The 123,771-nt window shown below is 40.6% G+C and overlaps 1 protein-coding gene across 3 annotated transcripts; it reads right to left on the bottom strand.

The window, feature by feature from the left end:
• Positions 1-26,335: 26,335 nt before the first annotated feature.
• On the bottom strand, positions 26,336-87,185 carry frmd1 (FERM domain containing 1). 3 transcript variants are annotated; one of them, XM_008124645.3, is made up of 15 exons: positions 86,935-87,185; positions 73,063-73,213; positions 58,020-58,218; positions 54,600-54,690; positions 51,355-51,434; positions 49,941-50,017; positions 45,595-45,781; positions 37,858-38,013; positions 35,702-35,767; positions 34,793-34,861; positions 33,361-33,535; positions 32,331-32,666; positions 32,061-32,177; positions 31,315-31,391; positions 26,336-30,409 (listed from the first exon to the last, which is right to left on the bottom strand). In XM_008124645.3, exons 3-15 carry the CDS (start codon positions 58,113-58,115, stop codon positions 30,122-30,124), a joined length of 1,815 nt encoding a protein of 604 aa, XP_008122852.2. In that variant the 5' UTR covers positions 58,116-58,218; positions 73,063-73,213; positions 86,935-87,185; the 3' UTR covers positions 26,336-30,121. The 3 variants fall into 3 exon arrangements, with proteins under 3 accessions (XP_008122852.2, XP_062832123.1, XP_008122846.2); XM_062976053.1 differs by lacking the exon at positions 86,935-87,185 and adding an exon at positions 77,711-78,988; XM_008124639.3 differs by lacking the exon at positions 73,063-73,213.
• Between the last annotated feature and the right edge of the window lie 36,586 nt (positions 87,186-123,771).

Below are 123,771 nucleotides of genomic sequence, written 5' to 3'. Positions count from 1 at the left end.
AAGACTTTCAAAATTCCCTGTCCAGACATGCCTATGAACTGGTAAATCGACCAGAGACTTTAAAGGCACATCCCACTGCAGTGGTGCCTGCTTTGCTGCATTTATACTTGGTGTTTTCTTGCCAGACTTCTGCAAGACTGCAACATGGATTCATCTGTCCAAATTCATTCAGCATTATAGATTGGACTGCAGATCCAGAGCTGATGCAAATTTTGTATGTGCTGTCCTTTCTTCAATCCTCCAGTGACCTGCCCTCTGCATTCTGGTGAGCTTCATTTGTGTGAAGTACAGAGACAACAATAAAGAACAGGTTGCTTACCTATAACTATGATTCTCCAAGTGGCCATCTGTGCCCTCACACAAATGTGCCCTATCTCTTTCGTGTCCCTGATTGTTTTTGTTGGTTAGTTTATTGGTTGGCAGATTGCAAAACAGGTACTGTAGCTTGGCAATTGGAACGTATGGTGGGAGAGGAAAGAGTGTTTCTGCCAAGCTACTGGAACTTTCCAAATAGTAGTATCTCTGCAGGGGCAAAATTGTATGTCTGTGTGGATACAGATGACCACAGTTACAGGAAAGCAATCTGTTTTTACTACAGAAATCTAGCAGGAACAGCATTAGGACAGAACCAACCATATTCCAAGTGGGGATTTGCTGCCCTGAACTCTTGACTAGAACAAAGAATGAAGTTGTTTAATTACCCAAGGAGTTGCAGTATAAAAACAGATGCATCCTTCCCTCTGAATTTGCAAAACAATTCAGATTTAACGACACACACTCTCACCAATGAACCATACACACAGACACTCCTTAATCTCTAAGATTACACACTATACATCTCATAAGTAGTATTGTTAGTTTCAAAAGCGTTTGAGTTCCAGAGTTACTTGTATATAAAAGATATGAAGAACAGCAACATAACGGGGCATAAGGAAAGCCAGTGTTTGAGGCAGGTTTCACAAGATTATAAATATATGAGTAATTGTCCAATGTCTTTGAATCTCTCTGTGTTGAGATATATACACACATACACACACACAAACAACATATGACCATGCATCCTTCAGTTTTTTTTCCAAAAAGAATGGGCCTTTTCCTAGTCATGTTGAAGAAATATACAAAATGTGTGTCTGCGCTTTGAAGTCACATCTTAAGTTCGGCAACCCCATGAACTTCAAAGGGTTTTCTTGGGCATAGAAATAGGATCAATCAAAAACAATTACAGAACACTCAAAAAACTTTGTAGAACATCCTTTATGGACTAATCTTGCACTCCATTAGGTATATTTTAATTTGCAAAGCACCTTGTGCCCTGGTTTTGGGGAACACACTATATAAATAAAAGTAGTGGCAATGATACACTAAAGGGATAAAAAGCAGAAGATAGTGAGGGCTAAAATTGTGGTGGAAAAATTCCAATGGGGTCCACAGTTTAAATTCAGAAATATTCTATGAGTCTATGATTCTATATAGAAAATGTATTTTGAGAACTAAAACAGAAATATATTTTTGTCACTCAAGAGACTCTACACCTGAGTCCCCTTCTACACTGCCATATAATATCCAGTTGATTTGCTTTGAACTGTATTATATGGCATTGTAGACTCATATAATCCAGTTCAAAGTAGATAATGTGGATTTTCTGCTTTGATTATCTGGATTATATGGCAGTATAGAAGTGGCCTGAGATGCTATCATGAATGAAAGGGTACCTATATAATATGGTTGTACTGACCATACAAAAAATATACTTTGGCCCAGAACAGAACTTCAGGCATTGGTCCTGTTTATTCTCATAGCAAATGGAACAATGCATAAAATGTTATTTATATGTAATTTGCATAATATATTCACACAACATTCCTCTTCTCTTGCCACAAGAAACCTGGATTACATTGGCACCGAATGTACATAGGGTGTATGTTCGGAACAAATAATGACCTGAAGACAGGAACCTGGCAAGAGACAAAGAATAACATGGACTTCTTGAATAATTTCAGCTTCTGCTTAAATCAGAAAGGGTAGCATGCTGAGGAAGTTTTAGTTCAGAAGAACTCTGTGTGTGGCAAGGCGGGGGCAGAGACGTAAAAAGGTTTATACAATAAAATATACTGTGGAAAGAACAGACTGAACCACCACCACCCTTATAATAATTAAGCTCCCCCGGCGAAATTGGTTTCTGACAGACCCAAGGTGGCCAGCTACAGTACAGTTTCACTCAACACATAATTGTAGAATGTGTGACCATAACATGCAGAGAAGGCCACTAACAGAGTTTTCCAAGGTTCTTTTTCTCAAAGCATGACTACGTTTGATGTTCACCAAATGTGAAAACTTACCCATTGCTTCTGTATGTTACTGCTGCATTTTTACTTAAATTACTACCACAACAGGGGCAAAAATCAGTTCCAGATTGAATTTAAATTTCACCACTATAATTTACAACGCAAAGAGGTATTTGCAGACAGAGCACCATGAGACACATACAATCCTCGGAGACATAATTATGGGTTATGTCCTTTTGACCTCATTGTCTTTTTTCTCCCTCATCTGTTTCATCTCCCATTGGCAGAAACGAGTATGTGTATGGCCAGCTTCCAAAAAGATAGCTAGTTTGGCCTGCTAAAGCAAAACCTAATCCAAACAAATCCAAGAGTTTTGTGGCATTTTAAAAGGCTAAATTCTTTATTATGGTATAATCTGTAATCCATGAAAATCCATGCTGCTATTAATTTTCTTCTTTGAAAGTGCATCCACAGGAAAGCTCTCCCCCCCCCCTTTTTTTGGCTTGTTTGCCATTTCTATGTGCCTGACCAATTTGGAGTTATTTTAAACTTCTAGATTTTTATGGTAAACAATGCTGTTCTGAACCTTGGAATTATATGGCTCTCCAGATGGTAGCAGACTCCCACCAGGATTGGCCAACAGTCTAAACATCTGGAAAGCCAGAAGTAGTCCACCCTTGTAGCCTGACAAAATTTGTGACACTACTATGACATTGTTGCATTAAAAGTAGCAAACAATTTGTTGTCATATGTAGATACTGCATGGAATATTAAATCATTTGCAAAACAATTCAGTTGTCTCCTTTGTATCCACTCGACGTTATTGCCTGCCGCCTGCATAATTCTGGGAAACACAGCCTTTTGAATTCTTAACTACAGAGGTCCTCGCATTCCCAAACTACATTTCCCAGAATTCTACTGGTGGCAGACATGCAGGGCTGCTTTAAAACCCTGGTATGATAACAAGGTTACAAGTAACCATTGATTCAACCAACCATAATTCAAAAATATTTGAAAAAGCAAAATTTGATTTTGCCATTTTATATAAGGGACACATTTTATTACACTATTATGTATCGTAATGGGGATTAGGCATCTGTAGATTTTGGTATCCACAGGGGGTCCTAGATCAATGTCATAGTACCTGGTGTCCTGATGCCCCACTGTACTGAAGTCAAATGGCGCACTGTTTTGGCTATAAAATTGTTGCCAGGTGTATAGTTTAGAACAGCCTTTTAAAGCTTCCCCAATTAAGATCAAAATGGCACAGTGTTAATAAGATTTTATTTCAACCAATGAATAATTGAATGAATGGAGATTCCAACTGTAAGTACTGTCCCAATTTGAGAATCAGTGGGGTTCACTTGTAATTATGTGTGCATGTGTCCAAGACAAAATAGTACAAAATCTAGCAAAATCCCCAGTTATCCACAAAGGACTGAACATCATTATTCTGTGAAAGTAATTAAATCAGTACTAACAAATGGGTGGTTGTCCAGATGGTTGTCCACCTCCAACACCCATCACATGCCTGATTGTTGGCCATGGCCTGATAGGAGCTGGATTCCAATACTATTTGGAGGATCACCAGTTTCCTATCCTGGTAAATAATATGGTGGTACCAGGTTAAATGGAGGGTGGGGGAGTGGCTAAAGGACATCTAGCCAAAATGTGGGAGGCATCAGGATGAATCGGATTAAGAGCTGGAAAAAACGTGTTAAAAAGGTACCCTTTAAACCCAATTCGTGCTGAAAAATGCATCTTTCCATGCCTGTATATCCCTGTAGGCATGGATAACATGTTCTTTCCTTCCCTCCCCACTGAGATTCCCTCTGAGCCCCCATTTCCATCTCAATTTACTGAAGGAAGGCTCCAATGGAGGCTTGGAGCCATTTCCCCTCTCACTTCTCCCTGAAAGAACGAACAGAGCCTTAGAAGAGAAATCCCCATCCCTTTCCAAAATCCTCTTTCAGCTCTTCCAAGGTAGGGCGGGGGGGGAGGGGGGGAGAAAGGCTTCAGGCCTTGTCATAGTCTTCTCCCATTAAGTGAAAGGGGAAATGGAGGGCAGGGAAGGGAAGGCTGGCAGTGCCCTCGCTCATCCATGCTGATCTTGGATCAGCATAGGAGAACATCTAGCCACCCCACTGCAAAATCCCAGGGTTTGGGCCAGTTGTGTGGCCTCTACCTTAAGAGGGAGTGGAATTTAAAATCCCAATTCCTCTTGGATTTTTGGTCTGTGTAGAAGGGCCCTTAATGAAGACCTAATGAATAAGAGATCTCCAGTACTCTGGGTCAGTGACAGCTCTGCATAGGTTCTGCAAACTCGGGCCCCATCTACACTGCAATATAAAATACAGATTATCTGCTTTGAACTGGCTTATATGGCAATGTAGACTCGGAGTCCTTATACACATGCAGTAAAACCCAGAAATCACTGGGATAAAAGGGGGAGGGCTAAAAGATATTTGGGGAATGTGAGGACAGAATTGGGTTAACAGCTGAAAAGCACATGGTTCAAAGGTTAAAATCTGTTTCCTCCCCCCCAAATGTGTGCACCTTATGACTGTGTATTCCTGTAGTAATGGAAAGCATGACTTCCCATCCCCTTTTGTAGGTGCTTTAAAGCGTATGTGCTTTAAAAGTCCAAAACACCTGATCGGACTGTCAAAAATTGGAGCCACAGACACACAGGTGGCTAAAGGAAAGTACAATTGGAAAGCAATTAGCCATTCCTTTCTTTCTTATAATATTAAACAGAGCTTGAAATAGCAGTTGGGCAAAGAGAGAGATAAGAAAACTGCTTGTGTGTACATTGGGATCTCTGCATGTGCACATATGAGGTCTAGCACATCTTGAAGAATTTTTTTCCCCGCCTGCCCTCCCACTTTTAAACCCACTTTTAAAATCCACATTTGGACGCAGTCTGGAAGCGCCCTTAGGCCCCTTCTACAGATTATCAAAACAGATAATCCATATTATCTATACTGCCATATAATCCAGTTCAAAGCAGAGTGTAGTGAACCTTACCTATTAGGCCTGGGATGAAACCTGGGTAACAGTGAGTGAGGCAGAGTTACTTGTATATAAAAGGTATGAAGAACAGCAACATAACGGGGCATAAGGAAAGCCAGTGTTTGAGGCAGGTTTCACAAGATTATAAATATATGAGTAATTGTCCAATGTCTTTGAATCTCTCTGTGTTGAGATATATACACACATACACACACACAAACAACATATGACCATGCATCCTTCAGTTTTTTTTTCCAAAAAGAATGGGCCTTTTCCTAGTCGTGTTGAAGAAATATACAAAATGTGTGTCTGCGCTTTGAAGTCACATCTTAAGTTCGGCAACCCCATGAACTTCAAAGGGTTTTCTTGGGCATAGAAATAGGATCAATCAAAAACAATTACAGAACACTCAAAAAACTTTGTAGAACATCCTTTATGGACTAATCTTGCACTCCATTAGGTATATTTTAACTATACACCAGCCATTTTGAGTGTGGTTAGAAAGAGGGAGGAGCTTAGAGAGAGAATCTTAGGATTGGCCAACCAGAGCAGATGGGAGGAGCCAAGTCTTAGAGTGCAGAGGAAAAAAAAGAGCTCCAGGGAGTTCGGTTTTGGGAGTTTGGGGAGGAAAGAGCAGTTTGGAGGGTGTGTGTGAGAGAGAACTGAAAAGCTGTGGAAACTGACAGGCTAGGTCAGGCAGTTTGGATCTCTTGAGGGGAAGATAACTCAAGGGATTGACTCTCACTACTGGGCTGGTTAATAGAAGGACTCTAGGTTAGAGTTAATTAACAACCCAGGGGAACTCGTGACTATTCTTACCAAATAGAGCGAGGGTTTTGTGACCAATAGATAGATTGGTTGGTTGGAACTGTTTGAAACTAAGTGAAGTAATCTGAAACATACAACTAAGTTAAGCTGAAGAACGTCTGTAACTGTTTACGCTAATGTACCCCTCTGAAATAATCATTTGCCTATTTTAAGAAATTTTTTTATTCTATTTTCAACTTTCAAAAGCCTCCACAGTGAATATTTCCATTAAGAAGCCTTTATAAAAGTTCCAGCAATACAACAATAAAATACCACAGAAAAACCTCATAGTGCACATCAGTTTGGGAGCCAGGGGTAGAAGCAGTGTGGGCAGGGAATGGGAGAAACTTATCTCAGACATATTTAACAACAAAAATCCTAGATATTTTAGGTTGGTGGCAGCTACCATTTTAAAAGAAAATCTAAAATCAAATGGTATACCCTCGCCTCTCACATACGTATGCTTGCGTGTGAAAGTGTAGAGTGGAGAGGTGTCCATTATATTTGATATCTTTCCTGCTCTTTTGTTATATTGGTGGCAGTGGTGGGATTAAAAGATTCCCCCTTGCCGCTCTTCCTTTATATTGGTGGCAGCGGTGGGATTTAAAAAGATTCCCCCCTGCCCCATTCTATTATACAGAAAATATGGATTTTATATGGCAGTGTAGATCCAGCCACAGAGCCTTCATTGATTTAGGCCCCTTTTACACTGTCAAATATGCTTATCCCAGATTATATGGCAGTGGAGACTCATATAATCCAGTTCAAAGCAGATAATCTGGGATCAGATCCTAGGATATAGGGCAGTGTAGATCCAGCCTTAGCTATTCCGCTTATAATTTTATTTTTATCTTTCCCTGCTCTAGTCATCTTTTTCCAGCATTATTGTCCAATAAAGCATGTTTTCTTGTGATGTATCTGAAGTGTAAATACATTCATTTCTTTGTTTAGATGATGTAAAAATAACATTATGAAACACAATTTTAGTTCCTGGGTTATAACTGTCATTTCCTAATTGGTTCTATCATAAAAACATGGAAAAGGTTTATTACATTGTGAAAACTTTGTTTTTGCGGGACAACCTGCAGCACATTTTTCTATAGTATTTCAATGAATGGCTCATAGAGCCACAAAAATGAAGTTTCTGGAGTATAACAACTACTTTCAAAGTAAGTACTGCACAATTAAAGAGGAATAACATTTTCAAACCAGGAACAGAATGTTTTTTCTGTGCTGTGACCCACCTCAAGCCAAGAGGAGAGGCAGGCAAGAAATAAAATAATAATAATAATAATAATAATAATAATAATAATAATTATTATTATTATTATTATTATTATTATTATTATGTTATAGTATAATGACTCAGATTTTGCTTGAATTCCAGAATGTAGTTTATTTTAATACTAGATTATCAATTCAAATATGCAAGGAGAATGGACGTTTGTTTTTCAAGTGACATGCTCGGGATAGGATTCTCCACAAAATTAACCTTCAAAACAGATTGGGCAACTTGTGATCTTTGGATGTTGATGGACACCAATTTATCCCTCATCATTTGTTAACTAGTATGATGGAGGAGGACCACACAAGTTTCCAATACTCCAAGAACAGAATGGTGAGTTGTCATCACTCATAATAGAACGGCAAGCATGTTGGAGCAATGGTCTGACTGTAAACTCTTTGGTTGTGTTAAATCATTTCCTGGCCTTTCCACATTGCTGCTTTCTGTGAAATGCTATTACTGTGGCAATTTTCCTAGATTATCCTTTTATCTGCATCTTCTTCCTGTTCCACAGTTATCTTAGAACTGTCTATGAACTGTTGCCAAAAAATTCAAGCTTTAAAGAGCGTTAAATGTCTTACCCATTTGGTGTGGTTGTTGATCCTCCTTTTTCTCTTCTTGCTTTTTAAAATTAAACTTACCACTCCTAAAGGAAAAAAAAAACACACACACACACATGGGGGGAAGTCTGTGGATGTTAGAATCCATGCCAGATGCTTTAAATATAGAATGGAACAAGAAGTTAAAAAGATGCTTCATAAACTATGTTTGCTCATCTGTTGTTTTCCCAAATCTGGTGCCCTCCAAATGTCTCCAGTGAGCTGCTGAACTTGTGGACCAAAAGGTCCCAGGTTCAAATCCTGGGAGCGGAATGAGCGCCCGCTGTCAGCCCCAGCTCCTGCCAACCTAGCAGTTGGAAAACATGCAAATGTGAGTAGATCAATAGGTACCGCTCCGGTGGGAAGGTAACGGCGCTCCATGCAGTCATGCTGGCCACATGACCTTGGAGGTGTCTTTGGACAAAGCCAGCTCTTTGGCCTAGAAATAGAGATGAGCACCAACCCCCAGAGTCGGTCACGACTGGACTTAACGTCAGGGGAAAACCTTTACCTTATCTTAAGGAAACTATCAGGTTGTCTTTTCAAATTTAACCCATCCATTTTTACTTCCCCCTGGAGGCCAGGTTTTCATTGTCTGAATAGCCTACTCCCTCTCTCCTCTCTCCTCTGGTAAAATGGAGCAGCAGCACCTTCCCACTTTGACGTATTACTGTCAATAACAAAACCTAGAAAAAGGAGCAACTGATGAAAGTAGACCCTTTCACTTCATGGACTAATAACAATTTTCAGCACTAATTTCACTTGGGTGGTGGAAGTGGTTTACTTTGAAGTAAATTAGAGCTGTTTTATGTACTGGTGATTATTTGTAGTGCAAATACTTTAAGCAAGATTGGATCCAGCTGCTGCAGCCACATTGTATTGTGCTGGTAATCAGACTATGCAGACGGAATTTATCTTGGCCAAAGCCTATGACATCAAGCAGTGTCCATGGAATCATTGCATGGATTGTCTAGACCTCAAATGAGAGGGGGGCGGGAGAGGAAAGGCTGCACCAAATGAGCCCAGAACAAAAAAAGAAAAAAGGGGGTGGTGTTCTTTCTGTCTAAATTAAGGCCTGGAACATCCAGGGAGATCAAAAACATGGCAAAAGGCTCTCCACCTTGCAGTCTTTAGAAAAGATGGGGTGAGGCTCTTTTGGTCTAAAGAAGTATTTAAAGTTACAAGCATGACCCCTAGTGGGTACAGCTCTCCAAAGTGCCTGATGGTAAGAGCTGTTCAGAAGTGGAGTACGCTGCCTTGGAGCATGACGGAGTTCCTTCTCTGGAGATTTTTAAACAGAGGCTGATGGGTGTGCTTTGACCATATGTTCCTTGAATGGCAGAGGGTTGGACTGGATGGCCCTTGGGATCTTTTCCAACTCTTATGATTCTAACAGCCATAATGAATGTACTGGCCCAAAAGCCATGAGTTTCATTTGGATCTTTATTTTGACCTTTCCACAACTCTTCTCTTGGCTATATGATTCCAATAGTGAATTATAGGGCTTTTATCTATCCAAAAATAGGAACGGAACTTGTCGTTCTTTCCTATAAATAGTTCATTAGTATGCAGTACTCCACTTAACACTTTTATATTTTATCTATCCAGACAAACTAAATGAACAAGGTATTCATTTGTAGTAACAGTCCTCACTTCGCACTAGAAGCAACGTCCAGAAAAGAGAGGATGTAGAAAATGACTGGTGATGCATTTTCAACATAGCAACATTGAGATATTATCAGAGTGCTCCGCTGCGTTTTACTCTCATTCTAAAAAGAAAAAAAATGGTAAACATGCGTTGTCTCATTACAGGGAATGTCATTATTGGAAAGAAACACCCGTTAAAATCTTCCCATGTGAGTCCACTATATGCAGGTTTCACCTTGAGCAATGTGATGCCAAATGCTTTCTAAAAGTCTTGATATATAATATACCCAGTCAGAGCAGCTATCATACCTCTACTAACAATTAACAAAATACATTTTGCTTCTTGCGGCACCTATCTTCACCAGCTTTCTCCCTTTCAGCCTTAGCACTATCACCTTCACTCCCTTGGATAAGGTCTTTTCCCAGACAGCCACTGATGTCAGAAAATCTAGATCTAACTTGAGGAGGAGCATTTTAGAGGTTTTGGAATTGGAATGAGACGCAAAGTTATATCAGAGCTTTGGAATTAGCGCACTGGGAGGGGGAGGAGACGGAAAAGGCGTGCCTTCCTTGGTGGAGGAGGAGGGAGCCGTCACTGTGGGGCCGGATAAATTGCTTCAATGGGTCACATGTGGCCCCCGGGCCGTAGTTTGAGGACCCCTGATCCAGATTATCAAAGCAGATAATCCACATTATCTGCTTTGAACTGGATTATATGAGTCTACGCTGCCATATATTCCAGTTCAAAGCAGATCATCTGGATTTTATATGGCAGTGTAGAAGGGCCCCAAAGTCTTTACCCTGATTAGCATCACTGCAAATCTGAGATGCTCTGTCTGAACTTCTTGGTGTGGGACATGGCAATTTCAAAGAGAGCGCCATTCTACCCCCCTGCTACTGGGTTGAGATGGAAGTCAAGCATCTGCATTACACCCATGTGCAGGCATTGGAAGGGTTATATCATCCTGGCTGCCCATAAAACAGCCCTTTCAAAGAATTTTCCAAGGTCATCACTGGGGTGCTGGACGCTCAGAAGTTACAAGAGAAAGTTATTGGCACAGGAAGCAGACCGCTTTAAACACTGTAACAGCATTCTTTTCCCTCCATGTCCTGTAATGAGGATTGATCACTTATGCCAGAAAGAGAGACGTCTGTCTCCTGGGAGGACAAATATTTGACTCAGCCCAAATTGCTACCAAGAAATTACAAGTATTGAGGGATAGCTCTCATAACTGCTCAGGACAGAAATGAAAAGAAGAGACAAGTCTGCAACTGGGAAACCACTTTTAATGCAACATAAAAACATCGCCATGGGGCATCATTATTTCAAACAGATTTCTTTTTCAAAAAATTCTCTTAATGTGTATTTTTAAAATGGAATTGTGCATTATCCAAAATTAATGTGATTTATATATTGTTTTCAATTGTTCAACTTTCTTTAAAGTGGAGAGCCATATTAGTTTGTTTCAGTAATTTTATATTGGGGATGTTTCTCAATAAAATTCAGTTACATGCAGATAATGGCTGTTGAACTGAAATGTGGATGTATTTGCATGTCTGATGTGGTACAGCTGTGGGCAGCATGTGCCTTGTCAGGTGTTTTTTGGTTACAATTTGCAAAAATCCTCACTATTAGCAACTTTTGCATATCTGTACAGGTTTTGTGTGTGTCCGGAGCGACTTGAGAAACTGCCAGTCGCTTCTGGTGTGAGAGAATTGGCTGTTTGCAAGGACATTGCCCAGGGAACACCCAGATGTTTTGATGTTTTACCATCCTTGGGAGAGGCTTCTCCCATGTCCCCACATGGAGCTGGAGCTGACAGACAGAGCTCATCCACGCTCTCCCAGGGTTGGATTCAAACTGTAAACCTTCAGGTCAGCTACCTTGCACCACCGGGGGCTGTACAGTTGACCCGCCATATCTATGGGTTCTGCAAACACAGATTCAACAGTCTGAAAATATCATTTCCCCCTCTGTATAAAAACCAAACCTTGATTTTTCTGCACGACAAGCAGAATACTGATATTAGGCATATCCTGTTGTAGCCTCCCATGATTTCACAGATCCTCAAGTGTTCACTGGCATCCATTTGAGTTGGTTGCCATTTGATATACAGATTGCTATTTTACGCCACTATTTCCTTGACTTGAGTATCCAGGGATTTTGATATACATGGCAGATCCAGGACCCAAACTCCAATGGATACCAAGGACCCATTCTACTTTCTAATGTGGATGCTTGCAAACCTCTTGTTTTTGTTTGTTTGTTTTGTGTTACCATTCTCAATCTCTTCCTGAATTATTCTAACCTGTAGCCATTTTTTCTTATTTGTCTTTAAGCTTTCCGGAAGACTATGTGATTGTGCAGAAGTAGTTCGCAAATTAACTTACTTTTATTTTTTCACAAAGAGTAAGCCTATCTCTTTCTCTGCTAGACTCTGTGTAGTGTGGGACTGGTCATTATTCTGTTTCCACCTTGACAATTTGATTACTCTATTTAAGGGATCCACTACTAACTCCCACATTTCCCAACACCCACCATTAACTACCCTGCTTGGGGCTGAAAGGTGTTGGATAGCTGGAAAGCCACAATTATCCATCCCTGGTCTATAGGAAAATAGTGGATGAGCAAACACTTCCATACATGATGGGAGGGGGAGACAATGACATGCACCAAGGAGGGTGCACATATTGTGTTGGCAGAGGTCAAAACAGTGCTGTGTAAATCCGGAGCTTGCTTAGTGCTTGGCAGAAGTTGAAAGTGAAGATTATGGGAAACACAAGCAATACAAGCTCCACATATCAACATTTGTGCTTGTTTGAGCTACAAAGCAGACAAGTCCCAAGTTGCCAAGCAGCACTCAAGAGTTTTCACTACTGCTTGGATTCCTATTTGATTGTTCAGTTAGACTCTTGGGTCTTTTCCAAGTGTTTGCGGTTTTCTGGAGTGTGTGTGCGTGTCTCTATGCAACTGTCATTAATCTCTTGCTCTTGTCTGCTGAGACAGAGAGGATGTCCCAAGAAGCATTGCTATTCTTGGCAGGCTGCTCTTTCCCCCAGATTGGCCCAGCTAAATGAAGTCTTTAGAAGAAGAAACTGTTCATCTTGTCCCGGTAAGCTTGTCTACTGGAGTTCAAGAGTGTAGCTGTGGGGGAAGCAAAACAATGGCTTTCCTCTTCTGTGGCCCCATCTACACTGCCATATAATACTGTTTGAAATGGCATTATATGGTCAGTGTAGACTCATACAATGTATTTAACTGCATTGAACTGCATGATGTCAGTCTACATTGACCATACGGCAGTGTAGATGGGGCTATAGATGATACTTCTGATTTCCAAAATGAAAATCTCCTTCATTCTCTAATTGCTAATATTGCAGAGTGAGACACTGACAATAGTATACTCCTAATACTCATATTGTAACTTTGCTTGGCCCTTTTCTTTTGGATGCCTAAATGATAGACAAGATGCTTCATCAGGAGATCTGTGTGTAACATGTAGTTACATCTCCAAAGCTAAATCTCATCTTGTAAGCATCAGAACTGTTAAAAGTTTAAAAGCAATGCTTTTGGGTTGGAAAGATAAGCTGTTTACAAGAAACGTTACCCGGGTACACCCGACTGGATTCACTCAGTCTTTGAGGAGGCTCTTTCTATGCCCCCCCCCATTGATAAACTCTACAATTTAGCTGGCATTGCCCCTCCTGACGTGTGATGGGAAGTTGCTGCCAATTGCAATAGAAATAAGGTTGAACACTGTGAAAACCACCCACTGCATGACTATCAGCCTCCTCCCACCAGACTCAAATCAAGGAAGGGCTTCATGAGAACCACCACTCCTCTTGATGTTCCTCCAGCAACAGCAAGAGTGTCCCTCTGGGCAGCTAAACCAGGCAATTTTAACTGGATACCCCCCCCCCCCATGAGGGTCTTCCTCCAGGAGCAAACCAAGAATGGGCAACTTGGAATTCCCTAAACAGACTCAGAAGCGGAGTGGGCAGATCAAAAGACTACTTGGCAAGGTGGCACTACCTGGAGGAATCCTCCACCTTGTGTGACTGTGGAGCAGAACAAATAACTCTGCATATGTATGCTTGCCCACAATGTCCTTCCTCATGTATGGAGGAGGAGCTGTTTCAAGCTACGGACAATGCGGTTGCTGTTGCCCGCTTTTGGTCTAAAACTATTTAGCTGCTTGTGATTTCCTTTATTTCATCACTTTTCAATGTATTTATTATGCAGTGCATTTGACACGAAATAAAGCATCAGAACTCCCTCCAACATCTGTAGATCTCTCCTACATTCTGCCAAGGGATCTACAGATGTGTTCTTGTATTGACCCTGTGGAATAATGTTATTGCAGCATGTTTAGCTACAGGTTAATGGCTCAATGATTCCTCACTCATCCCCCTTCTCTGACAAATGCCCATGCTAAAGAAGACTGCACCAGTTACAAAGTAGGGTATTTTTGGCAGGGAGGTGGCGGTGGTGGTAGATAAACAATCAAACAAGAATCTGAGGGCCTTCTACACTACCAGAAATCTCAAGAGGAACTGAGTTATTTTTACCCAGTTCCTCCCAAGATTTTATCCCCACCCCCAACCTAAACTCTGGGCTTTCCCTCAGGGGGTGGCTAGATGCCATCCTGGGTCAAGCAAAATGGGGGCTGGACACACTCTAGCCCCCATTTCCCCCTCAAAAACGTACCCGAGGGACCTGCTGGCAGCACAGGCCCCTCCAGAGGGTGATGCATGAAAATGACACATCAGGAGGTGGTGGTGGGGGAACAAAAAGCAAAATGACCATTGACACCCCACACAGAGATGTTGGGTACCTCCATTGGTCATGGGGTGGTGGTGGTAAAAAAACTTAATTCTGAGATGAAGAGAAATGGAAACTAGAGGTGGGTTGTATGTTCTCCATCAATAATGGAGAAGTCGATTGTATATCTTCCAAACCAATATGGGAAGTGGGGACTCTGTAGAATGGGGCAAATATACATTGCCATGCAGTTAGCAAGAGCAGTTAATACACTCCCATGTTCCTTATACAATTAAACCCTCACATACAAGAGTGAATATTTGTCTAGGATGATTGATGTTTCAAATCCAATGTTGTGATCCTCTTTATTATTTATGTAATTGTTGGACAAATTCACTTCATTTGGAAAATATTCAAGGTGACATACAATGAAAAATAATATTTCACCATAGTAAAATATTATCCCACTTGCGGGAGAAAAGTGGGATAAAGATAAATAAATAAATAACAATAAAATATGTTTCCTACATTTCACTCCTTCAGAAATCTGTTTGCAATTTGATAATGCAGAATCTACCACTGGACTTCCTAGAATTTGTTAAATTTTTTAAAAATCAACAACTTTGTTGGATTCTTCAGTACTTTCAGTACTTCAGTACAAACAGGGAATGTTGCTACGCCAAAGAAATCCATGACCACATTTCATCTTAGTAAATCATTGCTTTCTTCTCTTCATCTTGACAAGCAGTTTAAACCTGATCAAAACAATAAATTTGGTCATATGGCTAATTTTTATCGTGAAATTTAAAGGTTGCTATCTTAGGTAGAATACATTATATTGGCAGATTCCACTGTATGGATGTATTTTAATGTTAAATGGATGAGAACATCCAACATCTTCCACTTTCATTTCACATTCAGTGCAATTATAGAAAACTTATGTGACATTATGCCTCTATTTAATTTTTAACATAGCCTACAGTTCATGGCATCTACTACTTTAGAGAAGCAGATAATACACAGGGAAAAAAAGGAAATAACCCCTCAAAAATACCAATGTCTTTAGAAATGTGTCATTCCAATAAACACATTTGCAAAGGTGGAGATGACAGTCTATTATTTTCACTAGTACTGTATTCCACCAATGCCCCCTTGTGTCAGGAAAGTACAATGCAAACTAGATCTAATTATTAGGAAATAAATCTTTTCTATATCAGCTATAGAATAAGAAGCTGGGAACTGTTTCTGAAAGGAAAAAGAACATTTTTAAGGGCCAGGTTCTATTAGAATCATAGAATCATAGAGTTGGAAGAGACCTCATGGGACATCCAGTCCAACCCCCTGCAAGAAGCAGGAAAATCTCATTCAAAGCACCCCCGACAAATGGCCATCCAGCCTCTGCTTAAAAGCCCCCAAAGAAGGAGCCTCCATCACACTCTGGGGCAGAGAGTTCCACTGCTGTACAGTTCTCACAGTGAGGAAGTTCTTCCTGATGTTCACGTGGAATCTCCTTTCCTGTAGTTTGAAGCTGTTATTCCGCGTCATAGTCTCTAGGGCAGCAGCAAACAAGCTTGCTCTCTCCTCCCTATGACTTCCCCTCACATATTTGTACATGGCTATCATGTCTCCTCTCAGCCTTCTCTTCTGCAGGCTAAACATGCCCAGCTCTTTAAGCCACTCCTCATATGGCTTGTTATCCAGACCCTTGATCATTTTAGTTGCCCTCCTCTGGACACTTTCCAGCTTGTCAACATTTCCCTTCAACTGCGGTGCCCAGAATTGGACACAGTATTCCAGGTATGGTCTGATCAAGGCGGAATAGAGGAGTAGCACGACCTCCCTGGATCTAGATGCTATACCCCTATTTATGCAGGCCAAAATCCCATTGGTTTTTTCGTTGCCACATCACATTGTAGGCTCATGTTTAACTTGTTGTCCACGAGGACTCCAAGATCTTTTTCACACATACTGCTGTCGAGCCAGGCACTGTCCCCCATTCTGTTTTGTTCAATTTGTTAGTTTCGGCCCATCTCTCTAGTCTGTCAAGATCATTTTGAACTCTGCTCCTGTCTTCTGGAGTGTTAGCTATCCCTCTCAGTTTGGTGTCGTCTGCAAAGGTGATGATCGTGCCTCCTAACCCTTCGTCTAAGTCGTTAATAAAGATGTTGAACAGAACTGGGCCCAGGACGGAACCCTGCGGCACTCCACTCGTCACTTCTTTCCAAGATGAAGACGACACATTGGTGAGCACCCTTTGGGTTCGTTCACTTAATAATTAGAATTAATAATTTATTTTTTTAAATTTCACACATAGGTAAAACATCTTTCACTTGAATATTTGAAAATTACTTAAGGAAGATTTTGTAACCAGTAGTGAAAAATTATGAGCATCATAAATATGTCTAGGGCAGAGATGGGGAATATGATGGTCTTCAGATGTTGAACTGCAACTCTTACACAGCTTAGTAGAACCGGGTTGTCCCATGAAGATACCCATGCAATTTTCTGCACACACACTCACTTTAGTTGATATGAAATATGTTCTGAACTGCAAGTATGTTTATCTATCCGGGATTCCCCTTTTCTGAGGTACAAATGTTTATGAACATTCTTTCATGTTCTTTTAATGGCATTGGCTGAGAGAGAAAAGTCCCCCAATGGCAAAAATCAACATAAAATAAAATTAATCCAGTTTGACACCATTTTAACTGCCATAGCTCTATGCCAGTGGTTCAACTTGTGGATCCCCAGATGTTTTGGCCTTCAACTCCCAGAAATCCTAACAGCTGGTAAACTGGCTGGGATTTCTGGGAGTTGTAAGCCAAAACATCTGGGAACCCACATGTTGAGAACCACTGCTTTATGCTATATAATCATGGGAGCTATAGTTTTACAAGGTCTTTATTCTACTCTGCCAGAGTGCTGGATTGACACCAAACAATAGCTCCAAGGATTCTATAGCATTAAGCCTTTGGCAAATAAAATGGCATGAAACTGCCTGAAGTCTACATTATAAATCAGTCCCATACAATTTGGCAGCAGTAAGGGGTCAAAATAAAATAGGCTAAATCTCTTTGTGTCACAGATAGGTTTTTAATACCTTACTTGGGGGCTTGTGAGTGGGCACCTTTCCCTCCAAGTCAGCAGCAAAGCGGATTAGCCTCAATTTCCCTGTCTCCCCTTGGTATAGTGGCAAGTGCAGTCCTTTTCTAAGGGAAAGAAGTACTTCAGTTCTTGTGTCCAGTGCTCTTCCTTTCACTTTGCCTCTGAGTTGCCTCTGTTGTCTTCTTCTCTGGAGGGAAAATTCACCAACTTTGCACCATTAATTTCCCTCATTTGTGAGGGAGAAACTTTGCTTTGCTATGAAGACCCAACAACAAATTCATGATGAAACTACATTTCTCCCTCACAAGGGAGAGATATCAATAGAAGGGAGTTGGTGATTTTTCCCACTGGAGGAGGAAGAGTGGGCAGAAGCAACCCAGAGGCAAAAAGAAGAGCAGAAGCAAAAACTGAGGCCCTTCTTCTTTACCTCCTCATTCTCCCTCTAAAAGAACCAATCTAATGTTAAATTTAATTTAACATGGAGCCCAAGATTCCAATTTCCCTGAATAATGGTCCCATACCCCTTAAAATTTCACCCCTGCTCTCCACCACTCCAACTGAAGTCTAACAACCTCTCCAGACTATATTTCCAACTGAGACCAGCACTTCCAGCCTCCTGATTGGATCTATCAGTGGTACCCACCTTTCCACGGGTCCATTTCCACAGGTAAAAGACTTGGAGAGGAGAATGGCAGGTTCTGATTGCTGCTGTGTTGTAGCATTGCATGTGGCCTCCCTCTTCTAAGGCTTAGGCACAGAGCCTCTGCAGGCTGCACCAAATCCTTGTGAAGGATGTATCTGCCCCCCAGGCTGTATGTTAAAGCCTAGTGTAGATGCACACAGTGTTATGGAAGGTCTACATTGTGGGTATAGTTCTGTGAGGATTCTACAGGGAACCATGATTCATGGAACTCAAATGCCGTGTCTTGAAGTGGGTGTTATGGCAACATCATAGATAAAATTGCATTTTACACTTTTGAATATACACACATATAAATATTACAACTGTATTGATGAAAAATTGAAATATTTGGTGATGTCTGAGTTCTTTAGAGAACAGTGAAATAATATAATAAAAATATATATAATATAGTGTCATACACACACACAGAGCAATTTCAGTTCTTCTATGTTATGAAGCACTGCGCTGGAGACCGAGAGGTCCCAGGTTCAATCCCCGGGAGGGGCATGAGCGGCCGCTGTTAGCTCCAGCTCCTGCCAACCTAGCAGTTCGAAAACATGCCAATGTGAGTAGATCAATAGGTACCGCTCTGGCGGGAAGGTAATGGCGCTCCATGCAGTCATGCCAGCCACATGACCTTGGAGGTGTCTACGGACAACGCCGGCTCTTCAGCTTAGAAATGTAGATGAGCACCAACCCCCAGAGTCAGACATGACTGGACTTAACGTCAGGGGAAAACCTTTACCTTTTACCTTATGTTATGAAACCAAGCTGAAGTAAAGAGAGAAATAACCAGACTAAGGACCAGCACCTGACAAAGAAAGTCAGAGAAAGGCCAATTGTTATTACAGAATGATTCAAAACATGAACTAGTCTGGGCTGCTGTATTAGGAATAATACTTTACAACCTGAACCAATCCCTGATGGTTGCCAAAAATGTCAATAAACACTTAGTAGCTGGGTAATCTACTGGATGCTTGAAGGTTAGCAGGAAATGAATGTGGCAGAGAATAACAAGATAGAAAATAATTTGTAGAGGAAGGGAAATCTGAGCAGTTATTACAAAAATCCTACTGGACACTACTTGAACAGCAAGCTATTATTCCCCCCTCCCCAGTTATTTTCTCTCAACCTACCTACAGCAAGAAATGTTCTGGAAGTGGGCACGAGAGTCTGGTATTAAACGTCATAGGAAGTAATCACATAGGATTTGAGAGTACCTCGAGTTTAATTGATGGTTGATTTGATGGTTTTGGAATGTGATAGATGGTTTGTGTATGTAGGTTGACATATTATTGTGTGAGAGGCTGACAGAATTAGATATTAGGAACGGGGTGTCAACTCTGAAAGATCTGAGTGGTTTACTATTGGATGGTCATTGAGAAGGTAATAGAAAATGAGTATGCAGGAAACTCGGAGGAAGAATGATCTTTCTTACCTATGTGACCTTTTGGGGAAATCGTTCAGTACTGTCTTGCTTCAGATTGAGATACTGAACAAGAAAATTGATCTTCTTTTTAAAGGAATTTCCCTGATTGTGAAAAATCCTTCTCCTATAGACAGTAGAACAACTGTACCAGCCAATTTTACTAATGTCAAAGAGGAATTTAGTGCTCTGGAAGGCCAAAGAAGGAAGAGGCTGGAGGAGCAGAAGGTAGCTAATAGGTTTGGTGCGGAAGTGGCTGGGGGGGGAGGGGGTTGCTATCCGAGGGAGAGGGACAGGGGAGGGATGGCTGGAAGGAGACTAACAGAGTCTCTCAGAGGACTAACAATGCATCAGCCTCTGAATTGTTTGGACAATCGCTGGACATTCCCTGCAATTCCCAATATCTGTTACGAACTAATAGGGTGGCAGTGGAAGTTTCAGACTCAATACTGAACAGAGGCAGATGGACATCTAAGCGAGCGGTCCAGATATCTCTATCGCAAATTCTATCTGTAAGCTGGTCGGAAGTGAAGATCGAGACCATTGACTGGCTTCGTAGAGATTACCATTCCCGGGACCGCTCCTCATGTCTTCTTATTGGACTGGAAGACAGATTGTTAGTGGAGGAATTGTTCTCACTTGGGCCCAAATTACAACTGCGGGGCATCACTCTTAGAAGGGTATTAGTAGATCCATTGATTCGCCCCTTGGTTAGCGGGCTGAACTCCGACACACAAGATCTAATAATATCAAACAACGGGGTCGAATGCTCGCCGGTGCTGGCCCCCCTTTCAGAGTTCCACTTTGAGACCCCCTCCCCAATTTTAAGTTATGCCAGTTCCACCTCCCAATCCCGCCCACAGACATTACCTTTGTTTAGCCCCCTTTCAATGTCAGATGACGTCATGTCAGATGATTCCTTCTCTCTCCCACAAATGGAGATGGGTTCCTTCCTTAAACAAACAAATACTTTTGGGGGCTCCCAATCCCAGGACAGTTGACTAACCCCTTTAGAAGGCAATCTTAATCAGGCAATCCATCAGAGGAAAGAGGGTTCCCACAGGGGGGGCACCATCGAGGTGGTGTGAGGGAGGAAGAGGAGGAAGAGCGGTCACTTGCGACCCAGGGAGAAGCGCAACAGAGTTTTTGCGACCCTGGAAAGGAATAGGTGTGGTAGTCTTCAGGACAGACCCCCCGGCCTTAAGGTTCTGCTTTTGAATGCCAGATCTGTCAATGGTAAGACAGCTGTTATTCAGGATTTAATCCTGGATGAGGGGGCGGATCTGGCATGCATCACCGAGACTTGGGTGGACGAGCTGGGTGGGGTGAATCTCACCCAGCTGTGTCCACCGGGTTTTGGGGTGCATCAGCAGGCCAGGACTGGGGGGTGGGGAGGAGGGGTCACGGTGATCTTTCGGCAGTTCATCGCCCTGATCAGATGCGCCGTTCCGCAATCCTTGAGGTTTGAGTGTGTCTTCTTGAAGGTGGGAGCCCGAGACAGCTTGGGGATTCTGCTGGTGTACCGTCCACCCTGCGACCCAGCAGTCTCTCTGTCCGAGCTAGCAGAAGTGGTCTCTAATGTGGCCCTGGTCTCCCAACACATTATAGTTTTGGGAGACTTCAACATTCATGCCGAGACCACATTGACAGGTGCAGCTCAGGATTTCATGGTTGCCATGACGACCATGGGGCTGTCTCAAGTTATATCTGGGCCCACTCATCAAGCGGGACACACGTTGGACCTTGTTTTTATTGTGGACGGTGGGACAGTCAGAGTGGAAGAGCAAAATATTCTTCCATTGTCATGGTCTGACCATCATCTGATCTGTTTAAGTCTCACCGTGTCTTCTAACCTCCGCAGGGGTGGTGGACCCACTAAGATGGTCCGCCCCAGGAGGCTGACGGATCCGGATGGACTCCTGAGGTCTCTTGGGGATCTTCCTGTTCCTGTCGATGTCCTGGCGGAGCGCTATAACAGTGAGTTGGCAAGGGCATTGGACACGATCGCTCCCGAACGTCCCCTCTCACTGCGTAGAGTCACATCGACTCCTTGGTTCACTGAGGAGCTGGCTGTGATGAAGTGTGCGAGGAGGGGACTAGAGTGCATCTGGAGGAAATCTCAGGATGTGTCTGACCAAGCACGGGCTAAAGCCGCTATTAAGGCTTACTCCATGGCTTTGCGAGCAGCCAGGAAAGCTGTCTGCGGCCAACAGGCCAGTGGAGCTGTTCCGAGTTGTTGGGGAGCTCTTGTGGCCTCCTGAGACCCAGGGGCTTCCTGATGACTCGGCAGCTAGGTGCAGCGATTTTGCGCACCATTTTGCAGGCAAAGTTGCTCAGATACGCCATGAGTTGGACTCCAGCTTAATTGTAGTTCCAGCGGAGGTAACCGAGGTACCTGTCTGTCCGATCTTGTGGGATTCTTTCCGGCTTGTTCTTCCTGATGATGTGGAGGGGATTCTTGGGTCTGTGCGGGTGACCGCTTGCACTCTGGATCCTTGTCCCTCTTGGCTGGTTAAGCAGGCCAAAGAGGGGCTGTTGGATTGGTTTGTGGCTATAATAAATGCCTCTTTGGGACAGGGGTCAATTCCATCCTGCTTCAAGCAGGCGGTAGTAAAACCGCTATTAAAAAAGACCTTGTTAGACCCATCTGTATGTAACAACTACAGACCAATTTCCAACCTCCCGTTTTTGGGCAAGGTTCTGGAGCGGGTGGTTGCCACGCAGCTCCAGGAGTTCCTAGTTGACACTGATTTTCTGGACCGCTCGCAGTCTGGCTTCAGGCCTGGGCACAGTACCGAGACGGCTTTGGTCGCCTTGGTGGATGACCTCCGCAGGGAGCTGGACAGGGGGAGTGTGACCCTGCTGGTTCTCTTGGACATCTCAGCGGCCATGGTATCCTTCTGGGGAGGCTCTCTGGGATGGGGCTCGGTGGCACGGTTCTGCAGTGGCTCCAGTCCTTCCTGGAGGGCCGTTCCCAGATGGTGAAGCTGGGGGATACCTGCTCGGACCCCTGGCCATTGACCTGTGGGGTCCCGCAAGGGTCTAGCTTATCCCCCATGCTTTTCAACATCTACATGAAACCGTTGGGAGAGGTCATCCGGAGTTTTGGAGGGTGTTGCCATCTCTACGCCGATGACACACAAATCCACTAGTCGTTTCCATCTGAATCCAAGGAAGCCCCTCGGATGCTGAACCAGTGCCTGGCCGCTGTGGCGGACTGGATGAGGAGAAACAAGCTGAGGATCAATCCTGACAAGACAGAGGCCCTCCTGGTCAGTCACTCGTCGGATCGGGGTATTGGGTGGCAACCTGTGCTGGACGGGGTTGCACTCCCCCTGAAATCACAGGTCCGCAGTTTGGGGGTCCTCCTGGATTCAGCGTTGACGCTTGAGGCTCAGGTGTCGGCGGTGGCCGGGAGGGCTTTCGCACAACTCAAACTTGTGCGCCAACTGCGACCATACCTCGTGAAGTCTGACTTGACCACGGTGGTGCATGCCTTAGTTACCTCTAGACTGGACTACTGTAAGGCGCTCTACGTGGGGCTTCCCTTGAAGACGGCTCGGAAATTACAACTGGTCCAACGCTCGGCTGCCAGATTAATAACGGGGGCCAGTTACAGGGAGAGATCTACTCCCCTGTTTAAGGAGCTCCACTGGCTGCCGTTCATTTTCCGATCCCAATTCAAGGTCCAGACCATCATTTATAAAGCCCTAAACGGTTTGGGACCAACCTACCTTCGTGACCGTCTCTCCTACCATAAACCTGCCCGATCTCTTCGATCATAGAATCATAGAATAGTAGAGTTGGAAGAGACCACATGGGCCATCCAGTCCAACCCCCTGCTAAAAAGCAGGAAATCGCATTCAAAGCACCCCCGACAGATGGCCATCCAGCCTCTGCTTAAAAGCCTCCAAAGAAGGAGCCTCCACCACGGCCCCGGGGAGAGAGTTCCACTGTCGAACAGCTCTCACAGTGAGGAAGTTCTTCCTGATGTTCAGGTGGAATCTCCTTTCCTGTAGTTTGAAGCCATTGTTCCGTGTCCTAGTCTGCAGGGCAGCAGAAAACAAGCTTGCTCCCTCCTCCCTATGACTTCCCTTCACGTATTTGTACATGGCTATCATGTCTCCTCTCAGCCTTCTCTTCTGCAGGCTAAACATGCCCAGCTCTTTAAGCCGCTCCTCATAGGGCTTGTTCTCCAGACCCTTAATCATTTTAGTCACCCTCCTCTGGACGCTTTCCAGCTTGTCAACATCTCCCTTCAACTGTGGTGCCCAAAATTGGACACAGTATTCCAGGTGTGGTCTGACCAAGGCAGAATAGAGGGGGAGCATAACTTCCCTGGATCTAGACGCTATTCCCCTATTGATGCAGGCCAGAATCCCATTGGCTTTTTTAGCAGCCGCATCACATTGTTGGCTCATGTTTAACTTGTTGTCCACAAGGACTCCAAGGTCTTTTTCGCATCATCAGGCGAGGCCCTCCTGTCGCCACTGCCTATATCCCAGACCCGCCTTGTGGGAACAAGGGAGAGGGCCTTTTCTGCTGTGGCCCCCCATTTGTGGAACTCACTGCCCATTGAAATCAGGCAAGCCCCCACTCTTTTAGCCTTTAGGAAAGATTTAAAAACATGGCTCTTCCAGTGTGCTTTTGGAGAGTAACTGTTATACACTTTTTTTGTTACTCCCCCCCAACATCCATCCTCTAGACTGTTTTTCTATCTTATGTCCCTGTTCCCCGTGGTTTTATTCTTATCTTTTCTCACCCCAAGTTTTAACTGAGTGTTCATGCGGCCCGCCCTGTTATATTGCTTTTTTGATTTTGTGTTGTACTGTACATGATTATTTATTGTATTTTTTAATTGTGGCCCCATGTAAGCCGCCCCGAGTCCCCGTTGGGGAGATGGTGGCGGGGTATAAATAAAGTTTTATTATTATTATTATTATTATTATTATTATTATTTTAAAGATTAAATATCATCCATGTTCCAAGATGTCATTAAAATATAGTTACCAAATGGAACAAAGAAGATAAGTGCTGAAATATTTTTTTCACACAAAAATAGTGTTAGATGGATGACCTACAAATCCAGGTGTGCATAAAAACATACAGAACTTTCAAGCCACACAAGTTACTACAAGCTCTATAGAAACTTCCCTTACCCCGACACTTTTGAAATATGGTTCCTTTAATCTCCATCATCTTTGTCATTTGTTGATGGAAGTTGCAAGATATTGAATTCAGGAAGAATGTATTGGGTTGTACATCCTCACCTGCTTAAACCTGACATTAATATTGAGTAATTATGGTAGGTATCTTGATATGTCAGGAGAAAATGAGTATTCCTCCATGTTTTCCTTACATTTGAATGTGGGCTTTTGTGCAAAAACCATGTTTTCTATTAAATATTAAAAAATAGTTTCCTACAACGGGAATGCTGTTTCAGTCTGTCAGTCTTGCATGCTGACAGGAGAGGGCTGGAAATATTCTCCTTGCACCTTCATCAGCAACTAAAGAGACTTTCAAGTGATGCATCTGCTAGCTGTTTAGGTAGGACTGGATGGAGGTGCACTTATGTATTCCCTAGTACTGAGTATTTGAAAGGACTAAATCCTTCTGCCTAATGGTAGGACTGGCTCTGCATATAGGTTTCATACATTATAACCAGGAAGGATGGAAAATGCAGCCCGATATTTTATCACCTCCATTGGTCCTACCTCTGGGCAGATTTGACAGTCTTAGGCAATTTATCATGGGAGAAAACAGGTTAAAGTAACCCCTTTTCTCCTGTGTTGCTGTCCAAAATAAGCGGGCTTTCCCGTGTGTTGTCCCCATTGTAGCATACAGTGCTACAATGGGGACAACTCAAATCCCCCTGTAAAACCTTTAAAATAAAATAAAAACTTACTGGGCCACCATTAGGCTTCTCGGCATGCTTCCTGGAATTATCAATGTAGCACAAAGAGGAGAGGCAAATTGCTGCCCCCCCCCCCCGCCCACTTCTTAGCATGCCAAAAGACCTAATGGCAACCTAGTAAGTTTTTATTTTAAAGGTTTAAGGGGGATTTGGGGAGGGGGTGGGTTCCCACTTCAGTTCTCCAGGCCCATGGGACCCAAAAAACAAAAACAAAAAACAAATTGGACTGTGAGGATTACCCCTCAGTAGTCGCTGGGCTAGTCTAGGGTCAGTCCCCACAAAGCCCATGCTCTGTTACACCTGGGTCTTTCAGGAAGACCCGGGTCTAATGGAGTATCAAACTAATTCGGGATTAATTAATGGATGCCTCTGGTAAAACCACGGGAGATACCATGTTATGGGCCCTGTCTGGATGGGCCGTTAGGAATATGCTGGACACTTTTTCTGCCTCTCCTCTCTTAGGACACAAGATAAACCAGTTCTCCCACAGCTGATGAATTAAGCAAGAGTAGATACTAGATGTTGCCAACAGAAAGAAATATCAGTTTAATGTATTTAAAGAAAGCTTTTTCCAGAAATTTGTCTAATGGAAGATGATGTCCTTGTCAAACCAAGGGAGGAATGGGGTGACAATGCTGCCTGGCTTCCCAGACCTCGATTTCCACAGTGGCTGACTTTGCAAAGGTCGTAGAAGTTCAATAGGTATGAGAAGACATACAGTTGACAAGAACATCCTTGAATGTTCTATTGCATAGCTGCAACAACCACTTGCACACTTCCATCCAACTCTGGAATTACACACATACAAGCATGTTTTTCTACCATTTTTATTACATATGTATACAGAGACAGACAAATCAATCTATGTGTGTTGTTCATGTGTTTTTCCCATACAAAATATTTCCTTTCATGGAAAGGAGGAACATCAGTCATTAAAAATGGAGTGACTGCAACCAGTATCTTACAGCTGAACAAATATTGACAGCTGGTTTTCATATCTTCAGTAGATTAAAAGCCTTTAAAAATAAAATAAAAATTCCAAACCACAGCTAAACCAAACGTGAAACAGAACCTTATGATGAAAACCAATATATATATATGTGTGTGTATGTGTGTTTGAGAGAGAGAACTCTCATATTCATGAGACTCAAAAGAAAATTGCATAATAACCGTCACAGTTCTTGGAGAATTTTCATTAAGACACATTTGTATCACTGTTGGTCCAGCTTCTCAAATTACCTTTTCAATAGGAAAGAAAAGATGGTGAGGGAACAGCATTCATTCAGACTTCAAGTAACCTGTATTTAGCAGGATCACTTCTGGATTCCATGACTCCCTGGGAGAGCTAGCCCTCAGGCTGGACACTATCCCATTATACCTGTTTTGAAAAACTGGGTCAAGGCACATGAACAGTGCAGGATTTTCTTTTTCACTTACTAAAATAAAATAAATATGAATATATGGGTTAAAAGCAGAGAAAGTACCTAAGAGCCTAGAACAATGAGCAACATTTGAAGGGAACAACTGGAAGGGATGCTACGGATGCTTCATGCATGCTCACAATGGATATGAAAGTTAGCATTTGTTAAAACAGGAGGAAGATGGTGCTATAGAGCAGATCCAATAAATCAGTGGTTCCCAAACTGTGAGTCCTCAGATGTTTTGGTTTTCAACTCCCAGAAATCCTAACTGCTGGTAAACTGGCTGGTGGTCTTGGGAGTTGTAGGCCAAAAACACCTGAGGACCCCACATTGAGAACCACTACAATAAATAAAATTACCAAGAGGATGACTGGAGTCATGGGGCCCTCTAGGAACCCTTTCAAATTGCACCATGTTAGCATTATGCTTTCATTTTAATTGCCATGGCTTCTATGAATTTTGGGATTTGCATTTTAAGAAGGTGCATTTAGAGTTTCTAGCCAGAACATTCTAGTACCTCACTATACTACAACTCCTGCATTCCACAGGATGCAGCTGTGGCAATTAAAATGGGACCATACAGCTTTAAGTGTGCAGCATGAATATGCCCTACATGTTGTTGGGTGGCAACTTCCAGCATACCACATGGGAAAGGATATTGGGAACTGCAGTCCAACACCATTAGTACAATTTCCATACACAGATTATAGGGCAACTAATTGGTTTACAAGGATCACTAAAACTCACACTAGCAAAAGCAAGAAAAAACCACAATCTACTGGGAAGAGGTCCTGCCCAAGCTCTACAGAAGGGCAACATCCATTTATTTTCATGGGGATTGTGAAAGACACCTGCTTTAAAGGTAGTTCTCAGAACCCGTGGTTGCCTTCTCACCCCTTTTGCAAGGAGGCATGCAAGAAAATAAAATGTGCCAAAACAGCAACCTTTCATCCACATCCCTCCTCCCCCTGTTCCTTCTCTTTAAATGTTTGGAGCCAGATAAAATAAAACTCCTGTAGATGTTACTGGTTTTTGCCAGCCCTACAATTTTGTGGGAACTGGGTTTTCTTGACCCCCTAATTTATCTCTATGGCAACAACCATTCTAGAAAAAACATGTTCTAGGGAACAAACTTGGGGTGGACAAAACAAATATTATACTGCAAAAAGAAGGAATAATATTATTAAGATAATCATATGTTGCTTGAATTACATTCTCAGTTTCACCATCAAAGCACACCTGCACTTGAAACAATGCAACACTAAACTAAAGGAGACAATGAAAATATATGGAAAGATTTAGAATGGTTTAACTCAGTTATGTACACCACTTATTTGCTTCTTTGTTACCCAACACTGGGGGCCAAACAAGAAAAGACACCAATAATTCAATTAACAATCGTGTGACTAGAAAAAACAAGTGTACAACTGTGCTTGATCTAGATAAGAATGCATGTGTGGGGCTTTAACATTGTGCTGCTTGTTTGGGTCCTCCACTTCTATCATGGGGGGGGGGGGCAGGGAGAGGAGAGACAATCCTTTCAGGTTGATATTTTATTTCGGCTAGCCTTAAATAATTCTAGGTCAAATGTGTTGGTTATTTCCACTTGTAAGCAATTGTATGGGTACTGGAATGAAAGTTTGGGAAGTAGTGATAAAGGGCTCATTTGAATGGGTAGGCAATGGATCTGACTTGAATCATGCCTCAAAATTTACTACCCAATTTGAGGGGGAGTCATTTCACTTTTTTATGTGTCCGTGAGTGAAACTGAAGTACTTTGGAAGGACTGGAAAACTATGATGGTAATGGTTTCCTTTTCACTCCAGAAAAATAAACTATTGGCAGAACCTGGAAACTTAGGTCCAAATGTAGAACTATGATGCAATGCTGAGCTAACCAATGAGAGTTCCTCCTTCAAACATAAAACCCTTCTCCTTTCACTCAAAATACATTGCTTTGTACTGGAAAAATTCAAAAGAGAAATTTAGCTCCATGCTAGCAGGTCATACTGTCTTGTCTGTACAGTCAGTAAGTGAATGATGAACATGAGTGTATTAATTGGCCCATGAGGGAGGAGCATATTAAAAATATATGAAGTATACTGTTACATTGTTCATAAAAGTTAAGGCAACGTTCTTGGTGAAACAAAGCTAGGATTAAGGAGTATTTCAGAATTAAGATTAATTTTGAAATTAATCTTAATTAGCAGGATTCTTTCCCTACCTTCTGTTCATACCACCCTATAAAGGTTGCTCATGTCTCAGTGAAATCAATGGGTTTCCGATGCACACGGAACTGTCCATAAACCCCAAAGGAAAGTTGTCATATTTGTATAGCTCTGGGAAAGTCATGAAGCAGTCCTACAGAAATTGCTGGCATGCATTATCATTTGTAAGCAATTTCTGACATTTTTACTTCTAACAACCATCTCACAATTTTCTTATATGTTGCCCTACATCACAATTCAGCGCCTTGCAAATAATCGGGTATAAAATGCTACCTGTATCAAATAATAATCTGCTGTTGTCTTTCTGGTTACGTTTGCAGGAAATGGCTTTGAGTAGAAGAGGAAAAGCTAAAACAGGAAATGACATCCAAATAGCTTCTTGAGGAGTTAAAGTACATGCCAATAGGTATCACTATTATTTCCAAAATATTTGGACATACAAATTGAAAACTGCTTCTGACACAAGGCCATTGCAGTGCATAAATTAGGCAGACAGTTGATGATGGTACATCCTGGGAAAGCAATTTTCCAAAGAATTACACATGATGAAGCAGTGTGGGGGGAAACCCCACAATACAGCAAACCAGTTTGTCTAAAAAAGTAAGCAAATATAGCTGTATGTCTGCCAAGTGTGTTCATTAGTGTGAATCATTTGCCCACCAGGCATTTTAGCGAGAAAGATTTTCTTGTCAATGGTTCAAAAGCCCTCCTCCAATACTGGAGCACTGACAAGGATGTACTTTAATTATTAACTTGCACTTTGATCAGGTCTGTTGAATAAAAAAAAAGATAAACCACAGAGGGGCAAGCAATAAGGAAAGCAGCTTTCCCACATTATGAGGTATAGAGATACAGGGAGAGAACAGCTTCTCTTTCCCATTAGACCAGCGGTCATTTCATGTTTACAGATGCTGTTCAGCCAGATTGACCCAAGAGCTTCTTCAGTTGATCACACCACAAATTCCTCTGGAAGCTGATCTTCTCCCAAGAGGTCCAGAGACAAACAGTTCATGGATCTCTTTCCATAGAGAGCTGACTTGGTTTTACAGTCAGCTGTTGAATAAACACATCCGTAGCTGGCGAGTTTGTCCTCTAATGCACAACCAAAGGTATAGCTGTGGGAGGTATCTGAAGACAGGGTGGCACTGAGTGGTGGGTGAAGACACTTGTGAAGACGAATGTCATCTAGACTTTGGCTATGCTTGTCAGGGCACTTCGTAGCTTTGGGCTGCGCAATCTGCCAGTTTAAGAAAGGCACATATTAAAAGCATGAAGCAAATAAGTGAAAGAAAAAACAAGAGAGTGCGTGTCTCCAAGTTCCAGTGCATCTCCATCCTGTCTCAGATTGTTAACATTCCTCTTTCTCTCTTTTAAGGAAATTGTCTTAATGAAAAAGCTGTGAACCATCACAGAATTGCAAAGTCATTCAACTATTAATTGCCCAGATTTTTCTGAACTCAGGACATATTGTCCTCAGAGGCATGTACAATGAATGGATTATTGGAAAGGAATCATTTGGCTGAAATGACAGCTCTTGTGGGATTTGGAAATAAAGAGGGTAGAAAAGAAAACACAGCCAAGGCCCATGATTACATTTCAATAAAAGAAAACCTACAAATATTTGAGCATAATAAATTCAAGGTTAAATTTTATTTTTATCTCTGCCTGAATAAACCTTTTGGATTTGATCATTATCTAATGGTGATTCTACTTTTTTAAAATTGTGTCAGAAGCGACTTGAGAATATACTGTAAGTCGCTTCTGATGTGAAAGAATTGGCAGTCTACAGAGACGTTGCCCAGGGGTGCCCGGATGTATTATATTTAAAGTATCTCAATTATATACACTATCCTTTTAGTAGTATTCAAAAAGATATGCAAACTAAGATTTTTTTTAGCATAAAAGAACCCAATCACACATTTGAGACTAAGTAGAAGAAGAAATTTCTAGTGCTAGTTTTCATGAAAGCATCTAATAAAGTGGACGGAGTCCACAAAGGCTGACACTAGAAACTACTTCTTCCAAGTCTCAAAGATGCCCTTATCCTTCTTGTATTGGTATTTGTTTGTATGATGTGTATTGGTGTTAAAACAGGGCTACTGTATAAATGAGATTAATTTCATTGATCAGCCATAATCTTACCTGAAGGGATTCCACACTTTGGCCTTTCACCTTTATTAATGTGACTTGTACTACTGAAAGATGGTTCTTATTAACATCTGTCAAGAAGAGAAGATGGGAGGAATCAGAATGATGGGAGGTTCAAACTCAAAACAAAATATGCATCTTGAAACTTTCAGTTCTAAGGCTAAGTACTTAATTACACTCAAGAAAACGTGTCAGTCATGACTGAAACGTGTCAGTCATGACTGACTTTAATCTCACAGATATTAGTCTACTCTATGTATGGTGAAGTCCAAAATCAACTTAGACTGTGTTGAAAAGTGCAATATGAAATAGCCAAGATCCTTATATAACGTAAGAACTCCAGAGGTCCCTGTTCACCTCCTTTTGGACTTATGCTTTTCTGCAACTGTGATTCTGTGACTGGTAGAGATCTGTAGAGAAATCTCATGGCCAAATATTCTCCAATTCCATTTGTACTGGATCACCCACAGAATGGCTGCAACAAACCCATAGGTCTTGTGACACTTACTGGCCACCAACATTCTTAAACTACAGTGCATTAACATACCATTTATATTTTCCTCTTCACTCCACATGCTAACCCCTCTGAAGTAATTAAAAACACATTACTGTAATTAAAAATGCATTACTGCAAACTAGTGTAAGATTAATAACATTTATTTTGGGTAGAGAATTAGAAAGCCCACAAAATAGGATGAAGAACTAAAAACATGCAAAGAAGTATGCAAAGATCATCTCACCTTTGCAACATACATCATTTTCCGAAAGAGAATCAACAGCCTCTTCATGAACCACTTCTTCCAATGGAGATCCATCCACTGGTACTTCTTCTGGTTCATCCACTACTAATTCAACTTCTATAAATTGTGAAAAAGAACTCAGCATAAAAAACCTCATATTTTTCTAAGCTTACCCAACCACTACCAGGACCACCATCAGCCCTCTGTCCTTAAGGAAGGGGGAAGAAGCAGGATATCACTACCACTGACTCATTTCCGTCCAAGTCTTACCATCATCCTGAGAATCTTCTTCTGCTCTCTCTTTACCACCACTATCAATGCCAGAGCTGCCACAGCTGATATTTGAGCTACAAGACTGGTCTTTCTGATGGGTCCGACTCATAACAAAGGGCTCATCCACTGACATCTCCACAGAGATTCGGTGTCTTGAATCAGTCTCTATACCAGATGTATGTGAGCTGCTATGGCTATCTGTTGACTGTCGAGACAACCGGTTGTTTCTCTCACTGCCTCTGCTACTTCCACTGTCATGTGAATGCTTGTCTGATGGATCAAGATCCATCTCCAATGTATCACTGATGTAAGATTCCCGATATCGTTTCTTCTCTGGAAGTAAAAGACAAGATGTACAGAAAAGGTAAGGTAGGGAAGAGACTGCATTGAATATTAGACTATAACCAAGATCAATAAATCTCACATGCAGCATCATGACAGACAGGGAGTAACAACATATTTAAAGATATTAGAATGCAAAATTCTGGTATATGCAAAAAGTCTAGGAGAGATAGCCTGATGGCACTCTACTAGTATACCCTTTCCCATAGCTAACCAATGTCCAATGGGGACATGGCAAGGGTTGAGAAACTTGTAGTGGCTTTGCTACTATTGTGTAGTCTGAGAAAAAAATTGTACACAGAAGTCTGGATACCTCTTTATGCAATGTCTGAAGTAGTTACATTGGCACAGTATCAGGCTATACTAGCGTAAATCAAAAAGAAAATGTGGGAGCACAAACTAGCAGTCTGAAGTCACTTTAACTGCAATGACTTCCAGAATTCTGGGATCCTGGAGGGAGAGGGTGGGCTTCTACTTCACTCTGTTTAATAACATCTGAGTACCAACTGAAATTACAAATATCAGGATTCCATAGATGATGTCATATGTATCAAAAGTGCTCTATGTAATGTGGATGCGCTTTTGGCAACTTTTTAAATGTTTTGTTAAAATAAATGACTTTGCTTCGTCCAATGCTTGCAAGCAGGCCCGGTTCTTCTAAAAAGTAAACTTGGCCATTGTATACCTTCTGCATCTTCCATCAACTGGATCTGCTTAAGTACAGGCTGGATGTTAAGAAATAGACGATGACTGTTGCTGAGCAACTGCAGCAAATGCCGAGATCGAAAAGGACAGCCAGTATAGTAAACCAGTTTACGGGCAGAAGGCAAACCATCAGGCTGGATCACAAATTTCTTCCCCTGATATAGAAGCAAACAAAACACAAAACCAAATTAAAATAAAACAAGGTTAAAAGAAGAAAGAAGGTGAGGGTCTAAAAGAACATAAGAACAGATTCAAAAATTGGGAACAGCAATCTATATAGCCCTGTAGTGATCAGCCACAGCTGGCATCATCACTTATGACCTCATCAGACGGGTGGTTTTCCCCGCCTTTGCACACTGCTGGGACACAGTCCACCGGAGCCCATCAAATAATGCAGGGCTACTTCCAGTGGGGCTCCATACCAGCAGTGTGCCAGCAGCATGCTGAAAAGGAGCCTTGAAGAGTCGGGTGACTACCCATCTTCAGATGGAGAAGCCAGGGACAGCATGAAAACGTTTGGGGGCGATAAAGCTGGATACTGCCCCATGGTTTCCCCCACGGTCCCCAGGCTTCTGGGCCTCTATGTGATTAGGTCCTCAGAGTTTGAGGCTGGTCTTGCTTAAAAACCCAAAATCCCCCCCCCCCAAAAAAAACAGTAGCCCAAAGTGATCCTGAGGCACTGAATGCACAATATTTATTTTCCACCACAGAGATATAGCTGCTTCCCACAGTATAGCTTACAACTCTTGTCTTCAGAAACACCCTAAGAAACTGTCTGTCTCAATAAGGTCCTAAATATCCAAACTGGTCTCTTAACTGCACATCTGATTATAGTGGGGTGAAGACACTGCTCGAGCCGGGTCCTTTCATAGGGCTTTTATTCAAAACTGAACATCTTTCAGAAGCAATACAATACTTCTGCACTTTGCAGACAAGGAGGTTTATTTTAACTGGGTTCAATCCTATGCATGCCCATTTCCAGGTAAGTATATACAGAGGAATCAATGTGGTATAATGGTTTGAGTGTTGGATTATGACTTTGGAGACTAGAATCTGGATCCCTGCTCTGTCATGGAAACCCATGGGTGACCCTGTGCAAGTCACACTCTTTCAGCCTCAGAGGAAGGCAAAGGCAACCCCATTCCAAAACACCTTCCGAACAAATCTTGCCAAGAAAAGCTCATGATAAGCTAATCTTAGAGCTGCCAAACAATTTGAAGGCACTCATTAACAACAATAACAACAATGTGTACATAGTGCTGCAGCTGAAATTGCATGATTTATTAGCTATAATTATGCTATTAAGAAATGACAGTCATCCTTATACATTGACCAGCCCTAGAATATCCAGAAACCATATGATTCTAATAGCTGATAAGTCAAAGAACATGGTTGGGTTCTGCAAAACTCACCAGAAATGCAAGTTTCCCAATATATGACCAGGGGAAATCATAGAGAAGTTGGCGAACATGGTTCACTTCCTAAAAGGGAATAGAATATAAGACAAAAAATATTGTAAGGTTTACAATATAGCATATTGAGACTAAAAGGACATAAGAACTATAAAACAACCAGGAAACATAAGTTCCACAGATGTTTCTGTTCTCATGGCTATTGGGAAGAGATGATAAGAGCTTAAGTCCAAGAATATGTGGAGGGACATAGGGTTCTAAACTGTGGTCCAGAAAAAGGGTGGGAACTGTAAAATACATGGGTTGCATGTGGTCCACCAGAACATCCTCTGATGACCCAGGACCCACATCTTTAAAAAAAAATAGGTAGGTAAGTAGGTAGATAGGCAGGCAAGCAGGCAATTCTGAGCCTAAAAATGGAGATTCATTCCTCCAGATGTCTCCAGGGGGCAGAAGTGTCCATTTTATCATAATTTCAAATGTACAGTATATGTTTTAAAAGTTAAAATAACTTTTTCATTCCCCAAATAGGTTGTGCCCACAGAAATTTAGAAAGTCAAATCAGGGGAGATGGCTTCTGGATCCCCTACATCTCCCATCTCTGATCTCCAGAGCTAAGAGTATACGCAGAAGCTGAAGAAGCTGCATGGTAAAGAAGACAAAAAGAGGCTGAGAGCAAGAATGAAGATAGACTAGCAAAGTCACTGTATTTCTTCAATTCTAAGACACCACTGATTGTAAGATGAACACTAATTTCAGTATCACCAACAGAAAAATGGGTTATTTATATATATTTTAAAAGCACCTGTGATTCTAAGTTTCACTGTGTTTTTAAAGATGTAGGGGTGCATCTTAGAATCAAAATAATATGGTAATTCTACAGTGTATTAACATCTTTCTATTTCTTACCTGGTAAATGTGCATCCCTTTAAGGGTTAGACCTAGGATGATTGTAGGACGTTCCTCCTTCTTATCCTGGAAATACACAGAGAGATGCAAGGTGAAAAGGAACTCTCTACCAATATAACTCTTTGGTTATCAATTAAGCTGGAACAATTCTGGCCCTGGTGCTGCAGGTAGCCTTCTGTCAGCTACATTTATTTTAAAGGCTATACACCTTTTCGAGGTTTTTGCCTTCTTTTTTATGTATTGTTAATTCTACACAGACAACTGAGACCTACTATATGTAGTGCTGAAAGACATAGAAGCTGTAGTTCATCTGTAGCTCTCCAGATGTCCATTGGACATTGATTCTCGCTAATGCTCACTGGCCAACAGTGAAGCCTGATGGGAGTTGTAGTTCAGCAATATCTGAAGGGTTTCACATTACCCAAACCTGTTTTAAGTGGTAGAAATGCTTCTGTCTGTCATCTCCAAAACAGTAAGTGGAAGCATGACAAAACAATTCTGGGCAGCTTCTTGGATAAGGAAAGGTGATGCGTTGAACCATTACAATGATTTAGTGGGCTGAATCTACATAAGCATCGATGGTCTTCATACCTTCTTCACTCGACTGCAATCAACCGAGACCTGCCTTGCTCTGTGTTCTGTTACTGTGTGAGATCAGGTCAAAATCTAATTGCAAAGCAATTTTTTTTTAGTGTCTGCACTGAATAATTAGTAAGATTATTCCTAATGGCTGCAATACCTATGAATTTAGATCCATTTTTCCTCCTAGCCTATTGCAGAAATTGTTCCTCATGATTCTCACAGAAAAAGACATAACATAAAAAATAAACACGATGAGTCTGTTTCTCAAGCACATTAAAAGAAGAAGATTCACGTCTGTCCACACCCTGCAGTATTTCAAGTCAAACCAGAACTCAAGTATTAAAGCAACCAATTTCAGATGTTATGCATTTGTGGGCACAAGGCATGTCAGTTCTTGCCACTTGTATTTCTTTGCAGCAAATACTTGGGAGTAATATCCAGCAACAGAGATTAAATGGAGATGAAAAAGCAAGCATGGGACACAATCTTATAGAAGGAAGAATGGTGCAGGCAAGGTTTCCCTCCTGATGCTGTAGATAGCAATATAAGATCAGGAGTAAAGGCTTATTGTTATAGTTTGTGGTCTGTGATTCCTTCAGATGTCCTTTTGCTTCCAACGAATAACAAAAAACATTGGTGTCTTGGTTTTTAGACCTGTTTCTGCATTGGACCTGTTCCTGACAATTGCATTGGCCAGACCACATCCCCTCTATTTTCCGAGATATGGTTCAAACCATTTTCTATGGGTGACTAGATGGCAGCTAGCATATGTTCAGTATCTCAAAAACTAGAGCTGATAGTGGAAAACTGGTGCTATTTTTGGAATAAGCAGGTCAAATATACCCAGAAACAGGTGTAACATTTGAGGCATCAACATTTGTGTTGGCCGGCATAATTTGTCCTTCAATTGAATGAAGTCTTTTCAGTAATATTAACTATAGGCCAGGGTTAAGTTAGGTGTGGGCAGCATGTAACCTAGATAGATAATTGAGGGGGGTGCATGTAACCAAAGGTCCACACTTTGCCCACCATTGCTTTAGAGGTTCAATAGCTCAGTCAGAGTGCAGCAGCATCTAAAGGAGATGCAAATCTGGTGCCAACATTACCAGTTTTTTTCAATGGAAAGTAGTTTGTCTCTTCCATGAGCTCATACCTTTGGCCAGGATGGCTAAGACTGATCTTAGGGGCCACAAGATTTCTGGTGTTAGGACGTAAGGATTAGATCCAGAATTTGCCTTATTGTAATGAAAGGGTTCCTTACATCTACAAGAGGCTTTCGAATCAGCAGAAAGACTTATTCCTGCATTTCCCCAAATTTGAAGAAAGTGACATTAAAGAGATTGCAGAGGAAGGAGAGAAGCAATAAAAATCTCTATTTCCCCTTTTCTACCTGTGGGAGCATGCTTAGTGAATTCTATTCAAGGATACTCCTGCCATTGGAATAGGAGTTGCATCGGCCCCAATGAACACAAGCTTACTTGTGACTTTGAGCTTGACTTTAAAAGAAAATTTAATAAGGAAGCTAGCTTTTAAATTCAAGTATCATGCACTTGAAAGAAGCTAGATTGCTCAACCTTCTGCAATCTGTAGAAGTGGACAGGCACGTCTTCCAACAAGCATGATTCCTTGACATACTGCAGGATAGCTTCTTTGGTCGACAGGCCTTGCTGTTCTCGGTGCATTTTTGGAGCATGCTTCAGGATGTAATCACTCCCCCGCTTTGCAATGATCTGCCACAAGGAAAAGAGACAAGTTCAGCTGTTTCCTCAGCATCTCTTCAACAAGGGGTACAAAAGGAGAAACCTGGGATGCCTTGCATGGTAAGTGAGGCTCAGGGAAAGCTAAGCCTTCCCCATCTCGGAACTGCTTTTGGCAACTTTCAAAACATGGAACAAAACAGTTTTTTGTAACCCAATAATGCCTCTACAAATGTCCAGACTACATAGCCCACCATCCCTAGACATATACAAGGATTTTCAGTTCATCTTCCTATTGGGTGTCCCTTCTATTAGAGCCGGGGTCCCCAAACCTTTTAAGTGGAGGGCTGGTGTATGCATGCGCACATAGTGGTAGTGACGGGTCTGGGGAAAAGCCCTTGGCGAGCTAGATTTGGCCAAAGGCCTTAGTTTGGGGGCCTCTGTATTAGGAGTATGAACAAACTGCTTCAGCCTGGTCAGGGGATCATTGCATGCCTCCTCGTCCCCTTTTACCAGAATTACCTCAAAGTCTGCTTTTTGTTTTTAAATAAAACATCCGCTTTATTTACAAAAATGTTCAACCGCACAATCGAACCCCCTTGGGCAACTTATTTAAAAGGAGGAATACTGCTTTTGGGTGCTTCCAGAGAAAGCAAATTCCCCTTCATTTTTTTAAAAAACTCTGACGTCAGAGAAAGTGGTCTGGACAGTCTGGAGAGGCTGTAAGCAGTGTAAACAACCTCAGGGAGTCACATACAACTTTAGGGCCACACTTTGTCCAACGTCTTATAGTGGATTAGCATTCAAGTGCAAAGAAGATGACTTTCTGAGCTGGGAAACACTCTCTAAGTAGACACAGACACAGGGTTTTTTTTGTGGTGCTATGTAAAGCAGTTGTTTTCTAAAAATTAAATTTTCCAGACTTTGGAAATTTTCCCAGAGTCTGCTGTTGCTGCTCCATTTTGCTTCAAGGATATTAGAGTTAATTGACAATGTATTACTTCTATTGTAAAATAATTTTAAACCCCCAAAGGATTGAGGTTGTCATATTCATGTTTTAAATACATATCTTGAAAAAGAAGAGTCAGTGGTTATAATCTACCAAGCAAACTTGGAAAGAACATTTTATCATGTGTGCTTCTTTAATTACAAAGCAAACACAAAATAAAACAAATAACTAAAACTGAGGAAATGTTGTAAAAAGGAGTACTGGATATTTCCTTGTACGTCAGAGAATGTATATTTACACTGGCACAAACAGGTAATGGCGCTAGTGTACAGACACCAGGACTGATCCCAAATAACATTCTGTAAATATTACTAATATTATATTATTATTATAGCTTCTAAAGTGGATCCTTATCAACTAAGGTAAAATTCAGCCTAGAAGACAGAAATCCAGCAGTTGCAAACTTTCCACCTCACTGAAGCACAGAGGTAAAAAAAGTCCTGAAATTCCTTCTTTGCAACAGTGACCAAGAAACAACTCCATATATAGTTTTTTATTTCGCCCTCAGTTTTTCATTGAAGTGATGCCAACTAATCAAAGCTACTATGGAAGGATGTCCACAGATGGAGATGGGGAGGAATCCATAACAACAGTTAAGGTTTTTGAAGTCAATATTGCAAGTTTCACATGGGCTTATGGTCCAAAATTAAAATCAGTAGTTTCCACGTCTTTAAACTTGTGAGCTTCTTAGAATCATAGAATTGTAGAGTTGGAAGAGACCTCATGGGCCATTCAGTCCAACCCCCTGCAAGAAGCAGGAAAATCTCATTCAAAGCACCCTTGACAGATGGCCATCCAGCCTCTGCTTAAAAGCCTCCAAAGAAGGAGCCTCCACCACAGTCCGGGGCAGAGAGTTCCACAGCTGAACAGCTCTCACAGTGAGGAAGTTCTTCCTGATGTTCAGGTGGAGCTTCCTTTCCTGCAGCTTAAAGCCATTGTTCCGTGTCCTAGTCTGCAGGGCAGCAGCAAACAAGCTTGCTCCCTCCTGCCTATGACTTCCCCTCACATATTTGTACATGGCTATCATGTCTCCTCTCAGCCTTCTCTTCTGCAGGCTAAACATGCCCAGTTCTTTAAGCCGCTCCTCATAGGGCTTGTTCTCCAGACCCTTGATCATTTTAGTCACCCTCCTCTGGAAGCTTTCCAGCTTGTCAACATCTCCCTTCAACTGCAGTGCCCAAAATTGGACACAGTATTCCATGTGTGGTCTGACCAAGGCGAAAGAGAGGGGGAGCATGACTTCCCTGGATCTAGACGCTATACCCCTATATATGCACACCAAAAACCCATTGGCTTTTTTTGCCGCTGCATCACATTGTAGACTCATGTTTAACTTGTTGTCCACGAGGACTCCAAGATCTTTTTCACACGTACTGCTGTTGAGCCAGGCACTGTCCCCCATTCTGTATCTTTGCATTCCATTTTTTCTGCTGAAGTTAAGTATCTTGCATTTGTCGCTGTTGAACTTCATTTTGTTAATTTCAGCCCATCTCTCTAATCTGTCAAAATCGTTTTGAATTCTGCTCCTGTCTTCTGGAGTGTTAGCTATCCCTCCCAATTTGGTGTCATCTGCAAACTTGATGATCGTGCCTTCTAATCCTTTGTTTAAGTCGTTAATAAAGATGTTGAACAGAACCGGGCCCAGGACGGAACCCTGCGGCACTCCACTCGTGACTTCTTTCCAGGATGAAGACGACGCATTGGTGAGCACCCTTTGGGTTCGTTCGCTTAACCAATTACAGATCCACCTAACCATAGTTTTGCCTAGCCCACATTTGACTAGCTTGTTTGCCCTGGAGGTCATGGGGATCTTGTTGAAGGCCTTACTGAAATCAAGATAGGTTACATCCACGGCATTCCCCGCATCTACCCAGCTTGTAACTCTATTGAAAAACGAGATCAAATTAGTCTGGCATGACTTGTTTTTGGTAAATCCGTTTTGACTATTAGCAATGACTGTATTTGTTTCTAAGTATTTGCAGACCACTTCCTTAATGATCTTTTCCAGGATCTTGCCTGGTATCGATGTGAGGCTGACGGGACGGTAATTGTTTGGGTCATCCTTGTTTCCCTTCTTGAAGATAGGGACCACATTCGCCCTCCTCCAATCTGCTGGGACTTCTCCCGTTCTCCAAGAACTCTCAAAAATGATTGCTAGTGATTCTGAAATAACTTCAGCTAGTTCCTTCAATACTCTTGGGTGTAGTTGATCCGGCCCTGGAGACTTGAATTCATTTAGAGTGTCCAGGTGTTCCTGGACAACTTGTTTCCCTATTTGGGGTTGGATTTCCCCCAATCCTTCATCCACTCCATGTCATAGTATTTCAGTAATGCAAGAAGGATGTTTACAGCCAGCTCATGTGACCTACATAGATTCAGTGTGTTGTCAAAGGCTTTCATGGCCGGGATCACAGGGTTGTTGTATGTTTTCTGAGCTGTCTGGCCATGTTCCAGAAGTATTCTCTCCTGACGTTTCGCCCACATCTGTGACAGGCATCCTCAGAGATTGTGAGGTATACCTTACAACCTCTGAGGATGCCTGCCACAGATGTGGGTGAAACATCAGGAGAGAATACTTCTGGAACATGGCCAGACAGCCCGGAAAACATACAACAACCCTACGTAGATTCAATTTTTAAGAAAAAAAGCATTCCAAAATGGGAAAAGACAGTGATTTCCATTGTATTTGGAAAAGGTCAGGTTTCCCCTATATACACTTGTCTTTGGTTTTAATATGGCTTCTCCAGTTGATCTCAGAAGGGTATAGAAAACTAATTGGGATGCTTGTCTAGATAAACAAAAATGGGATAATATGTTGGGTAAAGTTCCCTTTTCATAGTGTGTCTGTTTCAAAAAGAAACATACACGCAGGTTTTATTGAAATAGCATTTGACTCCATGAATTTCATAGATAAACCTCAAACTTTCCTCCTGTTGCTGGTGAGGTTGGAAATGGAAGGAATGATATCAACATTTATGGTAGTTTTGTAGTAAAGTATCTAAACTCTGTGCTGCAGCAGATATACTGTATTGCTAAACAACGTCTTGCAAAGACTACAATTAGCTCTCCTATGTTTCTTTTTCAAGAAGGCAATGCAAGGCGACCCCACAAATAAATAAATAAATAAATAAATAACAACTTTATTTTTATACCCCACCTCCATCTCCCCGCAGGGACTCAGGGTGGCTAACATGAGGCCAAGCCCAAAATTCCACAACAAACAAAATAAAATACGTTCATAATAAAGCAAACATCATTGACATTTAACATTACATAAATTAAACCAAACAATCATAATTCAATTTTGAAAAGATCTAAAATTAAAAAAAATTATTATTATTTTATTATTATTATTATTATTAAAGGGGGGAATCTATAACATCTTAGGAAATTAAGATGATTGACAATCAGCTTTGATTTAAAAAAAATATTATTTGGAACTGGTTTAGTGAATATTGGGGAGAGGAAAAGATAATGGAGAATATTCAAATATACTGACATCTCTTCGGCTGTCTTGCAATTATGTATTGTTTCCTTTGGGGGAGGGGAGGGAGTGTTATTTATAATATAAAATCCTTTTTTAAGTAGAAGATCGGGCCTCCTGAAGTTAAAAAGTTAGCCAGCAGGTGGTGGGGCTGAAGTAAAAAGGTGATTTCTGCAGGTGACTGCAGCAGACATCACATTAGTGCAGGGGAGCCAGAGAGTTTTGGGTTAGCTGGGAAGGTCATGTCATTTACCTCCCTCCTTTTCCCAGCTTATCTGTTTCCCACTGAAATTCTTAGTTGCAAGCCATTGGGGAAATAAAACAGGTTTTCACATTAGCAACAAGCTTTTGTGAGTTATCCTCATTTTATAAGTTGTTTAAACTAGTTTGGTCTGGAATGAGCAATTAAGATCCATTAAGCTAGAAAAAAAACCCTTTTTGGTTGGGTTGTTGACACTGATCAACATAGCTGCTTGCATTTTGAAGGTTCTTTTTAGGGGATTATCTATGGAGATTCACTTCAAATTTTACCATGTCACTATATCACATTAGTGTCAGTTAGACTTCATAGCTTATGGAGGCTCTTGTAAGAGTTCTGGGGGTTTAGACAAGTATCTTTACAGAAGCAGGAGATTTTTCTTCCAAACCATTTGATCTAAAATACAGGTTGAACATCTCTTATTTGAAATTCCAAAATCCAAAACTACCCACATTGATGGCTGAAATAGCAACAGTTTTGCGTTCTGGTGTCTAATATACATCGTTTCATGTACAAAATTATTTAAAATATTGTGCATCAAATCATCTTCAGGCTATTTGTATAAGGTGTACATGAAACATAATTGAATGTGATGTTTAGACTTGGGTCTTATCTCCATGATATCTCATTATGGAGATACAGTAGAGTCTCACTTATCCAACATAAACGGGCCGGCAGAACGTTGGATAAGCGAATATGTTGGATAATAAGGAGGGATCAAGGAAAAGTCTATTAAACATCAAATTAGGTTATGATTTTACAAATTGAGCACCAAAACATCATGTTATACAACAAATTTGACAGAAAAAGTAGTACAATATGCAGTAATGCTATGTAGTAATTACTGTATTTACAAATTTAGCACCAAAATATCACGATGTATTGAAAACATTGGCTACAAAAATGCATTGGATAATCCAGAACGTTGGATAAGCGAATGTTGGATAAGTGAGACTCTACTGTATATGCAAATACAGGCGTTATACAGAATACAGAATCCTATTTCCAAAACACTTGTGATCCTAAGCATTTCAGAAAAGGCATGCTCAACCCATATGTAGTAAAAGTTTTCCTTGGTTAACATTACAGATTCTAGTTTTTATTTACCTTGCTACTGCTCAACCGTGAAAACTTATTTTTTGTAATAGCAGAGGAAGCTCTTGAAGGGGGGTGTTTTTTTCTGAATGTTTTTGATTCCCTTTAATTAGAGACTCTTCTCGGTAGCTGCACTATGCCTCCCATTGTGTCTCTCGCAGACTCCACACAGTTTCAATTATTTTGCTGCCACAGGGCCTGATGTTTCTTAACTCCTCACCTGAGCGCCGTGAGTCTAGGAACCAGACTCTAAACCTAGACTGCCCATTTTCTGCTTCCCACTGTCACCTACGCCGAGCAACAATCCTGAGCCAAGGAACTGAATGAGAAGTCTACTCATGCATCATCACCCTCCAGTGGCCTGGGGGAAGGGAGAGAAGCATCTCATGGGATATTGGGTGCCAACGCAGGTGGTAAAAGTTGGCTGTTAATTCACAGATAAGGAACAATACCGTTTCAATCATGGTTGAACTTTGCTGCGTTTAGGACATTACAGATTGCAGTGATTATTGAAAACAATTCATATCCTCTGCTGACTCCTGCACAAAGAATTAATGCCACACTGATTTGAGAAGGGCAACTCTAAGAGTGAGGCAAGCATGGGATGGGGCTGGGAAACTGTGCAAGAAAAATGAACTTGTGACTGGCAAGTGCTTTGACTTGCCTGGTTTCCTCAGAGATTATTTCTTAGTATTTGTGATAATGGGTGGCATCCCATGTCAAGCTTGTGTCCAGGATATTCCCTGTTTCCTCCAGTCCACTCCAGCCTGCTACAAACTCCCTTTTGACGGTTGAGGGTGTTTCTGAGAAGACATCGGATGAGAATGTTTCCATGGAATTGAGAAATCTTCTTGCACCCCTTAAATCTCATGTTGAAGGACTTCACTCTATATCACGCCTATACAACCTGCAGCCCTCCAGATATTTTGGCCTCCAACTCCCAGAATGCCTGGTCATTGGACATGCTGGCTAGGGGTTCTGGGAGTTGGAGGCAGAAACGGCTGGAGGGTCACAGGTTCTGCGGGCCTGCTCTATATCAAAGGTCTTTTCCGCTGTCCTCTTGACCCTCAGGAGAGATGTTCTAAGGAAGGTCTAAGTGAGGGCAAGCATCTCTGCATTCACAATATATTGGAAGCAAGTAAGGTACAGCAAAACATATGACTGTCCCAGGTCTTCCTATTTTACCTCTCCTTGCTGTGGCTGAGGGAGAAGGAGAATATCAGCAACTGTTTGATTTAATACCCATCTAATTATTTTCCTTTCCTTGTTATCTATATTATATTTGAGTGGAAGGCAATGGCAAACCACTTTGGAATATTAATTTTCTTCAAAATCCCTATAGAAAGTCAGTGTAAGTTCATAGGTGAACTAAAGGTACATACATATATCCAGGCCTTCAAGGAGGGAACTGCCAAACCTACTAATTACAAGCTGCTCTGGGAGGCTGGGAAGCTTTGTATTTTAAGAGTAAGGTAAATACTCTAATTAATAAAGAAATGGCAGGAGGCAATTTCTTTTGTAACAGTGTTGGGGAGTGTGCCCAGGGCTGGAAGGGAAGAAGTGGAGGAAAACATTTTGTCCCAGAATGTGAATTCAGATAACCTATTCACCCATGTAAACTCAGAGGACTTCATAGGAATTTTAGGAAAGAGAAGATATGAGGAGTGTGGAGAGGGCTTGGGGAAAAAAAGCCTTCTTACACTTTATTCCACCTGCTGAGCCTCACACCTTAATGATATTGTTTTACTTTCAGAATGTGAGACTTACCCATTGTGGAAAATAAGTCTGGGGTTCAAAATAGTTTTCTCTATGGAAATCTTCCCGGTAGTCACCCACATCAACTTGCAGACCATAGGCAGCCAACAGGAAGTAGATTTCTTCTTTGTCTGTACACCGAGATCTGAGGACTTGCTCCCTGAGGTGACAGTAGTAATAGTGCCGGGCTACCTTGTCACTACAGAACAAAGAAAAGCATGCGTTAAGAACAGAAACAAAGATGAATGGGGAGCCATATAAATAGTAACTGTGAGCATGAGGAAAAGATGTCAGGTGGGCCTTATTTTATCAACATTAATCATTATGCTAATTAGGAGCACCCAGTGGCACAATGGATTAAACCCTTGTGCTGGCAGGACTGCTGATGACAGGTCGGTGGTTCGAATCCGGGGAGAGCAGGTGAGCTTCCTCTGTCAGCTCCAGCTCCCCATGAGGGGTCATGAGAAGCTTCCCACAAGGATGGTAAAAAATCAAATATCCAGGCATCCCCTGGGTAACGTCCTTGCAGACGGCCAGTTCTCTCACACCAGAAGTGACTTGCAGTTTCTCAAGTTGCTGCTGACATGAAAAAAATGCTAGTTGTTTATAGGTTGCCCTGGAAAACTCTTCCAGACTAGGTCAACTGGGAGAATTATTCCTTGTTGTTGTTAGGTGTCTTCAAATGGACTCCAACTTATGGCAAATCTATCATAAGGTTTTCTTAACAGTGACATCATACAGAAGTTTAAGTAATTCTGCATCTGGCTGTTGGTACATAACTAGATGTTTCTCTCATCCTCCCCAGCTGTACAAGAGGGCTGCTACAGCAAAACTTTAACTCTTGGAGGAGAGGTTAATTTTACTATGGCGGGAGGAAGAGAAGATTAACATCTGGTAGAAGCAAACACACAGAAAGGCATACCCAGGACTACCTTAGACTTACATTTGTTTATGTCAGGAACCAAATGCTGATTCTGTGGCTTAGGGAGCCCTACTTAAGCACCTGGCAGATTCTAATGATATGAAGCTTTCAAATGAGACAACTGATTCTGGCAAATGTTCTGCATGTATCTTTGTACAGCTAAAATTGTATTTCCACTAAAGATTCTAGGTTACTGTTGACATCACTTCCTTATTTCAGAGAAAGCATAAGCATCCTGCTGACAATCAGGAAAGTAGAAATTTGGATGATGCTTATTGGTCCTTCTCCTATCTAAATATGGGGCACATCTACTTAGGGAAACCTACCCTTTTTGATCTGTAACCCTGTTCATGCTATACATCTGAGCATTTGGCAGTCAGGCCCTCTACAGATACACCCCCAATGAAAAGGAAGGGAACATGGGGACTTATGAGAAGGGAAGTGGGCCTGCATTCAATCTCATGTGATTGTCAATAGTGTGAAAATTACTGGACAAAGTTAGACTTCTCAGGGCCCTTCCAGACTCCTTATAATCCGTGACAAAGAAGTGGGGCAAATAATTGTGGGACCTGAAAGCAAGTCCAAACACGGAGCTTTCAGTCCTGACAAATAGTCCCCTAACATCCTGAAAAGCTTGTTTGTAGCAGATTTAAGAAATCCACAAAACAGATATGGAACATCCACCAAAAGTTTTTATTAAAAATTTTAAATTGACACTCCAAGATGCGCAGGACTTCATACTATAAGTGCTGATGTGGATATACAAATGTGCACACAAGCAGATTCCTTGTCATATTATCTCCTCACCCTCCTGCTGCCTTTACGTTTGCCTTCTTAAACCCCAGTTCCCTTTGGGATCACTTGCCTGCCATGCTGGTGTCCACTGTGTAAATTCAAGCTCTGTTTAATTTCATAAATATGAGAACAAAGGAATGGTTGCAGAGAGTTCTTAAGGGAATTGCTTCCCATTTTCTGCTTCCATTTAATGACCTGTGTGTCCGTGGCTCCATCTGTTTACAGCCCTCATCAGTTGTTTTGGGATTTTAAAATGCGCACAAGTGCTGGAGCAATCCATAACAGCATATCGAAATGAAGTCCCATGTTTTTCGTGAGTACAGGGACACACAATGATGTGAATATGTGCATTTTCTGGCTGATCTCGGATTTTAAGCATACTGTTTTTCTGCCAATAATGCAATTCAGCGCACATTTTTGGCAAGTGTCATCTAGCCACTGCACTCCCCCCCCCTTATATCCCAGATTCTCTCAGATTTGTAGGAGTGCCCTCACATGATATCTAAATGTTTTTAGTGAAAAATGAGTTTCTCTGCTTTCTCCCAGAGACCCAAATTGAGACATTTGTAATGCAGGAAAACAGGACCATCCACAGTGTGCCAGGTAATGTTTGAAGGGCATGTTGACAGATGTATTATGAAAAGGACAAAGAGACTTTCTCAAAACAAAACTATCTTTCTAAGTTTGTGACTAGGGAGATGTATATGTTCTATGGAGGCCTTATAATTAATGGCTTTTTCTCTTTAAGAAGCTTATGAAAACAGTAGAAGGAAGAAGGAAGAAGAGTAAATGATAACAGGGAGAACTCAGGATTATCCTAGAAGCAAAAGAACAACTGCCTCGCTCAGATACAAAAACAAAATGTTCGTCCAAGTTTAAAAGCTATGTTTAATTTTAATTGTCCTGAAATCTCCATGATCTTGGCTTCCCCAAGATCATAAACAGCAGTTTGAAGCTATAATGCAAAATATTTACTCTGTCAATTGCCCAATTTGACTGAACCAGCTTTTGCTCCCAATGACATGATGATTTTGTATTGTAGAAGAAGAAAAGAGGGAAGCACCTCTGAATTATATATTTCAACATAGGGCCCTTCCACACTGCCCCTATATCCCAGGATCTGATCCCATATTATCTGCTTATCCCAGAATATCTGGCAGTGGAGACATATATATTCCAAGTGTCTCAACTGAAGTTTTATCCTAGATCCCTGTTTCCACAACAAGCCATTTTGTCAAAATCCAATAATTCCAGGGACAGAAAGTGCAGTGAAATCTCCTGAATAGGGAAGGGGTTGGCCCTTCCCTATGCTATCCAAAGCTAAAAAATATGTTTGGCTAGAGTCACACTTAAAAAATGTACCTGTTCCGACTTACAAATAAATTTAACTTACAGTAAGAACAAATCTACATAATCTATATTGTTTGTAACATGGGCACTCTCTGTATTTATCCTATATTCCATGTGTATGAATCTCATTCAAATGCAAATATGAATCTCATTCAAATGTAGATGTTCCTCTCCTCTACTTTGTCCTTTAATATTTTTTACTCCGGTATTTAAAAAAACTTGAGATAAAATTAGGATACTGTTCTTGATACAGATGCAAACAAAAAGACATACAACCAAGTTGCTACTTGTAATTGCCTTTGCATTGTACTGCACAGTGCAGTCACAATGAAGGCACTTGTAAATGTCAACACACTCCTGAGAAAGACCCTGCATAAAGTTATGCAGCTATGCTCCAGCAAAATAATAATAATAATAATAATAATAATAATAATAATAATAATAATAATCAGGAAAAGTGTGAAGCAATATCTAAGAAAACCAAGTGCAGCATACACATGATAGAATGCAGCTGCCATTAATACTCAAAGTTGGGGGTGGTGGTGGTGGAGGAAGAGGAGGAAACTATAGAAACTAGCCCACAATATAATTAATAGAGAAGAATTTATTGACGAGAGTTACAATGCATCCCCACCCTCTAGCAAGATTCCAAACATTTTGCTTTCCCAAAACCCTATGTGGGGAATGGCATCATTCTTTTAGAATGGCATTGACAGCTTGAGGGCCCTGGTCTCCTGCTAAGGAAACATCTCATCCATCCACCGTGACCCAATTCCATCCCAACACTCACTTTTATTCTTCTCCTCCATTTTTCCTTCTATCCTTTACCAGAAGCAGCTCTTTTGCTTCTGAAAATTCTCTTTGACTCCCTTCCTCCAAAGCTTTGTTCCCAAAGAAATCACATAGATTAGCCAACCTAACAACTGAGCCATGTGATGCATTTCTTCAAGTTCCAATATTTTTTCTCTGAGACAGCAGACCTTCGTGTCTTGCTAAATGTGCCAGAGGGGAAAACACCCAGCTTAATGAACTGTAATGACTTAATTCACTAAAGCTTAACTATAAATGTCATTGTTAATTGGAGAATTTAGAAAGTTAGATGGCATCGTAGAAATCTCTATCAAATTAATAACTCAACAATTTAATCAACATGTTAATTCCAGGTTTTATCTGGAGGGCATGATAATGGGGGCTGTTATACAAGAGACAGAATGGAAGCAAACAGAACGGAAAGAAAGAAAATAAATAAAAAATGAATACACAATCTTTTCAATTAACAAAATAACTATACCTTATGACTCGTCCATTTTCTACATAGTACTGTACTCTGAAGAAAGTAACCAAAGGAGGGCTGAACTTCTCTGTTGCCTTTTAAAAAATAGCAAAACATAAATACCTTGTATTAAAACTCCAGCGCTCAACATTTTGAACCATCTTTCCAGTCCTATCACCTTCCATTTCCAGAAACATTAGCAACAGTTGGAGCATCCTTGCTTTGCAAGTCCCTTAATCTTAATACTAAAGTTCTCAAACTGTGACCCATAAAGGACAGGTGGACTGGAAGGCCCTGCACTAGAAAGAATAGCAACTGTAGGAACAGCAGCAGGAACTTGGTGATGGTAGTAGCTACATTTTGGCTGTGACAGCAGGGTTATAGCCCCCAATAATTGGGGTGGTGGTGGCTTCCTATTCTCCAAATGCCCAATGATTAAGAAGTTGCCCAATCCTGTAATACATGCGGATTTACAGGTAAACTGTGCTGTAGCCCATACATGCTAATTTTATTTTCCTCCCCCGGAAAACCAGCTAAGGAACATAGAAGTTGCCCACGAGACTTCTAGTTGTCATTTTAACTGAAAATTGTATGAAAAAAGTGCAGCTTCTTTTAATCCCATCCCAGGAGAAGTGTGGGCTATAAATCCAATAACCAAACAAATAACCATGAAGTTAAAAACTAGCTGCTGCACCTGCCACATGTTTCCATCTCTGCTCCCTTGACTGATGGCTGCCATTTGCCAGTTTGGCAAGTGGTCTCCTGAGCTGTACTAGCTCTGAAAAGCTACAAATGTCAATTGCAGAAGATCACATCACAGTTAAGTAAAAGCCCAAAGGTCAGCTGAGAAGTAGAGAAAAATGTCTTATTATAAATGGTATGGCTGATTAATTAATTAAGAACAAGGAGGCCTAAACACGAGTAAAGACTTGAACAAGTAAGAGTGGCTGCAAGTCATGACTTTGCTTCTTACCAAGGGCCCTTTCATAATACATAATTATATCACTATGTTTCTACTTTAAATGGCTATGGAATCTTTGGATTTGCAGTGTATGGAGGGGTAGACAGAGAGCTATAGTACCTCTGCACATGAGAAAACCATGGATTACATAGGATGTAACCATAGCAGTTAAAACGGAATCAACTGTACAATGTTACAATTATACTGTGTGAAAATATTCAAAGCTACCATCTAATGCACACAGTAATACAACACACATATATCTGAGAATTTGCATGGGGTTTACCTCTGAGTGAATGTGAATAGGATAACATTTAAAGAAATGCAAAAGACAAGAGCAGACAAACATGTTTCGGCAAGAAAACTGGAATTACATGAAAAAAGAATGGTAGCTTTCATTTTAACCAGAAATCTCAGTATATAACACTTGCCAATAATTAGGTGTCAAAAACAAGCCTTATCAGGACATACTTTGCTGGTTTCCTTCTTCCACTCCTTTGGGAAGTATTTACAAAGCTTCTGCTCCAGGTCAATAAATACATATTCATTGTCTGAAAAGGAAATAGAAGAATAGGTAGCATGTGTGACATTTTTAGCAGGGTTCATTGAGAGTGTGACTTGTCCAAGGATACAATCATTAAATTAAAATAAATATTCTACGACATGTAAGATACTAGACACAAGCAGAACACATGTGCAGATGTCCTAAAGTTGTACATTTTTACTGCTCAAGTTTCACTAATCCTATAATACTTGCCTTAACAAGAGTCCATGTAAAAGGGATCTAAAAATCTCAGGAGACCACAAATTGAACATGAGTTAATAATGTGATGTGGCAGCTAGAAAGCCAATGTGATTCTAGGCTGCATCAATAGGAGTATAATGTCATCTGGAATAACCCTGTGTCCAGTTCTGGGCACCACAATTCAAGAAAGATATTGACAAGCTAGAAAGTGTCCTGAGAAAGGCGCCAAAATGATCAAAAGATTGGAGGCTAAACCTTATGAGAAGTGGCCTAGGGAACTGGATAGATTTAGCATAGCAAAAAGATAAATAATAGCCATATCTGAAAGGATGTCAGATGGAAGAAGTGGCAAACTTGTTTCCTGCTTCTCCAGAAACTAGAACACGGAACAACAACAACAATAACAATAAACTTTATTTGTACCCTGCCCTATCTACCCTAGGGGATTCAGGGCAGTTTCGAGTAAAAAAGTCAAACATTCAGTGCTGCGCAACGGATTCAAACTGCAAGAAGAGAGCCCACCTAAATATTAGGTGTGAAAGCTATTCAGTAGTGGAATATGCTGCCTTGGAGAATTGGGAGACAGTTTATTTAAGCTGAGGCTGGATTCAGACTCAGTTGGGAGTGCTTCTATTGTGTGTTCCTACATGGCAGCGGATTGGACTAGATGGCCCTTGTGGTCTCTTCCAACTTTGATTCTACATCCAGTTTAGCTCTATAGGTGAGTGCCAACTTCTTCCTCACTGCAAAGAAACAGAGAAAAATCTACTTTCAAGCAGACCCAAATGGAGGAACACGAAGACACTTGCCCGCCCCCAAATACCCAAAAATACCAGCAGAGGATGCCAATGGTTGCCTCCTGGGTTTCTTAGCATTAACAGGTGCATTAAACTTTTGTATATGAGCTGGGAGTACATTTCACAGTATTTGTACCTTGAACAGAATACCCAGCTGCATGACTGTTCAGGTTCATTTCTGGGAAGCAGATGACTAAACACAGAAACTGAGTGTTATTTGTGTGTGGAAGAGGGATGGAGGGGGAGGCAACCTATGAGACTTATTAAGCCACTTTAGAATTTCATAAACAGTGAGCGATCTCCCTGCCTTTCTCTGCCAAGAGCCCTCCTTTCCCCCCACTCCCATTCTCTGCTTTTCAGACTCAGCCTGCTTTATTCAGCCATCATCCACCCTTTGGTGCAGGAATGCTGCAGCAGTACATTCCAACTCTAATGAGGTTAATATTGTCAAAATGCCAACCTGCAGTGTAATCCTTCACTTACAGAATCAGAAGGTTCTTTCTCCCCCACTCCAACATTCCCTCCCAGATAAATGGGGGGGGGGGAGAAAAAACCAACAGATTAAAGGTGAAATTTACAGATCCTTGTCATGTGCTTAAGTTGCTTCTTTTTTGATGTGTTCCTTTGATTAAATAAAAAGCAAGCACAATTCAATCCGATTAAAGCAAAAGTGGCGAGGATAAAAGGAAATATTTAGTTATGCACGCAAGCTTGCATATTTAAGGGTCATTTACAAAATATTCTGATCAGAGAAGCAAGAAAAGTGTTGCTTGGCTTTTCTGGGATACATGGACTCAAACAGTAGCAGGGTTCATATCCAGAACACCCGCACTCATAGCTCTATTCAGGCAAGCTAATTTCTGTCCTTGGAGAAACCACTAGAATGGGGATAGCGCTCTTCTCTCCCCAAAGTCTAGAAAACCAGTCTTTTCTGGATTCTGAGATCATTGTCTTTCGTAGTGCTGTAGAAACACTAGGCACTGAAAAAGGCTTTTGGTTACACCAAAATATCCGAAAGATGTCCAGATCTCAGCTGTCATGGGTTTGGATCCATCTCTACATAGATAGATAGAACACACAGGCTAAAATAATTAATTGTACTTTTTGCAAGCTTTCTCTATATCATAATTTAAATCAGCGATTCCCAAAGTGGGCACTACCGCCCCCTGGTGGGCGCTGGAGTGATCCAGGGGGGCGATGATGGCACCTATTAGGAGACGGGGGAGGGGCCAGGGGAGGGGCGTGGCCTCTTCCCAAGTGCCGGAGACAGGGCTGAGCCCCTGAGGCACCTGTTAGGACACAGGGAGCGTAGCTAGAGGAGTGGGCATGGCATCTTCCCAAGAGCCCGAGACAGGGCTGAGAATCTATACCTCTCCTGAGGAACTTGTTGGAACACAGAGGGCGAGGCTAGGGAAGGGGGCGGGGCCTCCTTCCAAGAGCTCGAGACAGGGCTGAGCCTCTCCTGAGAGGCCTTTTAGGACTAAAGGGTGGGGCTAGGGGTGGGGGGGGACCTCTTCTCAAGAGCGCGAGGCAGGGCTGAGCCTCTGTAGACCTCCCCTGAGGCGCTTGTTAGAACACGGGGGCAGGGTATAGAGGTTCAGCCCTGTCAGGCACTTGGGAAGAGGCCCCGCCCCCTCCTCTAGCCCCTCCCCCTGTGTCCTGGCAGGTGCCGCAGGACAGGGATAGAAGCTCAGTCCTGCCTCAGAGCTCGTAACTCTGCCCATCCCAGTCCTGGCTGCCCATTTGTGGCCCCACCCACCTCCCCCTCGCAGCCCTGCATCTTGGACTAGGGGAGAGGCTCAGCCCCGCCCTTTTGAGCAGGAGCCACACCCACCCCTCTAAGCCACGCCCCCCTTTCCAGGGGACGCTGAGTCATATTTTTTCTGGAAAGGGGGTGGGAGGCCAAATAAGTTTGGGAACCACTGATTTTAATTGAAAGTCTGCTAAATTTCAGCAAAAACTTTACAAATTATATCTTTGAAAAGAATCCAATATATCTGACCCCAGATAATTCTGTCTAGTATTGATGAAAACGAAAAAAAAATGGATGGCTGAAGAGCCACAGGGGAAAATGAGAAATGAAAAGCACTCCCCTCCTTCTTCCAATAGACCATAGGATTCTGACATGTTTTCCATGATGCCCATGGTGAGTGATCATGGGGTTCCATGCTTACTTTTTACGACACTAATGCCAAAGAAGTGTGGGTCCTTAATTTTCAGAATGTCACAAACTTTGTCAAAGAGTTCTTGTCCAGTTGCTTTTGCCTACAAGCAAAAAAAGAAAAAGGAAAGAAAGTGAAATACGTAATCAACCTAACCCTGAAACACCATGGGAGAGTCTAAGACATATGGACACTGAAAAATTGAAGGAGCAAAGTCCCAAGTCTGTGTAAACTTTTTCAGTGAGGAATCTGAGTCACTGAATTATGACATGAGATAGCATGAACTGTACACACTGTCCCACTGTGTATTGATGGTGGACTGAAACTTCCAGCATTGCTCACTATTAGCTATGCTGGCCAATATTTTGATTATTAGTAGTGTGAAGAACACTATAATTTTGTATAATTTCTTATGATGAACAGAATAGGAGGAAACAGTGTAATAAGTCTGCATATTGGGATACACTGTGAATTTTTCGGCAAACTATACGCTGAGTTCATACATACCAGGAACCATTATTTCTCTAATGGAATCATGATTTATGTTTTAATATCTGAAGCCCACCCTCAAAATATAATTTGTCTTGGACTGATAAATTAGTGCCTGGAAACCCAGTTTCCAGCTCATGTTAAATGTAGGTTCATGTTATGTATCAATTCAGTGATAATTAACAAACTACAATTAGGACCACTGCTCTTCTTTAAGAGGCTTTGATGTTATCGAAATAGTAATTGCTTCACCTCAAAAAGCTGCTACACAATGGAGATGGGAGGAAACTTATGAAACTGTGTCCTGAGCAGATAGAGAATAAGAACAGACAAGCACCTGCAAACCAAGGTTTATCTATTGTATAGCTAGATATGTAATCCATGATTGGATCACTTAACTATGGTCAGCAGAAGTTGCTTCTATGTATTTTGAAGTGCTGGTCCAAGGAGAATTATGATCAGGTATGCAGGTCATGTTGTGCGGTGCTCTCCAGATATTCACAGCTATAACTTTAATCAGCCCTAACCAGCATGGTCAACAGTCACTGTAGCCTGAAATTTCTGGAAGGCACTAAGTTAAGTAAGGTAGGTTACATAAACTTAAGAATAAGTGATATATTTTGGAAGTCACAAGGAAATTGCTCATATTCACATGGTTTTATAAGCACTTCAGAGCATAAGAAGTTTTAGTTGATAATCTCTTCAAAGTCTATCCATGCCTGCTAACACGCCTCTCTGACAAGGAAACTATGCCTCTGGTTTCTCTTATAAGAGCTGACTGAATTTTGCAGAAATATTGTTTTTCCTGAAAACTATCCTTTTGTAAAATCAAGGCAGAGTGGAAAAAAACTTTCAAAAACAACATGAAACAAATATTTGATACTGTGGACAAGACAAAGAAGAACTTCAAGCAAGCGTTGAAAGAATTTTAAAAGCCATCAGATACTACTGCAAAAAGGAAAAAAAAGGGAAATGCTAAGTTTGAAAAGTATGAAGAGATGCAAATCTATATCAAGGTCTGTCTAAAAACAAAGGGAAAAATTTTAACACTGAGGAATATATTCATGTAGGTTCTCTTGAAGTCTTAGGTAAGAAAATGGGAAAATCCTGAACAAATCCCTTGTTTATCGAAAGAAAGATCTATCTTTTAGCTTCTTGAGGCCTCTCTCATGCTTCCAGGATTACTGAGGGATTTGGAGGCACTCTGAAATGCACAGTGAAAGGCAAGCCATGTGCAATGGCCACTGGAGTAGAGGGAAATCCATGAAAAGACCTCCGGTCTAGGAAGGCCATGAGCAAAAACTAACACATGTTGGACATTGGGGTTTTCTATTTAGTACAGGAATAGAGCAACTTGTGATCTCTATAGCATGTTTTTATGCAAAAGATGGGGAGCCCAGAAGGAAAGAAAAAGAGGGAAGAAGAATGAAGAAAAATTCAAGAGGATGGTGACTTCAAGGATGTAGTTGCAGGATGTGTGTGTGTGTGTGTGTGTGTGTGTGTGTGTGTGTGTGAGAGAGAGAGAGAGAGAGAGAGAGAGAGAGAGAGAGAGAGAGAGAGAGAATTGCCTTGTACCTCCATTTGTAACAAAATATTTATTTTATTTTAAAAATGTTCAATTTGTTACTAGATTCAGAATACTTTATATTTCATTTTTCAAACATGGTAACTGTGTGTCAACGAATTTATATATAGTGCATGTTAAGTTCCTAAAGGAGCAAAGCAACTTTTAACCAGTAAATTATCAGAAAAGAAAGGGAGGGAGAAAAACTCCCACTAAATATCTTGCCAAGAAAACATGGTAAAATTAAATCTAAACAGCCAGTTGTATGAATCCTCCCCTAATTCTTCAGCTGTAAAGGTCATGACAGAATGTAATGACACCCTAATGTCCCTCTGGCTATTTATGCTGCCTTTTTCAGATGCCTCTTTGAAGGACCATGTTAGTGAATCACTGGGTGGGAGACTACAGCAAAACTCCTTTGATAGTTTACTTTGAACATGTACAGATCTATGCATTTCTCTTCAGAGATTCCTTTAAAGCACTCCGTGCCTTTATATCTGTCAACAGCAACAGATCTTTTAATCAGCTTCCCGTTCTCTTCCCTTTCTTCATTTGCAAGTTTTATTGGCAGAATAGATGAAAAGGAAAACAGGCAGGTCTGTGCATGGAAATAAAATACTGGCTGCCCCAAAATATGCATTTTGGAAAGAGACACCCTCCAAGCAGGTGCATATTGCATTTTTTTTAAGTCCAGATCTTTACAGAAATTTACCAGTAACAAGATTTTTTCCCTTCCTTAATACGCTGATTTCAAAAGCAGAGGAATCTAACATTTTAAAAATCAAATACAGAGCATAGAAACCAGCTCCTTTGTATATCTTTAGTGTAAAAGATCCAGCACAGACAATGTGTTCCACCATTCTCTCCCTTAATTTTGACATATATTTCACCATCCCAAGATATGTGTCATTTCATTTTGTACCAAGCTGCTCCAAAAATGATACGACTACGGAAAATATGATCATCCCTATTGAAAAAAGTCTGCTGTGTTGGAAAAACATGATTAAAAGTATGGATCAGATGATGTGAAGTAAAAGCTACTTGGTAAAGTCCAAAGACTGAGGCATGACTTGTGTTTATTCATATGTAAACAAATGTTTACTTTCAAATGCTGTATAATCATTAGGGGGAATTGAAAAAGAAAAACACACAGGAGACAACAATTTTTTTTCTGAAAACAGATGTATCACGTGGTCTTGTTTAGCTAAAGAATCGGCAAGTGTAAATTTTTGGATAATTATAGGGGGCTGGCAGGCAAATTTCTTTTCTCAACAGTCAAGCCTTCAGGAACCTTGTTTACACTGGCTACTTCAAACACAATAGGCACCGATCTCTGTCATTCATGGTGTGATCTCAGACGGAAGCTTAAATTCACTTACCCCGACGGTCACGCTGAGTTGGTCTCGGTTTGGCAGCAGCACACACATACTCCTAAACTCCAGGGGCATCTTGTTTGGCAGCCGTGGCATACTCATAGCAGAACCAAGTACAAACGTCTCATACCCGCTCCACCACGACAAGGATACAGCAGCCCGCAGTCTCAGGAATTACACCAAACAACGTCTCTCTCTCTCGAACCTGGGAAACCAAAATCCTCAGCGTTTGTTCACAGGGATAAAGTGTGGACGTACTGAGCAATACAGAAGCTTGTGCATTAATGACAGATCTTTAGCTTCCTTCCAATAAGCAGCACTAACAGCAAAGCATCTCAGGACACCACATTGAGAGCAGTATAGTCATAAGTAATTCTAACATTAGTCAGCTCTTTCATGATTAGCGGCTGACTATGTTACACTACAGGAGGGAAAACAAACCTCTGGAAAGTTATCTCAGCTTCAAGGAAGTTGCATTTAATGGAACAGACATTCTCTTCTCCTGAATCATTCTTTTTGTCCCCCATGCCAAGTATCCTAGCTGAATGTTATCTTTTATTTTGCTTTTCTGCACATTTGTCTGACCTACAGGAGTGAGTGTTCAGTAATTTAAAGGCACAACAGTCATTGGAAAGAAAGTTAGAAAAAGTATGAGACACAAACAAAGGCTGGGTATAAAAAGAGAAAAATAGTTAGAATACCAAGCACAAGATTACAAAGTCAATAGTAAATAGCTCCATAGTGTGGGCAGCTTTCCAAAAGGTGAATCAGAGAAAGAGCAATCACATGCTTTTGTGGGTTTAGGAGTATTAGTAAAAGTATGTGGGAAGAAATACTTTTTCCCTCCAGCACCTGATTAATAAAATTACACTGGACTTGGATGGAAATGAGACATACCAAAGCAATGCATAGTGCCACGTAATAAACAAGCATTACACTTGTATTTCTGTTCATACCGGATGCCAGGGCAAAGAACAGGGCAGGGTTGTTATCCATTATGTCCTACTCATGCACCTCACAGGCTTAGCCACTATTGCAAACAAAACATTGGGGTAAACAGATTTCTGGTCTTATCTAGAAGGGCTCTTTTTAATGTTATAGTAATGTTAAATGTTAGATATATGCAGAGCTTAGAAAAGGATCTATCTCTCGGAACCCTTTAGCCTACATAGGGCCAATTCAGACAGGCCTTTAAACCAAGACCTGTCTCGGTTTTACTGAAGGCGCTCAAATGTCACCTCCGGTAAAACTGAATTAATTAAACACCTGGTAAGACTCAAACCTTAGGTAAGATCTGGGCCTTGCCAGGTGTGGGCCAAAACCACACAGCCATCTTTGTTTTCCGGGCTCCATGAGCCCAAAAAAACTAACGGGACACTCATCCCTCCACCAAAACAAGCCCTTAAAAGAAAAAAAAGTACCCAGCTTCTATTATGATCCTCCTTGGACCCTCCTGGTGTGAGGAAATAATGTGCCAGGAGGCGGGGGAGGGGATCCCTCCTCCACCCAGTCCCCCCAGTCTCCTGGCGCGTCATTTTCCTGGGTCAGAAGAAAGATAATGGCGGCTGAGTAAGTTTTATTTTACAATTTTGGGGTTATTTTTCGTTGGACTTTGGGGTGGCTGCATGCCATCTTGGTAGTTACCGGGATGGCATGCAGACACCCCACTCCTGGGAAAGCCTGGGTTTTTGGTGCGTGTGTGTGTGTGTGTAGACTTAGGCCAATTCACATAAAGAGCTTCAAAGAAGGGGAAATGGCAGCCTGGGTGAGTTACTTTCCTTCTTTAAAGACTTTTTAAAAGGGTTTTGGGAGGGGGTGGGGGCTGCCTTAGGTTTCTTGGATTCCAAGAGCCCAAGAAACCTGAGACAGATGTGTAGGTGGGCACCGGAAGTTGCATGGTGCGATCTCCGGTCCCATCTACACAGCGCCTGCACCTGGAAAGACCCAGGCCTTCTGAAAGATCCGGGCCTTTCCAGCAGATAAATTACCTCGGCACAATGCAGGGTTTTTCTGTATTGTGCTGAAAGCATTTGTTTTTCCCTAAAGTGTAATCTGGACGCCCCAGGGAAAAATGCAGGAGTGCGCGCACTATAGGTGCTGTCTGGATGGGCCCTTAAACCTGTGCCAAAGCAGGTTTTTAAAACTCACTTCAGCACACATTTAAGTCTAGTGTGGAAGTGCCCATAGCTAAGAGTCATGCTGGCTGAGGGGTTCTGGGAGTTGTAGCCTAAAAATAATTTCACCATAAAATTAAACTCATAAAACTGGCTCTAGGACCTCTTCTCACTAACCGCCCCCTCCTCCATTTTGTTCTGTTTTGCTGGCAATAGCTGGCTAAATCGTGGGCACCTCATAGCATCCCACTCGCCCTCCCTCCTTCCCCCATCAGATGGGGGAAATAGTGGCAACACATGTTGCCATGTTGGCCTTTCCCCCATCAGAGGGGAAAGGGCACCAAAAAACCCATTTAGCTCTCAGTTGTGGGCGAGGAAGCATCATTTGATGGCAAGCCCATCCCCAAAGAAGAGCCAGGGACCAAAAAACCCCAGTGTGATGAGGTGGTAGGAAGTGATCAACATTAGTTTTTATTCACCCAAGTAAAATGCAAACAACTTGTAGTTAAATAGCCCTTCTGTACCTGGTATGTACAAATGGAAAGCAAAGTTACAGAGTCAAAGGAAGCTATGGTATTATGGAGTAATCAGTCTTGTATACATACCTTCTTCAGCTTCATTACACTAGCATTTGAATTATGGTAAGCTAAACATTGCCCTAGCTGGACTTACTACAGAAACTTGGTAAAACTGTATTGCTGTTAGGTGTCTTCAAGTCAACTCTAGCTATTAATGACCTTTTTGTAGGGTTGTTTTGTCAAGATTTATTCAGAAAGGGTTTTCAATAGGTATCTATTGGTGATCAGGGATTCAGGGCCTAGTGTCTCCAGGGCCTAGTCCACCCCATACTGTACTAGATTATGGTGGCTCAATAAAATATGAATTTGTTTAGCCACACAGGAATTCAACTGTATCATCTTTAGATGTCTAATACTTGGACTCACAGAACATTTTAATATGCATTAAAAACAAGGCATATTGCCAATCATATTCTGGCTGCTAGATGTTAATGCCAGCACTGCAGTTTCTACAGCAAATGCACACTCATGCCTATCTTTCCATCTCCACCTTGACTTGTGGCTACAGGTTTTGCTCTGCATCACAAAATAGATCTTGGAAGCTCCCATATCAGCATCTCTCTAGAACGGACTTAATGGTGTTTGGGAACTTGTGCTCTTCTGACTGTAAATAAAGGAAATAAAAATGCTACAGGAAGATATCTTAAGACTAGTTTCTGTGGCTTGAAAATAATTTTTACATATGCTTGCTATTTCATATAGAATATATTCGCATTTGGATGAATAGGCCCAATAGAGCTGTCATCAGAATACTTCTCTGTTTTAAAAGCGTATGGCACTTTATCACTGTTACTCATTTCTATGATACAGCACTTTATGAAACCTGTCCCCGCTGGTTTGCTTTTAATTACTCTGATTTTATCTGCTTGGATTTTAATGTATTGTCCATTATTTTATTTTGTGTATCATTGAAATGTTTTAAATTTTTGTCAAATATGTTGTGTCGTTGTTTCGAGCTTGTCCCTGTTGTGAGCCGCCCCGAGTCCCTTCGGGGAGATGGAGCGGGATATAAAAATAAAGTTTATTATTATTATTATTATTATTATTATTATTATTATTATTATTATTATTACATTTGGTTATCAAGCACACAACCAGATTAATAGTTGCTCAACTAATTCAAATGCTTGAGCCCGTCACTAACTAGTCCATCACAGAAGGAAAGGTGTATTGCTTGGTTCTCCCCCAACCCCCAATCACCTCCTGTTCCCATTATCACCTGCACCATGTATTTGACTACAATAACTAGATAAAACTGAAACTGTGTAAACAGTTTGTTCTGGATGGGCTTGAACTCACCTTGAAGAAGCAAGTATGCAGTGATCCATCACTGTCAGTAGAGGCTGTTGCACCAGCTACAGCCTTCCTGGACAGGAATAACCTAGCCACAATTATTCATGCACTGCAAACCTCTTGACCACTGTGCTTTGCTTTACATGGGGCTGTCCTTGAAGAAGACATGGAAGATGTAGATCAGTGGTTCTCAACCTGTGGATACGCAGATGTTTTAGCCTTTAACTCCCAGAAATGCTTACATCTGGTAAACTGGCTGGAATTTCTGGGAGTTATAGGCCAAAACACCTTGGGACCCACTGTTAAGAACCACTGACGTAGATGGTGCAAAATGCAGCATCTCTACTGCTGGCTGGAATATCACAAAGAAGGCATGCAGTGCCCTCCAATTATTGAATGCCCTGATAAATTTGTGAACATCCTGCAGCTCCTCCATGATGGAAACAGTCTTGGACAGCAATGACTCCCAAAGTGACTCATTTAAAGTGGGATCACGTGTCAAAAATGGATGCATTATTGTCCCAACCAAATTATCCATTTTCATAGCTGTGATTCTATATACCTTGTTGATGGTCACAACAACTTCAGTTAAAGAACTTATTTATTTATTTATTTGCAGCATTTGTATTCCGCCCTTCTCACCCCGAAGGGGACTCAGGGCAGATCACACTGTACACATATAAGGCAAATATTCAATGCCATATAACATAGAACAGAGACAGACGCAGAGGCAATTTAAACCTTCTCCAGCTTCCAGAGGGTATGCTTGATTCTGGCCACAGGGGGAGCAGCTGCTTCATCATCCACTGCGATGGCACTTCCTCATTCCAATGGCGGCTGGATGATTTTTATGGTGTCGTAAATTAGCCTCCCCACATATAAGTGGTACCTAAATTTCCTACTTGATAGATGCAACTATCTTTCGTGTTGCATAGGTCAGCAACGAGCAGGGACTATATTTTATTTTTAATTGTCATGTTCTCACCCCGACATGAGCTGGCCTCAAACTCATGACCTCTTGTTCAGAGTGATTTATTGCAGCTGGCTGCTAACCAGCCTGCACCACAGCCCGGCCCCAAAATGCTGACAATAATGTAGTTTGTGCTCATTCAGAGGAAGACCTATAAACCACTTTAAACACCTTAGTAGAAGCATAAGAAAAGGTTGGCCTCTCACTGAACATTGAGAAGACCAAAGTGCTCCAACTGTGGAATGCTTTCCCCCGGATGTCCGACTGGCACCAATACCCTTGGCATTTATGCACCATTTTGGAATTTGATAGTTCATCGAAACCCGTGGACCTCTAAAATGCAATCTAAATGCTAATATATATAGCTTTGAAAATTTAATTTTTAAAAAATCTGTTTTAAATTATATCATTTAATATGATTTTAACTTACTTAAATTGCCTCACTGTTTTAACCTGTTTTAATTGGTATTTCTAACTTACATTGAGCTCTCTTGATATAGGGTATAAATAAATGTTTTCATAAATAAAGTTCTGGCTTCCTAGCCATCTTGATGCACCCTTGGGTATAAGAAAGAGCAATGACATATGGGGGAGACTACATCTCTACCAAGCGGGGCATTAAAGAATTATACAGAATACAGAGAAAATGGGTAAAGATTCTCTCTTCACAAGAACATGTAGTGATCCAATGAAGCTAAATGGTGGAAGAATTAAAACAAACAAAAGGAAAATGCTCCTTCACAGGAGCACAGTAATTCTGTTATGGAATTTATGACCACAAGATCTAATGATGGTCATCGACTTAGATGGCTTTAAACCGGGATTAGGCAAAAGAAAGGAGGCCAAAGCTATCAGTGTTCTTATAGTTATGGTAACAATATATTGGTCCCAGGATTGCAGTTAGCAGACCTCAGAATACCAGTTTCAGAGAACACAAGAAGATGGGTGCTATTTATTTATTTATGGTTTTTAAGTGCTGCTTGTGGGTAGTACTGGAGACAGAAATTTAGACTTAACAATTTGAGGATTGTTTAGGGCTCTAGTTACGTTTCTAGGAAGAGTTTTTTCTGATCCTTCTGGGTTTTCTCTAGCTCTTACTTCCATGTTGCCCAGCCTATCAATGCAACTAGAGAGAAATCTCAAATTCCATTAAAAATTAAAAGTATGATTTTGAACAAGCTTATTGTGGTGTGTAGCACAAATGTAGAATCATGGAGTCCATGAAATTTGATATGGGCTGATGACAATTTCTGTGCTCCCAGTTGGATGTTACAACATCCAGTTTCTAGTACTACAAACATAGGTAAAGGTAAAGGTTTCCCCTGACGTTAAGTCCAGTCGTGACCGACTCTGGGGGTTGGTGCTCATCTCCATTTCTAAGCTGAGGAGCCAGCGTTGTCCGTAGACCTCCAAGGTCATGTGGCTGGCATGACTGCATGGAGTGCCTTTACCTTCCCGCTGGAACGGTACCTATTGATCTACTCACATTTGCATGTTTTCGAACTGCTAGGTTGGCAGGAGCTGGGGCTCACAGCGGGTGCTCATTCGCTCCTGCAGCACATTTTGCTAGAGTTTTTCAAAGAATATCTCATTGAGTTTCAACCAATTCAACTTAGTTTGTAGCAGCCACAAAAATGAAGTTTCTGTAGTATAACTACTTTCAATGCAAGTACCACACAATTAAACAGGAATAGCACTTTTGAACCAGGAACCCAAAAAATTTCAAATTTTGTTATATAGTGTTATCATTGAAAAGCAATGAGATCATGTGGAGGGAGACAGATCCAATAATCTAAGAAGCATACAAGGAAAAGATATGATACATTTCCGTAACTATTTTTGCTGTTAAGGGATATCATCACTTGTCCCAACAGCCAAGGAGCAATGTAGTTTCTCTGTTTAGAAGGGGATGTGATGGGGAGAAAGAAGTCAAGGTTTTCCTACCTTTGCTTAGGAGAGGAGGTATGAGAGCATGATGAAATTGGAGGTTTGTGTGGCTGGAGGGCTTTTTTGCTTTGCTTCCTTAGGTGTAAGGTAAAGGTAAAGGTTTTCCTCTGACATTAAGTCTAGTTGTGTCCAACTCTGGGGGTCGGTGCTCATCTCCATTTCTAAGCTGAAGAGCCAGCATTGTCAGTAGATACCTCCAAGATCATGTGGCCAACATGACTGCATGGGGCACCGTTACCTTCCCGCCAGAGCGGTACTTATTGATCTACTCACATTTGCATGTTTTCAAACTGCTAGGTTGGCAGAAGCTGGGACTAACAGCAGGAGCTCACTCTGCTCCCCGGATTGAAACTGCTGATCTTTTGATCAGTGAGTTCAGCAGCTCAGTGGTTTAACCCGCTGCACCACTGGGAGCTCCTTCCTTGGGTGTAGAGGTGAGCAAATGGAGTCTTATCATCTGGAAAAGGCAAGCTGTTTTTTTTGCTTTAAACCTCTTTAAAATTGGTTGTGTGTAGGGTAAAACTTTGAGATTAGTTCAACTCCATTTGAACATGACTGTGCCTGTGGAACTTTCTATCAATCAAACTATATCTGTCAATCTCAATGTAGTCCAGGAATACAGTCCTGGCATAAATCAAGAACCACCTCTTCTGTTGTTTGTGTGCCTTTAAGTTGCTTGTAAACTTGCAGCTTGTCAATGTACAGTAATCTTATAAAACTGCCGATGCATAATTGCTCTTTAAAGTTGGGTGCAAGGAAGATATATACCAGCACGTGGGGATATAAATATGATATTGCATCTCTGTATTTTCCTCTGTGAAATTATGTGATCAAGTGAAGTTTATATGATGTGATCTCCACAGGAGGTGTTTCTGTCCAATTTTAGGTGATTCAAGCTTCCTTTCTCTCCCCAACCCTTATGTTTAGGAGATACTCCAATCCTCCAGAGAAGTCTCTTGGGGTACAGAGGGATTAAGAGGAAAGAAACAAGCAGGACATCTCCCTCCCACTAACTTCTGACAGAATCAAGGCCATGATCTTTCAGCCTAATTGATCCCACAGGGTTGTAGTAAGAATAAACTAAGACAATTAAGACTATAACATTCTTGGGATATGGTATGTTGGATCTAAAGATGAAGAATGAATACAATAATAACTAAATAGCAGACAGGTCATATTAAAGTGAGCAACTCACATATTACTCATGTAATGCAATCATAATAAAGAGGTTAACAGAAGACAAAAATATAATCCTTCCTAGTTTTTAAAGGCATAATAGCTTCTTTTTAATAATTAAGCCTGAGTGGATAGTACCAGCACATGTGATAAAGCTCAGCAACCAAAAACAGCTCAATTAGTTTGTGAACCTGAAAGCAACACATACATTTCTATACAGATGGCTTTAGACTGTCCATATGTCATGGTTGTATTTATTGTGGATTCTGACCCTCTCACCTCAATTAATCCCTAAAAGCTCAGCAAATGCATTGTAGAAAAAAAAATTAAAGGAAGAACAAAAGACATTCATTTGTCTCCAAGCACTTTTGTTGACACTTTGTGTGCACAGACTTTTTTTTAAGTTACTGAAACTCCAAGAAAGTGTGCATCAAAATATAATTGCCCTCTCAGGGACTAACTTATACTTCCTCAGAAACAGAAAGACACCCCCCACCTGCACAGTTCCTTATGTTCTTTACATCTCTGAGAAGATTTCCCATCAGTATTCCTCAGAAGAGGGCTTCCCACAGGCATCTGCTTTGCAATTCTGGGAACAAAATGTTGCACTAGATAGTCCAGAAGGACTCCCATTATGCAATGTTACATTCTGTTGACTGTTCAAATTAAACATAATATACAGGTTGTAGGAACACTGTAATTCAGAACATTAAGCTGCAGTATTGTAAGCCCTGATGAATTTAATAGGGATCACTTGCAGGTAAACTGCAAACTTAGGGCCCTTCTACATATGCCCTTAAATACTGAAGAAACTGGGATAAAAGAGGGGGTGGCTAAATGACACCTCACAAAATGTGAGCTGGTTCGGATTAACAGCTGAAAAACACGTGCTAAAAAGGTACATTTAAAGCCCGATTTCAGCCTAAAAATGCACATATTTGCATCACTGTAAATATGAGGAAAGCAGTCAAGGAAAGCATGTGATTTTGTTCATATATTCTGATATGGACTGCTTCAGGGCATATGCACATTTTAAAATCCTTAAACAGCTGATCTGGGCTGTAAATAAACGGAGCCACAAACACATAGGTGGCTAAATGGAAACATAAATGGAAAAAATTACAATGAGAACCCTCTGCAAGCCCAACTTATTTGTGCCACATTTTGACCCGGCTGGAAGTGCTCTTAAATGACCTTGCACATAAGCAACCCTAGACCTGCTATCTGGAATGGGTCAAAGAGACCATCTAGTATAGTCTTACATCTTTTGGTTTGCTGTTCATTTCTGAGTTAGAAAACATATTTTTGGACCACATTACTCAGAATCTGCCAACTATCACTGGATATCATGGCTGGAGGATGTCAAGAGAAGTAGCACAAATGTAACATTTGTCAACATTGTCCCACATTAACAACATTCTCAGCTCTGCATTATCCATAATAAATATATTTGGTATAAAGCAGGACCCACATTTTCATATCATTTCAGATTCAGGCAGTCAGCCTACTGTAGCATCAACTCTCATTAGCCTTGGTCATACGAACTTTCTGGCTACAATTATTATGGTAACATGAATAAAATGAGGCTTGTTATTTGAAATGGTAGCTGTGTACATGACAACAAGCTTTGAAATTATCCTGCTCAACAGGGGAGTTCTTTAGTTGAAGGAGAATACTGATTTAACAGCCACCCAATATGATTTTTTAAAAGCCAACCCACTGATTCAATTTTGTACTATGAGAACACCAAGTATCATGGAATGGTTTTGAGGAATCCATACAAAGTAGGCAGCATTATGGGTGGCACAGTAAAGCCCAAGCTATAGAACACCATGGAAGAAGGCATGTTTGAGCATGGGAAAAGCAACAATATGACTGTGAGGTCTTTGTTGAGTTGTGTTGTTCTGAGGTCTACAAGCCAAGTGAGTTGGTTGAAGTGTCAACCCAAGGCAGGTATAAAAAAACTTGTGGGCAGGCACACAGGACAGTTTAACTATGGCCAGAGAGGGTAATAAGTAATTAGACATTCTGAGCTCATGAACTGTTTTTAACATTAACATTCTTCTGCCCAATGGAGCTTTGTTCTAGACTCAGTGCTCATGAGGAATTACACTGATTTGAAGAATATATAATTCTTAAAATAGGCTTAGGCAACGTCTATCTTGTCAAGTTGTGAGAATGGAGAAGTCAGAGTGCAACTACAATTATGCTAAATTAATAGAATGCTGAATAGTTTTGTCATCATCAACTTTTCATTAAAGTGCAGGTGGTCAACATAGCATTCAGCTAAATTACTATATTCTTATCATCCTCCAGTCTACCTTCTGGCAGGTATTACAAAAAATAACTTAAGTAAAGTAGAAAGGTGAAAAATAATAGTTTCCTTAGAGTGGAGAGTAACTTGGAACAAAAATGTTTCTCCCATGAAAATATCTGCAAAACATACAATTAAAAAACACGTAACAAGCATGTGTGAATTTCCACCCATAAATGTTCTCTATTAACCTAGAAAAAGGGAGTTTATATTGTTAACTTGTACATGGACAGAACACTTTCATAATGACAACGACTGGCAGGAAATGTCATTCCTGCCAGGAAATGAATTGGTGGCATGAAACACAGAAGGGCTCGCTTACTGTTAAAACTATAACCCTAACTAAATTTATGAAGGAGTAAGTAATACTGGATACAGTGATGCTTCTACCTGATTAAGCAGATATAAGACTGCCTTGCCCGCTATGTTTAAAAACGTCTTCTAGAGCTATCCGGTTTCAGCATCTCAAAAACAAATCTCTTAAGAGCTGTCAAAGTTTTATTTCAGCAATCTCAAATGGCATCATTGGTGTCATGTCACCATTCACAAAAGCATTCTTGGCAACCCCAAATACACACAGTTCTGGAAGAGCATCCACAAAAAGGCAGATTCGTAAAATGGGAGGCAGTTGGGTTGATTGTAGCCCCCTACCTAGGGCTTCAGTATTGGAATAAACACAGGAAAATGGAAAAGAAAAAAATGCACAGTGTTCTAATGTAAAAAATAACTTAAGATTTATAATGGAATTTAAAACAAAGGAAAGCATTCTTTGGAATGTTGATATTGCTTCATATGGCACTGGAACATATTATATTTATGACAGAAATGAATACACTAAAGTGAAAATACTTTTTGAGTTTGCTTTTCATTTGTGACTTGAGAAACTGAGCTAGTTTGCACTGGGAGGTGACAGTTAAGTGTATTTTTAATTGTGATTTTATAGACTTTTGTATTTTATATGTTTTCTGTAATCTAACATGCAATGATGAATGAATGATTACACTTTATCTAATCAAGACTACTTGGCTACATTTGTTAACCAATAGATATACATAACATAACATGTTACATACATAACATTAAACCAGGCTCTTTTATTGCTGAATCTGTGATAATATTAATTTTAAATTATAACCTTGTTACTGTAATAACATGTCATCCAGGAAGTCAGGTACTAAACCGACATTGTATCAAAAGAGACATTTCTTATGTCCTATAGGGTTCAACTACTTTGGAATAGAGCATCACAATACTAAAAGACACATCACATATTCCTCCTTGTGTTCAGGAGTGTCCAATACTGACAAATATTTATACAGAGAGCCCCAAGTCTAGGTCTCAACCCAATAGTTAATCCCAGGTGACAACCTCTTCACACAGGGCTAAATGCAGCGGCATGCGCCAAATTAGCCAGCCAGCTCCCATCTAATGATGTCGGTGCGACTCTGTGGGTGAAGGAAGGTGGAGACAGCACATGCCACCACCAGGGCAACATAGGAGGGCTTCTGTGTTGCCACTGGAATCCATGGAGGGAAGCCACATGCTCACACTTCCCCCCATATGATTACCCTCAGCTGGAGCTGGGTGATGTGGGGTGAGGGATGCCGGGTTCCCCACACCTCTTTACGAAGTGGAGCACCTTTGGCGGCCCTGTGATAAGGTGATGAGTGAGGGCTGTTAAAAGGCCCCACAATTATTCTTCACTCATATCTAAAACAACAACCATTTGAATAAAGGTATCATTTGGTAGAACTTTATTGCTTTTAGAATAGACTGTTCTCCAAAATGAATAGTTTCTACACTTTCTACTTCAATCTTCTAGATAATACTTCATATTAACCAAATTTCAGAGAGCACAAAGCAGAGATGATAAGGACTGGTGGTGAACACAGAGGCAGAATTGATGACACATACCTGAGAGACAAAGGGAAATTATCAGTTCCATTCCAGCATTGCTTCAAAGCAATTCCTATCTATGCTAATGTCTGTGGTGGATATGTTTCCAAACATTCTAGTTCTAGAAAGTATTTAGATTCTGGGGATAGCTTTTCTGGAAATTGGCATTAAACTTTTATCAGCAAATTATCAATCTTCAGGTTACAAGTGGAACATTTATTAATTTTTCTCAGTACCTCGTCCTTCAAAATATTGTGAACATAGGACATGCCATCTCTTGGAAGCAAAGTCTGAAGACTTGCTCATCAAACTCATCATTCATGGTTGCAGAGATATAACCATTTCAAATCAGGTCATCTTTTTCAAATACCCTGTTTTTATATAGCATCATCATACAGTCATAAAACCTCTATTTCAATTTAGTTTGATCTGATTAATGCTCATGCTGTGTGTTACAAGTACACAGGATAGGCAACTCTGACCTAGGGCATTAATGTCTATATTTCTGTTATAAAACTAGAAACATAACTGGAAGAGAACTCAGAAGTCACCTATTCAACTTTCTGGCTCAGTGCAGGATTGACAATGTAGGGCAGGCCTGCACAAACTGGAGGGAAACATGTTGTGCAGGCTTGATGTAGGGTGTAAATACAGCATCATTGACACAGAGTTATTTAGGCTCTGGTTAAATGCCTCCAGTGAAGGTACCTTTCCAATCTTCTCTAGACTTGTGGAATTCTTATGGAACTAGAATAACAGAAAATCAGTATTTCTTAAAAGAGACAGGCAGAGATAGGCAAAGTGTGGCCTTCCAGATTTTGTTTAACTCCAACTCCACGTTTAAATATTTTAAAGGATGTGATATTAAAGATGGAGCCAGGTTTCTGATGCTCCAGAGGTTAGGATATGTAGATTCAAATTACAGGAAAAATCATACCTAAACATTAGAAAAAACTTCATAATGGTAAAAGTTGTATGATAGTGCAATACATAGCCTTGGAGTGTGGTGGAGTCTCCTTCTCTGGAGATCTTTAAACATAAGCTGATGGCCATCTGTTGGGATTCCAACATAGCAGAGAGTTGAACTGAATGGTACTTGTGGTCTCTTCCACCTTTATGCTTCTATGATTCTAACTCCAAATAATCTTTACTACTGGAAAATTTAGTCGGAATTTCATTTGGAGGGCTATGATTTTGCCCACTCTAAGACAGAGATGCTTTCTTAAAATCTATTACTCATATTCTAGTCATACAACAAAAATGTGGGGTGACCAACAAGTGACCTCTAAACATGCCTCATCTATCACCAATCCGCTAGTCCTTCTCTACTAGCATGGAGGTCAGGACAGGACAGGGAACAGATAGGGCTGATGGGTGTCATTTGGTTTCCAGATAAAGGAAGGCAGCTGAAACTTGTCTGCATTATGTCAGAGATGCTCAGATGATGAATTAGAATTCTTAACCTTGTAGCCTCTGGAACCTATGAATGGTGACTGGCAGTCACCTCAATAAATCAAATGAGAATTAGGATAGGTAATTTCAGGGTCAGCGAGTAGCATTGACAGCTAAAAACTATCTCCTTAAAAAGGTAGGTACAACATTTCACACAAGGGCATTAACAGACATTTACAAAAGAGCTGGGATCTGAGGGAGAGAGATTTCAGGAATCTTCCCAGTTTCTACATTTTGGATGCCATTAGAAATTGGAATGGGCAACGACTGTTCTGGGTTCAAGCATTTAAAATTTTTGACTTTTTGCTGAAGAAAATATTTTCCCACTTTGTATCAACTAGATAATACCAAGAAATACCTCCAATCCCCAGTCTGCTCCATTTTTTGTATTGTAGCAACAACTAGCCTCATTACTCTTCTATGTACAGCTGCTAAACATGCTAAGTGATAGGGTGCTTTTCAGAGGTTGGGGTACACCATTAACATGGTCTTCCCCCGTCACCACAAACTCTTGAGGTAATTACCCTGCACTGACTAAGAAAGAACTGAAGGCACATTTGTAAGTAATCTTCATAGGGCAACTCTCCACATCCTGCCCTTCCATCAATTATGTCAGAAACATCTCCACAAGGCAGCAGTTTGTGAGGCTTGCAAGGTGTTCTGTCTATGAGTGCACACATATGTAAATCATGGGGATCATGGGGGATACATATCATTCCATACAGTGAGCTTGTACAAATAAATGCCTCACAGTATGGAATGACATTGAATCATTCTGAAACAGCATTACAAGAAGGATCTGCAATAATGTTAGTGAGAAGAATTCTTTCTTCTAGGCATGCCCTCTTCCAGCATATTCCAAGGTCTATCCCCCTGGTTTCCATTCTTTTCTTTTCTCCAACTTTCTATGGTCACTAAAAAGCTCAGTCTTCACTGAGGTTGTACATGTTCTTTTCTTTATGGTCTGCATGGGACATGAGATATTTCTGTATATCCCGGGGAATCCTTAAACCTGCAGATTCCTCCTTTTTGAGTGTGGGTGGTACCACTGGTCACTGAAGGACTCTCACTCCAGGAAAACGGTTTCAAAGCAAAGATCCCTGGATCTATATTGGTCTGTAAGCCATCAGCTGTTGGTCTGCAGGTTGCATCCAGGAGAGAAAGAAACAGACAGTACAATGCCCCTTGTACACCTGGGTGGGAGTGGGGATTGCAAATCTTCCACAACAGAGACCTTAACAAAATATTGAGTTACAAGACTCACTCATAGGGCCTCTGTGGGCTGAAACTGCATTCTAGATGTACTTACCTATGGAGCCTTTGATTTGAGACCTACAATTCCATACCATCTTTCTGTTTCTTTGAAAGTTCATCTTTATTTTTTGATGTAAACTTGAAAAATATGATGACTGTATGGATCAAAATGGTCCAGCACCAGAAGATAAGTAGGAATGGCATTCCTGTTAATATAAATACAAGTATTATAGCTTCCATCTTTATCCAGGAACTATAGTGGGCAATTCATTCCAGGACCTCTCAGTAGGGCCCTTGGCATCAAACAAGTAACACAACTCTTAAATTAAGTGCAAAGGGCATGCTTCCTCAGAGCCTGCATTATGTGCAATCCATAGTCCATGATGAGAGTGTATGTGTACACACACACAATAATTTATTGTCATTTTGACTAGGTGAGTTGGAGAATAATCCATTATGCAAATAAACAAACACAACTTTGCTGGTATATATGAACATCCTGAGAGCCAGCCTGGACTAGGACTGTAGGAGACCAGGGTTTGTCCCCTCACTCAGTCACTGAAACCCACTGGGTAATCTTGAGCAAGTCATAATCTGAGCCTCAGAAGAAGGCAATTGTGAATTCTCTCTAAACCAGTGGTTCTCAACCTGTGGGTCCCCAGGTGTGTGGGCGTTTAACTCCCAGAAATCCTAACATCTGGTAAACTGGCTGGGATTTCTGGGTAGGCCAAAACACCTAGGGACCCACAGGTTGAGAACTACTACTCTAAACAAACCTTGCCAAGAAAATCCCATGACAAGATTATCACTTTAGGGTTCTTCCAAGTCATGAAAACTTACAACTGCTAGGCAAAACTGAAGGAATAGGAGAAGAGGAAGATCCCATCATGGGTGAACTGCCAGTCTTTAGCAGGTTTCCCATTCATAGGGTCACCATAAGCAGTGGTGAAATGCTGAGATATCTAGCAATACAAGTTAAGGATCACAACAGAAATGCTGGTGAATTAATCAACAAGATGCAACAACCTGTCAATTAATCAACAAGATGCAACAAACCCTTGTTTCAACACTGTCTATCATACATTGAACCAATCATGAGATTCACTAGAGTTAAGCAAGAAGAATAGACAGAGCAGAAAATGTTTAAGATTTTCTGGAAAAAAGAGAGATTGCCATGGTCTGGAGTCCAATAGCTGGAGGACTACAGTCTGGCACTCTTATGGTAAGGCTTAAGGATCAGATAGCAATACTGTCTTTACAGAAAAGCCTTGAGCAGTCTAAATAGGGAAACAAAATGTTCTTTTTACATCTGACATCATTTCTTGCATCAATACAAAAGCACCTAGCTCATTCGGGAACAATCTGAAAGAAGAAAACATTTTCCACACAAAGACAATCCAACAATGCCATTACTGACAAAACCTGTGAGTAGCTTCTCAGTGCCTTGCATCCCTGCCTCTTAAAATGTGGTGATAATTTATGGGAAAAACTACAGAATGGAGAAGCATAGCTCATCAGTCCAGAATAAGCCAGCTAAGTGCAAAGGTCTTAATAGCAGGCAGCCTCAGAAGAAGAAGAAAGACACAGTGACCACGTCCTTGCTATATGTTTAGACAGGCAACCTCTACAATTACCTGAGAAAGATGAGGGGGGAAGGGGGATAGAAAAACAACCATTCAAAAAAAAAAAATGAGAAGGCTTCAGTTAATTCCAGTTTTTAACTGTGGAAGGTATGAATAAAAAATAAGGCCCAATGAACAGGAAATGATAAATATGGAAAATAATAGCAGCCGCAGAGAAAGCTGTACTTTACAAAAATGCAACATAAATTCCTCCAATTCTCCTAGAAAGTTTAAAAAATGACTTAAACATTAATGTGCCTATTTGAAGAAGTGGGTTGTGCCATCAAAAGCTTGTGTCATTTAGTCTTTAGGGTGGCACCAAAAACTCTTAGACATCAAGCAACAGAAACATAGCAAAATTTCAGGATGAAATGAATGGTAGCACTAGATGTACAATACACCCCCCTGATCTTTGTGTGTAAAAAGATAGTGCACTGTAAATAGTCTAGAACATGGTAATTTTGCTAACCATTTTTTTTTATTTTGAAGTGTGATGCAATTGGGCATTACAGAAAACATAATGGGCACACTACAGTGCTGTATATGCAAAAATGATTAAATATAGGGGATGGAAGTAGAAATTGGGGAAACTATAGCAATTCACATTTATAAAAAGTTTTTTTCAGAGGCATGGAATCCCCTGCCCTCTTTCAAAAGAAATCCTCTCAAGTGTTACTGCAAGAAAACAAAAAAAGATAGTGAATTGGAACAATACCTAAGAATCATCGCTGCACTGCAGAAAGCTTTCCCTGCACCAGCAATTCATTTACATTACCCTAAACTGAGCTGGAAGCCAAGTGTCAGACACAACAGACAGATGCCAATTCATAATCCATTTTACTTAAGATACTTGGAACAACAGAGCTTATACTCACTCCAATTTGGTTTGATCTGAGCCCTCCACCCCCACTCCACCCAAGGGTTACAGAAGGTTGCTCAGTATCGCTTTTTGAAGTCATGGACCAAAAAATCAGGCCTCTTGTTTAGCAATCAGGATTGTTAGAAGCATTGCAGTTTGCATCTCTTTAGCTTGATAGATGCTCATGGAATTTGATCCCCTAATGCTTAGCATTCCCTGTTTTTTGCTTCAATTCCCAGCTCACAAACCACAAATCCCTGAAATCTTTGTGTTAAACTCTGTAGTGAGTCACATATGCAACTGAAATGTAGCCTTGAATCTATTAACATTTTTTCCTTTGCTACCTTTGCTCCCAGGATCAGTCCTACCTAGGCAACATGAGATAAGGAAATCAAGTGGAAGATATTTGAGAGAGCCAGCAAGTAGCTCTATAGTGTTTCTTTCTTTTTTGGAGAAGAATGTGGTGTGAATCACAGATTCTGTTCCCAATCACCTACATGGGAAATCAGAAATTCATCCTACAGAATCCTGAGATCTGTAGTTTAGGAAGCATTATCCAGAATGATTGCTCAGAGACCTCACAAAATCCTGGATTCCATGGGATATAATCGTTGGCATCACTAGGGTTGATGTCACCCAGAGCAGTAAGGCATGGTGTCAACCCCATAGGCCTCGCACTATACCTAAGCAGGCCACAACACTATAGCAAAAAAACAACAACAAACAAACAAACAAAAAATCCAGAAAAGTGTATGCGCCTTAGAAGATTAAAAAACTAAATAGGCATAGGGTTTTATCCTTGAAGCTACAGATACAGTTCATTTTAACTGGATTTACATAAAATCCTTAGGGATCATTTTAATTAAAACTTTTTTTTTCTGAAACACTGCACAAACATTATATGGACAGCCATACTGATGTCACCCTCTCCTCTTTGATAGTGTCATCCATTGAAGCTCACACTGCCTGCACCTCCTAGTGATACCACTTGATAAGCCAATAATAATAATAATAATAATAATAATAATAATAATAATTTATAGACCGCCCTATCTCCCCGAAGGGAGTCAGGGCAGTTTACAACAATATGGCAACCAATGGCAGTTGAATCTCAGCCCCACAATTATGTTGTATAAAGGAGTGCCTAGTCTGCTATCTTCAGGTGCATTGTTGACACTATCCATTACCAGGGACAAATTTCAACTGCCAATATAGTCAGCTACTAAATGTGGAGAAGTGAGTGCCATCTGATCACTTGTCTTGGGCAACAGAATTACTGGGGTCAGTCTTGACTCTTCTCTTTCTTAAGTAACCACACTGTTGTCCATAGCCTAATTTAGATTCAAGCTCTTTAAACAGTAAATCTACTTTTCCATATGCTATTCTTTAAGTGCTGTGGGAAAAGTCCAGCCAATTGGCTGCATACACTTCCACAGTCTTCCCTGCCCCCAACATACAAACGACAGGCTTAGTTGATGTCTCACTTATCCTCATCTTTTCAAGCTCCCATCCCTTCCCAAAGTCAATGGCCAGCTTCTGAAAGAAACTGGCTGGTGCTGTCTAATAATTAAGAACATAATGATAGTGCAAGTGTGTGTGTGTGTATAATATTTGCCTTCATCTATCAGCTTATGAATATCATATAGCTTTCCTAGGCAAAGAATATCCATAGATAGTTTTGCCAGTTCATTCCTCTGAAATTTAGCCACAGAACCTGGGATTTGTAGGTGATCTCTCATCCAAGTACTAAACTGGATTTACTCTCTTTAACTTGGAAGATCAGGTGGAATTTGTTGCCTTTAGGCTATTCAGGTCCCAATGAGACAAAATACCCTTGATTTAAACTTCAATTCAACAATGAATTGAATTTGTATCTTTTTTGCCAAACCAATCAGCCAAAGAGAAAATAATGAGATAGACCTCCAAGAAATACCAAGGGGAAAAGTGCATGAATTGCCCAAAATGTTTCAAGAAAATATTTTGCTGAGGTGGCAATTCAAGTTCTTGTTCTTCACACACTTTTTCTTATGAAAACAAATTGCATTTATTGCCACCCCCTAACAAAAAATTGTATCTAAACATCTTAAAAACTCCATACATTATTAGCACTCTTCACTCACTGGTAATTTGGCTCTGTCTATTTTTTACAGAAGTTTTTGTTTCTTAATCTCACTCTACCCTTTCCATTCATCAAACATATGGGCGAAACAGTAGTAGCCCACCTTAGAGTCACCGAGAATTAACGTATGCAACGTCTGTTCTTTGGAGGTATCAGAAAGAAGGACAACCTACCAAGAAGAAAGTGGTAGAATCTGGAATGTCTAGGAGATTCTGGTGTCCAGCAAAACAATGGGCCCCTATACACACCAATCTTCTCATTGAGTTATCTTCCACTATTCCAACTCAGGATTCCAATAGGTTTCTTGGCCGGGACAGGACAGGGATGGGGGGTTTATTTACGCAATGATCACAAAATAGAAAAGGACCAGTGGTAGGTCAGGGTCTACTGGGAAATATCCAGGGGAAGTATAACAGATCAGCAAAAGTAACTGATATCCAACCGAGGTCACAATAGTGAATAAAAAGTAACCCTTTCCTCTGCTTCTTCATCAAGCTGCTAAGATTAAGCTTCAGCAACAGTATCTGTATGTAAAAGGACCTGTGTGCAAAATCAGATTTTGACACAGAACAACCCCCCTCAAAAAAAAAAATCATCAAATTGCTTAGGAGTTTCTTGTTGTGCAATTCTATGGCATTTTCTCTTAAATATTATTTTGCACCATGATCCAACTGGCAATAGATTTTGGGGCAGAGCTTGGGAAATCAATTTTTTGCACTGCAAATCCCAAAATTCTATAACCAGCATGGCTACCATTCTAGCTAGGTGTATATAAGTAAGTAGACCTACAAGACACTCAGCCAAAACAACTATACCTCACCTCAGCTATGGCACTTTATCACAGTGTCTGTCCTATAGATATTAGTATTATTACTGACACGGTTCTCCACCATTTTTATAACTGCCTGATTCCATCAAGTAAGCCCTACCCTGAGTTCCTTGTACAAATCCAAATCCTCTGAACTCCTGACAACTATTGTTCTCAGGCCCTAAACTGCTGCTGATATGTTTTATATTGTTTTTATGTGCTAAGGGTAAAGGTTTCCCCTGACATTAAATCCAGTCATGTCTGACTCTGGGGGTTGGTGCTCATCTCCATTTCTAAGCCAAAGAGCCGGTGTTGTCCATAGACACCTCCAAGGTCATGTGGCCGGCATGACTGCATGAACCGCCGTTACCTTCCCGCCGGAGCGGTACCTATTGATCTACTCACATTGGCATGTTTTCGAACTGCTAGGTTGGCAGGAGCTGAGGCTAAGAGCGGGCGCTCATTCCACTCCCGAGATTTGAACCTGGGACCTTTCGGTCTGCAAGTTCAGCAGCTCAGTGCTTTAACACACCGGGGCTCCTTTTATGTGCTATGATGTCTCAATTTGTTAACTATGTTTTAAACCTATGTTTGATTGGGCTTGTTCCCATGTGAGCTGCCCCAAGTCCCTTCGGGGAGATGGATGTGAGAAACAAAAATAAAGTTGTTGTTGTTGTTGCTGCTGTTATTTCTAAGAATTATAGTTCAAAATAGCCTTCCCAGTTCAAAATGCAAAGTAGAAGTTATACAGGCATACTTAAGTTAACAAAGCTTCATATACCAAAGCTCTTTCCTATTCAGGCCTTTTAGACCAGTGGTTCTCAACCTGGGGTGCCCAGATGTTTTTGACCTTCAACTTCCAGAAATCCTAACAGTTGGTAAACTGGCTAGGATTTCTGGGAGTTGTCGGCCAAAAACATCTGGGGACCCCAGGGTTGAGAACCACTATTGTAGAGCTTCCCAGTCCTCCTTTCCTCTTTAGTCTAGCTGGAAGTTTATGAGAAGTGCTAGCTAGCACTGGAAGAATTGTGAAGTTAGGCTGGAGAAACAGTTGTTTGGTATCTGCAGTATCATGTTGCAGCTTCATGTCTGCAGTAATTAATGCAATAAACAAATCCTTCACATTCTTTAATAAAGGATTCTGTGCTAGCTACTATAGAAGGATGTGCCTGCTTACAACAGATAAAGTAAAGAGCAGCTGCCTCCAGAATCCATTAGTGAGCATACAAATCAGTGAAAAAAGGGGGAGAGCAAGCAAGAGTGACTCACCAGTCACCCTAAAGGTTATGGGGAAATAATAGATCTCTACGTCTAGTGAGCAAAATATACTTTAAAATAAAAGCTAAGGTTGCTGGAAACAGTTATCCCTGAAGGCATTTTGGAAGGTGCCTTCGGGAGGTCTCTACAAAATTCAAAAATATTCTTATTTAGCTATAGAAAAGTTACTTATCCTGGTTGTTTCATTTCACATGTATATATTATTGGTCTTTAGCTTGAAAAAAATGCTGAAACATGTTGAAGGGTCATCCTTGTCAGGTAGAAACTTACCCCTATCCTTTTCACGGAATTACTGCCTCTAGAACAAATTTTCTATAAGGAATTAATGCCTAGGAACACATCTACTTGGTTAACTAAGGTATATCTGTAGATCTAAGCCTATTTTCTTTTGGAGTAAATAAGACTGCCAGCTTCCCTAAAGCTGCCTGATTGGATCAAAACCTACTGGGTGTGTGTGCGTGTCTATGTGCGTTCAAGTCACCTATTGACCTATGGTTGCCCCATTTAATTTCATAGGGTATCCTTAAGCAAGGAACATTCAGAAGTAGTTTTGCCAGTTCAGTTCCATCCTCTAAAATACAGCCTATAGTATTTGTTGGTGGCCTCCCATCCAAGTACTAACCAGGGCTGATCCTATTTGGTTTCCAAGATCAGATGGGATCTGGTGCCTTTCTAGAGCCATATAATAAAAGAATCAAGAAATATATATTTTTATACTGATAGTGTTGCTGAAAATATTTTACAGAAACAGAATATGATTGCCTGACAGATAATCCTGAGGATTAGACTAACATTGTCTGTTCAGTTTTTCTATAGGTGTTTTTTGCCAGTTCCCAGTGCAAAGCTGCCAAGTCTTTCTTGACTTGAGTTAAGGGTTTGTTTTAATGAAGCCTTCCCAGGCGTGGTGCCCTCCAGCTATATTAGATTCCAACTCCCATCATTCCTATTTCTTAGTTGGCATGGTCATAATCCTGTTGGCTGGGAATTATGGATGTTTCAGACCTAAGCATCTAATTGGCGCAAGATTCAGGTACTCAACAATAAGATCATTATGATCTTTTTTATATGGCAGCAGACCAGCTAGCAGCTGAACCTTGAAAAGAACTGGATAAAGAAATCTCCCTTGCATTATAAACAAGGCAGAGAACATTCTTCTCTCAGGTTTTGCCTTATCTCCTTTTCAATTGGGTCAGATTCTTTAAAGTACCCATATGAAGAAAAAAAGATAGTGGAATACACCAAAATTAGTACATATGGATGCGAGTTATTTTCCTGGTGTAGGGTGGGTTTGTTGGATGGGGGATAATTCAACCATAGGGTAATATCCTTCTCCCATCAGCAGTACAAAATGGTGTGTATGTCTTTGAGCTGTCTATTGATTTATGGCTACTTTATGAATTTCATGGAGTTTTCTTAGACAAGGAATACTCAGAGGTGGTTAAGCCAGATCCTTCCTTTGAAATTTAGCCTACAGCAATTGGGATTCATTAGTGCTTTCTCATCCATGTATTAACCAGAGCTAATCCTCCTTAACTTTTCAACTCAGATGGGATATGGTTCCTTTAGGATGTAAATAAAATCACCCTACGGTTGAATTATGCCCCATACAACAAACCTACCCTGTAACAGGAAAATAATTAAACATAGCTCACATCCATATGTACTAATTTTGGTGTATTCCACTATCCTTTTTTTCATTTCCTTTCAGTGGTAGACCACCTCAACAAGATAGTAGTTAGACCTGAATGCATGAGGACTACATGTATTTATTTTCTAGAATTCACATGGACAACAAGTGGATAGAGGAACAGGCAGAAATGTAGCCACATGAAAAGGGGGGCGGAGAAATGAGGACACTACCCCCCATATAAATTCTGCCCACTAAAATACTTCATTTAAGTATTTATAAATACAGCCTAGGCATTCAAAAAAGAGAGAGAAGGGGTGGCAAAGTTACCCAAGGAAGCACAGTAAAGAGGCAATGCCTAGGTGTGAGTGGCTCTAAATGGTTCACTCTCAGCAATGCTAGAAATTTGGGGACTAGAAGTAGTTTTAATTTGTAGATTTCTTATTGGAGAGGCAATGTCCTCATTTTATCCTTTTATAGTGACACCCTCTGGGAACAAAATTCAACACCATGAGGGTTTCAAAATTATCTCTGTCAATACATGTATTTGAACATAAATAACAGTGCCAGTACAAACATTACAGCTGGACTCGGCAAGGTCAGAGAATTGAGGTTGTGTATGCTCTGTATGCTAGCTTTATCTCTCTGCTCCAAAATTGAGAATCATATAGTACTCAAGATTATGTTGGACTGCAAATCCCAGAAGCTCTATACAGCATACTCAATATAAGATTCCACTCTTGTATTCCCCAATCATAAAGTTCATGCATCCGGAAGAACACGCGTCCTGAACAAGTCCGACTACTGCCTTTTTGGGAGACGGAGGCACTGTTATGATGAAGTTCCTTCTGAACTATACCATTTTGTTCTAGAAGTAGTAGGTTGGAGTGTTATCATTCATTTGAATTGCCTCCCCATGCAAAATAAAGATCTCCTAACAGGAAAACGGGTAAAAATTGCTCTCGCTAATTTGTATTAATTATACACAAAGGAATTTGTAGAAAGACGTGCTCAGTGGAAGACATGTAGAAACTCATAATAAAGAAGAAAGGAAGCAACCTGATTCACCAAACTGAGCAAGAAACAGTTTTACCAAATGAACGAAGTACACAGTATGTGATGAATTTATAGTGGAGTCTTCGACTGCATATCAATATTGTATTTGTAAGATGTAAAATTATTTTCTTTTAGTCTTATTTCTATCCTTTTCCTCTTCTGTATGATCGTGGCATTGCTGTTGTGAGCATAGGTTAAAAAGAGAGCAATGTATTCATAAATGTGCACTGTTTTTAGTATATTCCAATATTATCTTTATTTTTAATGTAGGTGGGTATCCAAAGGTCTAACACTACATCTGGGGTCCTTAATCTATTTCAATCTAACAATCAATCAATAAACATTTTTATTACAATCAACAGAACACAAGGCAATTAACCAGTTAAAATTCATTTCAAATTCCTGTCTTTATTAAAAAGGCAAATCGAGGAAGGAGCAGGGCCATTTTGTACTAAAATTCCTCAAATCCCTCAACCAGCAAGACCAAGAGCATGACCTGACAGTAAGAAGTTTGAAGGGAGGGATCCATGCACTTTTATACATGCACCCATCAGGTCCTCCAGAACAATGGTACTTAACCTGTGAGTTCCCAGGTGTTTTGGCCTACAACTCCCAGAAATCCCAGCTAGTTTACCAGCTGTTAAGATTTTTGGGAGTTGAAGGCCAAAATATCTGGGGGCCCACAGGTTGAGAACCACTGCTCCTGAACATCAGGGAGTGTGATAATCACCATGTGAATGAGCCAACTCATGTTTAGTTGAAAGTGTGTCCATTCTCATTTCATCAGGCAAGTGTCAACAGCAAAACCAGTGGGAACTGGAATCCCAGTGACAGCATGTTTGCCCTTGTTCTCTCTATCATATTATTTCAATGATTCATTTTGATCCACGTTCAAATTGTGCAAATTCTGGTAAGTTCTCATCCTAAATAAACCAAAATGTACCCCCCTCCCCGGTGCACTAGATCTGCTAATCAACACAAAGAGGGAAGTATTAGCAGACTTAGGGCCCTGGACACTCTGCCAATACACAAAACAAAGCCTTAAGATAAAGCCAGAAGATACAAAACTCCAGAAGAGTCCAATGAGAAATGAACATGCTCAGTAGCCGCAGAATATTGACATTGCTGAGCTGGTGGAGGAAGAAGAGTTATGGATGGAGGTGGAAGGGATAATTCTCGTGGAAAAACATGCCCAGTTGAAAAGGATCACTTTGCACTCTCCAACACTTTGTTGAAGGTTGCACTTCTGTTTTTAATCATTTCAGATTACTACAGTTCTTGCAGAGACAGGCATGACCTCCAGGGGTTGAACAGATGGGTCAGGATGTAAAAACCTCCCCCTGCCCACCCCCATAATGTACAACAGACCAGGGATCATTTTGCATGAGAGAAAAGCAGCAATGTACCATACACCTGACAAAAGAGATTCTTCCCCTATGGCACCATTTCAAACAATTCCCATCATCATTGACCACTGTGTGTGCTGACAGGAGTTGTAGTCCAAAGCATCAAGTTGGAGAAAGCCAACTGATGCAAGTTACTCTGATGAATACTTTGATAATACATTTTTGAAACAAAACTGCACAAAACATATTTTGGTGCCTCAAATGTTTGTCTTGTTTCTGGGTATATTTGTTCTGCTGGTTTCAAAAATGGCATGTTTCCCCCATCAGCTCCAGTTTTTGAAACACAGAAAATATGTCATATGTACACCAGTCACAATTTCCTTGTCCATAAAAACAAAACAAAAAACAATAACCATAGTCAAGAAACCAGAGCTGAAGTGGTCTTTCCAATGCAAGTTTCTGAATCAGTGCCCCAAATGACCCCAAGAAGAGGCCTAAATATATATATATATATATACACTTTTTCTTTGGTTGGACTGTGTAATTTCAGGAGCCCGGTGTAGTGTAGTAGTTTGCTCATTGGACTAGACTGGAGACCAGAGTTTGATTTTTGGATCAGGCCTGGAAACCCACTGAGTGACCTTGGGCAAGTCCCACGCACTCAGAAAGCCTAATGATAGAATCACCTTAGGGTTGTCATAAATTGGAAATGAATGGAAGGCGCACAACAACAAATGACTGATAGGGACCACAGATTCCTTTGGGGTTAGAATTAAGCCCTGGAGAACAATGTTTTTCTAGCACAGATACCATTGCAATGAGTTTGTTTATTTTTTCTTGTTACAGTATGTAGGTAAAGGTTTTCCCCTGACATTAAGTCTAGTCGTGTTGGACTCTGGAGGTTGGTGCTCATCTCCACTTCTAAGTCAAAGAACCAGCATTGTCCGTAGACACCTCCAAAGTCATGTGGCTGGCATGACTGCATGGGGCGCTGTTATCTTCCTGCCGGAGCGGTACCTATTGATCTACTCACATTTGCATGTTTTTGAACTGCTAGGTTGGCAGAAGCTGGGGCTAACTCTGGGAGCTCACCCCGCTCCCTATATTCAAACCCCTGACTTTTCGGTCAGCAAGTTCAGCGGCGAAGTCATTTAACCTTGTTATAGTAACATTGTTCAAAACTGTTTTGGAAAAACAAAAAACTGCAAAGCTAGATAAAACTTACACACTGCGATTTTGGGACTGTACACTCTCAACTCCCATCAAATTTGTTGTATGTATCTTATTTTGAAGTAAATCTGATATAGGCTATCTCAAAATCTAATACAGTATGCTCTTGATACCCACTGGGGTTTCGTTCCAGCAAATACTAAGATCCATAGATGCTCAAGTCTCATTGTATACAACAGCATAGTAAAGTGGAGTCCTTTATATAAAATGGCAAAATCTAGGATTACATTTTGGAATTTTGTGGGGATGTTTTCAAGTTATGGATGGTGGAATCTGTGGGTGCAGAATCTGTGGATACGGAAGGATGAACTAGGTACAGACAACTAAAACTATCAGAAATACATTGCTACAGGTCTGTCTCCCAGTAATCTAAACTGACCTATATTCAACCGTTGGAGGGAAAAAAATCAGAGAAAAACAACACAGCAAGGATTTGAAGCGCATTGATTCGTATTAAGGCTACTAGCCGACAGCTCCATTAATTGGATCAGGCTATCCCAGCAGATTGATTAAGCCTTGAAATAGGATCAAAGCCTGGAGAGCTAATTGGGAGGGGGTCCTTGGAAGGCAAGCCCAAAGGGCTTCAGCCCAGCTGATGGCTTGCTTTGCTTTTCACCAAGAACCAAGCCACAGAGCAAGAGAGACTAGCTGCCTCATCACATTAGGTCATTAATCCACTTGAAATCCAGTTTCTGCTGCCTGCAGAATTCTGGGATTTGTAGTTTGGTGAGGCCCAGGGCCTGTCTGGCTGAGTTGTTTAAAGCCCCCTCCTTAAAGCAGATTTAAAGAGGATCCAAGCTCTAGTGTGATGAGGTCCATACAGAAAGCTTCTTTTCTTCCCCAAGAGGCCATCTTTTCTTGGAGCGTATCTTCACTGTAGACCTGATGCACTTTGAGCCCACTTTAGTTGCCATTACTCAAAACCGTGGAATGCCGGGAGTCTTCAACAGTCTGGGCCAGGGGTCCTCAAACTTTTAAAGCAAAGGGCCGGGTCTACAATCCTTCAGACTATGGAGGGGCCGAATTATCATTTGAAAAAAAAAATACGAACAAATTCCTATGCACACTGCACATGTCTTATTTGTAGTGCAAAACAACAACAACAGCAATGAAAGAACAATACAATATTTAAAAATGAAAACAATCTTAACCAACATAAACCGATCAGGATTTCAATGGAAAGTGTGGGCCTGCTACTGGCCAATGAGATAGTCAAGTTAATTAGGATTGTTGTTGTTGTTGTTGTTGTGTGCCTTCAAGTCATTTCAGAATTTGGGTGAGCCTAAGTCTAAAATTAATTAATTATTTACTTACTACATTTATTTACTACATTTATATCCCACCCTTCTTACCCTGAAGGGGACTCAGAGCAGCTGTATGTACATACAATATATTATATTATTAGCATAGCACAATATTAGCATTATACATTACTATATTGAACTATACCACTATACTGTAATACTATACGTAATATATAACATATAATTAATATTATTATATGGAATTATTATTAGTATTATATTGTATAACATTATAATATTTTTATCAATATTATATGTATATACAATATATTATATTATTAAAACTGCTATAAAAATATATTATAAAACTGAGGGTGGGGGCCAGGTAAATGACCTTGGAGGGCCGCATTCGGCCCCCGGGTCTTAGTTTGGGGACCCCTGGTCTGGGCCAAACTACAACTCCCAGAATCCCACAACCTCGAACCATGACTATTAAAGTGGGCTCAAAGCGCATCAAGTCCACAGTGCAGAAGCACCAGTAGTGCCCTTTAGGAAAGGAGGCTACAGACCGTGTAAAACTACAAGCCCCATTATTCCACAGCAATTAAAGTGGGTTCGAGCGGCATTCCTTCTCCACCTGTTTGGGGCAGGAAACAAAAGCTACGCCAATGGTGGCACCGGCTCCAAACGCCCCTTCCTCAAATCCAGAGAGAGATGCCCAGCCATGGGCAGACTTACCAGAAGCTCCTGCCTGGAAAAGCCGGGCGAAGGTTGAGCTCGTGCTCCTTCCCACGGAGCTGCCTTTTCCTCGCAGATCGGTCCACGGTGGGACTGGGGGTATCGGGAAGCTCCCTTTCTGTTAGCAGCCCCCTAAACTCTCCCGAAGTCCCTGCAATCTTCTTGGCCGGGCTTTGGGCGCTGCCTTCCACCCGCCTCCGCCTCCTCCTCACCCGCCTCCGCTTGTAAACAGCAGCGAGTCCAACTGAGTCGCTTTCTCAATGGGACCCCACGTGGAGAGGCGGGGCCCTGGGGAGAGGCAAAAGCTCAGCCCCCTTTCCCATCCCTGCGAGGCTATTGGACAAGGCCACGAGGCGCCTTTCGCGGATTGGTGGGCTGGCCCGTTCCTCAGTCCCGGAGGGGCTTGAAGGTCCCGCGAGTAGTTTAGCTGCGGCTTTGCTTGGAGGGATAGTTTAGCTTTGTAAATCCCTGCAGTGCGTACGTGGCACGAGACGGCGTGCATCTACACTGTAGAACGAATGCAGTTCGACACCACTTTCACTGTTGCGGCTCAATGCTAGGGAGGCTTGGGAGTTGTAGCTTGGGGAGGCACCCACACTCGTTGGAACAGAAGGCTAAGGACACAGCATATTATTTGAGAACACAGAAATGCTGAACCACTCTGAAAACTGACAAGTACCTACCCACTAATGGAATAATAACAATGTATTAGATATCGTTAAACATTGCATTATGTACAATAGATGAATATAAATGTCAAATAAGGTAAAGGTTTCCCCTGACGTTAGGTCCCGTCATGTCTGACTCTGGGGGTTGGTGCTCATCTCCATTTCTAAGCCGAAGAGCCGGCGTTGTCCGTAGACAGCTCCAAGGTCATGTGGCCGGCAAGACTGCATGGAGCACTGTTACCTTCCCGCCGGAGCGGTACCTATTGATCTACTCACATTGGCATGTTTTTGAACTGCTAGGTTGGCAGAAGCTGGGGCTAACAGCGGGCGCTCATTCCGCTCCCAGGATTTGAACCTGGGACCTTTCGGTCTGCAAGTTCAGCAGCTCAGTGCTTGAATACACTTTGTCACCGGGGCTCCAAATGTCAAATAAGTGGTTACAAATCACAGTCAAACTGTTGCATTCACAATGTAATAACTTTGTTTATTTTCTGGATTCTACTCATCCTTTACAAAGAATCAAGAAAATAAACAAAGTTTATTACATTGTGAATGCAACAGTTTGACTGTGATTTGTAACCACTTATTTGACATTTATATTCATTTATTGTACATAATGCAATGTTTAATGATATCTCTGCCAAAGAGTGCTGTGCTTCACCCAACTGCAACACCAATGAGTCCATAGAACTGAGGTGTGGCAGTTAAAGTGGTGTCAAGCTGCATTCACTCTATAGCAGGCCTGGGCAAACTTGGTCCTCTAGGTGTTTTGGACTTCAACTCCCACAATCCCTAACAGCCTCAGGCCCCTTCCTTTTCCCCCTCAGCTGCTTAAGGAAGGGGCCTGAGGCTGTTAGGGATTGTGGGAGTTGAAGTCCAAAACACCCAAAGGACCCAAGTTTGCCCAGGCCTGTTTTACAGTATCGGTACAACATAAATTGGATGCATTTATTAACTTTTATGGATTCATAGTAAACTGTGTTTGCAGTTTGATGAATACTCTAGAGCAGTGTGTCCCAAACTCTAGTGTTCCTGGTGTTTTCAACTTCATTTCCTAGAAGTCCAAAACTTCTGGAGGACTAGAGTCTGGGAATCATTGCTCTGAAGTCACCAGATCCTATCTGAACTTGGAAGCTAAACATGCTTGATTTGGGTTGCTTGGAAGAGAGACAGCCAATGAATCCCAAGTGGTGTAGGCTTTGTTTCAGATAAAGGAACTGGCCAAACCACCTGCAAGCATTCCTAAGAAAATCCTATAAATTCATTGGGTCACTATACATTCACAGGTGACTTGAAGGCACATGCTTACATGACAAGCATTTAGAGTTCTCTTATAGATAACTACTAGCTGTGCCCGGCCATGCGTTGCTGTGGCGAAGTATGGTGGTATGGGAAATAAAGTATTGAGGAATTGGTGGTAGTAATGAGGCCCTTTCTACAGTTAAAATCAGATAATCTGTATCTTATAGGCAGTGTGGAAGAGGCCTAAGTGAGGCCTAACTTTGCCTATCCCCTGGGCTGAGTGGGTTGCTAGGAGACCAAGTGGGCGGAGCTTAGCCTTCTAACTGGCAGCAATTGGATAAAAACAATTATTCATCTCCCTGTAATTAGGACTTTATTTTTCTTTTCTTTTTCTTGTCGGAACGTAGAGGCATGGATGAGCGGTTGTGCTGACAAGTTTAGTGTTTCTGGGATGTGTAGTTTTGTTGTTTTGTCCTAGGCTGAAATTTCATTACCCTTTTATATATATAGATCAGCTGGCCTCCCCTAAACTACAGCCCACTAACTACCATTTATTTTTATTTATTTATTTACTCTATTTCTATCCCGCTCTTTTCACCCTGAAGGGGACCCAGAGCACCTTACAGTTTGGCCACTTCAGTGCCAAATTGCAAATACACACAGTGTGTAAATATAATGCAATACAAATTGAAGCACATTTAACATAAAATACAAGACAAAAATCACACAAAGCATAATAACATCCAGAAATAAGATATAAATGAATATTAAGCATTAAAAACATTTAAAACCAATCACAATTATTGTGGAGGCTCATCAATTAAATAGTATATTTCGCTAAACTCAGTCACCAGAGAGGAAAATTAAGAAAAGTCTCCACAAAATAAAAAAGTAAATAAAATAAATAAAAATAAAACAAAATCAGAAAACAAAACAAAACAAAAACAAAAGTCCCCACTGAAGCCCAGGAGGAACAATGTTGAAAGTTGAGCATTGGCAGAGAAGCCAGTGGCCCCGAACCAAGCCAATCCCAGTTTCAGTAATAAGTTGCTGGTCAAAGGGGGGCTGGTTGGTAAAATTCCCCAGTACTGTCATCCTATAAGGTATCAGTGACTTCGGGCTACGGCTAGTGGGTGGCGAGGTCACGGTAATGGGAAATGGTGGCAATGGTACAGTGGTTCTGCTGCACCAACCTATCCAGATCAATGTTGGGCAGTGGGAGGGAAAGGCCGAGTGGAGCAGCCGTCAATCGGGTTGCAGCACTCGTTGGTCTTGCTGGTGGTTGGGTCTTCATGAGCCCATAGGCTCCCCGACGGAATTGGGCAAGTCATTCTTAGCTTCAGAGGGTGCCAATGGCAAATCCCCTTGGAATAAATATTGCCACGAAAACCCTGGGATGCCTTCAATCCATGTCTAATTTAAAGGCACACCATAACAACATCCTCTGGTCTCCAGGTACTTTGGGAATTCAAAGTTCAGGGGAGTTTATTAGTGCCCTCTTGAAATTACAAATCTGATTCCTCATTTTACCCCCCCCCCCCCCCCGCTCTTAACTATAGCTTGGGGACCATGGATTTTAATAATCAGAGGAAGTTTCTACTTTAACCTCCTATGGGAAGTTGCTGCTAATGGTGAGAGAAATAGGGTTGAACATTGTGAAAGCCACCCATTGCATGAGTATCAGCCTCCTCCCACCAGACTCAAATCAAGGAAAGGCTTCATGAGAACCACCACTCCTCTTAATGTTCCCCCAGCAACAGCAAGAGTGTCCCTCTGGGCAGCTAAACCAGGCAATTCCAACTGGATGCCCCCCCATGAGGATCTTCCTCCAAGAGCAAACCAAGAATGGGCAACTTGGAAGTCCCTAAACAGACTCAGAAGTGGAGTGGGCAGATCAAAAGACAACTTGGCAGGGTGGCACTACCTGGAGGAATCCTCCACCTTGTGTGACTGTGGAGCAGAACAAACAACTCTGCATATGTATTCTTGCCCACAATGTCCTGCCTCATGCACGGAGGAGGAGTTGTTCAAAGCCACGGACAATGCGGTCATTGTTGCCCACTTTTGGTCTAAAACTATTTAGCTGCTTATAATTTCCTTTATTTTATCACTTTTAAACTTATTTATTATGCAATGCTTTTGACACTAAATAAATAAATAAACCTCATTGGCTCAATGCTATGGGATCATGAGAGTTGTAATTTAGTGAGGCACTAGCACTCTTGGGCAAAGAAGGTTAAGGACCTCGTAAAACTATAAACCCATGGAATTCAGAGTGTAGATGCACCTTAAATGGCTATACAATAAAAAAAAATTTAATGGGATGGGTAGGCATATCTGTGCTGTATTCTTATTGCCATTTTTTTACATATTGGTATTTTGATACATAAAATCAAAGTATACAAAAATGCAATGCCTTTATTTTGTCTTTTGTTGTATTTTGTTTAATGGCCAAAATGACTTTTTAATAGAATAATTTGTTTTTGAACATTTTATCTCATATGGATAAGATTTTGGATGAGTCGCCAAGCAAATACATTGACAAGCAGCTCCTATCAGCCCTAGCCTACATACCAATGAGGAAATATTATGGGTATTGTAGTCTGCAGGGACACAAGTTACTTATTGTCTTGACAATGCAAGGGAAGCTACCTGGACAATGCAATTAACAGTGGACCATATAAACAAATGAGCTTAAAAACCAGTCATAAACAATTTGAGGGTCAAATTAGGGGTATTTTGTGGGAGGGAAGCTCCTTAGAGGAAAACTGGAACTAAAATAATAGTTTTTGCAAGGAACTTCCTGAATCATTACAATGTAGAGAAACTTAAATGCATGTTCTTCAAACAAGACTACACCCAGCATTAAAGGTAGCCACATATTATTTGTTGTTTTAAAGTTTTCAGTACAAAACAGTTAAAGTTTTAAGTTTTCACAATAAAGATTGGGGGCATTTTTAACTGAGCTTATCATATCACTTCTATTACAACTAACATTCTTTCCTATGGTCAGAAAGCAGATCAGATGCTTTCTTCTAAATTGTGTGTTCACACAGAGAAAACTAGGTGGGAGTAATGTGAAACAACCCTGCTGTCTGGCCTGTGATTTTGTGTCACAGATGAGGTTTTAAATAGACATGTATACACTCAAATATTTTAGGAATAATAGGCAGGCATTTCTCATCTGTAATGTATACGTGTTCAGATTGGGTGGACCTTAGTCATTCGTTTCCAAAGCCTTCTGACTGTATGTGCTGTATGTGTGTGCGTCTGTACCAATCAGGGGATACAATTTATTGCCTGTGGCATCTAAGAATTTCACAAATGAATCATGCAGCAATTTTGCCACACCTTGAGAAAGAGGAGTCTCTAGTTGATGTCACCCAGAAATGTCTTGGCAGGAGATTTGTGTTGTAATATTTGGAATCTTAACAGTGAACCCCATTTTTTCCCTGTGGCTCCCACCAGCTGTATATTAAGGGTAGCAGTATTCTTGGAGGTGTTATTACCAAAGGTGTTGGTTACTATGAAAACGTTCACCTCTCCTCTTAAGAACTAGTGAGGCTGCTTTGTTAAAACAATCTGTAATTAAAGCTCTGATGAAGAAATCATCATTTACACAAAGCTGACAATTAGCCCCTGCATGCACATATCCAAATTACATAGAGGGTGCTGAATACTTCTAGTAGAATGTTGATCTCTGTGATTTTTTTTTTTTTAAATGTAATCATTATGACAAGGAGCTGTTGATATAGGTAGACAACAAAGGTTATTTACTCTGTTTGGAATGTGTACCCTAAGGACATTGGACTCAGTCATGTTCTGGGGCAGTTCACTTTTATTTCAGGAGTATTTGTGCAGGAGAACATTGTAGTGCATTGTGTTATTTGGGCCATCTCTATCACCAGTAAAGGTGCCTTCAGGCAGTTTTCTCTTTTTACCTCATAGTTAGTTCAAAGGGAGGATCTCATGCAATTTCCAAATCCAGAACAACACAGTTAAGATTTCTGTTCCACATAGTTATCACTCAAAAGCTTGGGGAAATAGAAATGTCTTTGACTGTTCTAGGAGACAGAAGGGGGGAGTAGTCTAACTTCTTGTGGAAGGGAATTGGCCAGTCTGGTAGCAGCTGATAAGAAGCCTCTCCCACATCTCCACAGCAAATGTGCCTGTGATGGTGATGAGACTTTATCACATGCCCCCCCCCCCTCCATCCTCCGTCCCCCAATGGCCGACACCACACATTTCTAAAACAGTTCATAGACGAAGTACAACTGAGCCCATCATATGACACAGACAGAATTCCAGCAGTCATCTGTGGTGTTTCATCAGTGAACTTTGTCAAAAGTGCAAAGCATGGTCTTCTGAGTTCCTGACGCGCCTGGAATGGGGATGGGGTCTGTCAGATTTGCCTGTGTTGAATCATTTCAGTGACATGGAGGAATGGGCGTTCTTAAGAACAGTGCCTTGGGTCTCCTCTACAGTAATGGGATTGAAGGGGAAGGTCAAGAAGCCCAGAAGTGGTGTCTGTCTGAAGAATGAAAATGCATCAGGCATTCAGCCCTAATTAGCTGCTAGTTTGTGCCCTAGAAAAGGTTAGTTTCTAACAGAAAACTACTGCTAAAGAACCACATCTCCTGTCATCATGTAAACAAGAATCGAAAATTCTGCAGCCTTCCGGATCTTGTTGGACTACAATTTCCATCCACTTGGATAGTATAATTGTGAAGAATGTTGGAAATAGAATATTATCTGGAAAGTCGCATGATTCCTATAACGGCATAATCCATAATAGTTTCTGAAGTATAATCTTTGGTCAACTGCTAGAGCTAATCCCCTATTCAGTAAGAACAATGAAAATTCCTCATTAAGGTTTCTGAAGTCTAACGCAGCCAGGAAAGGATGACTCAGTAGCCAAAAATCTGGAGCATTTGTATTCCACATTTAGTAAACAGCAGACCAACTGGAGGCATGCAGGGAGAATTAGCAGGACAAATAATTCCACTGGAAGAATAGGTCATTCATTCAAGAAACATTTAATCTTTATGATGCCAGTAGAAAAGATAGCACAGGACACTATTATAACCATTTGCTGTTGAGCGGACCTGAAAACAATTTCCTTCCTAAATAACAAGTTTCCATTGTTAAACTTGTAGCGAGCAAAGATAGTCACATTCACAAAGGAAATTTCAATTATTCAAGAATAATTATATGTATTTATAGTATTTATGCACCAAATAATTCTGCATCTTGATGGATGGCAGTTTTGTTGCTTTTATATTTGTGTATTTCACTAAATGCTCAAAATACAATAAGCAAACCCTGATTAAAAAAATAAACTGAGTAATCCTTGTCCATATTTTTGTCTTGTATGTTAGAAACCTCCCTGAGTCCCTTCGGGGAGATCGGGTGGTCTACATAATAATAATAATAATAATAATAATAATAATAATAATAATAATAATAATGATAATAAAACTTTATTTATATCCTGCCACCATCTCCCCGTGGGGACTCGGGGCGGCTTACATGGAGCAGAGGCCCAACATAAGGACAAAATAAAAGCAACATAATACAAATCACAATATAACAAAGATAAAACAGTAATACAATATATCAATTAAAACAACAATACAAGGATAAAAAATTGTATTTAAAACACATAAATGGTAATTATAATTATGAATTTTTTATCCAGATTTTGGAATATTTGCATATACACAATGAGATATTTTGAGGATGGAACCCAAATCAAAACAGAAAATTCACTGATGTTTCATATGTATTTTAACACAAAATCTGAAAATAATGTGATACTCAACATTTTAAGTAATTTTGTACATGAAACAAAGTTTGTATACATTGAACCATCAAACACCAAAGATATTGTTAGCTATACATATGGACAATTTTGAGTTTTATAATATTTCAGATTTTGGAATATAATAAGGATTACTCAACTTGCATATTGTATTTAATACTGCAGAACACACTGTCTATGGAACATATGGAAACTCAACTTTGAAGCTACATCCTTTCAGATAAAACTCTATTCCTAGTTCTTAAACATTTACATTACTTCTGCAGCCTAATGATGGTGGAAGAATTAATTTTATTGTTAAATAATTCATTGCTGATTTACTACAGATCACAAAGGGATCTAGCTTGCAGATATATTTTTCTAGAAGAATTTGGCATACAAGTCTATAATAAAACAGCTTTTATCTGATAAGAGTATCTCAGTGTTTAGTGCCTGATACTGTACTACATTTAATTGAACAGAGAAATAAATTGATATTGGAAAGCCTACCTGTCGTGTATTTTGTAAGCTGAGACAGAACAAAAATTATTTTCAGAACTGTCATAAGCTCTGGATGCATTCATAGTATACAGACTTCATTAAAATCTGAATTTCAAATTAAAGTCTAATGACTTTTCAATTGCAGTGACTCATGTATGAATGCTTACTCATTGATTTCTTTTAAATTGAAACATTTGCCTGGCTTGGTAATTATCTACTTTAATGTTAGTTTAAAAAAAGGTTTAATTAAATATAACATGTATGTGTGTGTATATGCCTTCAAGTTGGCTGTGGAGGTATGGCGCCCATCTATTTCATATTACACAGGCCTTTAAAATTCCCCTCTTGCATTTCCCCCCAAAAGTTTCTCATCTTTCCCATGCATTCAGCTGCAATGTGAGAAAAGAAGGTAGCCTCAGGTTGTAATTGTATATTCATTTCCTGAACTCTGTGGCACTTATCTTTGAGTAGATAGTTGTAGACTCCTGCTGTCAGGCGCCAGTCTTGAAATGTTCTAACTAGGAATAAAACCTCACTGGAGCCAATGATACATCCTTTGAATAAGTGAATTTTGGATAGGACTTTGAGACTTTGATATCTGTACTCCGGACTTGTTGTACCCTTTTGCCCTGAAGGAACCAAAAGGGAATGTACCAGTTTGAAAGTACAGTAGAGTCTCACTTATCCAACACTCGCTTATCCAACGTTCTGGATTATCCAACGCATTTTTGTATTCAATGTTTTCAATGCATTGTGATATTCGTAAATACAGTAATTACTACATAGCATTAATGTGTAATGAACTACTTTTTCTGTCAAATTTGTTGTATAACATGATGTTTTGGTGCTTAATTTGTAAAATCATAACCTATTTTGATGTTTAATAGGCTTTTTCTTTATCTCTCCTTATTATCTAATGTTCTGCCAGCTCGTTTATGTTGGACAAGTGAGACTCTACTGTAATCCCTTTCACACTTCTCAGCACTTACTCTGTCATCCATGGTCCTGCACTCACTGCTCCACATTGCCTGGATAACCCTGCCTTCCACTTCATGTGTATCCTATTGAGTGAATGCATGCCTTTTTAATTTTAAATTTTATTTATTTTATTTTATTTATTATTTACAGCATTTATATTCCGCCCTTCTCACCCCGAAGGGGACTCAGGGCAGATCACATTACACATATAGGCAAACATTCAATGCCTTTTAACATAGAACAAAGACAAACAAACATAAGCTCCGAGCTGGGCCTTGAACTCATGACCTCCTGGTCAGAGTGATTCATTGCAGTGATTGATTGCAGCTGCTCTCCAGCCTGCGCCACAGCCCGAGCTGTGCACAGTTATATAACCGTATTTGCACAGTTATAGTAAAATCATTAAAAATACAGTTCAAATAGATTTGGAAAGGTGTTTTTTTTTTTTTTTTGATTGAAGTGGAGGTTAACATCAGTTGGGTTGAACCGATTATGGATTGGGTATTACTGGTAGATTTTTATTTTTGCTGAAGGAATGTTGATGTTTTTACAGCTGAAAGGCATGCGGGAGGGATACTATTTTAAGTATATTTATATTCTTTCAATACAAGGGAGCATTTTGGGTAAGCAGCAGCATGGCCTGAAGAGAACAGTTTAGGGAAAACCCGAGCGTGTAAGCCTGGGCTAGAAATGAGCAACCCTCCTTTGACTGGACGGTTAAGGAAGATCCAAGCACCTCTCTTTCACTGCCATCACTGCTAAGTGACATGAAACAAAGCCTACACAGAAGTGCTGGCTGTGGGAGCCCCCACAATTGATGCAGAAAGTGGTGACACTCAGCTCTTTCTGCAGTAATGGGTCTCCTCTCCTGCTCAGAGATCTTGTAGCCAATCCAGGTTGTGTCAAGTTTTAAATGGTATCCCTTCCCAGAGTTACAGTCCAGTGCTCATGACACTATACTGTACTGGTTTTTAGGCCCTGTTTCCAAATGCTATACAGTATATAAATACTTTTAGTTGACTTCAGCCCCAGAATTCCCCAACTTCTAATTTGAATCGTATTATCTAATCCCTGATTCTAAAACTGTTGGGGCAGTCTGAAACTAATTAATAAATGTAGCTTAGCTTTGACAAGATCATGAAGCAACGACGATGAAAAAACTGGGGAGGTTTCTCATCCCACACACTTATGCAATGCAAGTTTATACCTGTATTGTTTGATAAGATTACGCCTGAGGGTGTCATCATGAAAGCTGCAATAATGTTCATTTCTCTTTTTCTGGTAGCATATTTATGAGTTACATGTACCTTCTTATTTGCACTCTCAGATTAAAAGCATTTCTAGACTAGATACTTTCCTATGCGGTGTAGGAAAATCAGGCATAAAGCCAGAAAGTGATGGGAGGTGCACACATGTAAAAGCACACACCTTCTTCCACAGGTTTAAGAAGCAACACCTGACTCTGACAAATCCTTTAATATATAAGAATTAATCAAACAGAATGCAAGTTGGTAACACTGTGTAACAAAATTTGAAAAAAAAATGATTTCTGGTTTTAAAGTGTTAATTCCTGTTTAATTGTGTGGTAAGGTAAGGTAAAGGTTTTCCCCTGACATTAAGTCTAGTCATGTCCGACTCTAGGGGTTGGTGCTCATCTCCATTTCTAAACCAAAGAGCCGGCATTGCCCATAGACACCTCCTAGTGGTGGCTGGCATGACTGCATTGAGTGCTGTTACCTTTCCGTCAGAGCAGTACCTATTGATCTACTCACATTTGCATGTTTTCAAACTGCTAGGTTGGCTGGGGCTAACAGCAGGAGGCTAACAGCAGGAGCTCACCCAGATTTCCGGATTCGAACCGCTGACTTTTTGGTCAGCCAGTTCAATAATTCAGTGGTTTAACCCGCTGCACGACCTTACATTGCAGTACAATGTTTACATTAAAAGTAGTTGTTATACTCCAGAAACTTAGTTTTTGTGGCTGCCACAAACTGTGTTGAATTGGTTGAGACTTGATGAACTATTCATTGAAAGACTATAATAAAATGCGCTGCGGGATGCGAAAAAACAGTTTTTGCAGTTTAATAAACTTTCCCTATGTTTCTATGATAGAACCAATTAGGAAATGACATTTATAACCCAGTTACAAAAATCGTGTTACATAATGTAATCATTATTCTGAAACTAGTTTTAATGACATTTTCTTATTTTTTTTAAACTATTGTTAAAATGCTTTTAGTTTCTTTCTATATGTTTAAGCAGGCTCTTAATGTGTAAGCAGAGGTGGCTCTTTATTGAATTTTTTAATCTCTTTTAAATTTTGTATGTTTTTAGTTGCTCTGAAAACATATGATTTCAATTGTTTTACATTGTATAATATAGGCTATGCAAATATGGTTTCACATATTGCTTTTGTATTTTGTAATATTTTAAAAAAATAATTAGTTTTCAGTACAATAAAAAGATTGATATACAGACAAGAACAAAGGAAAAAGTAGTAAAAAGAACAACAACGAACAGAAAGAGAGGAATTCGTATTCAACTCTTGATTTTTCTAAAGGGATATATATCTTATTATTGAAAACCATTTTTCCAGCTATAAGGTCTATGCATATACTTTTAAATGTCCATTAAAGTTTGGACTGAAATATAGAAAATATTCATCACCTCATGACCATGAAAGCCATCAGGGTTGAGACAAAGCTGAGCAGCTCATGTTCCCCCCCCCCCTCCTCCTCCTTTCACTTCCCCTCTATTACTTACATGTACACATACACTTCTTATTCAAGAAAATCATTGCTAATAAAACTGTTAGAAGGCATGCAGGATTCTGAAGCTTGCACAGCATTCGTATTTTAGAAGTGGTATTTTGGCACCAGTTCCACCTGGCATTGATGTCAGCCTTTGAATTCATTCTTAAGCAAGATGTTTTTTGAATGGCTGGGATTCCAGGAGTTAAAAGGTACATGAGTTTTGTGAAAGAGGGGTTTTCTTAAAAATTCCTGATTTTTAAGAAACATTACTATTTCTGATTCTTATTATTCCCTACAACATTTGTTCTGATTTAGTGAATCAAGCCTGCAAAAAACAATGGAGTAGAAGAATATGCAAGACCCTTGGCATAAAACTTGGCCTGCTAGTCCTGTGTCTCTTTCTCTCTTTCAGCTGAAAGAAATGGACTGGTGGTCCTATGCGTGGAGAAAGGGGGGAGCACACTTCAGGAGGCAGACGTGACTGAAGGCAGCTCTACAATTTGCCAAAGCCCTGAAACAAAGGCAATTGGCTGGAAGCAATTGTCTCAATAGAAACTGTCATTTACAAATTCCTCTTCTTCATTTTTCTCTCAGCAAGCCAAAAATGAGATGGGATTGGCAGGGGGATGGGGGAGAGGAATAGTTTCCCTAGAGGCAAATAGCATACAAAGCTTTCTTCCTAGAAAAGGGCGAGGAAGTGGGAGGGTATGCACAAATCCAGAAAAGCATTAATAACAAGGACTCTTCCCCCTTTTATATGATGGCATTTTACCACCACTTAAGCAAGTAATGCAAACACAAACCAATACTTGAATTTACATACATTCTTTCCAAGCATTGTTCTATATAGAGAGTTGACTTTAATGGCACAAGGGCTGCATTTTGTTCCCTGTGAAAAACTCATCGACCCAATAATGGATGTTATAGTGCTAGAGATGTCTGATTCTGCAAGTTTTATTGACCACAGGGGTCTTTTAAAATAGGAAAGTAAAAGGAAACATGAAACCCTTTGGTTCTACATCATGAATAATCTCACAGAGAAATTGAGCTGATTCTCTAGCTATGATTTTACAGGCCCTTTATGATAACTAGACAATAGTCCCCTGGTGAACTAGGGCAGACAACTGTGACCCTCCAAATGTTATTGAACTGCAAGTCCCATCTGCTCTATCCTGCATAACTTAATATGAGAAAGGCTGAGATTTGCAGGCTAACAATATCTGTCGGTTGCCTGTTAGGTTCACCTGATCTATGTAATTCTCCCAAGAGCCTATGTTTTAGAGACACTATGTAGTTTTGCACAACACCATTCCAAATTAGGTTGATAGTTTCCATTTTTATCTCATCCATCTCTTAATGAGCTTAGAGTAGTGTTTGAGCTTCATAATAACCCTGCAAAGAAAATTAGGGTGAAGGATAGTGACCTAAATCCAATTAGTCCTAATCTAGACCAGATAGATGGAATTTTTGGAAATTTGTAAATTTCGATCTACATTTCATCAATTCAGTGTGTCTATTATGGCTTCTTTACATGGGGCTAAAATCAACGCATGCACCTACTTAGCCCAGGGCACCTATTGAGCCCGCTGGCTCCCACCAAATGATGCCTTCCTGTGTTGCAGTTTGAATCAATGGGGAGAAGTCACACACTCCATGTTTTTCCCCATGGGATGAAGGACATCTGCAGCGGGACAATGCAGAGTGTGGGATGCTGGGTTCCCCACACCCTCCCATGATGCAAGACGATGTGGGGCAACTCCAGCGCCCGTGTGACAAGGTCGTTAGAGCAACCAAGAGAATGTAGGACCAATACAACCTTATGCCTGTAGGGAAATAACTGCAGGCCTTGAGGCTACAATCTGTGGCCAAACTTCCTGCTTCACCCTGTTCAATGTTTAGGTTTTTTTTTAATGCCGTCTCATCTGATGAAATTTTTTTTTATGGAACTTGAGGCTTGCTCTGTTTTGTGGAATTTTAGCTGGCCATGAGTGGACTTTGGTTTTGTTTTGTTCCTATGGACCAACGAAACCACCTTGTTTTTACCCATGTACACTACATTAACAATGGGGAAGATAGGGGGAAAAAACATTTTCTCAATATGTACAGCATTGTAGCTTGAACTTTCTGGAAAGAGGGGAAGGTATAGAGGGAAAAACTGGCTATTTTCAAAACAAAGGTTGGAAAAACTCCTTTTCATCCACAATTTTGGCCAGGAATTTTGACATTACAATTTAAAATAGAATTTATGTTATATGGTTTTCATAGAATCATAGAAGAATAGAGTTGGAAGAGACCACATGGGCCATCTAGTTCAACCTCCTGACATGTAGGAAAAACACAAAGACTCACTGATAGATGGCAGAGAGCACTGGTAACCTCTGTTGTTCTCAAGTGTTTTAGTAATTATAATATAATATAATATAATTGCAGTAATGTTAATATAGCTTTTATTTGTGTGTATGTGTTTTATAATTGCTGTCCCTGCTCCAGGAGAAAATTCAGTAATAGCTACCAATTTCTCTATAGGGTTGTCAGATAAAATTTCAGCACAATGCTGCAGCACCTTTAGGGCACACACAAACCCTGTCTACATTTTTAACTGAGATGTACTTGTAAGTGTGTGGAAAGCGTTCAGTGGATTTCATTTTCTGACATTTGCATTTTTTCATATCTGGGATGACATGAATGTGATGCTTTGAAGTTATAATTTCATTAGAAAGTGATCTCCCCACCCCTTCATAGAACCTCAAACTCCCAAAGACATATAATGGAACATTTCATATCTACAGCAGAGTAGAGTAAAGGATAGCCAGTGCTATCTATAAGCTTATGATAGGAAACAGGAAATAATTTTCTATTGTTGCAGGTAAAACATCTCATTCAAAAGAATAAGACAAAAGAAAGTTGAACACTAGTCCCCAATGCTGACTCTCATGTGTGCAAGTGTGTGTGTAAGCCATCTAGAGGCATAGAAACTTTGTGATGCTCCCTTCTCACACAAAGCACATGAAAAACTGGGAACAAGGGGGAGGTGATCTCTACATGCAGGCAGGAAGCAAAACACCTTGAGCTACATAGATCTAAGAATCAGGTGTCAACAAGGCAGCAAGCATGGACCACTGGTTCCCTCCGTCCCTCCTTTCTCTATATACAAGTGCCAATGCTTCTTCACTTTCAACAATTGGAACATCTCTGTGTCTTTATGTGAAGATTGCATTCCTTGCTGATGTTTTCTGGAGTTACTGAAAACATTGGTGTTAACTAAGTAGTGTAAACATAAATCTCAGCATGTAGGTGAGGATATGAAGGCATAAAATGAACCATCTCAAAGATCACATTATGCATGGATTTTCTTTCGCCAAGATGTGTCCAGAAAATTGTTGCAGTGTAGAGAAGAAGTTGGGTGAATTGGTTCACAGCTGCCTTAATTTGATCTGATAAGTGACGGCAAAAGATGGTATGGTTTTGTGCATGCAACTCACTATTTATCTGTGTAGATATGCCAGCTCTTGGCATTTTTCTTAAAGAAGTTTCAGATTAACTGACCTTGTTAAGTTGTAAATGTTTATGTATGTGTGTAAAGAAGAGAGAGAGAGAGAGAGAGAGAGAGAGAGAGAGAGAGAAAGAGAGAGAGCGAGAGCGAGCACAGGGTCGAGAGCAATGGGAGTCACTTCAAATGAAGTGGACCACCAATACCTTTTAAAATCAGGAATGTGGCTTTAAAATATAATCTTTTCAGGGGATCATCTTGTAGCCTTTCATGTCCAAAGTGGGATGAAATAGGTCAACTCATCATGCTCAGAAAAGAGTGAGCACAGACTATAGGAATGCTCTATATAATAAAATGTGAGTTTGCTTAAGCAATCTACAATGGCTGAGTGTTTCAAATTGCCTTCACCACGACATAAATAATCCCATCATCTTTGAAGGGAATGTAAGGCTAACCCACCATGAGCCAGACCATGGCTCAGTCATGCTTTCTTTCTTTCTTTCTTTCTTTCTTTCTTTCTTTCTTTCTTTCTTTCTTTCTTTCTTTCTTTCTTTCTTTCTTTTTTAAAGATCATTTTAAAGCAATGTGAGGAGCTAAACCTACTATAAAAATATACTGGAGGCACCAGATCTGTCTGATCAGGGTAATCCTTGGTTAGTACTTGAATGAGGGACCACCAGCAAATGTCAGGTAATGTAGGTTATATTTCAGAGGAAGGAATGAGCAAAACCACCTCTGAGTATTGCTTCTTGATGAAAACCCTATGAAATGGGTCTGGTTGCCATAAGTTAATAGGTGATTTGAAATCTCCTTTCATGGGCTGAGAGAGAGAGAGGGTGGGGGGGACAAGTAAGTTTCAATGATTTTTTTGGTGGGTGCTCACTGAGTCAAGCTAAGCTGACTGCATTCCTCCTTATTGACTCTCAATTTGCAGGAAAAGATGTTTGGGTACCAACCAGAAAATTATGTGAACAGACAAAGGAGTTAGACACTAAAGAGCCACTTGATTTATTAACTTTAATGATCTTCACAATCTTCATGGGAGAAGAGCCTGAAGTGGGTTCTGGTTGCAAATGAGGATCTCAACCTGACCTTAAACTCAGCTGCTATGGATGAAGCACCCAAGCTCTGAGTGTCAGTCATCAACAAAGGAGATCATCACAAGGGAACTTCTCACTTATCCTGTCACATAAAAAGGAAAACATGAGATTGTCACCTTTCCCCTAGACCTCTGTGACTCCCAGAAGCAAGTCTGAAGAGGTCCCCTTCACTAAATAGGCATCTAACAGTGCTTGCTATTACTCTTCTTTCAGTTCCCTTGCTTATCTGCCAAGGATAAGGTGCACATGTCTGCATTGCGTTTTCCCCCAACAGCTATCCAATGTGGTGGCCTTTACACTTCCATTAGCTTCCTTTCAAAAGTGGACTCCATTGGCCCTGTACATGTTATAGGTTTTCTTCCCTGAGGGTGGTGGGTGAGGAGTGACCTACATAATTGTAATGACAGCATTTGGCATTTCTCTGTTAACTTTCTTCCATACTCTGCCTATGCATCTGTGATCCCATTAATGCCTTCAAATGTACCTGGGTAAATATCTATTCACGTATTTTTTTGCATTTAATGTCACCCCTCCACATTTGTTGGGTTAGAGACACACAACTTACTCAAAAGTAGAAAAAAATTCTAATTCTTTTACCTGAGAGAACACACTGGAAGACTTAGGAATCTCTAGGTCCTCAGTGTGTCCAGAGCCGGTCCAACAATGAGGCGAATTAAGCGCTTGCTTTGGGCGCCAAACATATGGGGGTGCAGTCGAGACTGCTTTTTCTGTTGATTTGTTGTAAAACATGATGTTTTGGTGCTTAATTTGTAAAATCTTAATGTAATTTGATGTTTAATAGGCTTTTCCTTAATCCCTCCTTATTATCCAATATTTTCGCTTATCCAACGCTTTTATTTTTCAGTGATTGTTTTTTTTGGGGGGGGGGGGCAAAATTCTGTTTGCCTACACTTGAAAAATACCTAGGGCCAGCTCTGACAGTGAATTTCTGTCAAGAGTTTTCTCTCTCTGGGATGTTCTCTGCAGGAATCTTTATGTTCTCCAGCTCAATTCTATGACTAACTTCCAGTGGAAGTTGACTTTGGAATCACACTAGAAACCTTAGAAATTCCCAGAGATGCCATATCAATCAAATCCATGAATAGTCAAATCTGGAAAAATTAAACTTGCAAATGTGAAGGGCTGACTCTATATCCCACACTTCTCCCAGAAGTAAATTCAAGGCAGCTTACAATAATTTTAAAAGATGCCATTATTTAACAAGAATTAAAAAAGAATTAAATAAATTATTGAAACATATTAAAATGCTTAAAAGAACATATTTGAAACATATTTAGACTAAGATTAAAACACCAAGGCAATAGAAAACAGGATACTGCATACAAATAAATACAGTAAGATTCCATAATTTTAAAAAAACAAAATTCAAAAACTTGCATAAATAATAGAAATGTTTCCTTCTGCCAGTGGAAAGAGAGCAGGGAGAGGGCCAACCAGACTTTCCGGGGAGGGAGTTCCACAGCTAGGGAGCAAGCATGGGGAAGGCTGCCTGCCTCATTGACCATAAAGAAACCAAACTAAGGCTATTCCAGCAAAGCAGCAATCTTTGAATGATGGGGGCTTTGCCACTCCATTTCAAACCATTTGTTTTGAGCCATTCACTGCAGCATTTATTTATTTATTTATTTATTTATTTATTTATTTATTTACTACATTTATATCCTGCCCTTCTCACCCCGAAGGGGACTCAGAGCGGCTTACAAATTAAATTTACATACAATATTATATTATTAGCATAGCACAATACTGGCACAATAGTGGCATTAAATTACTATATTGTACTATATCAATCTGGACTATAAGGAAGGCTGAGCGAAGAAAGATAGACACTTTTGAACTTTGGTACTGGAGGAACATTCTGAGAGTGCCTTGGACCGCAAGAAGATCCAACCAGTCCATCCTCCAGGAAATAATGCCCGGCTGCTTACTGGAGGGAAGGATATTAGAGGCAAAGATGAAGTATTTTGGCCACATCATGAGAAGATAGGAAAGCTTGGAAAAGATCATGATGCTGGGAAAAATGGAAGGAAAAAGGAAGAGGGGACGACAAAGGGCAAGATGGTATCCTTGAAGTGACTGGCTTGATCTTGAAGAAACTGGGAGCAGCGACGGCCAACAGGGAGCTCTGGCGTGGACTGGTCCATGAGGTCATGAAGAGTCGGAAACGACTGAGTGATTGAAGAAGAAGAACTATATCAATATATTGTAATATTAATATAATAATAATATTATAATAATAGCCTTTGGCATTATTTATTGTTTTTTATTTATTTACGTCATTTCTATCCTGCCTTGCTCACCACAGGGGACTCCAGGCGGCTTACAAATCTGGCAAAATTCAATGTCAATAAACAACAATACAATAAAATACGCCGCTCCGGTTAAGGAGGCTTTGCCTGGTTGGGCGTTGTTGTTTTTTGTACAGATTCATTTTAATTGTGTATTAACTAGATTTTTATGTTTCAATTGTAGCTGTTTTTCTTTCATTTTAAAAGTTTGTATTTCATTTTAATCCTGATTTCTATTCTTTGAAGGAAAAGCTTCTACCTTCCAGAAATTTTTTTCCTATAAAAATCTGGAGAGGAGGAATTTTCTAAAAGGGAATTAACCATTACCCAAATAGTAAGATGGAGTAGGCCTAAAGGCCACAAAATGTGACAGCATGTTAGGAAGGGAAAAATGGAAAGCTGGGAATAGGAAGAAGGGGAGTATAGTCGTCCCTCTGTACCTACAGGTTATTTTTCCATGGAACTATCCATGGCTTGAATTTTTAAAAAATCCTAAAAGCAAACTTTGATTTTGCTATTTTATATAAGTGACACCATTTTACTATGCCATTGTATATAACAGCACTTGAACATCGTGAGATTTTTGTATCCACCCAAGGAGCCTGGAACAAATTTCCAGTGAATACCAAGGGTCCACTGTGTTTTCTTCTTGTTGTATACCTTCAAATCATTTCTCACCTTTGCCAACTCAAAGATGAACCTATCATGGGTTTTATTCTGCACAAGATTTCTTCAGAGAAGGTTTGCCATTGCCTTCCTCTACCATTATTACTAATAACCCATGCAAGCTAGATAATAAATTGTGAAAGTCCAAAGAGAAGGGCAAAGGTATTTGGGAAGTTCCACATCCCTTATCAATGCCATAGGAGCCATATCATGGGGATGTAGGTGTTGAACTATATATGGCTCCAAAGTTCTTGCTTTGGCCCACAATGACGTTTTATTTATTGAAAATGATTTATAATAGAAAGCAACATATTTCTCCAACATATTCTTCCCTTAATGTAATCCAGTGGGTTTCCATTGCCAACTGAAGATTTAAAACCTTGCCTCCCAAGAGTTGAGTTCAGCTTTCAAGTTACTACATGATGCTGGCTCTTATTAACCAAATTACCTCCTTCAAATTTATCTGATGCTTTTTAGAGCCATTTAAATCTGGTATCATAGCTACAGCTGAGGACACTACATTTTACAGAAAAAGCATACATGATAATGTACATGATAATGAGACAACTTTCATTATTTAACGTCTGAGGTCAGGCTACTTTACAGTTAATGAAGACAGAACTGTAACCACTACTGAAAGATTTGTCATGTCGATGGGAAAGTCATCTGCCGCGGCCAAAACTGAACCATATAATTGCTTAATACAATTATTAATCTGGTATCAGAATTCTGATATTTCACATTGTTACTGAAAAGAAAAAATGCAGTTTAATTTAACTCAATTAAAGCAACATTGTTAGAAAAGTTTGCAACATTTGAAACTCTTTGGTTTAGAAAAAGGGGAAGTCATATAAAGTCATGCAGGATCTGGAGAGAATGGGTTGGGATAAATGTTTTCTTTATAATATTAGAACCTGTGGTCATCCATTGAACCCAAATGGTGAGAGGTTTAACACTGGCAAAAAGGAAGAACTTCGACTTCTATAGAACTGTTTGCCATGTGCAATTGTTATGGTCACCAAACTGGATAAGTTTAAAAGGGGATTAGACAGAATTTGCAGTAGATAAGGAAGTCATTGGCTGTTATCCATTATGGTTATACATTACATTCTGTATCTATGGAATTCATGGGGTTTCCATAAGTTGACATGATATCTGATGGCAGATAGGTGATATTTTCAAAAACGAGTTCCTAAGGGATACAACAAGGAAGATTTATTGCTTGTGAGTATCCAACTGGCCACTGTATGCTTCTCTCTCAGCTCCTGAGAGATTAAAATGTAAAAGAGAATGGTTTAGTCCTAGTCTGTTCTTTTTGAGTAGCTTAAGCTAGAAGGACTGTACCATGTGCTGATTACGTGCTTCTGAATCTGATCCAATTCCAAAATAAATTGTGGAAATACGAAATGTTGCTTATCAGCAGTAAATGCTAATAGGACAATGTCTTTTATAACTCATATATTATCTGTTAGAGTGCTCATTCAGGGCAAAGTGCATTACAATTGGTCCTCCACGTCTGTGGATTCTGCATCCAGAAACTTGAAAATATATAGATTTAAAATAATTAACAAAACACCCCTTGATTTTGCCATTTTATATATGGGACAATGCAGTACAATTTGCTCAAAGGAAAGCGATTGGTGGCAGCGAAACCTAACTCTCTTTGAAAACCTGAATTGCTTTGTTCATGCTCACTATACCCCTGTCCAGTATATCCTGACTTGAGAGTTTTGGCTCTTACTCAGATTTTAAACCAAATGTGCAGCGAGGAGAGGCAAATGTTTTCTTTATTAAAGTCTAGTTCATTTCCCTTGTTTTCCCTAGCATCCCTCACGATAACTGGCTGCTGTAGAAATTAATGGGGAGCTTAATAATTAACACCAGGACGCATTGACATGGAATGGGCCACATATTTTACTGGTCTACTGAAAGCAAATGCACAAAATGGAATGAAAAGCATCCATTTGCTAGGCTTTCCCTTTTAATGAAGATAGCAAGGATCAAAGTGAAGGTTGGTGGAGCAGAATGCCTGATGGGTCTGGCGGACAGCCCAATCCCCATACTTGCGTATCTGGAATTATTTTTTACATTTATTTGTTTCTTACTGTTTTTCTTATGCGGATTTCTGCCTTAGGTGCAACATATCATGTTTTACCTTGGATCCTGAAAATTTTGAAGGTGGAGTAGCATCATTTCCTGTAATCATTTCCTTTTCTGTAATTTGAACCCTTAAGTAGGACTCATAACAATGGGTTCAAATTACAGGAAAGGAAATTCCACCTGAACATTAGGAAGAACTTCCTGTCTGTAAGCTGTTCAGCAGTGAAACTCTCTGGCTTGGAGTGTGGTGGAAGCTCCTTCTTTGGAGGCTTTTAAACAGAAGCTGGATGGCCACCTATCAGGGGTACTTTGATTGTGCTTTTCTGCCATGGCAGGGGGTTGGGCTAGATGGCCCATGTGGTCTCTTCCAACTCTATGATTCTATCCACCTCACCCATGGAGCCGGCACGTCATGTAATCAGAGCTGGCTGGCTCAGTCGTGACTAGGGCTAGATTGACGTTTGCTGCTGAATCTAGCCCCATATGATGAGGTCGTATGAATCTATGATTTGCTTCTTTGTCTTGAGCATCAGCATGAATTAGAAGGGCTCCCAGTTGAATACCATATCCTCCAGCTGTGATGATTTGACAGGAGAATTCCAGTTAGTATTTTGCACTTTTTTGGGGCTTTAAAATGTCCCAGTATGTCTCTCCACCTCTCATTTTTCTCCTTTGTCTTCAGTTTATTCAATTGCTGCAAAATCAGCTCAAAGTGCAAAAGTAGTTTGCATTCCTTTAGCTAAGCAGATGAAGAGAAGAGGAAGAGGCACAATTTTGCTTTTCCCAGTAGGATCAGGCAAAAGCAAAACAAGGCTTCAGGTAAAAAAGAGAAGTGTATATAAGATCTACATATAGGCAAATACAGGTTTTCCTAAATAATAGAATTAAAAATTCTAAATCCAAGACATATTTCTGGTCTCAAGCATTTTTAATAATGGATAATCTGTGCCGGGCTGTGGCGCAGCTGGCTAGTAACCAGCTGCAATAAATCACTACTGACCGAGAGGTCATGAGTTCAAAGCCCGGGTCGGGTTAAGCCCCCAACCATTAAATAGCCCGGCTTGCTGTTGACCTATGCAGCCCCAAAAGACAGTTGCATCTGTCAAGTAGGGAAATTTAGGTACGCTTTATGCGGGAGGCTAATTTAACTAATTTACAACACCATAAAACTGCCAGCAAAACACGAGGAAAGGAATGAGGAAGTACAGCCACTAGTGGATGGTGAAGCAACAGCTCCCCCTATGGCCGGAATCGTGAAGTTGGAAAAATGTTAAATGCCTCTGTGTCTGTCTATACTGTATGTTGTTTGTCTGTTGGCATTGAATGTTTGCCATATATGTGTTCATTGTAATCTGCCCTGAGTCCCCTTCGGGGTGAGAAGGGCGGAATATAAATACTGTAAATAAATAAATAAATAAATAAATAATCAGAATGTAAAGGGCCCCTGGTGGCACAGTGTGTTAAAGCGCTGAGCTGCTGAACTTGCGGACCAAAAGGTCCCAGGTTCAAATTCCGGGAGTGGAATGAGCGCCCACTGTTAGCCCCAGCTCCTGTCAACCTAGCAGTTCGAAAACATGCAAATGTGAGTAGATCAATAGGTACCGCTCCGGCGGGAAGGTAACGGTGCTCCATGCAGTCATGCCGGCCACATAACCTGGAGATGTCTATGGACAATGCCGGCTCTTCGGCTTAAAAATGGAGATGAGCACCAACCCCCAGAGTCAGACACTAATAGACTTAATGTCAGGGGAAACCTTTACCTTTACTTTTTAGTTAGACTGTATTTAGAACACGCTTCCCCTGACAATGATAAGAGCACCACATAGTAACATTTCAAATATAAGAAAATGGGTGGGAATAAATTTAATCTACTGGTACTATGTTATAGTTACTTGTCAAAGTTGCCTTTGAAGGGCACTTTAATGTATTTTCAGATGAGTTTTTTTTTTCATTCATAAGCTATGTTTTCATCACACAAACCAATGGGCTCAAAATACAAGAAAATATATCCTGTCTAAACATTAGGAAGAACTTCTTTACTTGTAAGAATTGTTCAACAGTGAAATGAACTGCCTCAGAGGGTGGTACACTCTCCTCCTCTTTTGGAGGTCTGAAACATAGGTTGGAGGGACTTTCTTCAGGCATGCCATAGTTGTGGATTACTGCCTGGGAGGGGGCTTGTCTAAATGGCCTGTATTTTAATCTAGGATCCCATCACTCTACCTGACAAAAAGGAATGTAGAAAGGCCTAGCCATGCAACCAGTAATGGAGCAAGTTACTTTTACACCTTGTAATTAGCAACAACAATGAGATGTCTCCTAAATACCAAGATGTATAACAGGAACAAATTAATTTTTTTTTTAAAAAAAGAGCTTGCATTGTATTATACTGAGATTTTGGTGGATTTTCTGCCTCTGTTTAGGGATTGGATGATAGTTCACAGATTTCATTTTTGTCCTGGATGAGCCTAAACTAGAATTATTGTCCTTCTCTATTCCTGCCATGGTGTGCAATTTTTTTAAAAAGAAATCTCACAGCATACCCATGTGTTTCCTCAGTGCTTGTGTTGTTACGGCTTTGCCACTCAAGGCGGTTCTATTGTTATGACCCCCCCCCCCCCCCCCACAGCCCCCCTTGGCCTGAAGTCACTGAACAATTTCCAAGTGCCATTGGAGCCCCTCGCTTAGTTTGCATACATGGCATTACATCATCTCCCAAACTATCTTTCACTCAAGCAGCACACAATGGAAAGGGGCTGGCCGTCCTCGATTTGGGGTTAATAGTTGCCAAGGGAATGCCACATTCCAGTATCAGCTGCTAATGCCCAGAGCATGCTGTTAAGAGTGAGCCAGGAGGAGAGGGCCATGGGAAAGTTTGTGCATACTTTATGAGACTGAAAACAAGCCCACTTTCTCCAAAACAACACATGACACATAATAGAGCCTCTTCAAACATGCCAGACTGTCCAACTGGGGCGGGCAGTCAATGTGATTCACTTCTTGCTCATTCCATTTTCATTATTTTTCAGTGTGCAAAGCAATTTGTATTTGTATTTGTGTGTGTGTGTGTGTATACACACACGCACACACACACACACAACCATATACACATATGCACATACCTGGATGACAGGTGATAGAATATTAGGAAACTGATGGTCACAAAAAATAATTTTGAACAAGGTTCAAGAGCAGAAACAAGCTCAGAGTTCCCAAGGCTGTATGTCTCTTTCTGTCTGTGTTGGAAGTTAAAACTATGGCAACACAACTGCCTCTTGCTCTTTGTATTCATTTTAAAGTAATTTATTTACTGACAGAAGATGCATGGAGCAGATGGCATTTCTTAAATAGGCATTATCTTTGTGGCAAAGTGATTTTTTAAAAAAGGAATTTTTTAATCGTATCAGAAGCGACTTGATAGCATACTGCAAGTTGCTTCTGGTGTGAGAGAATTGGCTGTCTACAGAGACATTACCCAGGGGATGTGTTACCATCCTGCTGGGAGGCTTCTCTCATGTCCCCGCTAGAGCTGATAGGCGGGAGCTCACGCCATCTCACGGATTCAAACCAGCAACCTTCAGGTCAGCAACCCCAACCTTTAGGTCAGCAGTTCAGCCGGCACAAGGGTTTAACCCATTGCACCACCGCAGCACCATAATAGAAGGAACTAAAGCATAGCATGTGCAAACATTTCCCTCAGGTTTCTGGTTTTCATACACACTTAGAGAAATATTTCTTATATTTCCGTCAGATTTTATTTATATCCCGCTTTTCTCCAGAATGAGACTCATAGCGATTTATAATATAAATGGAAGCAGAACATATAAAACAAATATTTTGAGTGCTATTATTGTATGCCTTCAAGTCACTTTTGACATATGGCAACCTGAAGACAACCCTATCATGGGGTTTTCTTTCATCTAATCAAGGATGTGCCCCTAACAATCTTATTTTGATCCCTTTATACCTTAAAGGATTATTTTTTCATGTTGGCTTTTGCATTGCTCCCTCTATGATGAGTGGCAATCCCCAGCTGTTTTGGATGTGCGCTTTTAAGTTGCTTTTGACTTATGGGAATCCTAAGGTAGCCTTATCATAGAGTCCTTCCAGACATGTCCAAAATGTGGAATTGCATGTTGTGATTAGGAGACTGGATGTTGGGGAAGGCCAAACTTGGAAAAGTTACTTTTTTGAATCACATTTTTTTCAGAATTCTCAGCCAACCTAAATGCTAGCCACTATTTTGAAAGTGGTAGTCAAAAAGGCAACTTTCCCAAGCTCATAGTAGTAATGGAAAAGTGGACTAGAGTGGCAGAGGGGTGGCTTGTTTCAAAGCTTGAACACAAAGCACTCTGGGTGGAAACATTTTGTTGTAGGTTTTCCTTACAGTAATCCAATTCCAGAATTTTCAAGTGATATATAGATTCCATGGATCTCTGTGATTTCTCTAGATCAGTGTTTATCAAACTTTGCTCCTCCAGATTTTTTTTTTTGGATTTTAGCTCCCACAATTCCTAATAGCTGGTAAGATGGCTCGGATTTCTGGGAGCCAATGTCCAAAACACCTGGAGGAACAGAGAAACACTGCTCTAGATGAAGAATTGATTCAGCAGAGGCACAGCAAACACACATATCAGCACCAGACAAGGCTGTGCACTGAAACTACTGGTGCCCCCAGTGAAAAGAGTCAAAATAACCCTGATATGACCCTTAAAATAATCTCTAGGTTCAAGTGTCTCAGTCCATAAACTCTTGACTGTATTGAGCATCAATGAAGCACCCACCACAACATGTAATCAGAACAACTGTAGAAAGAACAGATTGTTAAACTGAAGGCTATAATTTGAAAACTACAACAGTATATAAATTTATGCAATGCATAGAACTGCATGTATTGGTGTAATCATACCAAATTCTAATTTGAGATACAGTAGAGTCTCACTTATCCAACACTCGCTTATCCAACGTTCTGGATTATCCAACGCATTTTTGTAGTCAATGTTTTCAATATATCATGATATTTTGGTGCTAAATTCATAAATACAGTAATTACTACACAGCATTACTGCGTATTGAACTACTTTTTCTGCCAAATTTGTTGTCTAACATGATATTTTGATGCTTAATTTGTAAAATCATAACCTAATTTGATGTTTAATAGGCTTTTCCTTAATCTCTCCTTATTATCCAACATATTCACTTATCCAACATTCTGCCGGCCCGTTTATGTTGGATAAGTGGGACTCTACTGTATATTGTAAATAGGAATATTCAGCTATGTGCCTGTAAAACCAGGAGAGATATATTTTTGCATGCTTGAATTGTTAAGTCAAGCTCTAAGTATTGGTCTAAGGATGAAATTAAAATGTATTCCATTTTGGGTTGGCTAAATCTTCCAGACCACATTGTAAAATATAGAAAAAGAAAGCTGCAATTTCATAACCACTAAATGGTTTGGGATCCAAAGTTTATATAGCAAGGGGATTTAAACTTTGTTTCATATGCCTTGGAAGCAGAAGATGGATCTGGGGAATGCATGAGAAAGTCTTAACATAAACACAGAGCAGGGCATGATCATAGATTAGAGAATAGTTGTGGTGATTTGCTGATAGGTTGCTATTTTTGTCATAGTGCTTTGGAGAACGTTGCAGGGGATGTTGTACTGAAGTGACAGTATCTTCATTTGTTGAACTGCACATAATTCTTATGGCATATGATGGGAAGGATGGCAGCTACGGATTGGTCTGTGCAAAGAGCCAATCAATAGGCATGTGCGATCCATAAAAATGGTTAAAAAATCATTACAAAATTGGCTGGCCTTGGCATTTTGTTTCTAAAGTGTTTCTAAAGTATATAATGAGAGTAATGAAATTTCATTACTTTTTCATTATAATAATTGCACAAGTGGGGAGACTTCAGGGGCTCCTTTCTCCCTAATTTTATAGCTTTTGGGGTGAAACTTGCTACAATGGTAGAACACATTTACCACTGTTAGCCCATCAAATTTCAGAATGTTTCACTTATTCACGGATCTTTGGGAAATTTCCAAAATTTTTATAAACAACATTTTTTAAAAACTACAAGAGCTATCTCCTTGAATTTTCTATACAATGACAGGAGATAACAGGTGATCATTCCCCACAACTTTCAGAAATATTCATACCAAAAGGAGGTACCAAAAGTAGCCTCCTGTGTCCTGGTGCTTGCCAAACATGTTGTCTTAGCAGTAGCGATGCTGTTTGGAAACGAAGCTTGGAAAGGGTACTTTTTTTTCCATTACAGCTCCTGAAATCAATTAGCCAACATGGGGATTTTGAGAGTTATATTTTTTTGAAAAGCATTTTTCCTAACACTGGTCATCACTAGCATAAAATCCAATGCTTTTGGGTTTGGAAAGATCGGCCGCTTACAAGAAACATTGCCCAGGGGACGCCCGACTGAATTCACTCAATCTTCGGGGAGGCTCTTTCCGTGTCCCCCGTGCACCGTGTCCCCCCGTGCACCGACCTTATTTAATATCTTCACGAACGATCAGCCACAACCTCCACTCACAAAGAGCTTTATATATGCTGATGACCTTGGCCTCACAACACAAGCAAAAGATTTTGAAACAGTTGAAAAGCAACTCACTATTGCCTTGAAAGATCTCTCCAGCTACTACAAAGAGAACCACCTGAAGCCTAATCCTTCCAAGACACAAGTGTGTGCTTTCCACCTACGTAACCGCGAAGCCAACAGGAAACTGAAAGTTACTTGGGAAGGCCAAGAGCTTGAACACTGTTTCCATCCTAAATACCTTGGTGTCACCTTAGATCGAACACTAACATATAGGAAACACTGCATGAACACCAAGCACAAAGTAGCTGCACGCAATAACATCCTGTGGAAACTGACTGGCAGCGCATGGGGTGCAGACCCACAAGTAGTAAGAACATCAGCCCTGGCCTTGTCTTTCTCAACTGCTGAGTACGCCTGTCCTGTTTGGCACAAGTCTGCCCATGCAAAGCAGGTGGACATAGCACTGAATGAAACATGCAGAATCATCACGGGATGCCTTAAACCTACACCTGTTGATAAACTCTACAAGTTAGCTGGCATTGCCCCTCCTGACGTGCGATGGGAAGTCACTGCTAACGGTGAGAGAAAAAAGGTCGAACATTGTGAAAGCCACCCACTGCATGGCTATCACCCTCCTCCCACCAGACTCAAATCAAGGAAGGGCTTCATGAGAACCACCACTCCTCTTGATGTTCCTCCAGCAGCAGCAAGGGTGTCCCTCTGGGCAGCTAAACCTGGCAATTCTAACTGGATGGCCCCCCAAGAGGGTCTTCCTCCAGGGGCAAACCAAGAATGGGCAACTTGGAAGTCCCTGAACAGACTCAGAAGCGGAATGGGCAGATCCAAAGACAACTTGGCAAGGTGGCACTACCTGGAGGAATTCTCCACCTTGTGTGACTGTGGAGCTGAACAAACAACTCAGCACATGTATACTTGCCCACAATGCCCTGCCTCATGTACGGAGGAGGAGTTGTTTAAAGCTACAGACAATGCGGTTGCTGTTGCCCGCTTTTGGTCCAAAACTATTTAGTTGCTTGTGATTTCTTTTTTTTTTAATTTCCATTATTTGAAATGTATTTGTTGTACAATGCTTTTGACACGAAATAAATAAACTAGCATAAAAGAGGTGCTGATGAAAGAAGGCCATGTATTCGTTATTGGGTTATGATATGACCCAAATTGGGGCCCTCAACTTGGCTTTCTTTTTCTTTTAAATCACACCTGGCCATCCACTGGTGTGAAACCTTAAATGAGCTTTCATAGTTGAAATGCCTGTGCATTGGCCCTTGGGATCATGTTGAATTTCTGCTGCCCAGCCCAAGTCTTCAAAGACTTTCATCTTGCTCACCTTAGACACTCCTGACTGGCTTTTGTGTTACTAGCGGAAAAACTTGGCTCTCAACATTCTACAGATGCAAGAACTCTCCAAGCTTTCCTGCCTTCTTTCTTCCCACAAACAACCACAAAGCATGAGATTTTTAAAAAAGAAATCCCTTAATAGGTTTCCTGAGCAGTACTGCCCAAATGCAGAGCAAAATGATGGATAGGCTCTTAACAACATACTCACTTTTCCAAACTTCATGATCCATAATTTTGGACATGCCTTGCTTAGTCAAAATTATATTAGGGTGATTAATTTATTAGGACAAATCATGCTAATAAAATAATCATCAAGCAAAATGATGAACAAAGTGTGCAACCCCTTCTCTCATATGTATAATGGAGGAAAGAGGACAAAGTGGATGATATTTAGTGTATGGTGCTTGAATTTATTTACAGTTTGAAGATGGAATGTGAAAGATGTCTATGCATATTACAGTAGAGTCTCACTTACCCAACACTCGCTTATCCAACATTCTGGATTATCCAATGCATTTTTGTAGTTGATGTTTTCAATAAATCGTGATATTTTGGTGCTAAATTCGTAAATACAATAATTACTACATAGCATTATTTCATATTGAACTACTTTTTCTGTCAAATTTGTTGTATAACATGATGTTTTGGTGCTTAATTTGTAAAATCATAACCTAATTTGATGTTTAATAGGCTTTTCCTTAATCCTCCTTATTATCCAACATATTTGCTTATCCAACGTTCTGCCGGCCCGTTTATGTTGGATAAGTGAGACTCTACTGTATATATGTACCTTTGAGTTGCCTGTCTATTTATGGTGAGCCTCACAGGGTTTTCTTAGACAATAAATATATTCAGAGTTTGTTTGCCAATTCTGTTTTTTTCTGAAATATAGCACCTAGTATTCATTGGTGATCTTCCATCCCAGTACTAACTAGAGTTGGTTTTGCTTAGCTCTAAGATCAGATGGGATCTGACATGTTCAGGGTACTTAGGAAATATGAGATAATTCCTCATCCAGTCAGTTTACATTCTCAAATGCTAAAATAATTTCAGGGCTGATGGGAGAAACAAAGGTCGGTCCTCCTTTTAAAAAAATATGTAATCGAGTTGTGAACCATCTCCAGGTTTAGACAGAACATGCAGACCCTTCTACAACTGCAGAAGAGAAGCAGAAAGTAAGCAAGCAAGCCCACTGTGTTCTTGGTTAACCCACATTTGCAATGCACGTATACCACTGTTAGCAAAGTTCGTGTGTTCTAGGCATTCCTTCTTTCATAGAAAAGATGATGCCAGAACCACAATCATAACATGACAACAATAGGAATATCTTTCTGTACTATAAAAAAAGAAGTGTTTGTGCAAACTTCTCATAAAAATTAATTAATTAATGTAGTTCTATATCACCTCCCAGTCCCTAAGTCTTTGCAAAACGTTTGCATATTTGATTATTGTGGGTTTGATTATTATGTTCTCTCTAGGAATCTGTAGGTTCTCCACTGGATGTTGGAATCACAATGGATGAGCTAGAGGTGTCTAGAGATAACATTTTCCTAGGCATTTGTTGCTCTTCTAAAATGATTTTATGATCAACTACTAGCATATGTAGACCATAGAGTCACACTGGGTAACCAAAAGATTCCTAGAGAAAGGCAACTACATCATAGTGTTTTGTTTTAATTCAGTTTTTCTGCTTTCTCTGGGATTCTGTGCCCCATCAAATGAAGTCGACTGGCTGTTCATTGCAACCTCAAGTGTAAAGTGACATCAGAGAATACCAATGTCAGGGTCATTCATGTCATAGTATTTTATTTTCTATGTATGATTGTGAAAAATTGGCAGTGAAGAAAGCTGACAGGAGGGAAAAAAGGAGTTTGTTTGAAATGTAGTGCTGGATAAGAGTTTTATAGATACCATGAACTGCCAAAAAAAGACAGATTAATGGATCCACGAGCACATGAAGCCTAGAAGCCAACATGACTAAATACACTCTGGGTGTTATAAGATAACATAACTCAATATAAAAGATGATAACGCTTTCTAAAACTTAAGGCAGTAGGAAAAAGGAAGACTGTGTTAGAAGTGGATCACCTCAATCAGGCTCGTAGCCAGGATTTTGCTTTGGGGGGGGGGCGAGTCTGGGTGGGAGAGGATCTACTGAGCATGGTGATCCGATCATGATATGAATAAACATAACAGTTTAAATAATAAATGTAAGGCCTTCTTGCGGACCACTCTGAGAATTTGGGGGGGGGGGGCTGAAGCCCCTCAACCCCCCCCCCCCCCCGGCTACATGCCTGACCTCAATCAAAGGAGCCATGACCCAAGACCTGAACAAAGTTGCTGATGACTGGGGCTCTTGCGACTTTTTCATTCATAGGATTACCACAATTTGATACCAAATTGCCAGCACTTAATAAAAACAAAAACAACCCTCCATTACTATATTTATGAGAGAATATATGCCATTAAACTCCTTGCTGTCTTCAATCAATTTACTTTTGCCTTTCCCTAAACCTCCCGCAGTCACTAGAGCAGGGATGGGCAAACTTGGGCTCTCCAGGTGTTTTGGACTTCAACTCCCATAATTCCTAACAGCCGGTAGGCTGTTAGGAATTGTGGCAGTTGAAGTTCAAAACACCTGGAGGGCTCAAGTTTGCCTACACCTGCACTAGAGTCTGCTGAAGGAGCCTTCTCAAGTATTGTACCCTTGGTTTTTTATAGTCCCCCTTGTTGGGAAAGAGAGAGGATCCTGGCAGAAACAGACACTGTGGTGGGGCCAGGAGGGAATTCATCTTCCCTCCGCCCTTTGCACCACAGGAGCCAATGACTAGTTGTACGACCTCAAGTAAATCCATGCGGTATTATGTAAATGTTTTTAAAGTGTGGGATTGTTGGCAATCTTGCATCCTCATGAAGAGAAAGGTGGGGTATGAATAAAGTTAATAATAATAATAATAATAATAATAATAATAATAATAATAATAATAATTTCATTTGCAATAAGACCATGGTGATTATCTTTGAGGGGAAAAAAAGATCAGACATCTTCCCAATGCAATCGGTTCCCTTCATCTATGGATTCTGTATCCATGGATTCAATAATCCACAGTTTGAAAATACTTAAAATAAATCCAGAAGAGGAAACCTTTATTTTATTATTTTACTTAAGAGACACCATTTTACTATACCATTGCATATAATGGAACTTGAACATCCATGGATTTTAGCATCCATTAATGGTCCTGGAATCAAATCCCAGCAGATACCAAGGGCGAACTGTAGTTTAAGGCAAACAAGCCAGAGAGAGAAAGAGAGAGAGAAAGTCCTGGTAAGCTGTTGGATACAGGATTGAAAAACCAAACCAATAACTTGAGTGGGGGGTGAGGAATGCTTCCAACATCAGAGGCCAGGTATTAGTGTTCACATAACTCATGGCCTCTCCCTTAGACAAGCACATACCTTGTAAAGAACGCAAATCAAACAATTATTTACAGGCAGGCATGAAGCCATACAGCTGAGATTTTTCTTAGCTGATCATTTATATTGCCTTAGAGTGGAAGAGGGGAAATTTTAGGCTTTCTGGGGGTAATGAGAACCATCCTTTGAGACTAGGTGCAAAAATAATGGTTTAAGAAGTACAGTAGAGCAGTTGTGATTTGTATATTCTTAGAGGGATGGCTTGCACATGCAAATAGATATCTGAGTTACTACAAATCAAGAGGAGCATCTGCACTGGCTCATTATCCCAAAACATGGGCAAATAAACTCTGTGGCAGATTCATGAACCTAATTTGGGTTAATGTCGCCTTGAAGCGTGTTAATAAAAGTAGAAGGTTGCATTGAATTATCCTTGTGAAGACCGAGAAAACTGTGACTTTGGGCCTGTGGAACTAGCCACAACTATTTACATGGCCACCACACTCAGATGGCCTGGAGACATGGGATAGCACTTGCCATTTCCCTCCCATTCTTATGGCAGTGGCAGTCAATGGATGCAACATGGCGAGCTTCCATTACTTATCACCTGGGGAGGTGTTATGTGGCAGAGTGAGCGGTGAAGAAAGAGGGGAAAGGACAGAGTGATTCCTCCACTCCCCTCTTCCTCATCACTTTGGCACACCTGCTGATGCCACACTAGGTAAAAAGTGATGGACAATAGCCATGTTGTGCCCACTGTTTCCCACTATGCAGAGAAATGGGTGGAGGATGGTAAGAACTGTGTTCGGCTACTTCCTTCCATAGCATCTGAGTCGCCCACTTGCATTTAGGCCATGGGTAGGATTACAGCTTCCAGCAGCCACGGCTAGATTAGACAATAGTGTGGAATGGTGAGTTTTCAGTTCAATCGTTTTAGGAGTGTCATGTGGTTCTTAACTCTAGTCTAAATCCAATTGTGGAGTTTGTTCCCAAAAGGTACTAAATAAAATTAATAGTGAAAAATGAGTTATCTAAATGTATCAAATCACTTCAGTAAGGGGCTTGGAAAACTGCATTTTACAGCAAAATAATGCATATCACCAGCATGACTTTTTCAGTTTCTGTAAAATTTGTTCAGATGGGTTTGGCATATTTGGAAACAAACTGTGTAATTGGAGTTGATTCATCAAATCAACTACTGAACACCAAAAGGTTATATGATTCCTACCTCTGTTTCAAGCCCCATCTACACTGACCATTTCATGCAGTTTAAAACTGGTATTGAAGAAAGTAGTTGCACTGTGTAATATAGGAAATCCTGAAACCAGCTGGAGGCCTGAATGATTGATTACACAAACCACAGAGCACTGATGCACATTAAGGGTTTGCTTTTGTAGGAGTTTGTTGTCTGGCCATCACAATTTGAAGCTAGTTTTGAACTGTATTATGTGGCCAGTGTAGATGGGACCCAGAGCTGGTCCAACAATGAGGTGAATTAAGCAATCTCTTCGGGCGCAAAACATACGGGGGCGCAGTTGAGACTGCTTTTTCTGTTGATTTGTTGTAAAACATGATGTTTTGGTGCTTAATTTGTAAAATCTTAATGTAATTTGGTGTTTAATAGGCTTTTCCTTAATCCCTCCTTATTATCCAACGTTTTTGCTTATCCAACACTTTTATTTTTCAGTGATTGGTTTTGGGGGGGGGGGCAAAATTCTGTTCGCCTACACCTGAAAAATACCTAGGGCCAGCTCTGATGGGACCTTAGCCACTAAACATTTGTTCAATATATGGGAGTTGGAGATCATTGCTGAGCTACCAAGAGTTCATGGCTAAAGCAACTTACCCTTGTCTCTGTACTCCACTGTAGTGTCTCACAATCACAGCTGTCAGGCAGAATATGGGGTGGCAGTAATTATTCTTCTATTGGTCTCAGTAAGACCATCTTTAATTCTTTGTTATCTTCCACATCTGAACCTTGGTTTTCTAATGTACACATCATGATTTCACCTCCATTTCTGTCAAGAAAATTGCCTTGTTTTGCTTAAGTTGATAAATGTGGTTCTTTGTGTTTTAAAGTAAAGTCTATTTCACAATGCTTTTGCAATGAACAACTGTTTCACAAATATTTACTCTTCTCAAAAGTCTTAAAACTGCAAAATCTAAAAAGCTTGAAGTGTTGTGGGAGAATAAACGAAATAAACATTATTTGAGGTGGCAAGCGAGGGAGAGTAGCAGGTATTTATTTGTAGTACTAACATTGACGCAATAAATAATAGTTGTGGCAATAAATGTGAAACAATGATGCCTGTTGTCTAATAGAAAAAGAACTTGGAAATAAACCACGGAAGGCTTGGAAATAAGCCACAAATTATGTGTGACAGAGAGCAAGCCAGAGAGGGATGACATTGTTCTATGCAGTATTTTGCAACGTGATATTTTGTGGTTTTCCTCCCTGCTCTCTCCCTTTTAAATTATCTTTTAACACTGATATTTTCTGCCAGGTGTTCAAGTCTCTTCCTTTCAGTTAACACTTGGCAGAGGCAGATGATATGTTTCCAATTCTAAATCCTCTCAGGAATGAAGAGACAAACAAATTTCTTGGCACGGTAGCTAATTTTTCCCAGGACATCACTATTGGCAAGTCATGTTCTCTACTCCAAACCAGATCAGTAGCATCTTAGGAAGGAAGAACTATTTCATGAAGCCAAGGTGCATGGTTTGCACAACATTTTATTATTATATGGTTGTTCTTGTCCTTACTGAATATATGGCCATGGTTTGGACTGTAGGACCCTGTTTGGTCCCACCTTTAGTCTCAAGTGGAATGGTAATATGACAGAGTGCTCCTTCAGAGAGAACTGAATCATTGAACACAGAAAAGAAGCAAGAAGTTCTTGAGGAGCATTTTCAGGTAGTTTTATCCTTGTGGCATTTTTCTCCTTGGTTACATCGGCAGGCAACTTTCAGCATGATGAACAATATTGTCTCTGTGTGGTTTGCGGGCAGTAAGCTAACTGATTCAGAGCAACTGGGACTGGTGACCTCATCAGACAGGGCTGTTTTTGGAGGCATATGTCGGCTCCTTTGTAGTTTTGCTACAGTGCATGCCAGCTCCCATCATATGACATAGAACTACTTTCGGTGGGGCTCCATCACAAAACTGCAGAGGAACCGGCATGTGCCACCACAGTGGCAACATGGGAGGCTTCCCATGTTGCATTGGTATCAACAGAGGCAAGCAGAGTGGTGGATGCTTCCCTCCATGGGATGAGGTAGGGGAGAAGCTGGGTGATGCGGAGTGTGGGGCGAAGGGTTCTACCTGCTGGGCACTGCTGGGTTCACCACAATCCTTGGCAATTCCAGCGGCACGTATGATGAAGTCATTGGAGAACCTTCTTTCTTGGGGCATCACATTTGCCAATGTGTACCAAAACATACCCACCATATTCTTTTGTAGAAAATGAAGTGATACATTACAGCAGCTTTAACTCTCTGATATCCTCAGTGGTTGTCGAACCAGAATTCCTTCCAAAATTGCGGCAGCCCATGGGCTCTAGAAATTAACATGCAGATATGGAGAAAAACATGCAGATATGGGTTTTTTTTTTGACAAGGCTTGGATTAGATGAACCAGTGGTAGACATCTCAGTTTCCCCAGTTTCCTCAGTTTTAAGCAGCAATTCAGGTGTGTATGTTTTGGGGTCTGCATCTGCATACAGAATGGGGGACAGTGCCTGGCTCGACAGCAGTACGTATGAAAAAGATTTTGGAGTCCTCGTGGACAACAAGTTAAACAATGTGATGCGGCAGCGAAAAAGCCAATGGGATTTTGGCCTGCATAAATAGAAGTATAGTGTCTAGGTACAGGGAAGTCATGCTACCCCTCTATTCCG

This window comes from Anolis carolinensis, chromosome 1 (genome assembly GCF_035594765.1).
Source record: "Anolis carolinensis isolate JA03-04 chromosome 1, rAnoCar3.1.pri, whole genome shotgun sequence".
Taxonomy (NCBI): Eukaryota; Metazoa; Chordata; class Lepidosauria; order Squamata; family Dactyloidae; genus Anolis; species Anolis carolinensis.
This window is presented reverse-complemented; position numbering and strand designations above follow the sequence as displayed.

Coding starts and splice junctions, on each gene's coding strand:
- frmd1 (XM_008124645.3), bottom strand. CDS start 58,115: ATGAGTATGCCACGGCTGCCAAACAAGATGCCCCTGGAGTTTAGGAGT. Junction 54,691..58,019: donor AACTCAGCGTGACCGTCGGG/GTAAGTGAATTT, acceptor TTTTGCTTGTAG/GCAAAAGCAACTGGACAAGA. Junction 33,536..34,792: donor TTGGGAAACTTGCATTTCTG/GTGAGTTTTGCA, acceptor CTTCTATATCAG/GGGAAGAAATTTGTGATCCA.